This window comes from Mytilus trossulus, chromosome 14 (assembly GCF_036588685.1).
Source record: "Mytilus trossulus isolate FHL-02 chromosome 14, PNRI_Mtr1.1.1.hap1, whole genome shotgun sequence".
NCBI classification, from domain to species: domain Eukaryota; kingdom Metazoa; phylum Mollusca; class Bivalvia; order Mytilida; family Mytilidae; genus Mytilus; species Mytilus trossulus.
This window is the reverse complement of record NC_086386.1, coordinates 20,488,351-20,632,529: the sequence shown is the minus strand read 5'-3', so window position 1 is coordinate 20,632,529 and position 144,179 is coordinate 20,488,351. Positions and strand designations below refer to the sequence as shown.

The window sequence follows — 144,179 nt, the reverse complement described above, 5'->3', positions numbered from 1 at the left end:
CTAAATTCAAAAATAAATTAAAAGAAAGGAATACATATGTAAAACACACACCATAACAGAAATATTCGTCAGTTTGACCATGTCGGTGATTTTTTTCGTACCAATGGTACATCTATTTCGTATTGCTTTACACTATATGTGAGTTTCAGGTTTTCATAATCATATAGACAATAAATGTTTTATGTCTTTAAATATTAGCTGTATTTGTACAGGACTAAAAAAAACCCAGATGTAATGCGAGCTTTATCTATTACTCCTGTGTCGAGCCGAGTACAAACACAGATGATATTTAAAAACTATTGTCTTTATCCTGAAATGAATTATGTATGATATTTGTGATTTGAAAGACAGAAAAACTCACAATTTTGGGCATTTATTTCCGATTTTTTAAATCTATAGAGTCCCGTGTAGCAATAATAAAATAATTATTAAAATCACGACACGGGTTCGCAAAAATAGAAGCTCGAATGGTCAACAATAATACATCGCTCAAGGTAAATAGTTATTTATTTCAAAGCTCATTCTAAGGTCACACATGTTCATAAAACACTCATCAGTACACAAACGTACTCACTACGATAATAATTACATTAGATGTATGTTTCACTATAATACATTATTCTGATTGGCTAACTGCACACCACATGTTATTCCGTAAGCAATTGCATTAGAAAATAACATTTATCATTCACGGTGACACGAGGTCTCACAATAAACTGCACAGGTGAATTAGATAAAACTTGATAAAAATCGTGTTTTCATGATCCTAGCAAAAAATAGTATAAAAAATGTAATTATAAGTATTGAATGCTTCTTTTTGTAACTTTATAGGGTTGTAAAAGCGTTGACCGTGCGTACATTTTTAGAATGAAGCGCGTCCGCCTTCATACAGAATGTACTTCGGTCAACGCTTTTACACCCCAATAAATTTAAAAAAAGAAGCATTCAATTCTTAATTAATCGCAAACCTGTGTATATAGATACTGCATAGTGATATCTGCAGAATTGTATCTTTATAGTTATAGTTAGAAACCTAATTGCAGGATACAATAAATTATTTATATGTTTTACAAAACTGGACGCTTTTCCAGCATGTATTAAATATAAATTCCTCGATGGAGCATTAATGACAAGACGGAGAGCATAGACGATTCTCAAATTAAGGGGTGTGCTCATCGTCTGCATTCATAGGTTAAAGGGAATTTTTCGAAAATATTTACAGAACTGGAAATTAAAGGAAACCTGTTGCGACTAATATTTAAAACCAATTTATCATTCTTTGAAGCAAATTTGTAATATACATACCTTTGAAAGATTACATATAAATAGCCCGAAGGAGAGCTTAGTCGATTCTACAACTGAGGGGAACAACAGGTAACGGAAAATCACCAAACGTTGACCTACTTAGTTAAATGAAAATTTATTTTCTTAATAGACATTAAAGTGTTGTTAACAATATAGTAGTTTACAGTTTAAACATATTTAATTTTATTTATAGTCGATTGGGAAACACGTTTAAGTCCTTCCACTTTCCAAAAATCTATGCCAGTTTTCAACTGAGAAGTGAACATTCTTAACTTCTGATTTCGAAATTAACATTTTGTTCTAATATATTAACAGTGAATGTTATAGAAATAGACATTCTAAGTAATGAAATATAAGAATCATGTACATTTTGCTTTTCTACAAAGAGTAATAAAAGCAGAAAGTTTCAATAGCGGTTTACAATTATCATCCAGTTTGTGACAAATTTGAAGAAAATATTGTTATAAATTGTGCTTACACGAATATTATTGACTTTGAAGACTATATTTCGAGCGTATACGTATATGGGTTCGTGTCCATGAAATTTCATGATTATAATAGGTTGGAAATGGACTGCGCAGTTACTCATCAGGATAAGTAATAGAATCCAGACAAATAAATACTGTTAAAGGAGCACTAGCTACGATATATATAAAAAAATAAAGTATGATTTTTTTTAGATTAATCATTAATTAAATTGGAATAATGAAATAATAATTTGCTTTTAGCAATCAATTTGCTTTATTTTGTTGAAATAAGCGATTATACATAATTTTTGACTGATTCACTTGCAAGTGAAAACGTCATCAACATTCTAACCGGTATTCATGTGAACTTCAATTTAACCCCTAGCTAGAGACTGACAACGCATGCATTGTACGTGAACTGGTTATTTAAAGAAAAAAAATGTCAACAATGAAAGCGAAACTACGGTAAATCATTTGATTACTAATTCGATCCACATAAATCATTCTTATACGGTTAAAAACAATGAGAAACTTATATTTTTAATCTATAAATTCAAATCAAACAGACCTATAAAAATCCAATTGTACGTGCTGGTTTAACCTATTCATATCTTTATTTGTGTTTACATCGCTTATATGGTCATCTGAGGTCAAATCGATAGTTAATTAGATGGCATCTGGATTTAAATACACACGAAACGAACCTACATATCATCTACCCCATGCTTTGTAAACTGTTTATTTTAAACGATTGATAGATTGGATAAATGTTTTACATTGTAATTAATCAATTATGAGAATTTGAGTCAAATTGGTGACCATGAATTTGACAGCTAGTGCCCCTTTAAGCTATTGTACATGCATTATGTATATCTTTTTTGATTTCTATGTTTGTATGATATGGGATGAGCATCATAAGTGTTCTATGATAGTTTTCAAACTGCGTAAGACAAGGCCTACATGTACCTTAGATTGATTTTGCCATTTGTTGTTGCTCCTCTTTTGTCTCTGATATCTCCTTATTAATCTTCGTATTTCAACATTTCCTGTTTCCAAATGCTATGGTTTGAACATATCCTATGGAGGAGGTCAATAATTAATAAAAGCCCTTCGAACCTAGTCAATTTATTAATTGTAATGTTCATTTTTTTATTGTAGGTATGGCTGCTAACTCAAAAGTCAAATTAAGTCATTTTACCAATCTTCGACGGATTTGTGTCATATTTTGGATGGTAGTTTTATGGCATTTGACGACTTATTTGATTAAAGACACATTGGTTGATAATCTATATGTAGATCCTGATCGAAAGATTTCAATTATTCAGAATGAAAACAACAATTACAAATCAAATCCATACAAACAAGCAATCAGTTCAACCGTATACATGTATTCTGCAATATTGATAGAAGATATAACACAAGAATTTGATGGGAGAGGAAATATTATAATAGTTAACGGATGGGAAACGATAGCGTCGCTTAAAAAGGTGAATTTCACATGTTGTTTCTACGGAGAAGACAACGCACTGTTTTACATTAACTCAACTAGAAAAACAGCAACCTTTTTGAATAAAGGACCATATCATTCTGTTCAGTTTAAGTGTCCGGTGGATTTCACTTCTGTAACGAAAGTGTCTGTATCTGACGGACCACAATATTGTGTCGAAAACGAGGAATATTACATAAAGGTAGACACTCCGATGAAAAGCGAATCAGGAATAGCTGTATGTAGTAAAATAAGTTTTGGGAAATTGGATGCTAAGCGCCTTGTAGAGTGGTTTGAGGTCCAACGGTTACTCGGTGTCGACAAAGTACTTACATACACCTATAAACTAAATACGCAAGCAATGAATGTTGTAGAATATTATGAGTCTATTGGTTATGCAGAAATTATTCGAGACTTCGATTTTCCGTTTAAAGGTATTCTGTCATGTTGTTGATATAGAAAGTATAACAAACAGTCGTTTTAACATTGTCTCATATATCAGAAAGTTTCATATAACAACCATTTTAGAGAATGACAATTTTGTTAATTCCAGCAAATACCTAAATTTTGCATTTTTTAGTTTTTTGTTTTGATGTTTGCGCTAAGTTGTATTTAAAACGTCAATTGAAATTTGAAAAAGGACTCTGAAATACACCAAATCAAAACACTAGTGATTAGAGTACAAATCTTGTTCTTAAAGTACTGATTAAAGTTGTATGACCGAAATCCCTGGTGTTTCAGTTTCAATATTTCTTTCGCTTTCTACGATCACACTTATTTTTGAATTGATATGATGAAATTCTTGCCTACCTCTCACATTCTTTAACACGATTTACGTTGCATATATGAAAACGACTGAACCAGATTATGATCTTAAACGGTAACAAAGTTCAACGGTTTATTTAAATGTTTGTACCTTTGTTTAATACATTTCTTTTTATTGTTTTTTATCTAAATTCGGCTAATTTTTGTCAAATAGATGTAACAATATAAGTGAAACTGAAACATCTCTCCATACAAGTCACAATTTATAAAAGTAAACCTTTATATTAAAGTCAAAGTACTGGGCTCACACCGAACATCAATTTATAAAATGCCCTTAAAATAACTAGTGTAAATCCATTCAAACGGAAACCAACGGTTAAATCTATTTATAAAAAACAAGAAACGACAATCACATCAACACACAACAGCTACTGAACATCAGATTCCTGACAGGTGCAAACAATTGCAGCGGGTTAAAAAGTTTTAATGGTAACAAATCCTCACCCTTATCTGAAACAATTGTGAAACATCACAATATAGAAAGAAACACTATAAAATATCTAAAAGTATGGGTGAACTCCATCAAAAGACATATTTACAAATGTGAACATACATTGAACGAATAAATTTGATATTATGATACAATATAAATACAAAATCAATTAAATAAAGGATGACCTTTTTTTACTTATATAATCATGATGCTCATAGTACGAAGAAGTTAACATTTATAGTAAAACCAAACATTTATCAAAGCTGGTATATAGTCTACATATAACACTGAATTAACATTAAATATCAAAAATGCATTACAAATATTATCAACTGATGAAATAAACAAGAAAGTATTATTTGAGAGAATTTGCAGTTCTGAAAATTATTTTTGATTGTTTTTTAAAAAAAAAGTACTAATAAGTTATTTTGTAGAAGAATATCCGCGAGACGCCGGAGACCGAAATGGCCACGCCTGGACTGATCTACAAGTCATAATGCACGACTGTCAGTCCCGTTTGTGTAGCTACAAATATGTTGCAGTACTCGACAAGGATGAATTTCTTGTACCAAATATCACAGATTATGGGTTCTCATTGAAACGTGTTTTTGTGAGTATATACTGAATGTAACGTTGCTTCTTTGTCCTCCCCGTTTTTATATATTATGGTAGAGATTTTATTCCAAAAGTGCGTATTATCTTTATCATAATGTATTAGTAATTTGTTAATTGATTTGAATCAGCAATAAGTTGTTCCAGAAGTTATTATGAAATCTTATAGGACGTCATAATTGCTTCAATATTAGATCTGAGAGTTGCAACATGTTTTTGGTGCACTTGAATGTTTCGTTTTGTATTGTTGTTCTCAATGACAATGCATAGATGATTTGAATCACTCTGTTTTAGTTTGTACCTCTGATTAGTCTTGAACAGCGGTTTACTGCTCTTCCTCTTGTAACGTTCAATGTCTATATCTGAGACAATGATACGTGTTTCATGTAGATCTCCTTATGAACGGTCGAGGAGATTGTGTTCTACAGATGGGCGTATTCCTAACCTGTACAGCAAGTTAACTTGATAAACAGTCATTTGGACTGTTCAAAGTAAACCTGTGACACAATTTAGGATGCCGGTGACCAGTCCTTTCACAACAATCAACTTAAATTAAAAAGCGGACTCGTCTTCAAAAAAAGTAAACTTAGATACAGATCCAGTACTGATATAAGTAAATTTCGAACCAGTCCTGCCATGAATTAACACAAGTTAACTTCGCAACCAGTCCTGCCATTGATTTTGACAACTCCGATTTAACCAAACCTGTTCTCAAGTTGAATTTTGGCTAATTTGCTCAACACTAAGTTAACTTGGTATCCCCTTAAAATTTAAATCCTCTTTTCAGTATATCAAAATAAAGTGACTGAAAATGAAGGTATTACTTTAACACCAATATTTTAAAAGGTGATATAGAAGATATTGAAATAAGAGAAAACGGTAAAATAACTTGGTATTAAAATCTATTACTGAGATGATTCAAGACCAAAAAATGCAATATATTATTGACATTAATGGACTGTTTCTGTAAAGCCAAACTATGAATAGCTAGTTGCGACTGAGTCTAGACTAGTCGAGTATTGGTCGAGACTGGTCGTGCATTTGTCGAAACTATTTTCGACTATACCAAGATTATAAAGTACTGGTAAGTTCAAGTATGAACTGTCAAGATTTTTACGAATCTCAACAATCAAAGAATGCGCTCGGCTTAAATGGATGAGCGCAACTATTGGTCTTAGCAGTTTGTGGTAAATGCTTTTAATTTATCTTATTTTAAAAGGTTTCTTTTGTCAAAAAGGGGCTGAAATATAGAACATTGTTATGCATTAATTTTATTCACAATCCCTGTACGAGAATCAGTGGGTGAATGTATTATTTTTATGATTTTTGTTCTATAAATACGTTTTGTGCACTGATAATATACCCATATGTTAGCTGGAAAAAATATTAACAAATTACAAAAATACCGGTCGTTTTTAAATCGGGAAAGATCATTGTAAGTAGCTAGTTTTTGCATGCATTGTTAATTGTCTACCCAGCATTACACTCTTGTACCCAACATAGCCATTACATACACAACATTTACTACTCCGTAGCAATGATTAAATCTGTTTTGAACCCTATGGGTACACAGCATTCACAATTTTGTCCATCATAGCTGCCAGTAAGAGTGTGAGTACTCTAAAATCGTACTTTCTTCTTTATTTTACCATTTTGATACTATTTTTAATGATTTTATTGTTATTTCATGTTTCCTTATTCACGGTTATATCTCATCTATATAAAATCTTTGATAAGTGTTTGATACGACTATAAATTTGAACTTCGTTTTACAAAATGTACAATGAATGAACAACAACATTACTTATTTTGTATAATTAGACTTTATATAAGAATGTCGCATTATGATTGGTTGTTAGCCAGTGTTTAGTTCGCAAATTCGACCATTTTTTCCTCAATTAAAACAAATGTGTCATTTTTTCACCACTGCCGCAGAATTCCCCTAAAGTTTCCCGCTCTTTCGTGGTAATTGCCATTTTGGATATTCGTTGTTTTTTCTTTATCCCCGCGAGCTTCTTTCATCCAAAAATATTCGGAACCTTTCTCACTTTACCTGGGTTACTAAGAATACAAGGTCAAATCTCTATCGATTGAGTAATAGCGAAAACTGTACAAGAAATGTCAGAGATATACTTAAAAAGTAGAAAAAAAGACGTTTCTACAAATGAACGATGTAATAATGGAATTACAATGACGTTTACACATAAAAACAATGACGTTACATAAAGACATCACAAACGCGTGGTAGGAGACTAGAGGTAGGTGAAGAGGCAGATGGGCACTTCAAGTAACGAATCCTGATCAAGAAGAGATGTCGGAAAGACCAATCAAACCTTAATTACAACCTATTGCTGATGCATTAAGCTCAACTAACGATATTTTAGTGAACGATAGCAGAGAGGACACATATGTGTCAAGCATGGTTAACCCGTTAGAAAAAAATGAGGGGGAAAATACACACTAACAAAACCTGCAGAGAGATTGAATATATTTTTTTGGACAATGGCAATGATAATGATGGTCGTAGTATGCATGTAGTCTAGGTCGTAAGAAGAGGGTGATTAGGACGGCATGGGCGTGTTATTAATATACTATGGTCTTAAACAGCGTGGTGTTAACGTGGTACAGTCGTATTGGAAGCGTAGTTGGGTCGCGATGAGAAAATGATGGTCATAGTGAGGTCGATATAACGTCGCTGTAAGATCGTGCACCAGTCTCACCGAAAAATCACGCTTTCGATACGCTCTCGTTACGATGGTATAACGACATTTGTTTTATCTTACCACGACCTAAGTGCGCTCTTAATACGCTTTTACTTCGACCTGATTTCATAACGACCGCACCACGATTGTTTTGAACAAATTTGGTCACGCTCATCACGATCTTGAAGTCATATACCAAGACCGTGATACGACCTTAATGCGATCTATACGATCGCACTACGATCGTCAAAATTTGCATTTTTTCACAGATCGTAGTGCAATCGTGGCCTTGTGTGACTATGGTATTATGGAGGAGTATTTTCGAAAAATACCAGTCTTTGGACCACATTTGACTCGCCTAGCGGCTTAGGAAATTTCACAGACCATTGACTGTTTTTTTTCTCGCAATACCCCTTCATACCATGATATATCTTTTCAAAAATATTTTCTTTTTCCATATAAACTGTATTTTCATTTACCAGTGTATATTATTGTAGTTGATTGATTGTTGTGCAAGGTTAATTTTCCTTTCTGAAATCATTTAACATCAGACAACGGTATACTACTGTTGCCTTTGTTTATCCACCGCTTATTACATTTTATTTATATTTGCATAGTTTCACAGATCAAATTCATTCGTTCAGTGTATGTTCACTTGTGTTATTACATGTATGTCCTTTGATTTAGTTTAATTTGATATGTTATAGTATGTCTTTCTATACTGTTATATTACACTAGTGTTTTAGATACGATTGATGGTTGTTACATATTTAAATGTTTTCACCTACTGCACTTGCGTGTGCCTGTCCTAGGTCAGGAATCTGATGATCATTAGTTGTCGTTTGTTTATGTGGTTTATTAGCGTTCTTGTTTCTCGTTTTTTGTATAGATAAGATCCTTTGTTTTACCGTTTAGATGGTTTCGGGGATCTATATAGATTGTTGTTCGACAGGCTCCTTGTTGTAGACCATACTTTGACCTTTAATGGTTTACTTTCATAAATTGTGATTTCAGTGGCGAATTGTCTCATCGGCACTCATACCACATCTTCTTATAGCTATAAACAGATGATTATTTCTTATCGTCTGTTTTGAAATCGTTCAAATTTAATTTTTGGTGATTTTATTAAACAAAAACGTTTAATCAAAAACACGAAAGATCATTGATTTTCATTATTAACTCAATACTAGACTTAAAGCGTTTATATTTCAATGATATTCGTCCACGCAAAATAAAATATAAAAATAAATATACAATATTGGGTCAATGTCCGAAAAATATAAACTTTGTTTTGTATGAGGCTGAGAAACTGCGTAGGCCTTCCACAGTTTAGTGCCGAGTACACAAAAAGTTTGTATTATTATGACATTGACCTGATATCAGTTTTATACTGCAACTAAGATTGTTTTTTTTTTTATAGCTTTTTTAAAAGTAAAACCAATTTAAAATTTATTTTCATTTGTTTCTTAACCCTGATTTTGGAAAAAAGTGCTCCATGATAAAATTGACATTGCCCAAAATTTAGCTGAGTTACTACATTAAGGAAATAAAAATAATTAGTCGCAGTATAAAAGTAATTGTACGTGGGTAAATAAAGGCAATAGTTGTATACCACTGTTTAGTAGTCGTAAATTCAATAAGCGAAAAGAAAATATAGTAGCAAACTGAAACCGAGGCCAACAAATAACCATAAGAAGGAATAAACAAATCAAAAGTAACACTGAACTACAACGTAAACAAACGGTAGACATACATACATGTAGCAACTGATTACTTAATAACAACAGCAATATTCCTGACTTGCTACAAAATAGATATAAAATATGTTTTATTAAAGGACTTAGTTACCCATTGCTATAATTGCTTACATCCTCTTCATTTGATCTTTCGTGGATAGTTTTCTCATTGGGAATCATACCATATCTTCTGCCGTTTTGGCAAATATGAGGTTATTACCAATAATGTACGAAATAGCATACATTTATGTACATGTATAAATATTCAGTGAATTACAAAATGACACGCATATTAATCCTCTTTAAGCTACGAAAATGGTTGAATATATACTAGTCAACAAAAGAAACGATACACGACTTTGAAATAAAATTCATCAAAAAGTATTACATATAAAACCAAAAACGATACACTATTTAAAAAAGCTTTCATTTGCAATGTATGCACATGTGACAATGAAAGTCAAAACTTGTCGGAAAGTATCTAAATTCCGTGTAAACGATCATAGCGTGCAAATTAGTTTTGCGGGATGGTGAATAAAAATCGACACATAATTGTCTAAGTTCTAAATAAAATTTCAAATTTGCTTAACAATATTCAATATGCTAATCAAATGTTCAATGTTCATGTTGTAACTAAGGGTTGAAATATTGTTTTTGTCAAATTTATAACAAAAAATAGTTTTTTCAAATCTCAAAAAATGCAAAAAAATAAATTTATTTTCGTCTCAAATCATTGCTTTAGATATGAAAACAACACACAGTAAAATGTGGAACCTTTCTAATTAGTTTTAAGATTGTTACCGCTTTTTGAATATCACTTTACACATACTGTCTATGGTAAATCAGTTGATGATGTATACGTTTTCAAGATTTCTCGTGGGGCCGATCTTTGCTTAACAAATAAACGAAGAAACTGTATGATCTTTAAAAACAAATTGATGGCAAACATTGTATGTACTTTTAAATTAGAGGTTGGCATCATTAGTTGGAACTTCTGTTTTTAAAATAATCGTTTTATGTAAATTTTGTTGAAAAAAAACGCAAAAAACGTCACGAAAGCAAAACAAGTATTTATGTTTTCATAATGATTAAGTGTTACTACCTTCAATATTGGTCCAATGAACAGTAACTTTATCTTTAATTTGAAAAAAAAACAGTCTTGTATCGTTTCTTTTGTTGACTAGTATTTTTCTTACATTAGGTACAAAAATGCTTACAAGTATACTCCGTGGGGTATGAAAAGACATACACATACAAATTTCTATGAGGTATGAAATGATTCGTATACAGCATTGACTCTGCTAAAGAACGAATTGGTGGTAATAAAATGATTAGAGGGCGAAACGACTATTACTAAGTCCGTAATATGTCAATTGTTAACCTATCCGTCTATTGATTGATAACGTTTTCAGGAATTTCACGTTTTTAACTCATGTGACCAAAGGGTCAAGTCACTCAGCGTCGGTCGTCTATCTTCTTCGTCGTTCGTCTGTATACCTAATCAATAATCTTCTCCTCTGAAACTACTAGGCCGAAATTAACCAACATCTTTATTCATGTTTCTAGTTTAAAAAATTGGTCTGAAAATCCGCCTGCCAAACAAGATGGTCGACATGGCTAAAAATAGACCTAGGGATGAAATGCAAGTTTAAATTATTGTTTCGAAAACCATTATGATTAGACTTAATCTAACAGGGGAAGAAATATTCAAATTAGTCATCTTAACCTAATGTCCATTTCCAACGAAACTGTCAGACAATTTTTCATAGGAGTGATTGCACTTTGAAAAAAAATATCTATATTTTTTATTTTTTGGGGTATTTTGCCTTTTATATTAAAAGTTATAGCAGATAGATTGAAACTTTAATATGCAAACATGATCAGCACGACAATATCTACATTTAATACTGTTGGATTATAGCTCTTCGTCATTTATATAAGCTTTGGATTTCAAATATTTTGGCCACGAGCATCACTGAAGAGACATGTATTGTCGAAATGCGCAGCTGGTGCAAAAAATTGGAACCGAAAATTTTATTAATACAATATAGTGGAAATCATAGGAGGACTCTTCATTATCCCCTTCATGAACGATTTTTACCATTTTGTACGACGCGCCTAATGTTACATGATGCAAACTATACTAGACATATAGACACTTAAATAAGCACAATTGATTAGCAAGACCTACTAACAAGTCAATTATTGTTGAAATAGTTTGTAGACGCTTAATAAAAGTGATTGCCGTTCATTTATGCTAATTTTTTACCCTCTTTTGTGTTTTGAGTTTAAACTAAAAAAAAGGAATAGAAAATAAACGGACTAACTGATCATCAAAACAACATCAACAAAACAAAGAATTATGTAATTAATTCTTATCTTGCATTTAATATTGAAGACCGTCATTTGCTAAATATGCCCATCGAACAAGGTGAGTAGCACATGTTATGTAGAGTCTCTAGTTTCAATGTACGTTACACTTCGTGTTTTTGTTAATTTGGGATGAATTTGATTATCCGTACTTCTTTTTCTGAAACAGAATTTCGTATTGTTTATGTTTAAGGACGACATCTTCAAAGGGGATTTAGCAGGAGCGAGTACTTTAGTTAAATTGCACATGACATCGTGGAAGCCAAGCAATGCATCGAGTGAACTTTTTCTAGGGAAATATTTATTAAGCACAGCACCAATGGTCGACAGAATAAAATATGTACATATGCCAAGCCGAACCAAATACGGATCAGTTGAAGTCCACCATATAAAACCATTCGGGAAATATAAAATGTATGCACAATGTATTGTAAGAATAAGCGAGTACATTTAATCACCAAGAATTTTCAAAATCGAATATTTAAATTCCAAAGGTGTATGATAGAAAACGACTAGGTGACTATAGAACCTCTAGAGTATAACAAGTCACGTGGCCAGTACTTCGGTAAAGACATCTAAAACAGCATATTATGAATTTGTTCAAATTGCAGAATTCTTCATGTGCATGTCTTAAGTTATAAGCCTATAATTTACTATGAGTTTTTGTAGTTCTTATTTGTTTTTCGTTCTATATTTTGTTTCAAAAACGTTTTTATTGTTTGAATATTTTTACATGTTTTATTCATGGGTTTTATCATAGCTGACTATGCGGTATGTGTTTGCTCAATATTAAATTTCGTGTGGTTATCTATACTTTTCATCTTTTTTGTAATTTTGTCCCAAGTTTCCTAAATGCAAATCATACTACACCTTTTTTTTTTTATTAGTGATCAGTTGTAGTCAATTCCTTTGACAGATTCTGTAAAACAAATTATTTTAGCGGATATCTGTTTTCTTGTTTAGACTTTTCTAGCCTATTTCGAGGCGATTTAATTTCACGATTTTCAAATTTACCGTCTCAATTGTTTAATTTTGTTTCTTTTTCAGAACGACCCTTCCCGTGACACAACTTGTTCTTCATCACTATAGAGAGTGTAGAACATCTTATGGAATCTCAAAGGTAATGCACAAGATGAATGCAGAACAACAAAATATTCTTTTAAGAACTAATTTTACAAATGACAAATGTTTTGGGTTCAAACCATATTACCAATCGGACATGGAACTTATTATAGAAAAAATAAGAAAACGTGTATTAGAATTGCATAGAAAACTTTTATTTTAAAAAACAGAATTAATCGTTAAGCAATTGCAGACATTTGTTTGAAGTTTAGTTTTTGAAAAATGCATACAGATTTTGATGATAGATAACTTATACCATCCGTCAAACACCATCGGCCTTTATACCATACACTGTTGCCCATACTTCGAATTTGTACATGATTTTTATTCTATCTAACCTTTCTTGCATGTTAAAAACATATACGATACATAAGCACCTATCTTGACACATTTTTAATGGTTTACAACACAGCGAGGGAAAAAATCGAACCTGGAGGCACGCTTCAACTTGCACTTCAACAAAAAAATGAGTTCTTCAAACCATATTATCAATCGGACATGGAAATTATCATAGGGAAGTAAGACCACTCGTTTTAGAATTGCATAGAAAACCTTCATTTTAAAAACTAAAATCAATTGCTTAGAAATTGCTACACAGGTGGCTCAATAACACCCTTATCATTTCCATTTTCGTTATTATTACATGAATGGCATAATCTTCCATAAACCATACACCTTTACAACATGCGGGTTTGTATAGGTGAGTTTAAACAATGCAATAGCGGTGATTAGTGCGAATTAATCAACAATCAACATTGATGTATTTTTTCCTTTTTTACCTTCTGCCAGTCTTTTGTTGTAAGTGGCCAAAGAACGTAGTCAATCGTCAAACTTAATATTTTACTTTCATCACAATATTCAATACTTATTTATATTGTATTGTTATAAAAAGACACATTTCACTTCACGAATGAAAAAAGCCAACATATAATTATCTTGATTGGAAAAATTGCCATACATATTTCCTTTTGACAATTAAATACATTTTTCCACAAAACAAAACAGATCCAGTCGTTTTACATCAACCCAAAATTAAGTTTAGATATCATGGATATATCGTGGTCCAAGATCTATTATCTTCCGGAGCACCTGAGATCACTCCAAGATTTTGGTTGGGTTCTTGTTGTTTATTCTTTAGTTTTCTATGTTGTGTCATGTATACTATTGTTTGCCTCTTTGTCGTTTTCATTTTTAGTCATGGAATTGTCAGTTTATTTTCGATTTATTAGTTTGACGGTCCCTTTGGTGTCTTTCGTTCCTCTTTTACTAAATGTTATAGGTGAAATAGTAAAAACAACATTATTGATACTATAAGTACTAGGGAGAAGAGAATTATGTTAAGGAACAAAAAAGCTCTTTTTTCGAGACATTGACTTTTTGTAAAGAAAATGTTGGGAAAAAAGCTGGCTCGGACTTTAACATTATAGTTACAATCATTTGTTTTCCTTTTTGTCTCATAAATCTGTTGATATATTGGAACATAACGTTATATGTAGATATAAGAAACTGTGTTATGGGAACCAATAAGACAACTTTCAATCCAAGTCACAATTTGTAAAAGGAAACCATTTAAGGTCAAAGTACGGTCTTTAGCACGGAGCCTTAGCTCACACAGAACAGAAAGCTATAAAGGTCCCAAAAATTAAATAGTGTAAATCCAATTAAACACGAAAAAGGAAAATGTTGTAGAGTTCATGTTAAAGAGAAATTGTATTATGATATAACAACGAAGTTGTTGATACTTTTACCTATCTTGCATGTTAAAAACATATACGATACATAAGCACCTAATAGTATCTTGACACATTTTTAATGGTTTACAACACAGCGAGGGAAAAAATCGAATCTGGAGGCGCGCTTCAACTTGCCCTTCAACAAAAATGAGTTCTTCAAACCATATTATCAATCCGACATGGAAATTATCATAGGGAAATAAGAACACTCGTCTTAGAATTGCATAGAAAACCTTCATTTTAAAAACTAAAATCAATTGCTTAGAAATTGCTACACCGGTGGCTCAATAACACCTTTATCATTTCCATTTTCGTTATTATTACATGAATGGCATAATCTTCCATAAACCATACACCTTTACAACATGCGGTTTTATATAGGTGAGTTTAAACAATGCAATAGCGGTGATTAGTGCGAATTAATCAACAATAAACATTGATGTATGTTTTCCTTTTTTTACCTTCTGTCAGTCTTTTGTTGTAAGTGGCCAAAGAACGTAGTCAATCGTCAAACTTAATATTTTACTTTCATCACAATATTCAATACTTATTTATATTGTATTGTTATAAAAAGACACATTTCACTTCACGACTGAAAAAAGCCAACATATAATTATCTTGATTGGAAAAATTGCCATACATATTTCCTTTTGACAATTAAATACATTTCATTCCATAAAGCAAAACAGATCCAGTCGTTTTACATCAACCCAAAATTAAGTTTTTACAAAAGTGTTCAACACTAGACATGCTAGAGATATCATGGATATATCGTGGTCCAAGATCTATTATCTTCCGGAGCACCTGAGATCACTCCAAGATTTTGGTTGGGTTCGTGTTGTTTATTCTTTAGTTTTCTATGTTGTGTCATGTATACTATTGTTTGCCTCTTTGTCGTTTTCATTTTTAGTCATGGCATTGTCAGTTTATTTTTGATTTATTAGTTTGACGGTTCCTTTGGTATCTTTCGTCCCTCTTTTACTTAATGATATAGATGAAATAGTAAAAACAATATTATTGACACTATAAGTACTAGGGAAAAGAGAATTATGTTAAGGAACAAAAAAGCTCTTTTTTCGAGACATTGACTTTTTGTAAAGAAAATGTTGGGAAAAAAGCTGGCTCGGACTTTAACATTATAGTTACAATCATTTGTTATCATTTTTGTCTCATAAATCTGTTGATATATTGGAACATAACGTTATATGTAGATATAAGAAACTGTGTTATGGGAACCAATAAGACAACTTTCAATCCAAGTCACAATATGTAAAAGGAAACCATTTAAGGTCAAATTACGGTCTTTAGCACGGAGCCTTACCTCACACAGAACAGAAAGCTATAAAGGTCCCAAAAATTAAATAGTGTAAATCCAATTAAACACGAAAAAGGAAATGGTTGTAGAGTTCATGTTAAAGAGAAATTGTATTATGATATAACAACGAAGTTGTTGATACTTTTACCTATCTTGGTGTACTTTTAAATTGTTATGGCAAACCTAATATGCTACAGAAATTGTCAGAACAAAGAAGAAAAATAGTGTTTGCTTTTAGAAGAAATGTCAAAAATAAGTTTTTAAATTATGTCACTAAGTTATTTCTTTGTGATACTTATATCAATTCTTTATTTTGAAAATATACTTGGTGTTAAATTGTCTACTCACAATGTTATGATATATCATGAACTATGTAGATTGCAACTTAATTTCACAGGAAAATGGAAGATAATAAAATATTGATTGAAGTTGTTAAATCATTTAAACTGTATATTGAAAAATGTTATAATTACTGATAATGCAAATTCGAAAGATGACTTAAGGATGTTCGCTTGTCATGTTTTTGAATTTTTGTCAAACTTTTGGAATCCTCTAGGTTTATTCATTTGAATGCCTTAAATCATGTCTCTTTTCGTTCCCTCAAAGATCCCCTATCAACATACTTGATCCTAGTGTTATGAAAAGCTTGTTTTAAAAACAAAAAGAGAGGCGAACTTGTTTCATAATTAGTGAAACTGTTCTTAGTTTTTTATATAAATAATTAACTGTTTGTCACAGGTTTAAGTGATGTATGGTATTGCCGAAACCTTATTTCCGACTTGCCCGATGTAACTTTTGTATGGTTTTCTAAAACAAGGACTTGATGCTCATTTGTATACTTCTCTAAAATGTTCTTATTATAAATATAATAGATATTTTTTGTCTTCAATTTTGTTTATGCAAACCAGTTCCCAATATTTACAAAGCATGCATTACAAACATTCGATTGAGTAGCCACAACTTTATGGTATAATAGAAATTAATAGAACATGTACTTTTTGTACATTTCATCCTCAAATGTCAATGTTTTCAAAGTTTTAGAACAGTTCATATTTACCCATATAATTCATGTAATTGGGAAAAAACATCGATGTACAAATGTATAATACAAATGAGTACAAATAATGTAAAAGAGTATTATTTAGGTTAATTCATTTTAAGATCTTTTGAGCTTAGAACTGAAAGGCTAAAAATAATGACCATGAAAGGCATTAATACATATGTATGTGATTTTTATAGAATTAAGATAATAACATCTGCCTGAACTTTTTTTCAATGTTTCATTTTATTATATAAAAGTGTTTTTCTTTTACAAATCATGATGTTTTATTTTATGTGTACATGTTCCATTCTCAATTTTATGTTATGCTGTCCTTCAAGGGACCTATGTTAGAATAATAAATATTCTTATTCTAATTCTTATTCGTATTCTATGTAGACTAATGAAAAATATATTAATTCATATAGCTTACTGTTTATTCATTCTTAGCCGTTTGCTACCAATTTTGTGTGATTCTATGGTATATAAATATGAATCACAAATTCAAATGATCAACGAATATTCATTTTTTTCTTTTGGCTGCTGATGCAGAGATTTGAAGAAATAAAATATCCTCAAAAATACAAGTTTTCCTCAATCCATGAAAATCGATACCCACGCAAACAAGTGAAGCCACAGTAGAAGGTATTGGACACATGCCATATTAGTACATACCATGTCTCCTCGATGTCTTAGATGCATGGCTTCATATGTAAAAGAGGGACGATAGATACCAAAGGGACAGTCAAACTCATAAATCTAAAACAAACTGACAACGCTATGTCTAAAAATGAAAAAGACGAACAAAAAAACAATAGAACACATGATACAACATAGAAAACTAAAGAATTAACAACACGAACCCCACCAAAAACTAGGGTTGATCTCAGGTGCTCCGGAAGGGTAAGCAGATCCTGCTCCAGATGCGGCACCCGTCGTGTTGCTATGTGATTACAAATCCGGTAAATAGTCTAATTCGGTAGGTCAAATTCATGAAAGGGAAGGGGAGTGTAGTTCATAACGGTCAACCAACTCGTGATGGCGTCCGTAAAATTTACGAAGGGATGATTTCAACTGAACCATTTGGAACTCTTGGTTTAATAGCTTCCTTGTGAGCAGTAACCCTCTATCAAGAAAATCATGATAGGACATGCAAGCACGGGAATATCGTATCAATTGGGAGATATATACCCCGTATGTAGGTGCTGCTGGAATGTTGCTACTTAGAAATGGCAAGTTCACAATTGGAAAGCTGCAATCATCTCTTTTGTCGTAAAGTTTTGTCTTCAACCGACCCTCATTGTAACAGATCTACAATTGTTATGCTAATTTTAAGACAAAGTATAAATCATTCTTATAACTCAACCTATGTGATATTGTGTCCAAGTTTCAAGAAATAAAACCACAAGACATATAGGAATAGTTACACATGTATCAATAAGTCAACCATAGGATTATCAACTAAACCTGTCCATACTGAAAACTTGTACAAACGGATCGAAAACGGGATTGAACTAATTGAAATGATTGAAAATGATGCTCGTGTTATACTTCCCTGTTACATTCGCACAACATTTTGAAAACAATTTGTTGAGTTGTGAATCTATGTCCATTCGTTTGTTATAAACATTATTTAAGGCAACAGCAAAAAAGTTGTTTTATTTATCGGTTGAATAATAATCAATTTGTTATTATTATTATCTTAATTAAAAACCAACCCGGCATATGCTTAAAGTAATAACACAAATAATTTTAACATACAAAAAAATATATTCTAAAAGCTGACGGACCGACGTTTTTTCAGACATATAACGATTTGTTTTTGAATCTTTGCGTAGACACTTTTTGGATCATTTATAGTAATTTGTTTTACAGTTTTAAAGATTGTATCGCAGTGTTTGATGTGTACCACAGCTTTTTGTATATTTCTATAATATCTGTTTGTTTTGTTCACACATTGTTGTAAATATAATGGACTGATGATGCATAAGTGTCCTACACGTAAGTGGCTTAGCAATCTATAAAACAAGGTGTAATCCACTATTTTCTACAAAAGTAAATGACAGTACCAAGTTAGGAATATGAACTTTGTTTTTCATTTGTCGTATGTATTAAATATGTTAAGTTTTCTATTAGATACCGGTCTATTTTCGTTAAATTTTCTTTTGAGTTGGTATTTTTGTTATTTTACATTTAAAAATGTGTAAACTCTTTTCCTCCTTTGTCTGACTTGGTTTTTTAGACAATGAACTCGATTAACTTTAGCCTCAACCGTCTATGATTCTCACCGTCTCCAAAGGAAAATTAATTGATCTGAGTGATCATGATATAATGGTTGGATTACTAGGGTTGTAAAGACAGTCTAAACTGCCTGCATTAACCGTTCGAATGTTCTTTAGACCGAGTTGTCTTGAATCCTTTAGAATACTGGCTAACAAACAAGTACAATGGTCACCTGGTGCATGTAAATCCCCTGATGAAGAGAAAGTTATAAATCTTAGCTGCTTTTCCATTTACATTGAGCCTATCAATATTTCATAAATTTTAATTTGTAAGGCAACTTTCCTTTACATTTGGTGATTTTCTGGCAAATTTCCTTTACATTTTGGTGTTTTCTACTGTAATGCAAAAACTCGTGATGTGTGCTAAAATGTTTTTATTTCGTTTTTGATTTTTATTGACTTAATTTTTCTTAAAGCGTTTTTCTATCAACTGTCTTGAAATTGAAAGAATGAATGAATTTTATTTCTCATAAACTACAAATTACATAGTTACAGAGAATATACACACAATTACATTAAATATTGAGTTTAATTCAAATTCAGTTTATTACATGTTTTGTAACTTTACATTGTTGTACCTTCTGTCAGTCGTCTGGAAAAGCCATAGGTCATCCATGTAAAAGTTCCAACGAATAGTGATTGACATAATCCTGATACGATCAATAATGGCGATTGCTAATATCATACAACCCGTGACATATATATCTATACGACTAACGAAGTCCAATATATAGAACTTATGACGCATGTCGAATCCGATATCGATGTCATAATACACATGCGCCTTCCGTTAAATACATATTACCTTCTATAAACCCCTCCTTTATCACGAGAATCTTCCGGTAGTGGTTTATATCATTTTTTAGTACGTCTGGTGTAACAAGTCTGTTTTCTTTTATCCTGAATCAAACTTGGTTTACTAGTATAACGAATGATTTTAGTAAGATTGATGTAGTAAAACAACAAGAACAGGTTAAACAGAACATTTTGAATACAGAGCAAACTGTAAATCTTACAATTTGCATGATTTTATCAGAAAACACACTAAATTATGGCATCTGTACTTTAATTAAGTCAAGTAAAGAATCACACTTCAACATGTTCAAATACAAAATAAACAAGAAATTAATCTGAAATGGAATATACTTAATACACGAAAAAACTGTGCCACTCCCTTTAAGAAATACACAATAAAGAACAGACAATTTATTTCAGAGAAATTGGCTAATTCGATGTGACGGACTTGTTTACCCCTTTCAAAGAAGTGTTTATTAAATACATTGTACACTGTTTGGGGTTGATAACTTTTAAAACTATCATAAAACCCCAAACTAATTTAGATAATAAATATATGTACAATTCACAAGTCTGGCAGATTATCTCGACCGGAAGGACAAAACTTATTAAATAAGATAAGAGCCAATACAAGAAAATATTGAGAAGAAAAGTGTCAACATATGAATTTGTATTGGTGCTTTGGTGTACGTATATTATAACCTACATTTTGAACCATGCTGTGGTCGTGACACGTTAACCTGTGGGAATCCCCTGATGTTGACAATTACAAAATACTATTTTGGTTAATCTACTTATTGCAATGTGTTTATCATTGGTTGATTGAATACCAACATATTCATGTAATGTTCATGTACGGTAAAGGCAAAAGATACCAAAAGGACATTATAATATGTCATGGAATATGTGTCTTTCATGTATTTATAACTTACCAAAAGACTAATAACTGACGTGTATATTAACGTCTCAATCGCTTTTAACATGTTCCTTGTGTCTGCGAGTATATGTTTAAACTTCCGTTTATTACTTCCTCAACTCTTGTACTGAGGAGATGTTCTTGTAGCTTATATGTTTTCAGTAATTAATGAATAATTCTATATATATTATATGTATATTTATTTATATTTCAGAATTTAAAATTTGTAGGGCACTTTTTATCTAGCATTGATGGTTTAATTTTCTACTGTGATTTGTTGAATCATATTTTTTAACTTCCAGGGAGGCATTTAAAGGACTCTGAATTCTTGAAGGCGTATACACATGTCACCTCACCTCACCTATCCTCTTCATGCCGGTCGGCATTTAAGGCCCTGATACATTCTTTCCATTTTACACGGTCTTTAGCTACTGTTCTTGCTGTAGCCCAGCTGTTCCATCCAAGTGATGTTCTTTCGGTCTCTACATTCCGTCTCCAGGTGGTTTTGGGACGTCCAACTTTCCTCTTCCCCTAAGGTTTCCATGTGAGTGCAACTGAGCATATTCTGTCGGTATCCATCCTTAGTACATGACCAATCCATCTCCATCTTCGTTCTATTATATCATCACTTAGCTTCTTTGTTCCAGCTTTTATGTGAAGGTTTTCGTTGGATATTGTATCAGGCCATCTTATTTTTAGTATCTGTCTTAGACATCTGTTCTGGAAGGTGTTTAATTTCTTCTTGTCTTGTTCGGTGGTTTTCCAGGTTTCACATCCATATAGTAGAACAGATGTTACTAAGCTGTTAAATAACCTGACCTTCGTTTTAAATAACAGTACCGGCGATCTCCATATTTTTCTTAGCCTGCTAAATTTGCCTTTAGCTTTCTTCAACCTGTTGTCCATGTCATTGTCGCAGCCACCTTTTGTTGTTATTATTCCTCCTAGGTAAGTGAAGGTATCGACATCTTCTAGGTCTTTCTCTTTTAACTTCAATGGGTTGTTATTTGTGGTGTTCATCCGCATTACTTTTGTTTTAGAGGAGTTAATCGTAAGTCCTATTTTGCTGGCATTCTCGTGAAGTTTATCTGTTTTCAGTTGTATGTGTTGGAAATTTGAAGACAGTTGTGCTAGGTCGTCAGCAAAATCAAGGGTCTCTAGTTTGTTGGTAAATGTTTATCTGGTTCCTGTTTCTTGATCTTTAATCGTTTGTTTCATGACATAGTCAATGGTTAATAGAAATAAGAAACCAGACATCATACATCCTTGTTTTACTCCTGTTTTTACTTTAAACCATTCCGATTGTATTCCTTCGTCTATGACTGCACACTCAAATGAGTCGTAAAAGAGTTTTATAACTGTGATGAGTTTGTCTGGAATGTGGTAAGCTTTTAAGATGGACCATAAGCTTTCCCTGTGGATGGAATCAAACGCCTTTTCAAAGTCTACAAAGTTGATGTATAAAGGAGCATTCCATTCTGAACATTGTTCAATGATGTTTCTTAATGTGAAAAGTTGTTCTGTAGTGCTTTTACCCCTTCTGAAGCCAGCTTGTTCTTTCCAGCTCTTCATCTATTCCTTCTTGTATTCTTTGCATAATGATTTTTGTGAAAACCTTACTTGGCACAGAAAGAAGTGTTATGCCTCTGTAGTTATCGCAGCATGTTCTATCTACCTTCTTTACTATTTTAACTATCAGACTTTTATTCCAATCTTTTGGTATTTCATCTCCAATCCATATCATATTGTAAAGTGTATGTAAATACTTGGTGGTTGTTATTGAATCTGCGTTTAGTATCTCAGCTGTTATGCCATATATACCTCCTGACTTCCCGTTTTTTAATCTTTTCAATGCTTTTGAAATTTCCTCTTTCGTGATTGGACCTATATTTAAATTTCTTTCCTCGATTTCTTAGTTTAAATTGATGTTTAATGGTATTTCAGGCTCAGGTCTGTTCAAGACTTCTTGAAAGTGTTCTTTCCATCTTTTTAGTTTTTCATCATGGCTAGATAATGGATTTCCAGACTTATCTTTGATGACTTGTGGCGGTTTCTGTTTTTCATGGCAAATTGTTCCTGTTACTTCGTATACAGTTTGCATCATGCCATTACTTTGCTGCGTTTTCTGCTTCTTCTATTAAGTTGTCTGTCCATTGCCTTTTGTCATTTCTCATACTTTTCTTCACCTCCTTGTCTTTGTCATTGTACTTGGCATGTAAGTTGTTTTTGACTTGTTCTGATCTACTGCTGTTAGTTCTTTCCTTTTGTTGTCTTCTCTCATCTACAAGTTTCCATGACTCATTGGAGATCCATGGCTTTTGCCCACGCTCTTTGAAACCTAGGGTGTTAGTTGCTGTTTCTTTATAGCATTTTGTTATACCTTCCCAGCATGTTTCTATGTCCTCTAGCTCGTCTAAGAGTTGGATGTAATTGCTTTTCTTATTTCTGGACGTTGTAGTTTGGCGGTATCGAATCTCTTTCTTGAAGTATCTGTTACTATTTTGTTTTTCTTAAGTTTGATTTTTAATTTGCATTTGAGGAGTTCGTGATCGCTGCAAATGTCTGCTCCTCTCATAGCTCTTGTGTCCAGTATTGATGTTCTGTGTTGTCTTGTAATCAGGATATGGTCTATTTGATTTTCTGTTGTCTTGTTTGGTGATATCCATGTTACTTTGTGTTTGTCTTTGTGTGGAAAGATAGTGCCAGTAATGACTAAGTTGTTCCTTTGACAAATATCAAGGAGGTTTTCTGCATTTTCGTTTCTTCTCCCTATTCCATGCCTTCCCATGATGTTTTCATGACCTCCATTGTTCATTCCAACCTTTGCATTAAAATCTCCCATTACTAATAGGGTGTCATGTTTATGTGTTCCTGCTATGACTCTATCTAGCTGTTCTATGATGCTTTCTTTTGTTTCATCTTTAGCATCGTTGGTCGGTGCATATACAGTGATGATACTTATTTTAATGGTTGATATGTGGAATCTGGCATACATTAGTCTCTCAGTGATTGGTTTCCGTTCAATCAGTGCCTTTTTTGCTTGACTTGACAGCATCATTCCAACTCCTGCCTGATATATTCCATCATTCCTGCCTGAATATAATAATACTTTGCCATTTTGAAGTGTAAGCTTTCCACTGTCTAGCCATCTAACTTCTTTAAGGCCAATATTTCTATATTGTATCTGTCCATTTCCCTCTCCACTTCTGCAGTTTTACCTGTGGCATACATAGTTCTTACATTCCAACTGCTTAGAAGTATATTAACTTTTGGTGTTCACAAGGGTGTCAGCTTGTGGACTTCCCGTGGGCATTCATCCACCAGCGTCATGTCCCTTAAACCATGTTGTACAGCAGAGGTGTTATCCTCATGCTGATTTCTAAATGTATCTTGGGTTTCCGTTATCATCATTTTTTTATTCTGTCTGGGGATTAGCCATACGAGAAACCTACTACCTGTAGGATGGAGTTTTGTTGTCTACGTTTTCCTTCCCATAGACGGTTGCCTGCCATGACTGACGAGTTTAATCTTCCCGGCTTTTCTTTCTGAGTCTGCTCCCATAGCTTTTTGATCTTCCCAGATCTAACTACAAGGCAGCGGTACTATTTACCCATAGTTTGGACAATGTTGATGAGTGCAAGGGCGTGTCCACACGTCGGTGGGCCTACACACTGCATCTCTAGGGCCCTTGCTGCTCCGAGATCCTCTACAATAATGCTAGATCCTAGTTACCATGTGCTGTCGCGGGGAGCCATTGTAGAAGTCTTGAATAGTGTAGAGGCTATGTACTGGCAGAAAGACTTACGCACTCGGCTTTCTTTTCACCCACAAAGCAGGCTAGCCAGCGGTGATATAGAGCCTATGGCCCTTATCACACTAGACGCATACACAATCCTGTGGTACATACCACCAGCACACCGTATACACGTGTATTCTAGATAAATGTTTGCGTTCTGATCTCTGTAACATTGTATCATATTTAATCTTAAATACATGGTTATCAGATCAAATTGAAAAAAAAATCTATAACACATAAAAGTCAGGAATATGACAGTTGTTGCTCATTCGTTTCATTTTGAAATTTCCTCGGGGTTTAGTATTTCTGTGATTTTACTTTTATCTGTATGCAATCATCATGATAAATTATAGCAATATTGGTGCATGCTTACTTACATATATTACGTTTAGGGTCGGCTATGATATAGAGTGTCCAAATACCGACTGTTTCTTTTCTGCATCCATTAATAGTACAAGCATGTCCCCTTTTCATTCAAACAATTGAATCATCACCAAATCAGTAGTTTTAATTTCTAAATGTAGTTCGTTTAACTTTATATTTTAACTGCATAAAACAAAACTGAACACATATTTAAGTGGTTGCACTTTGTTATGTAAATGTGTATACGTGACAAATCAGTAATTTTAATTGTTTTATGTCAGGATGATTGTATGATACAAATAACAGAAATATAAGAAATATAATATATTACAAAGAGACTGTAAGTTTCCTATATATAAGCAAATGTTCCAATGCGTTGGATAGCCTTTCTATCGCCTTATAATTGGAAAAAAGACTATCATATTCTTTATAATGGCTGCATGTCGTATATATGTTTATGTTATGGCCATTTTTTTAATATAAATTAAAACTACAAAGTGCGTTCATTTTTCGCATGGTTCAATTTAAATGTATACACCACTCATGTCGTATAATAATATTTCATTCCTTATGTTTGATTTATTCGGTATCATTGACATAACTTATTATAGATAACAATACGTGTTTGGAACCTAATAAGTGGATAATATCATTTGAAATATCAAAACTGTAGGTAACGATACAATAAGATGGAAATGGTAATAATAAAAACGCACTGAACTACGTCAGAAAGTTCAAACATAACCAGAAAATCGACAATTTGAAGCACAATATGTATTAACAAACAGGGAAACCGTAAATAACTGTTGTTATACTGAATTAAAATGAGATATGAATTAATTTGAAGTTTTAAAAGTGTCAACATGAATCTTTGATTTTTTAGTTTTCCCACAACAAACAAAATTGTTGATAACAATGATATGAAATTAAAACCCAAATTAGTTGAATCTCGTGTTCTATTATTTTTAGGTAATGAAGGATCCTTGTGTTTTTGATCTTGTATATCTAATAGACAATGGTGACGAAATAACACAACTGAGAGAAAAGACGTTACACTATCAACAGGACCAGCAACACCAGAAATTATACGGTCGTATCAAAAAAAGTTTGTAAAAATATTTCGACGTGATGAAATGAACACCAATTTAATCATAAAGGACTTAAAAGACATGGAATTGTCTACAACTGAGCTTAGTCATGACTAACGATCTTTCACTACTATTTTTAAGTTTCAAAGACGTGTTATTTTGTGCAAGTTATGCAAATTTCTGGAAGCAAAAGGGGTATCGACGTTTTTTCCTGTCATGACAACGGATTTTAAACCCTTAGACACAACTGCAAAGAAAGAAATAATGAATGGGCCAAAATCGGTTTGAGGACGCTAAACATTGCACCATCTTCTTTGATGATTACATACGGCAGATGCAATATACCACCAAACATGTAGTGTTGATCTATAACTGATAAGGAAATCAACGTTTCAACAAGTCCGAGTCCGATGTCAAAAGATGTAACAAAAGAAAATAAATAAAATGACATTAATAAATAAATAACAACAGACTACTAGCAGTTAACTGACATGACAGCTCCAGACCTCAATTGAACTGATTGAAAGATTATGTCTTCATCATATGAATATCAGGCACAATACCTCCCATTAGGGGTTTAGTATCATACTTTCATAAAATATATGAGAAGTACATAACCCGTGTCATGCCAACAACTGTTTTTTAGAAATAAATGTGTTTAGTTCCGATGCAAAGACTCTATCAGTGAATCAATATTAAAGCCAAAATATGCAATATTTAATGACCTGACAACAGTATCGTAACTATGTCCCCTTCTTATAAGTCTATTTAAAAAAAAAAGATTTAAAGGTTTTGTTAGTTTCTGAGGAGAATACTGACATTAAGTTTATTATAATAAAAACTCTTTCTCTTTGTTGGACCATTTTACACGTGGACCAGCTATGTAAAACATTCAGATGTACATATATTTATAGGTGTAATGGTACTCTTTATATATGGTGTAATTGTTAACTGGTCCTCTTTTGCTGCGAGATCCCATTTTAATTAAGAGTGAGCTTTCATTTTTTTCGCTTTTGTCTTTGTCAGAAAACTTTATTTCTATCATAGCTTTATTGGAACCTTTTAGTTTTGATATCAATAATTACAGTGGCATCATTTTTCAGAGACTATAGAAAAATATTTATTTGTTTTGCGACATCCAGTTCTTTTAATTGATCAAAAAAGGAACATTTAATTAATACATAAATCTATACAATTTTGTTCCTACGATATCCCCTTTCCTTTTTATAGTAATACATGTATTTATGTTGTTCATGTTAAAAATGCATACTCGCAAACAATTTGTACTACAGATGGGTGCACTCCTAACCTGTACAGCAAGTTAACTTGATAACCAGTCATTTGGACTGGTCAAAGTTAACCTGTGACCGAATATAGGACTGCTCTGACCAGTCCTAGGACCAAAATCTAGTTAACTTGAAAAGCGGACTTGGTCCTAGGACTGTTTTTATGTCTGCCAAAAAGTTAACTTGGAAACAGGTCCGCTATTGATATAAGTTAACTTCGAACCAGTCCTGTCATAAGTTAACATAAGTTAACTTCGGAAGCGGTCCTGTCATAAAGTTAACATAAGTTAACTTGGAAACCGGTCCTGCCACAAAGTTAACTTCTGCTTGGACAAATCCGATCAAAACCAGACCTGTTCCCAAGTTAACTTTTGACTGGTCTGCTCAACACTAAGTTAACTTGTAACCAGGACCGCTCTTCGTTGATTTAAAAAAAAATAATATCTTTGTTTCGTAGTATAAACATCGAAAATAAAGTAATTTGAAAATTAATACTTCCGTTTTATGAACAGGATTAAATACAAACGTTTGAAAATAAGTACGCACAGAACGTAACACAAATTTATCTGTGATCTGACAATCTATCTATTATATAAACGATCTCGATAACAGGCACTGAATATATATATATTCCGAGATCAAATTCAATCATATTATGTATATTTTTGAAAAGAAGTATATTTGATGTTAGGTGTATACGTCCTTGTTAGTTATACATCCTTGAACTATGCATCCACAATCAGCAATAGTTTAATTCATTTAAATAATGACTACAAATTTTTGTTCGCCTAAATTAAGGGTGCCAGCATGTCCTCTTTTTACTCAAAATACTGATACGTAACAAAATTTCAGTAGTTTTGATGCCTCCAGTTGACTTGTACAACAAAATTATTTTACCACATCCACCAAAACTGACCATATATGCACTTTAATTTGTAAATCTATATACCAGCATAGTAAATCAGCCTTATTTTTAATGTCAGGATTCAATGAATAATACAATCATGACAATGGACAGCAATATTGCAATATAATAACAATAAATTTTTGTTCGCCTAAATTAAGGGTGCCAGCATGTCCTCTTTTTACTTAAAATACTGATACGTAACAAAATTTCAGTAGTGTTGATGCCTCCAGTTGACTTGTACAACAAAATTGTTTGACCGCATCCACCAAAACTGACCATATGTGCACTTTAATTTGTAAATCTATATACCTGCATTGTAAATCAGCCATATTTTTTAATGTCAGGATTCAATGTATAATACAATCATGACAATGGACAGCAAAATTGCAATATAATAACAACAAATTTTTGTTCGCATAAATTAAGGATACCAGCATGTCCTCATTTTATAAAAAAATATTGATACGTAACAAAATTTCAGTAGTTTTGATACCTCCAGCTGACCTGTACAACAAAATTGTTTGACCGCATTCACCAAAACTGACCATATGTGCACTTTAATTTGTAAATCTATATACCTGCATAGTAAATCAGCCATATTTTTTAATGTCAGGATTCAATGTATAATACAATCATGACAATGGACAGCAAAATTGCAATATAATAACAAAAAATTTTGGTTCGCATAAATTTAGGATACCAGCATGTCCTCATTTTATTCAAAATATTGATACGTAACAAAATTTCAGTAGTTTTGATGCCTCCAGTTGACTTGTACAACAAAATTATTTTACCACATCCACCAAATCTGACCATATATGCACTTTAATTTGTAAATCTATATACCAGCATAGTAAATCAGCCTTATTTTTAATGTCAGGATTCAATGTATAATACAATCATGACAATGGACAGCAATATTGCAATATAATAACAACAAATGTTTGTTCGCATAAATTTAGGATACCAGCATGTCCTCATTTTATTAAAAATATTGATACATAACAAAATTTCAGTAGTTTTGATACCTCCTGCTGACTTGTTCAACAAAATTATTTGACTGCATCCACCAAAACTCAGACTATATGTGCACTTTAATTTGAAAATCTATATACCCAGACAGTAAATCAGTCTTTTTTTTATGTCAGAATTTAATGTATAATACAATCATGACAATGGTCAGCAATATTGCAATATAATAACAACAAATTTTTGTTTGCATTAATTTAGGATACCAGCATGTCCTCATTTTATTCAAAATATTGATACGTAACAAAATTTCAGTAGTTTTGATACCTCCAGCTGACTTGTACAACAAAATTATTTGACCGCATTACCAAAACTGACCATATGGGCACTTTAATTTGTTAATCTATATACACCATGACGTACCGGCATAGTATTAATCAGCCATATTTTTTATGTCAGGAATCAATGTATAATATAATCATGACAATGGACAGCAATATTGCAATTTAATAACAACAAATTTTTGTTCGCATAAATTTAGGATACCAGTGTGTCCTCCTTTTATTCAAAATATTGATACGTATCAAAATTTCAGTAGTTTTAATACCTCATGCTGACTTGGAAAACAAAACTATTTGACCAAAACTGATCATATGTGCACTTTTATTTGCAAATCTATATACCTGCATACCATTGTACCAAGCGCCTTAATGTCTTTTCCTGACGCTCGGCTCCTGTTCACATTTTAATAGGACTGTAAATGTACACGTAATCAATAATATTGGAAAACTATTAATGCAAAAAATATTCTGAATAAATTGAGAATGTCAGAATTTCATCTCTTTATTCATAATAACAGTCACATCATAGATATAGGAATTCATGATGGTGTACGTGTAAAACAAAACTAGTATGCCACATCATCAAAGTACCAACACTGACATGTCTGAATTCATTTGTACAATTTACAATGATTTAATAAAAAAAAGTATATGAGGTTCTCTTCTTGGAATCTATTATGTCGGTTGATTGATTTTGTTTATCGTTAAACGTCACGTGGCAACTATTTCATTAAAGTTCGCATTGAGTATAATTTTAGGACGTCCCATATAAATATCGGCAATGACAAATCTCTCGATAAATCTGACGAATTTGACGAGATTGTTGATAGTTTTACCACACCGTATGCTTACGGACACTGTACAATTTCTGTTAGAATATTCTGCGGGAAATAGAATAGTAAATCCAATGCAAACAAGTTGAATATCAATGAAATATCCATGCAAGTATAAATTTATGCATAAAGTAAAATTTAGGAAGGGACAGGTAAACAACGGGGAACGAAGTAACGTAGACAATGTTGGCGATTTCCCGTGATATAAGAATATTGTTCCGATGCGTTGGATAACCTTTCTATCCGCCTTCTAATAAAAAAAAACTCTGTGTGATCGTATAGCCATTTTTTATTTATATAAGAATACATGTATATCAAATAAAAGAGAGCATTTGTATAATATCTATTAGAGTCTAGCGAGTAAATAATAAATAATATCTGTGGAAAAACAATGCGAATGTTGAATTGTTTACATATTTTAATGAAAGCTCAAGTCTGATATGAAAACTCTTATAACGATAATCTGTCATAAGCAGGCCTGTCCTCCGGTCTGGACAATAGCAGACTTGTCCACAGGTCTGGTCAAAAGCAGACCTGTCCTCAGGTCTGGTCAGGAGCAGACCTGTCCACAGGTCTGGTCTGAGGTATACCTGTCCTCAGGACTGGTCAAAAGCAGACTTGTCCACAGGTCTGGTCTGGGGCAGACCTGTCCTCAGGACTGGTCAAAAGCAGACTTGTCCACAGGTCTGGTCTGGAGCAGACTTGTCGATAGGTCTGCAGCAGTCCTAAAAAAGCAGACCGTAGGTCTGGTCCACCAACGACGAAGTTAACTTGCTTGACTGCTTAAAAATTCTCAAGTTAACTTAGAAAGCAGTCAACAAGTTAACTCTAAGTTAAATTTTGTCAAGGTTAGGACCGCACCCATCTGTATATATACTGTATTATTATAAGTACGTCTCAGTCAGTGACAACCCTACAACAGATGTATCCATCGGATCGCCATCAATGATGGTGATACATGGCTGTGTACATAATGTATATACAACTCGTCTAAACATCAACCTAACAATGTTAGATCTGTAAATTTGGTTCGCAAATTTTTGGTTCTTCCCTTGTCGGGATTCGAACCCATGCTACTGTGATATCGTGACACGAAATCGCCTGCACTGCAGCCGTCCCACGAAGGCATGAAGATGTTATTGTTATCTGTAACAATAACATCTTCATGCCGTATATATCATGTACTGTAGTACGCCGCTAGATTAAAACTGACATGGAAAGGTAACACATGGCCAGCGAAAGCTCTTTTTTTTAGAGCCCAGGTGGTCGTGTGGTCTAGTGGGACGGCTGCAGTGCAGTAGATTTGGTGTCACGATATCACAGTAGCATGGGTTCGAATCCCGGTGAGGGAAGAACCAAAAATTTACAGATCTAACATTGTTGGGTGGATGTTTAGACTAGTTGTATATACTGTACTATTATATATACTGTATTGTTGATAAGTTAAGTACGGTTTCCATGTATATGGTCCGTTTTGCCTTAAGAAAATAAAATAGGCTTACACTTAACGGATTAAATGAGGTTGAATAGTTTACTTGTGTGTCAATAATTCATTGGCAATGTTTGTTTGTTGGTTTGACAAATGGAACAAACTTAGCTGATAAAAGCTAATTATTATTTCACTCTTTCATTTTTATCGATGGTTGAACAAAAACATTCTATAATCTTATTTTTATCTTGGAGTTAACATTTTTATAAATTTTTAGATTAAAAAAAATAAACTGTTCGTTCTTTAAACATGTTAAATTGAGTTAAACTAAATAAAAAATTTAGAGCATTATATTTCTTAATCAATTTTTTTTCCAATATTATAAGGTCAATGTTTTATACATAAACATAACGGAAATACATTATTTGCCACGTCACTTATCCAATTACCAATTACACATTTTACTTCCTGTGACAATATTGTATGACAATCTTAATTTACATGTAAATAAAACTGGCTTTACATCATTTTGTATGTGCACGATTTGTCCTAATACCTGTAGATATGCCATTCGAATTCTATTTGGACATTTCATCTTCGTTGTTACTGATGTTTTGTCTGTTTAAGGAAAGGAATTCCTTCAACGAAATGACATCTTATTTCAGGGGTGTACTGTTCTATGTTCGCCTCATATTTGGAGTTATCGTCAACGTATCTGTATTAATAGTTATTTGTATAATAAACAAAGACGTCATTACTGAGGAACAAGATTCTATGGCATTATTGTGTGTAACTATAATATACCTAACTCAAATGATCATCTCAGTTCTTTGTTTTTGTATGTGTGTTTATCATAAAGAAGACGTTATACTATTTCTGAAATTAGGAGCAAATTATAAACAACAAGACATATTACTGGATATTTTGTTACTACTGTATTGTTTGTCTCTTGAAAAATGGAGTATGACAATCTTTTCTATCGTAACTACAGCTTCCTTTTCAGTGGATATCGTACTAAATTTAATTTCAAATTTTATAACGACAAGACGAATACGAATACGACATGACACAGATTGTGATTTTCTCAAACCATTTTGTCCAATGTGTACAATTTTAAATATATGTTGGGATAGTACGTTATGGTGAAACTATAGCTAAGGTATTCAGACAATTCTAGCAGGATAATTCAAATATTTAACGAAATGACATTTGTATTTTTATTTGTCAGTATTACAAGTTAAAACTTCAAAACGACCCGTTGCTTCTTCTACTAAATTCAGCAAGCTAACGATGTTCATGTTACCTACAACCCACAATATTGATAGATCAGGATATAGTCACAGCATAATTCTCTAGACCTCGTCATTCCATCAATAACACACTGTTTAATGTTAAGAGTGCATTGTTCTGTACATTTGTATATGGATGAATACATACGAAACAACTTATAACTATCCTATGCTGTGTAATTTGTAGAAACAGTAACCAAAATGGTACCCCACTGCCCCAGGTTATCATGATGGTTTGGAACATTCTGTGTTTGACTGTCCCAATTTAGGAGCCTGTAATACATTGGTTGTAGTTTGTTGATGTATACAATATTTGTGTTTACTTTCATCGCTTTGTCCATAAACCCGGTCGATAGAAATGGTTGTCTCGTTTGAATTCTTTTTTCCATTTTTAGTGTCAGGGCTTTTTATAGATGAGTATGCGGTATGATATTTGCTCATTGTTAAAAGTAGTATGTTGACTTATAGTCATTGCATCTTCTATTTCATTTTGTCTCATTTGCAGTGCTTGGGATGTTGTCTCATTTGCAATCATACCAAACCCTCTTATTATTCAAGATATATAGATATAACAGTCTTTGAACTCAACAGAGCTCAGACAGATTCTATTTAATATACTGAACAAATTTTAATGAAACTGAAACTGAATTACAAAACACTCTATACAAACAGATTAATACAATATTTAATTGGTTGTATCGGATGACAAGCATTTAGATAAAATACCATCTGATGGTAATATTAGAAATGTTTTATTTATAACAAATCAAAATTAAGCCAATTGAAACAATACATTTCCTTAGGGTAGGTCTTACAATCATAAATTAATTCTGCTTTCAAGGTATACATTACAATATCAATTTAGAAAAATATGGTAGTTCCTGTGGTAAATCAAAACTTGTTAAGTTCAGTCCAAGTTAAGGTCTTAAAACATTACTATTGAAGGGAAAATTAGATATATAATGGCACGGTACTTGTCTATCCCAAATTCATGTATTTGGTTTTCATGTTACATTTGTTATTCTCATGGTGTTTTGTCTGATGTTTGGTCTGTTTCTGTGTGTGTTGCGTTTCGGTGTTGTGTCGTTGTTCTCCTCTTATATTTAATGCGTTTCGGTCGGTTTTGGTTTGTTACCCCGATTTTGTTTTTTTCTGTCCATGGATTTATGAGTTTTGAACAGCGGTATACTACTGTTTTTATTTATATCTTGATTTTTTTTTATTAGAGTGGATTCCATTTTACTCTTTAAATTACAACTTAAATCTATGATAGTCTACACTATCGGAAACCCCAACACATACAATTCTTCGAGCACAGCTCTTTGGGATTATAATTGAGACTCGGATTAAAACAGATGTGATATTGAAAAAAGCCATATGATATTTTATTTATTTATTAGCAGCAAATATCTCAAGTGCAATTTGTAATAATTTGTATCAACAATCTACCCTGACCTTGCAATATAATGTATGTCTGAGATGGGACAACACAAATGATTGTACACGTGACACAAGTAAACACACACATATACATTCGAGTACTTTTAATGAAAAAACAATGGAAAATGGAAAATGACAACAAGATGTTCTCGTGTTGGCAATATTATTATATTAGTATCAAATTATTTGATATGTGATAAAACACAAGTTGTAAATATCAATCTTACCTGACAAATACCCTTCAAAAATCTAATTTAGGGACTACTTTATTTGCAATCATACCGTACCTTTCTATATTTTTTTTTATATTATATGTAAATAGAGATAACAGTTTTTGAACTCAACAGAGCACAGATAGAAGACATATTTCAATATCTATTCGATATTTTGAACAAATGGTAATGAAACTGAAACTGAATTACAAAACACTCTATACAAACAGATAAATACAAACTATATTTGGTTGTATCAGATGACAAGCATTCAGATTAAATACCATCTGATGGTAATACTATAAATAATTTATTGATTACCAATCAAAATGAAATCAATTAAACAAACAATTTCCTATCGGTATATTTTACGATCATAAATTGCTTAATATGCTTTCATGGTATACATTACAATATCAATGAGAAGAAACGTTAGTTCCTGTGGTAAACCGACACTTGTTAATTTCAGTCCGAGTTAATGTTGTTAAACGATATTATTGAGAGGAAAATAGGATACTCCGTGGCTACTATAACAATTTTACTTCATGTTTATCTTGATTTGTATTTATTTGATCAGAATGGATTCCAGTTTCCTTTTTAAATTACAACTTACATCTATAATAGTCTAAAATATTGGAAACCACCAAACAAATATAATCCTTTTAGCACAGCTCTTTGGGAACAAATTTGAGACTCGGGTTGATAAAGATGAGATGTTGAAAAAGCCATATAATATTATACATTTATAATTATTATAGCAAATATGTGAAGTGCAATGTGTAATAATGTTTATCAACAATCTACCCTGACTTTGCAATATATGTCTGAAATGGGACAACACAAATGGTTGTATACGTGACACAAGTAAACATACACCAATGTTATTTCACTTGATTGGGCAGGGTTCAACCGGTTCGCCTTTTAAAGACCAGTCCATCTATAGATAGAAGTTCTGGGATAGACTCATCAATGAAGTGCTCAGTTATTTGTCCAATATTACACACTCAGTTCTTTTGTATATCCGTTCGTTGACATTGACAGGTAAATAGAAATCAATAATAATTTTAAAAACGGCAATCAACCTAATCGCATACATTTTCAAATAGACTGTCCTAATACAAGTTAAAACATAAACTCCGCTCTACCAGTTAAAATAGCATTGGTAATATCACTGTAATCGTTTAACTCTTGACTTATTTGATTTCAATTATTGCAACTAATTAATATAGTTAGACGGTCACAAGGTCAAGTTTTTCTTTCTGACTGTATTTACGCTAATACCGTTAACTGTGTATTGATTTAGTATGCATGGTATGTTTCGTAGTTGTTTTTGGCTTTGAAATAGCGTAAACAAACTGCCGTTCTCCCAACCTTCAAGACTTGTAACATGTTTAACCCCGCCACATTATGTGTGTATGTGTCTGTCCCAAGTCGGGAGCCAGTAATTAAGTGGTTGTCGTCTGTTTATGTGCTACATATTTGTTTTTTGTTAATCTTTTATATAAATAAGGCCGTTAGTTTTGAATTGTTTTACGGGGCCTTTTATAGCTGACTATGCGGAATGGGCTTTGTGCATTGTTGAAGGCCGTGCGGTGACATACAGTTGTCAATGTCTGTGTCATTTTGGTCTCGTGTGGACAGTTGGTGCATTGGCAATCATACCACATCTTTTTTTCATATTGTTATATGTTCCTTGTATTTTTTATTGTTTACTTTATTGTTGGCTACAGTTAACCAATCTAACTTGTTACCGAAAGGACAATATACCAAAGGGATATTTGATTTATTACAATGTAGCTAGGCGAACACAAACTCAAAAACAAAATTATAAAAACGACGAAAAGAAAAATAGCAGTACACATAAAACAACATACAAACAACTAAAATTAAGTAACATACACCCGGATAAAAACAGGGGGGATCACATAGTTTCATTCATGTGTCAACTGATTGATGTATAGTCGGTTCTTATGTGATGTTGTTATACAGATGGTGGTGCAATTTAGAGACTTCAAAAACATGTGAAATACCCCTAAATTGTGTGTGCATGTATAGTGTCAACAACTTACATATTAGTGGTTGTCAATAGGTGCAGTATATCAATTGTGTTTTTCGAATAGTATTTTATTAATAAAGACGTTTAGGTTTTTTCGCATTTAGAAGAACTCTCTAATATTTATATGGTCAATCATAACTGTGTTTGTACAACTACTAGAGTGCATTACAATGTTGTGCTATATATTCCAATATAATATAACAGAATTTGATGATGCTGTCAATTAAGTGAGAGGGTTAGCGCTACAAAATCAGGTTTAATCTACCATTTTATACATTTGAAAATGCCTGTTCCAAGTCAGGAATATGACATTTCTTGTCCATTCGTTTTTGATGCGTTTTGTTATTTGATTTTGCCATCTGATTATGGACTTTCAGAATTGATTGTCTCTCAGTTCATTATTTTTGTGATTTTAATTTTTTACACAAAATTAAAGAAGGAAATGTGTATCAACTTTAAAATCAGTTTATTGTTTTGTTTACTTTGCACAGAAATTTAGTCAAAAATAAATACTTACTTATCTGTAAAAAACTGTTTAGGTAATATGCTTGTACACATCACAACGTTATAAAAAGAATAAGATTATGGAATTAAATCAATCGAACATTGTCGTCAAATATAAAATAATAAATGAGACCACGCCGTTATCATGCATTTTGCACTTTGTATCAACATAAATCACTATGTTAATGTTGTTATTTATAAAAACAAACAAATACATACATACATGTTTTGCATGCACGTATTGACATGTCTATTTTTTAATGTTTTTGATTGTTGGTATGTGTTAAATTATACATATAAGCCACTTGAATAATCCAACAATAACACAGAACCATTACATCTGCACATGTACTGTAAGTCTGTAATGAGCACATTCGTTAATATTGACACAATAGAAGGATAATTCTTCACCTTTGCATAAATAAACTCATTGCTTGACCGTTGATTAACATTCAATGTAAACCATTGCATACAAGAATCATCCTTAGGTAAATTGTACAAATAAACAGTGTTGTTAAAGGGTCAGAGGTAGATTATTTTGTCCGACGTCTAGTCATACAATGACCTTACGTTTAGTGGGATTAAGTATACAGTACATGGAGGAAACAAGCCCTGATTTATACATATCTTACGGAAGCAGGTATGCAACTTATGAAGATGCAAAAACTAAAATGTGAAACAATCATAGGTTTGAAGATTTTTTGGCAAAACAATGACAGAGAGCAAATGTGTTCAAAGAAGTCAGATCGGCAAATAATTGAACTGAAGCGTAAAATTCAATTGAGAGAGTATTTGAGTATATTTTAATTTATTTCTAAAACAGAACTCCCTCTTCCAATGGCAAAATAAATGAAAATTTGAATATTGAAAATGCTGGTAATCTTGTCTATAATATTCTATTGTGTGTTTTGCTACGTTGTGAAGTTTTACTTTTTTGTCAGAAAAGAGAGAAGGTGTGTACCATGAAAACGTTTAATCCCGCGGCAAATGTTTGCACCTGTCCTAAGTCAGGAATCTGATGTACAGTAGTTGTCGTTTCTTTATGCAGTTCATACGTGTTTCTCGTTTCTAGTTTTTAAATAGATTAGACCGTTTGTTGTCCCGTTTGAATGGTTTTATGCTAGTAATATGTGAGGCCCTTTATAACTTGCCGTTCGGTGTGACCCAAGGCTCCGTGTTGAAGGCCGTAGTTTGACCTATAATGGTTTTCTTTTAGAAATTATTACAGAGATGGAGAGTTGTCTCATTACAAATGTAGCACTTATACCACATCTACCTCTATATATTTAATGTCTGCAAATGTGGTTTTTCATATTCCCTTTTGATATTCTAAATTTGCCTTTATAGTGAGTAAAGTGTTGGTTGCTGTGCCCCTGTGTTTAACTTTTCCACCTATATTGGGTTTTTTTTGTTAACACATCGTTGTCAATTAAATGGAGTTTTATGCGATTGTCATTCCAGTGACAGGTTTAGCTAGCTTATAGAATTCGGTTTTATCACCATTATTTACATTGAAAATACCTGCACCAAGTCAGGAATATGACATCTGTTACCATTTCGTTTGGTATTTTTGAGCTTTTGATTTTACAATTTGATTAAGGACTTTCCGTTTTGAATTTTCTCAGAGTTCCTTATTTTTGTAATTTTACTTTTTATATTTTGTTACATGCATTTTCGTATAAAGGCAATGGCAAATTAATGATAATTGTATGATAGAAAGAAGTTAAAGGTAACACAGAATGAGTGACAGATACTAACAATAATAGTAAGTATAAATAGTCAACTTGGCAACAATTGTCGATTGACTCCTTTTATCAATTATTGTCCTTCAAAAGATCATTTGTTATCTATTTTGGTGCATTATGTGCACAAACAATTATACATATATTGACTAAAAAAGAAAACATCAATATAAGATCTGCTAATAATCTAACATGGCTAGATTATCATGCAAATTGAGGAGATAGTTACCTTGGAAGTGCGGTATTTTTCCTCTCAAAAACTTTTAAAGTAGATATAAACTGTAAAACGTACAAATGATAATCAAAACAAGACATAAACAAATAAATCCTGCTGCAAATGTTTGCACCTGTCCTAAGTCAGGCATCTGATGTAAAGTAGTTGTCGTTTGTGTATGCAGTTCGTACTCGACTCCTTTTGAATTTGATGTGAGTCTCAAAATAAGTCAAATGCAACTAATCATAACCAATTACAACATATGGACTAGATGTGCGATTTGGGCTCTTGGGTGTCTCTTGTTTAAAATAGCGGAGATTCACTACATAAATTATGTATTTTTTTTCTTTCGAATAAAATTTCATATTCTATTTAAGAAAGATAACATTTCCGCTTGTAGTTTACAGGAATCACAGTACAGTAGGAAATAATGGAATAATGTTGTTAATGTGATTTAATTTAAATGGCTATAATAGTTATCAAAGGTACCAGGATTATAATTGAGTACGCCAGACGCGCGTTTCGTCTACATAAGACTCATCACTGACGCTCACATCAACATATTTACAAAGCCAAACAAGTACAAAGTTGAAGACCATTGAGGATTCAAAATTCCCAAAAGTTGTGCAAAATACAGCTAAGGTAATCTATGCCTGGGATAAGAATATCCTTAGTTTTTCAAAAACTTCTTAGTTTTGTAAACAGGAAATTTATGAAAAAGACCATATTATTGATATGCATGTCAACACCGAAGTGTTGAATACTGGGCTGGTGATACCCTCGAGGACGAAACGTCCACCAGCAGTGGCATCAAACCAGTGGTGTAAATAGTTATCAAAGGTACTAGGATTATAATTTAGTACGCCAGACGCGTGTTTCGTCTGTAATAGTGTTTAAAAGACTAATGTTTCCTACTTTTTGAAATAATAATCACAAGTCACTAGACCCTTATAAAACAAGGCAATAAACATCATCTTGTGATTACAATTGGTCTTGAATAATTTATTTGCTGACAATGGCTACCGTGTAATTTGTTTTTATTTCAAATCAGGACTACTTATGTTTGTTGTGTGAATGAAAAAAAGTTGTTATTACAAATGTTCAATTCAAGGTATAATACATTTGAATACTACATTTGAATAATACATTTGAATATAATTTTGTGATTTCATCTTTTTAGTAATGTCGTTATCAGTTTGTTTTTGGACTTCTGGTATCCTTTGCCTCTCTTTATCCTTAGATGTTGTATTTTTATCTGTCTGTTTACAAATCTCTTTTGTCTATTGAGATTTGACTTCTATTTATATGTATGGTCATTTGTACTGATTGCATTCACTCAAATTATAAACTATTGTCTTCAAGTGTGGCTATTCTTGTACCAGATATCAATTTTCAGGTATATTAAGGTATTGCATTATATGTTTTGTCTATTCGTCCTCTGCTTTTGGCGTTGTACGAATTTCAAAAGATTTATATTTTAAACATTTCATCATCAAACACTTTGTGTATACTTATACCGAGTCAAAGGAAAGATAAAGTCGATGCAATTTGTCACAATATACTTTTTATTAAACATAGTTGACACTTGTTGTTAAGGATGTGACTTCTAATTGAAACACACACATGCAACAAGATGAGCTGACAGTCCTTCTCAATGTGTCACACAAATAGAAAATGTTAGAACTATATACGTATCTTGCTAGTAAATTAAACACAGATCATAATGTTGAACAGTGACTCTGTTGAAATTCCTCTACACAGACCTTTTTTGTACAAAGATATTCAAAACACTACAAAAATTTGAAAAAATATAATCTTTGTTTATATTTAGAACACAAAAGTATACTTTAATGAGATTTAAAATCGACGTTGTCGTGAGTACCTAAGAGAAGAACGAAACGTGATGTTTCGACAAATTATGTCACTAACACCTTTAAAAGGGCAACATCAAAAATACCGAACTCAGAGGAAAGTTTAAAAAGGAAAGTTTCTAATTAATTGACAAAATCAAACGCTTAAATAATCAAGCAAATGTATATGAACTGTTATAATTCTGATCTGGAACAGAGATATTTTCTTATGTGGAACATTGTGAATTAAACTTGGTGTCATTGAAAGCGTTAATCTCAACATTAATTGGTTTAAAATTTTCCGAAAATTCAACATTGCTGACATCAGTAAAAATTACAGCTCACCCATACAACTGTAAATCTAATAAAGCATGTCAGCTTGAATTAAAAACTCATTAACACATATTGATTCGTATTGCATTCATTACATGGAAGACAAAGCTTGTTTTCCATTCAAATATTTCTAGGTTCACTCCATTGAAAAATACTTTTTTCAAATCATGTTTCTTTCATAACACGAATGTTTCTATTTAATAAAAACAGATTCTAAATCTGATTGTAATTACCTGTTCAATACGCATTATGTCCAGGATTAACAGATTGAATGTAAAGATAATTAAATTGAGTTTCAACTCATCAACACCTGATTTAATAATACATCAAATTTAGCTTGCAACATTTTTCATTAGATTATTCAGTTTTAAAGGAAGCCAACAATTTATATGATAATGAATTCGGATACGGTGAAATATATTAGTTGATATTTGGCAATCCACCATAATAATTGAACTAGTTCTAAAAATTGATAGAAAAAGTAGAAAAATTCAAACAAAAGGTACTGATAAATCTGTGAGCTTTTCAGATACTTTTTGTCAAGTTGATAGATAAAGACAGAATTTTTTTGTATAAATAAACTAAATTTTGCTCTTGAAAAATGAATTTCACCATATGGTATATTTCTATGCTACTGTAAAACTTTACACTGCAGTACACCCTTACACAAAAATGAACCTAAGTATGGAAGGGTATACAACTGCTTAACATATGTCAAAACCTAAAACCGTTACATTTTGAACTGAAAACACTTTTAGAATTTTAAAATATATACATTTGTTCAAAAGTAAACATAAAGTGTATTTGTCTATTAATTTATAAGTAAATAAAAACAAGACAATTTTGGCAAAAAAACTATAGTTTGAAAGATAAACAAATATACTTTACTGCCAGGCAATTGTAAAATGAGAAGTCAATAAAAACTGACCACTTCGGAAGGGGACGATAAATCGCTGACCCGTGTTAAGAGAGAGCCATATATGTTGCACGTTAAAGACATCCTTGTAGATTTCAAAAAAGAGCAGGATAATGCCGCTTCAAGGCAGCTCTCGCACTCACAAAGTGGAAAGGGATTTATATATTAAGTTGCAAAACTCGTTTACCAATCCAGTATAGTTAAATAGTTTAACACTGACAAAATCAAAAGCTATCAATCAACGAATCAATTGAAAACCAACTGCCATAATCCGGACTAAGTTCAAGCATTTTTCGACTAAATAGAGGTTTGAAACTGGTTTTAAAGCTGAAAATGAATCCCATTTGTCTAACATTATGTTCATTCATATTTACGTCTTGGAGCTTCTTGCAAACATACGTTTATAGAATGATGAGGTTTGGTATAAAATAAGACGTTTTGAGACCTTATATGTGCATGTTCGTTCGGCAACAAATTTATAATAAAGCCATTATGTCCGAATTCGATTTGTTTGCTAAAAAACAGTACATTTGCTAATCTACGTTTAACATTTACCAAACATGCACAAAACACATATTATTTGCACAACTCTACATATTGTTAACAGTTTCGAGCTTTCGTTTTCGGAAAAACACATTCCCACTTATCAGAACAACGTTACAATCTCAGAGGAAGACGTTTCTAATTCTGGTTATTTCATGAAAAGCGTGTTGGACGCATATAAGTTCAAACGTGAATATTCTATTCACATTGCTATTCAATTTAAACCACACAATCAATAAAATAAATACATCAACTTTCTGCGAAACAGACTACGAGTTGAACTCTTCTTGACCTCAGTGATAATAGCTTTGAAATTTAAATTAAGGAAAACGTTAACCTAATCATTTATTTCTATATTTAAAGTTGATTACTTTGTCAAAGATCTTATCTTTTGGGGATAGAATATGTTATCTCAATTTGCAATTCAAAGTAGTGTAGAACCGATTTTTTCTCTTTTCATTAACAGTTAATAAAATATTGTAATTAAACAAAACTAGAACCAATGTTACTGCCAATTGTCTAATTTAAAAAAAAAAAACCACACACACACAAAGGCAGTCATTTAGGTTCCGAATAAATACTGTTGAAACAGAGAACAAAACTGTGTTTTGGGGTTATACTGAACGAAACGTTATCAATTGTATGAAACTGACGAAAAGGGGAATTTGGGACTCTATCTGATATCGAAACAATCATTTAAAAGTGTTGACATTGACGTACAAACATTGGCATCACAACAGAACTGAAGGTTAACTCTAATGTGGTATACTTTTCAAAGAGTAATTAATAAAATGTTTGTAACAAAGAAAACAATTAACCCTGGTACAGTTTAAATTCATTAGGTACCAGTCCAAATTGTTAAATAAAAAACCACAAGAACAATTAATAGCCTTGTTGTAAAGTCTCAACTCACTTAATATATAAGCAATTAGAAAAATAAATAAACTTGATTTGAGATAGAAACAATAAACGCAAGCAGTTTGACATTACCAACCATTAACATACAAGCTCCTTTTTCTTGAACGACAAATGTATTTTTCTAACTACCACAAGATTAAGGGTATATATTTTTGAGATTATTACATGTTTTCAGTTTTAATAGGACAGAAATAAAACAAAAATAAAGAAGTACTCCTTTATAAATCCCTACGGAATAAGATCAAGCTTATCGATGGAAAGTTAACAAGAGAATAAATTCAACATTCTAACAACTCGTTCGACAAACATTTTCAAAGATAAATAGAATGATACATGTCTATTATTAATGATACATTTCAAGAAACCTTATTTTTCGATTGAATCGAACGTCAACCAAATTTGTGATTTTTTCAAAGAAAGGAAAACATTGAATATATCCAAGCAAGTGTGCTGATAAATGTTAAGTGTTGATTTATAGTTTTTTGTCTAACAAACCACAGTAAATAGTTTCAGTGTTATCCTTTGGTCGTTTACACACATGATGATTTACTGTTTGTTCATGTATCAAAAGATATTGAGTACAATTAAGAATACACACGGAAAAGTTAAGAAAAAAAATTAAATATACCTCGAGAACAAATTAAAAAACTGTGAAACATATTGATAACAGTTATAATAATTATTCATCAATCGATTCAGGTATGCAATATAGAGTTTATTGAACTTAATAAGTATACATCCTTGAACGCATTAACCAAATGAATCCTCGTACAATGTGTGTGGTTGGAAATTCCAACAAACACTCAGTCTGCTGATGTATAATTTTTTTTTAGCAAATTACATCATAAATCCAACAATAAAAAAATAATACAAGGGATACATAAATGTGGATATTATGGAAAACAAATGTCCTTCAGGGTGTATTCTTTTACAGCAAAGGTCAAAGAAGGGGTTCAATCGTAATTTACATAAAATAACTTAATTCTACACTTATTTTACAAATAGCATAAACCCATCTGATCTCAAACTACGTATTTAAAGAAAAAAATCCATGAATTTAATGTGGTATCTAACACTTCTCGTGGATAACTCTATGAAATTAGATAAACGTTTTAATTACGTTGTGTTGTTAAGGGAATATTTAGCTTCTCAATGATCAAAATAAGTCTTTGTCAAACCGCTATATAACCATGTATTATTTCTGATAACTTGGTTGGTTCAAATATTTTGAAATGGTTATATTTCTTTTAAAGAGTCAAAGTAAATACTTTTCCATTTTTTTATAAAAATTAAACAAGTCAAATTAATTTTAGTGAAGGTGTTGGATACCACCTAAAGTGACATAACATAATTCATACGTTCAGTAAAAGTGTCCAGCTACTTTAGTTGAAATGCAACATACATATTTACTATGACTGCATCTCTATTTTGTTTACCTTTAACTTATAATATATTCAAATATGAAATTTCATATAGTTTTGTATTATTGTCATGTGTCACAAAATTGTTTCAAGTTGTTGTATTTTCCCGATTAATATCAAACATACAGGTTGCTGCAGTTACCTCATTTTTGGAGTGTAAGACGTAAATGTCATTGCTATGGTGACAGTTCACGTTTATACTCCTACAAGGTTTTTTTGTCAAACTATCTTTTGATTTATTGTACCATGACAGCGCTTCTTGAAAACGTTAAATAATAAATGAATTTCTCCTATCGGTGGCATGCTCGATAGTCATTTACATTTTTGTGTATCTGTTCGAACTTTATACTTCGGTTTAGACATATCAATGACGCCATACAAAGTCATGTGTTTCTTAACCAATATTCATGAAATAGGTAACGTATATTTCACAAAAGCACATCTAAAGCAAGATTAAAAAAACAGGACAAGACTTGGAAGCTGTTAACCATCAGGGAATAAACTAGACCAGATCAACAGATAGTAACACACAAGAGTAAAATGAATGCAATCAACAGACTATCTGTCATAAAATATGAAATGATATAAGGCGCGATAGCAAAATGATATCCTACCATGCGGTGTACGCTGGGATAGTAATAATAAAACACTAAGGCTTACTTGGTAGAATAAAACTAAAAATGTAATAAATTATCTGTGAATAATCAAATCGCCACGCATACACTTCCCACCTCCAAAGAGTAAAGGATGGGCTCGTCAAACTCTCAAAAGCTTTAAATTCCAATTAAAAGCAATAAATGGGAATTTTACGAAATGAACAGTCTATATATAGATGAATCGTCACTATAAACAAGTGTTGTCTTTCGTAATAATATGACTGCAACAAACGCACTTATTCAGAATACTCATTCAATTTTTACACTACATGAAGGTAGTTCTAATGGTGACATTTAAGGAAAATCATTTGAGGAAACCATTATCGTTTCTTGGTTTATATAGAAAAAGCATTGTGTTTGAGAAAATATCAGAACTCAGTTTATCATATACCAAAAAAAAGTATACCTATAGATAAATTTTGTATCACAAAAGACGAATCATCAAGGTTAAAGTATGCAATTTGTTGACACCGGTAGTCAAATTTTAAAAAAATATAAAAAAAATAGTATTTAATTGCAATCAGAACAAGAAATTTAATAACAAGTCGTCTTCTGAAATCAGTTAAAGTTTCCAGACTGCTACGAGTGATCTTCCTTTTCAGAAGTTCTATCAACAGATGGCAATCAAATAATAGACTTGTGTTGATAATATATAAACGTATTGACCTAGTGTTAATTTACAACACAACAATGTTTTATTTCTTATTTTCAATCACCGCTTGCATATTTGAGGATATAACAAAGACAATATTTCAAACAATACCTGATTTAATTGACAATACATACACATAATTTGGTAATCTTTGTTGTATTACCATTTAGTAACAATTTGACACTAAATAAAATTGAGAATGGAAATGGGGAATGTGTCAAAGAGACAACAACCCGACCAAATAAAAAAACAACAGCAGAAGGTCACCAACAGGTCTTCAATGTAGCGAGAAATTCCCGCACCCGGCGGCGTCCTTCAGCTGGCCCCTAAACAAATATATACTAGTTCAGTGATAATGAACGCCATACTAATTTCCAAATTGTACACAAGAAACTAAATTTAAAATAATACAAGACTAACAAAGGCCAGAGGCTCCTGACTTTGGACAGGCGCAAAAATGCGGCGGGGTTAAACATGTTTGTGAGATCTCAACCCTCCCCCTATACCTCTTACCAATGTAGAAAAGTAAATGCATAACAATACGCACATTAAAATTCAGTTCAAGAGAAGTCCGAGTCTGATGTCAGAAGATGTAACCAAAGAAAATAAACAAAATGACAATAATACATAAATAACAACAGACTACTAGCAGTTAACTGACATGCCAGCTCCAGACTTCAATTTAACTGACTGAAAGATTATGATTTCATCATATGAACATCAGGCACAATCCTTCCCGTTAGAGGTTTAGTATCATACCATCATAACATATATGAGAAGAACATTACCCGTGTCATGCCAACAACTGTTTTTTTTTAGAATAAATGTGTTTAATTCCGATGCAAAGACCTTATCAATGACTCAATATTAACGCCAAAATATGCAATCTTTAATGACTTGACAACAGTATCGTAATTATATCCCTTCTTAATAAGTCTATTCAAAGGTTTTGTAAGTTTCTGAGGTGAATACTGACACCTTTGTGCTTTATATGGAATATTTCCATAAAAAATTGGATGTGAAATACCTGAACGTATAAGAAGTCTGCATGTTGAGCTATATTTACGAATGATGTCTTTATACCGATGATAAAATTTAGTAAATGTTTTGACTAGTTTGTGATATCGGAAACCCTGGTGTCATAATTTTTCAGTAATACATAAATTTCTCTCTTTAAAATCTAAAACATTGTAACATACACGAGCGAATCGCACAAGTTGAGATATATAAACACCGTAAGATGGTGACAAGGGAACGTCACCATCTAAAAACGGATAATTAATGATAGGAAATGACAAATCATCCCTTTTATCATAAATTTTAGTATTCAGCTTTCCGTTAGTGGTATAGATATCCAGATCGAGGAAAGGGCAGTGATCATTGTAAGTATTAACTTTGTTTAAAGCAAGTTCAGCAAGATAAATTTCATTAATATACATACTGAAGTCGTCATTATTGAGAGCCAAAATATCATCCAAATATCTAAAAGTATTATTAAATTTGTTTATCAGATGTTGTTTTGATGGGTCTTTGCTTTTTTTTGTCATAAATTGTAACTCATAACAATACAAGAAGAGGTCCGCAATAAGTGGTGCACAGTTAGTCCCCATTGGAAATCCGATAATCTGACGATATACGGAATCCCCAAAGCAAACAAAAATGTTATCTAGTAAAAATTCAAGGGCATATATAGTATCAAAGCATGTCCAATTATCATAGTTTTTTTGTTTATTGCTACTAAAAAATGACCTAAAAGAGTTTGAACATATATATTCACATTCTGATTTTTTGAATGCCCATTCAATAAGGTGTGTGATTTTTCTTAATGAGAATGTGTAGAAAACTTTGAACAGATTCAAAACCACCAATATAAGCATGCAATTTATCAAGTTCTTCCAACGAGTTATTGACACTCCGAAAGTAATTTATTCCACTATTTTCGAAGGCCTTATTTGAACAATTTATTATAAGGTTTTTAATTGTACCAAGTGTGCTGGTAAGAAGAATAGACAATTAAGTAGTTGAAAAATGACTTGAAGACGAAATAAATCTATATTTGTAAGGGGTTTTGTGTAGCTTCCGAAGCCAATACATAGTTGGGACTTTCATTGTATTTAGCTCTGCTTGTAAAGCGGTGGCTAAAAGTTTGTTTGTTACAGATTTCGTTTTTTGAAAATGGAGTCAGTTGGAATGTTGGTGAATTGATGATTTCCTTTTGTAGAACCTCAATGTAAAATTTACGTCAAACAATAATAATATTATTAGCAGCTTTATCGGCCGGGACAAAAACAAATTCCTTGGCTAGTTCTTTTAGTTTATGTTTGATACGAGAAATAGGTTTATTTTGGTTATTGTTAATAGTACAATGTTCTTTAAAATGTTGAATACGTATATCAACTATCTTCATTACTGAATAAAAAAAAAAGATTCCAAAGATTTTTTGTCAGCTTTTTCCCGTTTTATCCATTTCATGCAGTAAATATGGAGTGAGTCGTGGATGATATAACGACACTCATTCCAATTAATAATTGACGGGGGACGATATTTGGGTCCTTTACTGAGGAATGATTTAAACTCTCGGTCTTGAACGATGTTAAGATCTCCTGTTATAACATGGGAAATGGGTCCATAAATATATTCGGAATTACTGCAATTACATGAAGTAGGTGTATTTTCACTGATATTAACATCTTTACACAATTGACTATAATTAAACACAAATTTCCGGGTAGATTTCTTGGCATTGGGAAGCCGAGTGATTATAGTGATTAAACTACAGTACCAAATAGTGAGTCATTATTGAGGATGTTAGTTTATGCTGATGTGCTCGACTCTAGGTCGTATTTACTAGGATTTCTTGTTTTGCTCAAGAAGGTTTTTCGATATTTGATGGTTCTATCAATTTATCCCATATGCAAATATTCTAGAGTAATCAAAGGTACCATGATTATAATTTGTATACACCAGACGCGCGTTTCGTCTACATACGACTCATCACTGACGCCCAGATCAAAATAATTAGAAAGTTGAAGAACAAATCGGTCCTTAACCAATCAGTGAAAAAAAGCAAAACAAACTGAACGCAACGGACAAATTTATCGTACAAAAAACAAAATTATCAGACAAAAAACAAAAATGTCGAACCACGTATGATATATTCCACAGAATGAAAGACTTTTCATGTTTTTAATGAATTTCGCCAGATTTTTAAATGTATACTGGACTGAATGTCATGCACCTAAATTTGTTTCTTACTAGTTTGCTAGTTAAGGATGTCTGCTTGTCATGTTTTGGAATTTTTGTCAGATTTTCGGAATCCTCTGGGTTTAACCATTTGAATGCCTTAAACAATTTTGCCCATGAACCCCCCTCTTTCTTTTTATAAATCTTTTACTTGTATAATTATAAGTCATTTGTAAAAGTCTTATAAAAATTTATTTATTTTTTAATAGTATTTGAGAACTTTAACTGGTCAATGATAAAGCTAGGAAAAATCAAGAGAGAACATTTTCCCGCCAAAATTACAAAGGTTAATATCTCGAAAACAAGCACATTGACCCCTAATTTTGTTTTGCTTTTTGGATTCCTCAATTTATTCTCTATCAATACATACTAGTTTTATGAAAAGTTATTTATTTTGAAACTGAGCAGCGAACATCCTTTATGAACATGTACTAAATGCAACAGCAGTACCTCAATTCTTTCATAATTTGCATATGGTTTTCACATAGCTGGTCAGACATTGGTAAGGTTTTATAAAGTCTGAGTAGCAGTTGAAAGCTCTAGATACCGATTTCCAGTTCTGAAAGTAATATAAATTGAACTCAAACAGAAAGGTTGAATTGTTAATCGAAAAAATATCATCAAGATATTCAAATTTAAACATTATGAGCAGCTGTATTGTTTTATCTTCCTTTTTGTTGACAAGTGTCTAAAGTAAATCCGAATCATATCAAAATAATAAGAACTTTGTTAGTAGAGACACACAGTTCGTTCACATTAGAAAAAAGAAAATTTGTTGAAAAATCTAACGCCAATATGTTGTCAATAAGAAACTTCGGCATGGTGACCACTTATTTGTTCGAGTAGTATATTATAACTTTGTATTCACTTTTTAAAATAAATATGTGCCGTTTTGTTTTCCAAAGTAATAAATTTATAGCATATGTGACCATTTTTATTTTGAAAGCTTTGTAGATTATTTCTTTTAGACATTTTTTTTTCAATTTCAGGTTTTTTTTTTCTTACTGATGATTCATCTGCGCTTGTGTAAAGTTTGAGTGTTATTCTTTGGCAATGTATCCCACATATTTCAAAATGATTATTTGATCAACTGAACTCTGTTATTTCTAAATTAAAAAAAAAAACCAAATCATTAGAACCTCAAACATCTGTATTTTACACATGCTATATTCATATAATGATACTTTAAACGATTAAAAATACATATTGAACAGTAAAGAACATTAAAAACAAATCGAAAACAAATAAAAAAACTACGATACATATTGATGATAGATGTCGTAATTAATCATCAACTGATTCAGGTACACGATAAACAGTTTATTGAACCTCATAAATGTAAATGCTGTTAAGCAGTAACCTAATAAATCCTCGTACAGATTTTGTGGTTGGGGATTCCAACAATTAGTCTGCTGCTGTAATTTTTATGAGTAATTTCTATCATAATGCTGACAGTAAATTGTACACCAACGAATACCTTCATTTTGATGTGATATAAGACATGTTTTCATATATAGCTGCAATCTGTAGTCATTTATGTTATGAGTAGAAGAAGAGGCTTGCTTATGAATTACCCTGAACAATTCAGATTTAACTATGCTTGCCTCCGGGTGCGGGAATTTTTCGCTACATTGAAGACCTGTTGGTGACCTTTTGCTGTTGTTTTTTTATTTGGTCGGGTTGTTGTCTCTTTGACACATTCCTCATTTCCATTCTCATTTTTTTCATTTTTTTTTAAATATAATAAAAAAGTATGGGTCAAGTTACTATTTTCCAATCTATGTGCCGTTGAAAATTGCATTAATTTGGTTAGATTGTTTCTGAAAAACACATGTGAGTGCATAAAAAGAAATTTATGAGAAGTAATTATAAAATTATAATCCTGGTACTTTTGATAACTATTTTAATATCAATTGTGAATGATAGGTTTTGAAATATGCTTCAAGAAAATAAAAACTAAAAAATAGTGTCACCGAACCTTTTTTTTTTGTGACAAGTAAAAATATAAAATCAGACCAGTATATTTTTTTACTAAAAGAGTTATCTCCCCTTAATGGCTTATTTGGGGAAAAAAATATTCCGAAAACAAAAAATAAGACATTTGTTTAAATATTAGCTGCTCACAAGGAAGCTATTAAGCCGAGAGTTTCAAATGGTGAAGTTGTAATCATCCCTTCGTAAATTTGACGGAAGCCGTCACGAGTTGGTTGACCGTTATGGAATTACCGTTTTACAAATGATATCGAATATGTTCCTTACGCCGTAACTACAATCCCCTCCCCTTTCATGAATGTGACCTACCGAATTAGACTATTTACCGGATTTGTAATCACATAAGCAACACGACGTGTGTCACATGTGGGGCAGGATCTGCTTATCCTTCTGGCTGGAGCACCTGAGATCAACCATAGTTTTTGATGGGGTTCGTGTTGTTTATTCTTTGGTTTTCTATGTTGTGTCATGTGTACTATTGTTTGTTTGTCCTTTTCATTTTTAGCCATGGCGTTGTCAGTTTGTTTTAGATTTATGAGTTTGACTGTCCCTTTTGCCCAATCCAATTCAATTTATTTGAATAAAATATTGTTTAAACTAACTGTCCCTTTGGTATCTTTCGTCCCTCTTTTATGATAGACAATAAATTACCAATAAATCGCAAATATGTCTTTAATTTGCAGATTTCAGCAAACTACCAGACCTATTTTGTAATGCGATTGTACAATACAAGCTGGTAGTATACCATGAATCTACCTTAACTTACACAGATATTTTACGAAAGGCATGAAAAACACATCCACTATTTGATAGACATGAAACTATTTATTTCCTGTAAAGATGTCTGGTATATGAAACTTGAAAGTTAAATGATTATGTAAAATTTGCGCTATTGTTACCTTCTAACATTGGTGATACATGTAATGAATCAACATTATTTGAGAATTTGAATATAACAATTTCAAATAGAAAGTCTAACAAAGAGATTTTGTCCATTCACCACTGGACAAATGCTTTTGATATATATTTATGTCTATATATCTTGAAAAGAATTTGAGCTCTGCTAAAGCATTGATAAAATATGATTTTAATGTACGGTCAATATGCAATTCGGGTTTCCAAGCCGCTAAATTATATGTCGAGAAATTTAGAAAGATAAGGAAAATTTTATGAATGGGATCATTCAATGATGAACTTTGGCGATCTGCAGCTTTAAGTGACAGACAATCTGAATGTTTAGGTCAAAATAAGAAGTCGTATGCAAAAATCTCAAACTCAGGCCCAAATTCTTTTCAAAGGAGGGCCCAGCATCAGTATCAATTCCAAAATGGCTATTGCTGGGCCTTCTGTAAATCAGGGAAATGCACAGCAAAGTTTTGTAAACTCAGACACCAATGTGTCACTCCAGCAAGAAACACTGTACCCATAAATGTCCAGAGCAAAAAGGAAAACAAGCGAATTTTTCCAAACTTCCAACACCAATAAAGGTTGAAAATTTTGAAAATTTCTTAGCAGGTTATGAAACCCAGTTGAAAAATAAATTGATTTATGGTTTTCTTTTTGATTTTCAATTAATTCTTGTTTTTCTACATCCCTAAATACAAAGAGTGTTCCTCCAAAATATAAAAGTGCTAGGGACAATTACCATGTTGTGCTATCAAAAGTGAATAAAGAGATTGAAGCAGGCAGAGTTAAAGGTCAATTTACAAAACCCCCTTTACCTCAGTTTGAATGCTCCCCTTTGGGTTAAGTTCCAAAAAAGGAACCTTATTCTTATCGATTAATACTTTTCGTATCCTAAGGGTGACTCTGTAAACTCTAGTAATTCCCCAGAATTTTCGGCTGTACAATACTAAATCATTGAAACAGTCATTGATTTAGTCCAATCTTATCGATCAAATTGTCTAATGCCCACAACCGATATTGAGCATGCGTTTCGCTTAATTCCAATAGCTAACAAAGATCATCATCTATTATGTTTTCATTGGAACAAACAATTTTATTATGATATATCCCTCCAAATGGGGACTTCGTCATCGTGCAAGCTGCCTGAGGCTTTTTCTACAGCCCTCCACTGGATTTTAAATGCTAAATTTCAAATATATGGGGTTTCTCACCTGCTAGATGATTTTTTCTTTGTCGGAAAAGCTGGCTCAAATGAATGCTATAGTGCATTAGACACTTTTCTTTGTCTTGCCAATAAATTGGGGATACCCATCAAATCAGAAAAAAAACACAACTCCCTACTACTTGCTTTATTATATACGGTTTTGAAATTGATTCTACTCAGATGGTAGCTCGATTACCTATGGAAAAAATAGAAAAATAATTGCAATTATTGAGTAAATACAAATGTAAACGCAGTATCTCACTCAGAGAATTGCAATCCTTATTGGGTCTTTTAATTTTGCATGCGGAGTTATCATACCTGGAAGAACCTATTTACGTAGGTTTTTTTACCTGACTATAGGCCATACATGTACATCTCCTCGTTATACAATCTATCTGAATTATGATGCAAGATTAGATCTTAAATTATGGTACAATTTTATTGAAAATTACAATGGTAAATCTTGTTTTTTATTCAAAAAATTGGTTTCATCAGATTTAAAAAAAAAAAAAAATTGAAACTGCAGGTTGACATGCTGGTTTTGCTGCAGTTTTTTTTGCATCAAATGGTTTTCAGGTGAATGGCCACCGGAGTTGATTTGCACATTACAGTGAAAAAACTTTTCCCGATTGGGTTAGCTATTGATATATATATGGAGTCCTCTATTAGCAAATAATAAAATACTGTTTTAACAGATAATTCAGGTATTGCTGAAATCATAAATAAGACATCATCACGGTCAAAAGGAAATTATGAAACTGATTCGAAGATTAGTGTTAGCTGCATAAAGTATAATATCTATTTTAGAGCCAACATGTTCCTTGGAAAAAACACGTTATTTGTGGCAGCTCATCATATTGCTCCTTGCTTAAGTCCAACTCCTGTGGCCATTCAACGTAAATTTTTGCATCTATGACCGATAAGCTTATCAGTGCATCATTATCTGATGCTACTCAGTCATCATATAATAGAATGCTAAGTGTGTATTCAAATTCTTATCAGAAATATTTTCCAGGAATTATTGTACTTCCATCTACTCATGTCATGGTTGCTCATTTTATTTCACATTTATTTATTCAAAATTATCAATCATCTACAATTGCGTCATACATATCAGTCATCAGTTTATATATAAAATTAAGCTCTTACAGGATCCAACAGACACATTTTTTTATTTAAAAAATGTTAAAAGGTACAAAACAGTTGAGACATTATGTTGATACACGGTTTCCAATAACTTATGATATTCTTATAAAATTAGTTAAGGCTTTACCAAAAGTAATAGTAGGCATTTATAATCATGTTTTGTTAAAGGCTATGATGTATGCGGCTTATTTTTGTTTCTTACGGATCGGAGAAATTGCAGTTAAAACTGAGTATGATATCTATAGAGTAATTCACAGGGAAGTTATAAAGTTTGAAAGAGTAAATGGTCATGTGAGCAATATGACAATTACTATGAAGTTCTACAAACATAGTAATCTGCAAAGTAAGACATTATCAATAGCTAGACGTCCTTAAAATTATCTATGTCCTGTTAAAGCTGTTGAGGAATATCTAAGGTTACATAATTGTCCACATGGTCCTTTATTTCAATTTAAATGTGGAAAACCTGTTTCGGGTTTTTATTTCAATTGTTCATTAAAAAGTTTGCCTGCCCGCGGTGTGCCTTTAGTCTTAATCCAAAGCATGGGTAGATGGAAGTCGAACGCTTTTCAACATTATATTCGAGTTCATAATTTTTACACTTAGATTTAGTATAATCACAGTCGCTTATTAAGTACTTTGGTAGAGATCAACATAGCTTGCTTTACTTTATTGTGATTCATTTTTTATATGGATTTACAATACTGTTTTTACACATGTTAGAAGCATTTACTATTATAGAGGTCAACAGGGTTTGCTCTGCAAATTTAAGTTTTTTAGTCAGTCACTTACTATATGTAATGTTATTAATTGGGATGGTAGAGGTCAACATGGCTTGGTCTACTTTTCCTTTACAAGTTTCATTATCAATGATTATTTGTTTATATCATTTTCTGTTTTGTTTATAATCTGTGTTATTATTTTTGTAGAGGTCAACATGGTTTGCTGTACACTTTTACCTGAAATGAAAAGGTTAAAAGGTGTATATTTAATTCAATAGTTGGTGTATTTTGTTGAGGTCAACATGGCTTGCTCATTTTTCGAATTCTGAAGTTCCTTAAGTTAAATATAGAGTCACGAATTGGGGGTACCTCTTGGGATTTGTGGCCCTTTTTCAACCCCACCTTTTCTTATTAAAGTCATTGTCATTTATGCAGTACTATTATAATTGTTCAGATGTAAGTTGCATTTTAACAGTTTAAATGAATTTCTGAATAAATGAAATTTTACTCAACTTGTCTTTTATTAACAGAAAACATAGCTCAGACTCTTTGATCTAGGTCATTTATACAAGGTTTTATCGTCGTTATCTGTGATTAGGAACATTAGCTGACAAAATAACATGTATAGTAAATAAAATACTTTTTGGCTGGAATTTCCGATAAAATTGATTTTATTAATGCCATGTGCAAAAAAAATATTTTTTGTTAAAGTTTATTAACATGAGTTCAAGGACTGCAGCATGTGCAATACATGATCCTCCAATTGCATTATCTGATTGGTCAGTTCTTGAGATCGGTAAATAATATCAATTTTCTACATGTGCTTGGACATGTTGTCATTCGCCTTTGTTTTGGGAGAGAGAAAAGATCGTTTAATAATTTTTTCTGGAAACCCTCCCATTTCCCTCCCTTTTAAGTGTTATCATATAGGACATTTATTTTTCTTTAAACATGAATTAATTACAACATCGATGTAGTGTTTATAAAATTTGTATATACATATGTTGGTGAGTTAATTTTTATCACGTTTATTTTGTTACGGTGTGGCACTTTTTCAACCCCACCTTTGCTTATTAAAGTCATTGTCATTTATGCAGTACTATAAAATAATTGTTAAGATGTTAGCTGCATTTTAAATTAATTTCTGAATAAATGACATTTTACTCAACTTGTGTTTTAATAACAGCAAACATAGCTCAGACTCTTTGATCTAGGTCAGTTATACAAGGTTTTATCGATGTTATCTAACATGACAGTGTTGTCTTGAGAATTACGTTTAATAATAGATGATGTTCAGCTATCGCTGGCATGCTTGGGAGTCATATTCAAACTTTACAATGATTTCTGTCTGCACTTAGCATCTTTCACGTTTAATTTTCTTGTCTTGTATTTCAATCATTTTTAATTTCTCGCAGCAATTGATAGTTGTTTATACTTTCTAACATGGCATATATCAAAACCATTTAGGTAATTGTAAATGTAATCAGAGGAATTCGAATTTTTTTCACTAAGCTTCCACGCAAGCAGGTTTCATGATTTGAGAATGTCATGAACAAAACACTATAGTACACAAAATATAAGGTTCTAATTATTACATCTGTGTCAATACCGGTCCTCCAAGTCTGTAATTTTATGAACTAACTGCCAACAACAAATGTGATTGTTTATATTTCAAACTTTTTTATATAGATAGTTCTAATAGCAAACGTACAGTATGTTCTCAAAAAAGTGAACTTGGTTGTTGTTTGGTCAGTTTGTGATTCTGAGTTTTAAGCTCTAACTAACTTTCTTTCAGAGGTTAATCAATATACGACTGTTGAGTGCACAAAATTAACACTTATTTCTGATAAAAACTGTTCTATTTCTTTTTCACGGGTTCTGTCTGACTCAATTTTTATTTAACACATTTGTATGCTATAACCTGCAAACACATAGTTTATTGTTGAAGAAGGAGAAAAGTCACACGAAATGAGGTCTTCTCGTTTAATAGTATAGATACTAGGGTAAGTTCTAATGGTAACATTTTAACAAAAGCATTCGAGAAAATCATTATTTATAAAAAGAAAAATCTTATTTTATGTAGCAACATATTTTGTGAAAATATCACAACCCAGTCTATTAGATACCATAAAATATATATCACAAAATGCAAGTGATTAAAGTAATGTCAACGCTAACACATGTAGTCAATCATTAAATAAAATAATAAATACTGATTTTTAATTTTAGTCTTAAAAAGTAACTACTAAGTAGAATAATCAGTCGTCTTCTGGAATAATTATTAGTCTCTAGACTGCTACGCGTATTCTTTCCATTCAGAAATTCTATCAACAGATGCTATCAAGTACTATAAATGTGTTGATAATATATAAACCATTCGCACTAGTGTTTATTTACAACACCTTCAATCACTACTTAGAGATGTAAGATAATAACTACGACCCCTTTGCAAACAATATTTGTTATCACCTCAACTATTAATCGGACAGAGAAGATGTATTGCAAATACATCAACATACTGGCAATCTCTGCATGCTGGTATTATCCTTTAGTAACAATTTGACACTAAACATTTGACCTTGAGGAGATAAGTAATTGAATTTATTAACTTATAGTAATCACTATGTTATTTCATATTGATTTGCTTATTTGTAGTTCTGATTTATTAAGGTTCCTAGTTTTGCTCCAGAAGGTCAATGGATCTATGAATATACCCTATATACACATATTCAAATCGGTCATTTTACAATAATCGGAAGGTGGCAAAATGGACTGAATTCGATAGGACAAAAGGCAAATGTAACGTACGAAAAGGAAAATTATCAGACAAAAAGCAAAGGTGTTGATCAAAAAGCTTAGCGGACTGAAACCAAAGGTGGCTGACAAAACGATAATGTGTCGAATAAAAAGCAACAACGAACAAAAAAGCACAGTATCAGACGCTGGTACCTGACACTACAGGGAGATAACTCTGAAAAATCAGCAGAACGTTTTAATGACGTTATATTGTTAAGGGGATATTATGCTTCTCAATGATCAAAATAAGTTTTTGTCAAACTGCTATATAACCAGTGTAATTTTTCTGATTAAACGGTTGGTTCAAAAAAAATTTAAATATTTATATTTTTGTCAATAAATATTTAAGTCAAAGGGTCAAAATAAATACTTTGTCAAAATTGTAAGAAAATTAAACGAGCCAAATTAATTTTAGTTCAAGTGTTGGGTACCACCTTAAAAGCTTTCAAAAATCATTTGTACAAAAGTTTGTCGATAACATTATAAACACAACATTCAATTTAGTCGTTAAATATTGATAGATCATTAATGACATATAGTAGTGTTCCTTTTTTATTTAAAATTAATTTAAAAGTAAATAGGAAAATGACTTTTTACTGTTTCTAGTGATTAGTATTGATCCTGCCTTTAAAATCAAAACAACCTTCTCTTGATGCAAAATGTTTAAACAACAACTGTATTTAAGGAATAACAGTACTGTAGTTGAAGAGTTGCCACCGTCAATTGTAGATTTGACGGTCGCAAATGCAGTTTTACTGGCGACGCGGAGCGGAGACAGTAAAACGGAGATTTGCGACCGTCAAATCAAAATTGACGGTGGCAACTCTTAAACTACAGTACGGTTATTCCGATTCTAATACATTACAAAAAGAAAAAAATACGATAAAACTTGAAAAAATGTCTAAATTTGTCAAATAAAAAAAAAATCCGCGAAACTTCATGAATAATTTTGGCACAAAGACGTCATGGCTAAACGTGACGTCATACAAACGAAAACTTACAAACTGGAGGTTATTTCGTTACCTGTACGCTTCAAATTTGGATAAAATTACATTAAAACGGCAAATTCGAGGTAGGTGTTGTTTTATTTTTGATTATATAGTAGTAATCGCACATTTGTTGATTCATCAATTCAAAATGGCGGGTCTCTCCTTAGTTACGTCTGGTCAACTGTGGATTTGACGGCAACTGTTGGCCAATGAAAAAAATTGTTATATCCAAATTGCATTAGAATAGCTGGTATATGTATTCGATAGCTTTTTGCAAGGTCGTTCTAATGAAACAACATTGATTAGCAAAACAATCACGGGTGCACAATGTCATGATGTATTGTAAAGAATGAAAAACATTTTCATTTGTTTTTAATGAATTTTTCCAATTGTTTTAATACGTATGCTGTAATGAATGTCCTTCCCCGGAGTATATTATTTACTACTTTACTAGATATGTTTAACTTGTATTAGATGTGACAGTAGTACCTCAGGAATTCGTTGTATGATTTTCCAGCAAAGTTTACTTTAAAAACAAATATCCTTGTCAATAGTGAAATATTTCAACTGACAAAAAAATAGTTTACATTTTTGAACGAGTCGGATATTTGATATGTAACATTGTAAAGCACAACATAAATTCCACAATATTGCAAAGTTATTCTTATGATTTGTCAAAAAACATCATTCATAAGTTTTATTTATTTATGTACCCATAGCTTTTGATATAGCTATTTTGTTGCAGGGGGTAAATGGTTTTCAATTGGCGAAGTATTGTAAAGTGTATCCATTTTATAATACTCGTGCATTTGGTTCTCAAAGTAATCGCTAACTGATGTTAAAAAATAAACATTAAAATGTATTGAACAAAAGAATGTCAAAGCCATTACATATGTTTTTGTCTTTCGAGAGAGTTATAATCAGGAAGAATCATACTGTCTATGATGTATAAACCACCTGTTTCCAGAAATGTGTATTAGTAGATAAAAACTTGAAAAGTCAAGCAAATACGCAAAGAATAAAGAGAAGATATTTTAGTGTTCATTTAACCTGATATAGATGAAAGGTGGGGATATATCTAATGAACATATCAAAATGACTTAGATATTACTTTCCTACGGCCTCCGACATTAGGCAAAATCCAGTACCTATAGTAATCTTTGAACCGCAAAATACGTGAAACTGTTTCCATTTCACCGCCTAATTCGTAAAGGAAGTTGTTCCGTCTTTATACATGTTGTATTATACCCTATACCTCTAGCCAATGTAGAAAAGTAAACGCATAACAATACGCACATTAAAATTCAGTTCAAGATAAGTCCGAGCTCGAGTCTGATGGCAGAAGATGTAACCAAAGAAAATAAACAAAATGACAATCATACATAAACAACAACAGACTACTTGCAGTTAACTGACATGCCAGCTCCAGACTTCAATTACACTGATTGATAGGTTATAGCATGCTGTTTAGTGTGCGGCTTCATATTGAAAACCATACTTTCACCTATAATTGTTAACTTGTTATACAGTTTGACTTGGATGGAGAGTTATATCATTGGCACTTATACCAGATTTTCTTATTTAAACCAATATGTAAACCAATAATATTGAACATTTTGTTTCATTATCAAATATGCCTGTATTTTTCAGTTTCATTTCATTATCCTCCCTTTTTAAATAAGTCAAAGGTTAAACACAATAATACTTTAACGAACCCTAGCAAAACAATTATGTAGGACATTTGTTCCGTCATTTTACTGCAGGTTGTTACAAGTAAGACTGGAATATATCAATATTTTTTTTATTTGCTCTCAACATGAAAATACAATATTGATATCCATACAAAAGCTTAGTTACAATTTATTCAAATGTAATTACACTTGTTAATTTGTTTGAAAACCTGTCAATTTATTATATTATTGGATGCGTCGTATTAATAAAAACTAAGTTTAATTAAACATCATCCAATCCAATTATATATGTTCACATATACAAAAAAAACAAATAATGAATATGGTGGTCATTAACCGCGTGTTAATAAGTTTCACTTCTGTGCGAAACATGTGGGAAATAAATAAAATATGTTTAATTGAACAAGATAATTAGACCCTCATGTATTTAGTAATAAGTTACTTTTTTTTATCGCGGTATGATAAATCTTCAGCATTTTTTCAGCATTTTTTTTCAATCATTTTCTTAATATCGTAAATGATGGTAACATTTTCTTCAATTTAAAAGTACGCTACCTAATAAAATACGTACTAGCACAACATCATGTTTACCTGAAGAACATTATTAGACTCAAAATCGGCAAAATGATTAGGAAAATACCAAAAGAGATTCAATGCTTTAGATCGCAGAGAGACTTACATACTTAATGGCACAAAGACTAACAGAATAACAAGTCTTCAAAAAACTTTATGACAAAAGGAAGACTGAACAACATACACAATACATATCAGAGTGTTTAAAATTTACATGTTTGAAAAGGACAGTTGAACCACTTAAGTCATTATAAATTACTGAAATCTTCAAAACTTAAGCATTTTGGTTAAATTTTAGACGGTTTCCGTCTCAAATGAAAGTGGCCGAATTCGTGTTCATTCATACTATTGAAATGTAAGTTGTATTTGATGCTAATACATAACATATATAAAGGTTGAGGATGAACACGGATGTGGTGTCTTCATTTTGGACAAAAACCATCTGAAAAGTGACGTTGTCTTTGCATATTTGATCGATTTTTTATATTTAAGCTTGAATCAGAGCGTTTTTAATGACTAAATCAGTTAAAATCTTTCACATAAACTAATCGAAGTTTTAAAATCGACAATTGTCATCGTCATTGAAATGCAAGTGGAATACACATTCTGAGGTCACACAGGTTCAAACAATACTCAGTCCGGCAGTGGGCGGAGCTTAGAAGCGATATCTGTATAGTATACAGATACAGCATAGCGATATCTGTAGGGCTGTATCTGTATAGTAGGACACCCAATTGCAGGATAAATATCATTAATCAGGGACCATGCTTTCCCTCTGACACTCAAATTGAATAATTTAAGCATACGTGCTTTGCTCCATACTGTATCAAAGGCCTTTCTACTGTCTTATAAAGTTTCAAAAACTTTGCTGTTTTTGTTCTATGTTATGGTAAATTGTTTGAAGTAGACAAAAGGACGCAGTCAGACAACCAAGTACTATCTTTTCAAAAAGCTTTAATACACTAGATAATAAACACATATGTCGATAGCTGTCTGGGCTCAATTTAGACTTATCGCCTCCTTTAAACAAGGGATCAACCAGTCCTTTCTTTCAGTCACTAGGAATTTGATGTTTCTCTACAACAGTATTAAGAAAAATGGAAAGACATTCCGAAACTTTTAGTCCACCATATATCAAGTTTCGTTTTGGATCATTTCTTTGCTACACGCTTTTCTGTGTTTTAGTTGTGTAATAACAGAGCTCACATCGTCACAAGAAATAATTCCAACCGGTTAGTATAGGTCTTCATCAGCTTTGCATACACGTTCAATTTCGCTGTAAGATTTATTCATGTCCTTAAGGTAGATCACAAGTATATATTTTTTGAGACAGAATTTTTTTATAATTTGCCAAAATGAAGATTTTACTATGCTCTTTTCATAAATTTAATAAAAAGTATGGGTCACCGTGCTATTTTTCAAGCAATGAGTCGTTGAAAATTGCAAAAATTTGGTTAGTTTGTTCATGAAAAAACACATTAGTGTGCATAAAAAAAATTCTATGAGATAGAATTTTGAAATAAATTGTGAGAAGAAAGGTTTCATAATATGTTTTAAGAAAATAAAATGAAAACATGGCGTCACCGAACTTGTTTTCTTGCTACAAGTAAAAATCAAAAATTTCCCTATTAGCCCAGTATAAATTTTGTACTAAAAGAGTTATCTCCCCTTAAATTGCTTATTTGAAGAAAAAATAGTTTAAAACCAAAAAAAAAAGATATTTGTTAAAATATTTTATATAATACTAATAATAAACAGGTGTTCTTCAAATAGAACTATTGAATTGGAAATCTGTCTCTAAATTTGCAGATTTAGGCAAATAACTAGACCGATTTTGTACTGTGATTGTACAATCCAAGATGGCGGTATACCATCAATCTACCTTAAGGGTCGGATCATTGAACGTTGGCGTATCAGCTGGTGTATACAGATCTTCGAAATAATTCGCAAATGCGTTACAAATCGACTTAGGTGATGGATGAATAATGTTATTATGTTTAATTTGCAGGAAATTTTTGAATGTTTTGGTTTTTGGCGCTTAATACGTTTCCAGAATAGTCGTATATCACATAAGACAGCAGTGTTAATGCATATGTCATCACACGTTATTTCGATGTATTATTCATTAGCAAGTTTCTGAATGTTTCTAAGATCTCGTTTGGATCGTCTGGAATTTAAATACGGCTTGTGTTGCATGCCTCTGTGTCTTCCATCTTGCATCTAAACTCTTAGCATTTTTAGTTCTTTAGTGTGTGCTTGCTTCAAATCGGTTTGCCAGTAAGGTTGTGTGTGCGGATTTAACATATTGCACAGAATTGTTTCTTTCTTAGTATTTATAAGCATATTAACAAGATTATAATATAAAAAAAATTTTTTATTCCAATGTCATTATTCGGCGCCTCTTGTGTTTGTATATCTAAAGGAGCACACTATTTTTCTTGATATTCTTTAATACGATATTCATTTATCTTATGCCAAGCTAGAAGTTTGAAAAAATTGTTAAAGTCAATTTGCGGATTTTCGTATAGTTCCACACAGATGTTAACTGGTAGGTGATCTGATGTCGAACTGAACGTCTGACTAACGCCTCGTCTAACAATTTATAATCTAACATTGTATTTTTTAATGTAAATGTGAACTCTGGACCTTTTATTACTGTATTGCATATATCAATAAATGGATGACAAATATTGTATCTTTGTACAAAATTCTGCAGTTCATTTGATTTTGTCGTGTTTGTAAGCTGTAGAATTTTGTTTATACATGTAGCATTGAAGTCTTTACAACAACGACACCAACAATTTTATCGGAATTTGTTTCTGTAATGTCTTCTATTGAAAATTGTAAAGATGCTTTGTATAAAATAGAAATCCAACCTTTATCATGTGTACAATCATATAAATCATTTAACTTGTCAGTATGCTTAAGTTTCTTATTGACACTATATTTGTTGAATTTTGAGGTAAATATGGGAACGAACTTTTCGCCTCTTCTTGCCAGCCTCTTCTTATTCTCATATGAATCGGGTGTTCCTTCAAACACTTGTCAAAAAAATGAGATCAAAGAAGGCAGGTTATTCAATTTAACATTTAGATATATTGATGATGTTTTTTTTTCAATAGATAATCCGAACTTTTCTGTTTAAGTTCCAAATATTTATCTCCAGAACTATAAATTAAAGAAACAACAGACACGGCTTCCCCCGCCTCATTTTTCGACTTATATCACGAATTTAAAAAAAACAATCATCTCAGTACCAGAATCCATTACAAACGAGACGATTTCAATTTTGAAATTTTCCCAACCTTAGTAGCAATACACTAACTTCATCAGGCTATGGGATTTACATTTCCCAAAATATTCAGTACTCAAGAGCTTGTAGCTCCTACTCAGACTTTGTAAACATCACTAGTGTCTGAGTAGAAAGTTGATGAATCAGAGGTGTGTGAAAGAAAACGTTATATCGAAGGGTACCAAGATTTTGTTGATAAATAATTCGTATCATATTTACAAATAATATACGATGGTTTTGAAGTGTATAGTCTTAGTACTAATGCTGTGTATAGTCTCAATAACGTGTTAAATTATTCTTTTAATTGTCTTAATGAAAATTACTTTTATTACTAGTAATTTAGTTTGGTTTGTTATCTTCATTAGACGTGACTCTGTACTTATTTATCCCGTCAATTAGGTCCTCTTATATGCAAGTTTTTGTGTGCTTGTCCTACAATTTTCCTAATGTGCATTGTCTTTATGCATATTGTGTTTCCTTGATAAATATGATGTGGCTCTGTGCGCATGAATCCCTTCATTGTTGTTGATCTATTTTTTTTTATTCTTGACTTTCATGTTTGCTAATGTTGGCTTTGTTTTCTTGCCTTTTTGTGTTTCTATGGTACATATGACGTGTCTCAGTACTTATATTTCCCATTATTGTGTTATTGTAAATTTGTGTATTCTTGTCTTTCATATTTACTTAATATGTGCTTTGTCTAGCTTTATGCCTTGTTGTGCTTCTTTGCTACATTTTATTTTATAGTACTACAGATTATAACACAATGTTAGAGGTTAACCTAGCTGTCAACCTGATTAAATCCATCGTTTTCTACTAAAGAAAATTCCTAAAAGTAATATAATATCGTCATGCGTTTTCTTAATTAAGATTTGTCTCTTATTAATCTATTAGTGATATCTTATCAACGGTAAACCCTTGCCCACTTTTTTCATATTAAAATAACGATCGATAAATTTACAGAAAATTATATAATAAATTGCTTGGCGTTATGCACATGATGCATAACATCAAAATAAAAATATGGATCTAATATTCTAAAATTGTCTCTTAAACTACTTTTAACTGACAATATATATTCAATGTAATGAACGCTTTTTTATATGTAAGAATAGAGGGAGAATCAAAAGCATTTGATATAGTGCATGCACTTAGTTCAGTTTTGTTTTTATGTTAGTAGTTCAACATCGTACCAGGCATGCAAGTCATCTTGTCCTTCGGTAATTTTGATGTAATTCCCAGAAATATATTTCAGAAAGTATAATGGGGTATTTTCATGCACAAACCAATGTCAAATAATTCTGCCAATTACAAACACCTGCTAACTGAACGAATGTTCTTCCTTTGATAAATTGTTAATATAATGACATTACTCATGTCTTGAAATAAAGCATTCATAAAAAAAGGATGGTTGGTTTATTGTGATAATCCTGAAATAAAAACCATGGTGTTCCTTTTTGCACAAGTATTTATTTGCATATAATTACTTTTGCCATTTTTCCTTCAAAAGAACAATATCATATATAATCAGACTAGCATACTGTTTAAGACTGTGTAAGAATCTCTACTGTTTTCCAAAATTTGATATAAAACACATTTTTTATAGAAATGATTTGAAAAGCCGTTTAGCTGTTAAGGATGTTTGAATATATGGTAACGCAAGGTTGGACTTATTGCGTTATCATTGATACATTGGGAAGCGTCATCACGCATACACTTGAGTGTAAATCCTCTTTAAGGGTCATTGGGTCTTCTCGATGTATTCTGCAAATATAAAAAAACAAACGTCATTCTGGAATAGCAAACAATATATATATTTCTATAAAAATGTTTTGCAGAGCCTTAATACATGATTTTAATGTATTTTGAATTTCATTTTAAACTTTATGAAAAGCCACCATTTGCCGTAAAGTAAATCGGAGCAACATTTGTCTTTTTGGGCCCTTTTCTATGCGAATATGCGGTATGAGCTTTATTTGGCAAAACTTTTAGGAATTGGGTTCTCAATGCTATTCTACTTCGTACTTTTTTTGGGCACTTTAAATTTTTAGGATTCGAGCGTCACAGATGAGTCTTTAGAAGACGACACGCGCGTCTGGCGTGTATACTAAATTTAGTCCTGGTATCTATGATGAGTTTATTTAATCATTGTTGAAGGTCGTACGGTGACGTATAGATGTTAATGTATGTGTCATATAGTCTCTTGTGGAGAGTTGTCTCATTGACAATCATAGTTTACAATATCTTCTTTTTTATATCAGTCAAAACATACATGATGTAAGCTATAGAAAGGATATTAGAACGCTATCTTTATTGCATCTATTGAGTATTTTCCGGATTGTTCTTGCATTTGAAATATATACTTTAAATTCATATCAGTTCATGCAAAACGGAATATTATATAGTTCACTGTTAAATGCGTATGTGAAATATCAATACTATAGAGAATATTTTTGGGATTGTTATATCCCCATAGTTAAATTTTGAGTGTGGATTTGCTTGGCGGATAGTTTGTGCATATCATGAGAGGCTTACCCAGTCAATGCACCTGTCATAAATCCTTCGTTAAGTTCTGCCTTATCCCCCAGGTTTTGTGTTTATTTCCATTTGTATCTTATCTTGTTATATAATCCATTTAAAAAATCCTGGTTGATATGTCCCCGCGTACATTAGGTATTATATCACAGTCAATTATTTATCAATGTTGCAATATTTAAGGTTTATATCTCCTGCTTTGTGTCAATTATGTTTCCCTATGTTCCCCTTATGTATAACCACAACTCAGTTATCATATCATGTTGTTTCTTGTTTTAAAAACCCAATAGATGAAATCCTGACAATACATTATCAATCATTCCAAATAATTTCAAAGAAAGTTTTCAATCAACCATAATGACTTGCACACATTACATAAAAGAAAAAACTCAATTCGGGTTGTTGTTTCCTTGACATATTCCCCATTTCCATTCTAAATTTTATCAATTCTTATTCCAAGTATTATGATAACAGAAATGTTTAAAATGAATATGGTGTACATGTATATGAGTTTTAGTTTTTAATCAATCGATAAGATGTTTTTCTCAATCGAATTGATTCATATTTTGGTCGGATTGTTGTCACTTTGACACATTCTTCATTTCCATTCTCAATGTTATCAATTGTAATTCCAAGTATTATGATAACAGATATGTTTTAAATGAATAGGGTGATATGAGTTTTAGTCTTTAATTAATAAATACATTATTTTTCTCAATTTAATTGATTCTTATTTTACAAATCAAGTTTTTTTTATTTATTTAAATTTGTATTTTTTGTTATAATTTAATTTTCAGTGTGACGCCTCTTCTGGTTGAACACAGTTTCGGCAAATAACCGTGAGGTCATCAAAGTTTTATCATGAATTACGCCGGTATAAAAATTGAATTTAGAATTAAATTATAAGAAATACCTGTAATATGTGGCAGTCTACTCGAAATAGCATACAAAACGTGGTGCACACTGTTAAATATTCCGCTTCGCGAGTAATGCAGTGTGCAACCCTTTTTTATGTTATTTCCTCATAGACATCAAAATATTACAGTCATTCCTTAATTAAATAGCTCTCACCAGTACGTCAAAAGGACATTATCGTTGAGATATACAATACAAGAATTAAAATATAAACCTTATCTGTACCGACGAAATAATTATAATACTAACAAACAGTCTGTTACAAAGGTTACATATGACTTCCATTATTGTTTTTGACCATAAAGACAATACCACGAAAATAAAACGTTTTGCAAGCGAATACATAGTTGTCGACCGATCTACTCCACGTTCATAAAGAGAAGTGTGAATTTTAGAAACCGTTTAATATTTCATATAACTAATATTCTTTTACCATTAAGGTTTAAAATGGTACGTATATTGACGCGTGAAGGTCAAACTGAAATCAGCACCGGCTTAACGTACAATTACTTTGATGAAGATAGTAAATGATAGGGCATAGGGTATGTTGCTGCTGAAAAATAAAAAGTTGGCAATTGTGAATTCAACTGCATATGAGTATAAAAACAAATCGATTGTTACATTATCCTTAGCATGCGGCCATGGACTGATTTTAGTTATAATGTACGTTTTTAAATAAAGTTATTTCACCTTTGTATCTGTATAATAAACTTATTGTTTTTACTTCGGTCTGGGGCTTTCGAAAATACAAAATGAACAAAAACTTATATCGTTTGCAAAATGATTCGTAGATAAAATAGTCGTCTTATTGAATGATTAATTTCGCAGAACGTGAGAACAAATTAAACCATTATTCTAGTTGTCACATAGTTGTTACAAAGACGTCATATAATATCTCTAGTTATTGGCAAAGACAGAATCACACCTCTGAAATAAACAGGGGAAATCCCTTGCTATTGATGTTGGCATAAAGTATGCCTAATAGTAGAATTAATGTGCCAAACATTGCAAGAATATATTGCAACAATCCGGTTTTCTGAGATGTCTATAATTACAACTGTTTCATCTTCGGGATATTGTTTCAGTACATAGTGATCATCTACCTCAGACTTAAAAATAATATATACTTATTGAATCAGTCGCTTCTAATTATTTCAGCTTTATAACTAATGTTTCAGAATTTTCAGTATTAAGGCCTCTCATATCAGAGAAAAGTCGCTTTTTGTAAAAATGCCAATCTAGTTTTACAAATATATTGCAGATAAATATTATTACAAACGGGTTTTAATAGATTCAGTCAGACAAATACACGAAGAGAGCAAGTTATCAAGCTCTCATTAAAATTCTTGGCAGATGGTTTAAAAATTAACTCTTCTATTAAGATTTTGTTTATAGCATTTTTGTGATTTAGGCAAATTGTAGAATGGAATATCCAAATAAATACACAACATTAACAAAATGCTTCAATCCATGGTAGTGTTTACTAGATGTCAGTAAGATGATAATATTTTACATGTGCAAGCATTACTTAAAAAATTGCCAATTATTTTAATTCAAATTAACAGAATGAAAGGTACAACTGTACAAACAAGACATTTTACTTGATTCATGATTTCAGATGGAGAAGCGGAAGATAGAAAGAGTATATATTTACTAAATCAGTAAGATAGATCCTCTGTTAAAGGTGTTCCGAATCACAGTCATATTTTACTAAATGACTTAATCATTAGATATTAGAAGATATGGTATAAGAGCAAATGAGTCCACTCTCCATCAATGTCACAACTTGTTAATTAATAAAAGTAAAACATTAATGGCCAATACACGGCATTCAAGACAGAGTATTGGCTCACACCAAACACCAAGCTACATTGTACATGTATACAGGGAGCCAAAATTGTCAAATTTAAAACCATTCAAACGAGAAGAACAATTATTTAATCTATATAAAAAAACAAGGAAGCGAGAAACACTTAGAAACCGCACAAAACCAAATAGAACCACTGATCAAAAGGTTCAATATAAGTTTGTATTTGCCACTTATCCGCTAAACATGCAGAATCTAGAAGTCAAACCGAAGATTCGGAAATGTGACAAGGAGGTATGACGAAATTTTCTGGTGGCGTTTACCTTACACATAAACCGACGAAGAGGACAAATCAAAATGCAAAATTGATAAATATAATTCGTTTTTATGTCCAGGGTTACAAGTGTACTCTTGGCAGTATTCTTTTTTTTTTTCTTTTTTTTTGTAAGCGATTGGTAGATTTTGATAGTGGCATACAGCTCAAACTCTAGTTTTTCTCTCCTTTACAATGTTTACAAACGTCAACTCGTGGTCTTTTATGACTGACTATCAGATTTGGACTTTGGTATATTTATGAAGGTCTGTCTGTGACCTATAATATAGTTAAAAACAAATAATACCTGTTGACCAGTTTTCTAATTGTAAATTCTACCACATCTTTGTAATCCTAAAAACAAAAAGAATTCCTACGATACATTTATCATTTGGAAGAAACAAACCAGGGTAAATGTGTTTATATACAAGACTTCAAGTTAAAGTACAATATCATTTCACCAAGTGATTCGCTCTAATGTAAGAAGATCTGATTAGTAAATATCTTAATACGTTATTTTCTTATTCACTCTTCTGTGATGACGGTAAATGATCATTTACGTAATATTAATCACTTTAATATCTCCAATAAACAATGCTGTATAACACGTTGTTATATTATCGAAAGAGCTTCTATTTATCATCTTAATTGCTTTGCCGGCAAAGAAGTGTTTCAGCAAAATTAATTGAGAGTTTCCTTCAGTAGAAATAATGCACCCAACATTTTTTATGACTTACTTGTCCTTTACGAAGTGTGAAACTAATAGCAATTTTGCTTTTCAAATACATACTAACAAAAAAAGCACTCTTTATGATACCACTAGAGATTTTGGACGCAATCTTTACGTGTATCTTTGAGAATTTGAATTACTTCAGTATTGTGGATCATGAATTATAAATGAGTCTAAGTACAATGAACTTGTGAAAACTCATGAAAGATGTAAATCATTTTCAGACATTATAATCCTATTAAGTGCTGTAGAAATGAGACGGCTTAAGTCTCAATCCTTTTATCAATTCGTCATTTCTTTATTTTTCTCAATTAACGGGGTTCGACAGTTTCTGATGAAGGTAATTCCAGTTAAACAATTTTAAAAGATATACATTTCGACTTAAACATTATACTGTAGCATATCGAAATTTCGGCACTTGTTTACCAAAGAACAGATACTCGTGTTGGTTTTTCGCGTTGACTTTAACTTTCTGTATTTGTTCTTAGTTAAGGCTTTAAGTATAAAGAGAAAATAATGTAGGATCGTGATTCATAACAGTAGCAAAAATAATTTTTAATAGGTCCCTTTTGAAATACTGATTATCGGATCGTATTTGTACGTACAAATTAAACATTGATATTCTAAAAAAAAAATACTAACTATAAGGTCCTTAACATGAACCAGAAGGTGCTTTCCAGCTATAGTTTTACAACGCGTAATTGACCAATGTCCGAAAATTAAAGACATTCGAACTGCCTTTAAATTGTAGAAAAACATTTATTTTAATTTTATTTTATTTTTTTATTTTATTTTTTTATTTTTTTTTATTTTTTTTTTTTTTTTGGGGGGGGGGGGGTATTTCATTGAACGTCTAAGCATTTTCAACATCAATATGAACTTTGCGAGGAACGTCAATCAGTATATAAAAAACCAACAAAGTTTTATAGATATAACCATTTTTGTAAAACCAAATAAAATGCTGCACATATTCGGTCTGTACGGTTTGATACTGGCAGTATTATAACTAGAACAAGGATGACGTTTCCAATCGCGTCGATATAACATAAATACAATAAGCTTAAACCGATGCACAATAATGTCGTTGAAAGTAAAACTTAACTAAAAGTGAGTGGCAAATGTTTGGTCTTTGCTAAATGTAAAAATAAATAAACTTTTACTTTTAAAACAGATGAGATGCTTGTATCAGCTTTTCCTAATAAGCAAGAAAGGACACTTTTGAGCATGTTTCGCTTTGTCAAATACGACTATCACAGAGCTGAAATAAAGTTGGCGCTCTTGACTCGAAAACACATTTATAAGTATGTCTATAGAGGTATTGTTTTCAACGAATGACAAAACGTATTACTCACGTTCAATTTTGAACTGCGGGAATTGATAATGCAATTTTCATGTTTGAACCTACCTGAAAAACATATCGCTGTAATTGTTGCAGTAAGATAGACATTTGAAGACGATATCAAAACCAAGGAATATCCCGATGTGCAAAAATATGTTTGTTGTTTTAATGCGAAACAAGGGAGCAAAGGAGATTAATGTCTTCTGCATTAATTATAAAAATATTTACTCAAACAATTATTTTATTAACACGAATACATTTTTCCTTTCATCTTTTTTTTATATATATCTTCAGTCAGGATTTGTTATGCTAGTGTTATTTTACTTCTAAATCAATTTGAGACATACACTTTATATCAGAAAATAAATGATGGTCTGGTGTCTTCGTGTCTCACGTCGTATACATGGTTAAGTTATTATACGGTATTTCAGAGCATTCATGTAAGTTCGGATAAAACTGTTTACTTTACCAATATTGCGATTTTATATCTTGTTGTATCGTGTCATGCTTTATAAATACTGCCTGTATTATTTGACATTCCAAACACTTAGTCTGGTTTTGTGTTTTAATAGTATGTGTCAATATGCCAAATAAATAAGATGTAGATTTATTACTTCACGATGTGAATGGTTAATATATCAAGGGGTACAATCAAAATCACGTGATGGATATACACACACCGGAACTCGCCGCTTGAAAGGTTAGTAGTTGCATTTTCTTGTTTATATCAATTAAATTTTGATTAATAAGTTGGCACACCGAATGTCGGATAGTATGTAGTTTTAGAATACACAATTGTTTTTGCTAGAAAGGGCGCAGTTATTGCAAACACTTCGACACAGTTATCTGGTGAAATTTTGGAACTGTGTCGAAGTGTTAGCATTAACTGCACGCTTTCCAGCAAGGATAATTGTGTATTTCAAAACTGCATAGTATCCGACATTCGGTGCACTACCTTATTTATTAAATTTTATTCATATAAACAAGTAAATACGACTACTTACCTTTCAAGCGGTCTACTCAATAAACAGAAATTAAAGTTATATTCTACATATGCTATAAATACCCTAAAACTGTTTCACTCTTCAATTAGTAGTATTTTTTCCATTTGTAAGAACAATGAAGAATGAATGTTCGAGTAATAGCTCTTTATGTGAGGTCAGATTGTGTAAATAGATCGCATTATTATAAAAATCCTAATCTACAAAAACAATATACAGCAAATTATAACTAAGTGATTTTGTGATAGATAAAAGTAAAAGCCGCACACATAAGGCGTGTATAGTATAAACGAAAAATGCATAGAAACAAAAACTTGTACAACTGGTTATTTCTTCAAAGCTTTGGGTTTGTTTAGGTTGATTTTGTTTTCATTTTGATGAATCACTTTGAAATAATTGTTATTTTGACCATTCCATATGTCCGTTTTCAGTCATTAAATCATTACTTCACAAAAGTTGTTGAAACAATTAGGAACAATAATGATGAATATTTCTAGTGATGGTAGGTTTTTTTATTACATATGTTGCTGTCATCTACGTGAGAACGATGAACCGATTAAAATGAACTTTTTTGTTGCTAGGTATAAAACAAATACTATGTGAAATGTCTGCATTAAAAAAAAAACGTTTTACTACTTCTTGGTCAACCCTACGGCAAGTGGATTGAGGTCTGCTAAGGTATTGCTATCCATGATAGCTAGTTCATGTGTAATGAAATGAAACAGCTTTGAAAACTTTATTGCTTGCTGTTGAGTGTAAGTCAATGTTCTGTGTTGAAGACCGTACTTTAACCTATAATGGTTTATTTTTACAAATTGTCACTTGGATGGAGAGTTGTCTCATTGTCACTCATACCATATCTTCTTATATTTATTGTCAATAAGTAAATACTGTTTTAGTTGCTAAAAGGCTTTAAAGTGTTACATTCCAAGGATTATTGCGGATGCGTTGTTTGACAACTTTTATTGAATTTCTTAATTCAAAATCAATATCCACCGATTTTAAACAAATTTTCAAGCGATAAGATGGTACATCAAATTTTATTTTAGTACTTAACATGAGTTTGTTATTCTGCAAAAATTAAAAAGGTATCGATCTGAACGTACCAAAGGGATACAAAATTTAAATGATTCACAAAAAATATATTCCACGGGTGCCACTAATGTAGTCAGTAGGAAAATAGGTTTATTTTTGGTTTATTGAGGCGATTATACTTAATGATAATTTATGCTGAATCTGCCCGCAATACCTTTTGATCCTCTCAAGGCACCTCAAAGTGTTATTCTTCCTATAACTAAGTAATCTTTCTTCTGGTTATCAGCTAATCTTTTTCATTTTAATAATACATTGATAACGGATTTTCCCAAGTGATTTATTTTCAAATGTAGATATGGTCTCAGTTGCTACTGCATGTATCTCATCTGGTTAGCTCCAAGACTCGTTTACTCTGATGTTCGTCAGCTTATATGTGTTCTTTATTTCAGAAGTTGCAACTCAATTATATATTGCGGCTAGTGACCTTTTATCATAAAGACCTGTAGTAGATATTCTTGAACGTTTCAATCAATTTGCATGAGTTTATTACAATGCTGGTAGGTTTTGTATAAACTTACTGTCGTAATATTTCATACGAATATCGACATTTTCCTTTCATATTTATCACAGTTAAATCATGCAAACAAGTAACACACAAGTATTTTAATTTTAGTAAACACTTTTGATTGTCATTTATTTGCCTTATAATGCTTAATTTATATATTTAACATAGATATAGGAAGATGTGGTGTGAGTGCCAATGAGACAACTCTCCATCCAAATAACAATTTAAAAAGTAAACCATTATAGGTAAAATACGGCCTTTAACACGGAGCCTTGGCTCACACCGAACAACAAGCTATAAAGGGCCCCAAAATTACTAGTGTAAAACCATTCAAACGGGAAAACCAACGGTCTAATCTATATAAACAAAACGAGAAACGAGAAACACGTATATATTACATAAACAAACGACAACTAGTGTACATCATGATCAGATTCCTGACTTAGGACAGGTGCAAACATTTGCAGCGGGATTAAACGTTTTAATGGATCCAACCCTTCTCCCTTTTTCTGAAACAATAGCATACCATCACAACATAGAAAAACATACGATAAAATATCAATTGGCAGACTTAACTCAATCAAAAAACGTATGATAACACAATGAACGAATAAATTTGATCTGCGATATCTGAATACAAATGCACAGTTAATTAAATATTAGAGACAAACATTCATGACAAAAAAGCTAACAAACAAATTCAAACACAGGACATCACTGAGAAATATTTAACCAATCAATGTTCACTTTAGAAAAGAAAAACGTTTTTTTATAATCTTGAAGTTTATACAAATGTTGTAAGAATAAGTGAAAAATTGAAGATATTACAAATAATCAAAGCTGGTGTACAGACAAGATCCATATAAATAAAAAATAACAAAAAAGCATTATAAACAGTATCAACAGGTCGAATTAACAAGAAAATACTATTTGAGAGTACTCGCAGTTACTGACAGCTAGTTAAAAGCCAAAACCAATTAATAGTAAAAAATCATGCATTAGAGACTAATAGCTATTCTCAAATTTTACATTTTTTAATACAAATTAATTGTATACTTTAACTTATATACTGGGTATAAAATTAAGTACTTTTTTTTTTTTATTTTCATTATTCGAAGTAATGATTATTATGACTTTTTCTTTCATTCTTGATATTAAATCATTAATCTGCAGAAACTATACTGAACACATGTGCACTTGGTATAAGCCTAAAAACCTGTAAAGTGTAATAGCTCAACGTGTTCTCCAATTTGAGAAGTAAATCAGTGGTTTTCGAAATCCATACATCGATCTTGATCTTACACAAACGTACAACAGCTACAATGTATGAAGATTAAATATTTATTTGAATCGCATTTAAAAAAAACTATAGGAACACAAAAACCAAAAAAAACTTAATTAGTATTGTGTATGTGTTTAAAAGAATTGGAAATGTGCATGCCTGAGGTGCACGTATATCATTTGAATTGTAACTCGTTGGAATCATCCGCCTATTAAAAGTCTTCAACATGTATGAAATATTGGCTACTGGACGCAAAGCAAACAAAAATCTATAATAAAGTGTGATTGAATGATTATACAACCAATTAACGTAAGACACTGTTTCTGATCGATTGTGCTGTGACTAAAAGATTTGATTGGCGAACAACAATAATGAGCATTAAATACACCGGATATTTTACATTTGTAGAACAGTGTTGAATAAAATCAGTAATCGTCAGTCGACACAGATGTGCTATACACGTTTTTTTCTCGCGAGTTAAGGTTACGAATTGATTACATACAACAGTTAATTGATATTTATCCAACAGTCTAGATTACAATAAGTATTGCAATAAGACGCACGTGTTATTTATTTCCTAGTGACCAGTGATTTCTTATATATTGTGTGAAGAATTGCATATATCTATGTAGAGAAGTGCCGGATGATAAAAAATTATGTCATTATTTTCATTCACTGTGGTATTGACGTGAATTTTTGAATCTACTCTTAAAAAAAGTTAAAAGGTAAGATTTTTTTGTTTTTGTTTTATTGACTTATTTATTGTGGTACACAAACAGTTTGTAAAAAGGTTTTTTTTCTTCGAATGTGTTTATTACGTATAGAACTTTGATTTTAATGTAAAAAGGATAGGTAAAGAGGTTAAACGTGTCAAGTCTTGGCAAATGACAAAAAGAAAAGAGATCAATAACAGATGTATGTTTAAAATTCCTAAGAATATATGTGTATATAATATATGGAATCCACTTTAAATTCACTCAAATATGTCTAACTTCATCTAATGATAACCTTAATATTATTGTATTTCGTAGATTTAAAAAAAAACATTAGAATAAATCACAACTGTTCATATTGAAAAATTAAATTGTTATCTTCAACGAGAAATCATTCAGTTATTTGTATGTGTCGATCTTAATATTCATATTTACTACGGTAAATATGTTATATCATTGATAAAAAAATCAATAACAAAATGTTCATGACTTGTGATGACTTAACCACAAAGGACGATTTTACAACGACATTAGTATACAACATCAGGTTGTATCTATTTTATTTATACACGGTTATTTTAAACAGATTTACATGCATGAAATCTTAAGATTATATCATTTGGACAATATTTAGACTGTCCTTCACCTAAAAGGTGTTTGTCAGATCACGGTGTCATTTACTCTATCTCAAATTGGACATACAGCCAGAACAAGTGTTGTCTTTTTTTTATATTTCTCTTCTCTACCTCGTGGCATTGCATAGTTTGTCAACAAAAATAATCAATGTTTTAACATATGGTACAGCGGATTCCCCCAGATGATACAATGTCTGATCTAGCTTTCACATCGCAGTAATGACCTTACAGCTTTATTTCGTGGTTTCCCCCATAGTGTATACTAATGATCATAATTCAGCAGTTCATCAAATTGGTATAGAATTTGTTTTCTTTCCGTATGTTACATTTTTCTATCTTTTGTCGCTAAACAAGTGAAGAATCATTAAGTAACTGCTTTTGACTTCGCTGCATGACAATGTGTCCGTCCAAAGTAAATAAAGTTGTTAATGGAAATAAGTTGTCAATGATATTGACAGCAGATCTTTCGTATAAATCAATTTTAAAATTTTCTATTCTCTAGTCGATTTATAATTGAATCATAAACATAATACTGGTATAAACACTTTTGTCTTGTCAAAGACTAATTTGTCATCTTGATCTTTACTGCTATCATTATGTTTCCTGTTAACAATAAAACCATCGATATACACATCACATTATTTTATTTTTATTCTAAAGTATAATTAACGTAAACATTATTACCGCACAGTAGATTGGAAGAAATGCAAATCAACTCAAAGACCTAAATAAATAGACATTTCATTAACGCCTAATTCTTTAAAGTTTTCTTAAGGTTTCAATATTAATTTGTTTTGCCTCGAGCATCAATGACGAGGAATTAGTTCAAGAAATGCACATCTTGTGCAATAAACGTGTTGTGTTTTCTTCCACGATGCATCTACATGTTATATTGTTATGAATATAACACATTGTTTATCTTGTTACATCTGTATCGTATTAGCTTAATATATATATTATACATAGAATACATCATGTATATGTACAGTATTACTTTATATACATCAAAGCATTGATCCGATTCTCAATTAAATTGTAAAACAACGTTTTTTAAGCATGTTTTTCGTAACGTTAATACTCCAGAACTTCGCAATGTAATAGAAGACTTTTATTGATTGTTCTAAATTTTCTCTTGTTAGCAAGTAGTAAAGATATTGCAACAGCTCAGGGAATTTCCGACAAACAACAGTGATGTTTATAAAGATATATAATAGCAGATGCAGTTTTGTGTCATTTCAAATTGTAGATAGTATAACTGTATTAAATCATTATCGAAATACTGTAATATTCAAGTGTTAATATTTTGACGGTTTCTTTTAAATACGAAAGTTGAGTAATTTTCATGGCCAGGATATTGGAAACTTACCAATTCAATAGTCTTCAAAGCACAGTTTCTCAAACATACTGACAGTAGTACTATTCCGTTTCTAATAAAGATAATACAAAAGATCCTATCAGTTAAAGAATCCATTTCCATTGCTTTTAGCGTAAATGGAATACACTTTCAATATTTATGAATAATCCCTAGATACTTATAATAACATTGCAGCTAATACAGATACTTTTATTACATAATTGTATAAAGAAAATACATACACGTATAGTATCGTGATCTTCTCGAACGTATCCACACAATAAATATATGCATGGTGAATTGAAATAGCTGTGGTTATGCGGTTCTAAATAAATAAAAAAATACAACAAAAACAAACAAATGAAAACTTCAATGATAAACCAGTATATACCTCATTAGTAAAAAGATCAGTTTTGTTTAGCAATGTTTACTCCCTCTTTCAGCGGGCGCAGGATATTTAAGCAAAACATTTTAAAATACTAGTAGCGCAGACACTAGAGCCCATTTTTATTATACAATAAGGGGACCTATTTTATAAAATCACTTCGAAATCACTGATTCAAATAACATTTTGTCAAAATTAGTCTTTAATTAATAATTTCCTATTGAAGTAGTTCAAATAAACCACATCGTCTAGACTAATAGCTTTAAATTTACAATAAGAATGCTCAAGAGACTTCTAATTATTAACATCCGCGTTGAAAAGAAGATCGGTCATGTCAGGTGATGACCTTATACTGAATCTGGGGTAATGACATAAACAATACGTCTTTAAGTATAGTACAAGTACCTCTATATTTTTCGTCAAAAACATCACTGCTATAAGAATTATTGTTTTTATAAAATGCTCACTAGATTCAGCACCCCCGAACATTGAAATTTTATTACAGAATCTGTAAAATGAAATCTTGAATTCCACAATAAAAATACTGCCACTGCTACGAAATCTATTAAGAAGCCTGAATTAAAGCCTTTTTTCAACAAATAAAGATTGTACAGCTGAATTATTGCATCAAAGTGGCATAGACCTTGCTACTTAAAAGAAGCAAAAGGTTTTACTAATTATAAAATCTTATTCAAAACCTAAAATTTCTTAAATTTACAAAATCTCAACTTGTGACAATTTCGTTTTTTTTTTTATTAATTACTTATTTCAGTAAATTGCATGACTGTTAAAGCAGTCATTTATTATTCTGCTCAGAGTTTCTCTGTCTAGCTTCGATGTGAAAAATGGCAATCCTTGAAAATCAGAAACGTTGACATCTCTCAAACGTTGAGAATCATGTGTCACACCCAATACGCTACACATCTTGACAGAGGGATAAATTATTTAACAGAAACGACCATAAACTCATGTTCCTTATGGGAAAATAATCAGTCAATAACATTTGTTAAAGAAATATTTACCTTTAAACAACTGAACTTAAGTAATTGCGTATCTGAATTGTCATTACTACTACAGTATCTTAGTTTTAATGTGAAATGAACATTATTATTTTGTGTGTAATTAGTAGTGACTAAAGATACCTGCAGAAACTAGATATACAAAATAATAATTAAAATGTGTCAATATTCCTTTTTCATATTATATACATAATAAAAAGTATATATATTCTATTGATTTTGAAATTAAAGATACTTATTGACCTTCAAACGCGATGCAAACATTTACGCTTATAATTTCAATTTTTACTTGTTTTGAATTTTTGTATTTTTTCCGTAACAAAATCTTTTCTTCTTCTTAAATGACCTGGGCCCGTATGCATATAACCACTCATTTAATACTTCTGACTATTCGGAAGCAATTGTTTTTCCCTATTAATTTTTTATGTGCGACTAACTAAATTTATGATAAAACTGTTGCACTTCCGAATCTCTTTTGTTTATCTCTTACATCCATGACATCACTGAGTGTACACATGTACTGTTTTATAGAAAGATATCTTAATTGTTTTGTCACCTTATTTTTTACATTTATAGAACATGCATATGCTAATTTTAGCACAATTCATATGCTATTGTAATCATAAACATTCGTTTCTTAGATTAAGGAATTGCATGTTCTGTCATAATTGTGTTGCTTCATTTAACAAATCAAAGAGGAAAACAAATAACTGAAAAAAAATGCAGGATGTTTGATGTGCTGTATGAAAAGAAAATTATCAAAATGACAGAATTATGGTAAACCTTTTATCATTTTTATAATTCCTTAGTATAACTATTATGTTGAAAAAAAATGGAAAATCATAATTTATTTTTTTTTGTTTAAAATTCAACCAGTTCAATATAATACGCGGAGGGCGGGCTTTTCCACTTATAGAGAATTCGCATTTTCTCATTTTGCATATTTGAAAATCACTACTTCGAATACTTTAGACGAATAGTGCAACAGTTCATATCGTTTATTTTTATAGTAATAGACTTGTGATTACAGTTTATCCTTTGATAAGTAAACTTATTTTATATAACGTTTAATTGATTTTCCTAGTCTGAACAACATGAATGTAATCATTGTTTTACGGAACAAGTGCACTTTAATAGTTTGAGAATCACCGCAAATCTGCCAATGACATAATATCAGGAACGAGTAAAGTTGATTGCAGACTTTATTTAATGGATTTAACAAAGCAATCGTATGAGCAATAGGACAGCACGATGTACGTTTTTGGACAAAACATGATTTGGTGGTAGTCCGTAGTTCTAAATGCAAGATTATATTCTTTTTCGTTTACCGATGTCAACACAAAATGCAAAATGTCCTTAGATTTACAAAGTTAGTGGCAGCAACCTAACAATGGTTAATTTTATTCATCTAAAAAAATTAGACTCATCTGAAAAGTCAGGACTGATAAAACTTCATTTAATGAACTCTATGATCCCAAGTTAAATTTGAGCAAAAGATGTTTGAAATAGTTTCACCGGACGGACGAAGATGAAAGGCGACAGATGACAAGTAATGGCAAAAGCTCGCCGTTCTTAAAATCTTTAAACACAGAAAAATATTATTCATTCACTGGTTATTTTGTATGACTTTTCTAAACAACAAATAGAATGGAAAATCGGTATGGCTTCCATACACATTTCCGTGTTTAAAAAATTCCTTCGACCACAGATTGTTTGTCCTCAACATGTATGAAATATTTGCTACTGGGCGTAAATGTAAAACAAAATCTATAATAAAGTATAATGGAATTATCATCAAACCAATTATCGACTGTTACTGGTAGATTCTGCTGTGACTAAAAAATTTGATTGGTGAACATTGGTGAGCAATGAACAAACTGGCCATTTTACACTAGAAAAACATTTGTAAAACAGAGTTGCATAAAAGCAGTAATCCTCAGTCGACACAGATTTTCTCGCGAGTTAAGGTTAAGAATTGATTACAAACGACAACTATAATTGATATTTATCCAACAGTCTAGATTAACATAAGTATTGCGATAAGACGCACGTGCTATTCATTTCCTAGTGATCAGTGTTTTCTTATGTATTGTGTGAAGAATTACATATTATATCTATGTAGAATAAGGTTCAAATATATAAGTTGTGTCGGTAACTATATTTACTGTGAATTTAACGTGAACTTATAAAGTAAAAAGGTAAGAGATTTTTGATATTGAGTGTCATTGACTTTCCCTTTGTTGTACGCAAAATGTTTGAACTCAAAAATTTTCATTTGAATACATGTATATCAATCATCGAAGTTGATTTCGAAAATAGGATAAGGCAAGTAGTATATATACGTGTCAAGTTAGAACAAATAAAGGAAAGATCAATAACAGATCTTCATTTTAAATTTCCGTATAAATATATATTATACATATCAGAGACAATTTAATTTCTAATGATAAAAAATTTGATATAACTGCATTTCGTAGATTTCAAAAAAATATAAAAATCAATCAAACTTTGAAAAAATATTGTGATAGTTAGCGAGATATCATTTAAAAATCATGTGTCGATCTTTATATAAATAATACCAATAAAAGTTATGTGATATCAATGATAAATAAAAAAAAGAATTAAAAAATATGGGATGGTGACCAAATAAAAAGACAGAAGGTTTAATATGAAAGCTGTGTCCAATAAAGTTATTTTCACATCGATTGTTATTGACAACACAATGTTTTATCCGATTTATTTTTAAGGTAAACGTTGACAGATGTGCATGCATGGAATCGCAATACACTATCATATGTACAACACTTAGACTGTCCTTCACCTTAATAATGTATATGTAGGTTACATGTACATGTATGTCATATCTGGTTGTATAGCAAATAGGACATACAATAACAACAAGGTCCATTTTGTATGTTATGTTTCTATTATGTTTCTGTTTTTGCTACGCGGCATTGCATAGTTTGTCAATAAATACATTCAATGTTTGAACATCTGGTTCAACAGATTTCCCCAGGTAATAAGATGTCTTACATGACTTTCAAATTGCAGTAATGGTCTTACAGCTTTTTGTGTTTTCCCCATAGTATATACTAAAGTTATAATTGCATGAATTAGGCAGTTGATATGAAATGTGTCTTCTTTCCGTAGGCTACATTTTCAAACTTTTGTCGCTGATCAAGGGAAACGCTGGTGATGTTCAATCATTAAGTAACTGCTTAGAAATTCGCTTTACGAGAAAACGAATCAGTTCTTATTAAGTCATACATGGTTTCATTAGTATTTTGTCAACGTAAAAATTTGATATTAACTAACATCATCGAGTTCCTAAATGAGGTAAATTCATCCTCAAATTGTCTATAGTCGATTTATAATAAAATTTATTATATATAAAAGAGGTATAGCAACTTGTGTATTTTGTTGAATATAAAAAAGAAGATGTGGTATGATTGCCAATGAGACAACCGTTCACAAGAGACCAAAATGACATAGAAATTCACAGCTATAGGTTACCAAATGGCCTTCAACAATGAGCATATCACAATCCGCATTGTCAGCTATAAAAGACCGCGAAAGGACAGTGTTAAATAATTCAAACGAGGAAACTAACGGCCTTATTTATATGAAAAAAAATGAACGAATGACAAGTATATTACACATTAACAACGACAAGAACTGAATTACAGGCTCCTGACCTGGGGGACAGGCACATATATTTCGTGTACATACATAATGTAGCGGGGTTAGGCATTTTCGTAGGATTCCAACCCTCCACCTAACCTGGGACAGTGGTATAACAGTACAACATAAGAAGACTATTTTGCCATCAAAATCTTTGTTGCTCTCATTGTGTGTCGGGTTAATTACCAGTACAACTACTATATACATCGCATTATTCTATTTTTATATTACTGTAAACAATATTACCGCACGTGAGGACGAAAAAATGCATATCAACGCAATGACTGAAATCAATAGACATTTCAATAACGCCTAGTTTATTTTTCAAAGTTTGTCTTATGGTTTCAATTTTCAACCATATTTGCCACGAGCTTCAATAAAGAGACATTAATTGAGGAAATGCACATCTTGTGCAGTAAACTTACTGCCATATCTTCACAGGATGTTAATATTGTTATAAATAACACGTCATTTATCATGTAACATCTCTACTATATGGGTTAAATATATGTGTGATACATGGAATACATAATGAGCATGTAGTATTGCTCTATATAAATCAAAGAATCTGTTTGAGGTGTTTTGATTCGAAATAAGTATCCTGGGTATTAAATTATTTTTTTTAATTTTCAATCCAGGTTGTAATAAGTACTTCTCAACTAGATTTTAATACAACATTTTTCTAAAGCAGTCGTATCGTAAATCTATTAGAACTTCACAATGAAATACAAATCTTTTATTGATTCTACTACATTTCCCACTTGTTAACAAGCAGTAAAGATATTGAACATCTCAGGGGATTTCTTACGATGATATATAGTGATATATATAAAAATATAAAATGGCACATATGTTTTTGTATTCAAATTTACATATTCTAAAGATATTATAATCGTACTAATTCATTATCGAAATACTCTTTACTCTAAAATGCAAGTGTTAATATTTAAACAGTGTCATGGCCATGCAGGATATTGCAAACTTAACAAATCAATAGTCTTCAAAGCGCAGTTGCTCAGACATACTGTATTGTTATTCCTTTGTTTCTAATAAAGATAACATGAAAGATCTTATCTGTTAAAGCATCCATTTTCATTGCTTTTAGCGTAAACGGAATACTCTTTTTAATATTTATACTTAATCCCTTGATACTTACAATAACATTGCAGCTAATACAGATACTATTATTACGTAATTCTATATAGAGCAATATTATTCAGGCAAGCACTGAAAGGATCGTGATCTTCTCGAACTTAGCAACACGATATATATATTCGTGTCTTGTATTGAAATATTTGTGATTCTTAATATACTACAAAATACAAATGAAAATTTGAATGATAAAAAATTATAAACCTCCATATAAATAAAAGTCCAGTTTTAGTATACAGTCAGGGAACTTCCTTTATGAAATCATTATGAAATCACTGATTGGTGTAATATTTTGTCCACCAATGTTCTAAGTAAGAGCTGTCTTCTTTAACAATTACCTTTTGCAAAAGTTCAAATAAATAACCTACAGATGGGTGCACTCCTAACCTGTACAGCAAGTTAACTTGATAACCAGTCATTTGGACTGGTCAAAGTTAACCTGTGACCGAATATATGACTGCTCTGACCAGTCCTAGGACCAAAATCTAGTTAACTTGAAAAGCGGACTTGGTCCTAGGACTGTTTTTATGTCTGCCAAAAAGTTAACTTGGAAACAGGTCCGCTATTGATATAAGTTAACTTCGAACCAGTCCTGTCATAAAGTTAACATAAGTTAACTTCGGAACCAGTCCTGTCATAAAGTTAACATAAGGGAGCTACCATTTGATTTTTATGGGGGGGGGGGGGGGGGGGGCTAGGATGAAAAATTTTGTCCTGCTTTTTTTTTTAGTTGTAATCTCTGTCCTGCCTTTTTATTTTTTACTCTATTCGGTCCTGCCTTTTTTTTTAATAGTTTATCCTGACTTTTTTTACACAAATTGTCATCCTGCCTTTTTTTTTACCAAGTTGCTCATCCTGCCTTTTTTTTTTACTCAAAACTCCTGTCCTGCCTATTTTTTTCAAATTTCATCCTAGCCCCCCCATAAAAATCAAATGGTAGCTCCCTAAGTTAACTTGGAAACCGGTCCTGCCACAAAGTTAAATTCTGCTTGGACAAATCCGATCAAAACCAGACCTGTTCCCAAGTTAACTTTTGACTGGTCTGCTCAACACTAAGTTAACTTGTAACCAGGACCGCTCTTCGTTGATTTAAAAAAAAAATATCTTTGTTTCGTAGTATAAACATCGAAAATAAAGTAATTTGAAAATGAATACTTCCGTTTTATGAACAGGATTAAATACAAATATTTGAAAATAAGTACGCACAGAACGTAACACAAATTTATCTGTGATCTGGCAATCTATCTATTATAAAAACGATCTCGGTTACAATGATAACAGGCACTGAATATATATATATATTCCGAGATCAAATTCAATCATATTATGTATATTTTTGAAAAGAAGTATATTTGATGTTAGGTGTATACGTCCTTGTTAGTTATACATCCTTGAACTATGCAGCCACAATCAGCAATAGTTTAATTCATTTAAATAATGACTACAAATTTTTGTTCGCCTAAATTAAGGGTGCAAGCATGTCCTCTTTTTACTCAAAATACTGATACATAACAAAATTTCAGTAGTTTTGATGCCTCCAGTTGACTTGTATAACAAAATTATTTGACCGCATCCACCAAAACTGACCATATATGCACTTTAATTTGTAAATCTATATACCCGCATAGTAAATCAGCCATATTTTTGATGTCAGGATTCAATGTATAATACAATCATGACAATGGACAGTAAAATTGCAATATAATAACAAAAAAATTTGGTTCGCATAAATTTAAGATACCAGCATGTCCTCATTTTATTCAAAATATTGATACGTAACAAAATTTCAGTAGTTTTGATACCTCCAGCTGACTTGTACAACAAAATTATTTGACCGCATTACCAAAACTGACCATGTGTGAACTTTAAATTGTAAATCTATATACCAGCATAGTAAATCAGCCTTATTTTTAATGTCAGGATTCAATGTGTAATACAATCATGACAATGGACAGCAATATTGCAATATAATAACAACAAATTTTTGTTCGCCTAAATTAAGGGTGCCAGCATGTCCCCTTTTTACTTATAATACTGATACGTAACAAAATTTCAGTAGTTTTGATGCCTCCTGTTGACTTGTACAACAAAATTATTTGAAAGCATCCACCAAAACTGACCATATATGCACTTTAATTTGTAAATCTATATACCCGCATAGTAATTAATCAGCCATATTTTTTATGTCAGGATTCAATGTATAATACAATCATGACAATGGACAGCAATATTGCAATATAATAACAACAAATTTTTGTTCACATCAATTTAGGATACCAGCATGTCCTCATTTTATTGAAAATATTGATACGTAACAAAATTTCAGTAGTTTTGATACCTCCAGTTGACTTGTACAACAAAATTATTTGACCGCATCCATTAAAACTGACCATATGTGCACTTTAATTTGTAAATCTATATACCCGCATAGTTAATCAGCCATATTTTATATGCCAGAATCAATGTATAATATAATCATGACAATGGACAGCAATATTGCAATATAATAACAAAAAAATTTTGTTCACATCAATTTAGGATACCAGCATGTCCTCATTTTATTCAAAATATTGATACGTAACAAAATTTCAGTAGTTTTGATACCTCCAGCTGACTTGTACAACTAAATTGTTTGACTTCATCCACCAAAACTGACCATATGTGCACTTTAATTTGCAAATCTATATACCCGCATAGTAAATCAGCCATATTTTTTATGTCAGGATTCAATTTATAATACAATCATGACAATGGACAGCAAAATTGCAATATAATAACAAAAAATTTTTGTTCGCATAAATTTAGGATACCAGCATGTCCTCATTTTATTCAAAATATTGATAGGTAACAAAATTTCAGTAGTTTTGATACCTCCAGCTGACTTGTACAACAAAATTATTTGACCGCATAACTAAAACTGACCATATGTGAACTTTAAATTGTAAATCTATATACCAGCATAGTAAATCAGCCTTATTTTTAATGTCAGGATTCAATGTATAATACAATCATGACAATGGACAGCAATATTGCAATATAATAACAACAAATTTTGGTTCGCATAAATTTAGGATACCAGCATGTCCTCATTTTATTCAAAATATTGATACGTAACAAAACTTCAGTAGTGTTGATACCTCCAGCTGATTTGTACAACAAAATTATTTGACCGCATTACCAAAACTGACCATATGTGTATTTAATTTGTAAATCTATATACACCATGACGTACCCGCATAGTAGTAAATCAGCCATATTTTTTATGTCAGGAATCAATGTATAATATAATCATGACAATGGACAGCAATATTGCAATTTAATAACAACAAATTTTTGTTCGCATAAATTTAGGATACCAGCGTGTCCTCCTTTTATTCAAAATATTGATACGTAACAAAATTTCAGTAGTTTTAATACCTCATGCTGACTTGGAAAACAAAACTAGTTGACCAAAACTGATCATATGTGCACTTTTATTTGCAAATCTATATACCCGCATACCATTGTACCGAGCGCCTTAATGTCTTCTCCTGGCGCTCCTGTTCACATTTTAGTAGGACCGTAAATGTACACGTAATCAATAATATTGGAAAACTATTAATGCAAAAAAAATTCTGATTAAATTGAGAATGTCAGAATTTCATCTCTTTATTAATTATATCAGTCAGATCATATATAGGAGTTCATGATGGTGTACGTGTAAAACAAAACTATTATGCCACATCATCAAAGTACCAACACTGACATGTCTGAATTCATTTGTACTATTTACAATGATTTAATAAAAACAAATATACGAGGTTCTCTTCTTGGAATCTATTATGTCGGTTGATTGATTTTGTTTATAAATAAACGTCAAGTGGCAACTATTTCATTAGAGTGCGCATTGAGTATAATTTTAGGATGTCCCATATAAATATCGGCAATGACAAATCTCTCGATAAATCTGACGAATTTGACGAGATTGTTGATAGTTTTGCCACACCGTATGCTTACGGACACTGTACAATTTCTGTTAGAATATTCTGCGGGAAATAGAATAGTAAATCCAATGCAAACAAGTTGAATATCAATGAAATATCCATGCAAGTATAAATTTATGCATAAAGTAAAATTTAGGAAGGGACAGGTAAACAACGGGGAACGAAGTAACGTGAACAATGTTGCCGATATCCAGTGATATAAGAATATTGTTCCGATGCGTTGGATAACCTGTCTATCCGCCTTCTAATAAAAAAAAACTCTGTGTGATCGTATAGCATTTTTTATTTATATAAGAATACAAGTATATCAAATAAAAGAGAGCATTTGTATAATATTTAGTAGAGTCTAGCGAGTAAATAATAAATGATATCTGTGGAAAAACAATGCGAATGTTGTTTACATATTTTAATCATGCGGAAAGCTCAAGGCTGATATGAAAACTCTTATAACGATAATCTGTCATAAGCAGACCTGTCCTCAGGTCTGGTCAATAGCAGACTTGTCCACAGGTCTGGTCAAAAGCAGACCTGTCCTCAGGTCTGGTCAGGAGCAGACCTGTCCACAGGTCTGGTCTGAGGCAGACCTGTCCTCAGGACTGGTGAAAAGCAGACTTGTCCACAGGTCTGGTCTGGGGCAGACCTGTCCTCAGGACTGGTCAAAAGCAGACTTGTCCACAGGTCTGGTCTGGAGCAGACTTGTCGATAGGTCTGCAGCAGTCCTAAAAAAGCAGACCGTAGGTCTGGTCCACCAACGACGAAGATAACTTGCTTGACTACTTAAAAATTCTCACGTTAACTTAGAAAGCAGTCAACAAGTTAACTCTGAGTTAACTTTTGTCAAGGTTAGGACTGCACCCATCTGTAGTATAAACTAAGTGATTTGATTTTTTTTTAGCTTTTTATCAAAATAATGTTCCAGGGACTAATAGTTATTAACATCCGAGTTGAAAGGATGACCGGTCATGTAAGGTGGTAACCTTGTACTGCATCTGGGATAATGACAGGAAAATATTTCTTTAAGTATAATACATACCTTACATTTTTCTTCAAAACAATCACTGCTTTAAGTATTATTGTTGAAATAATCCCCACTAAATCCAACACCCCCGGACAGTAAAATCTTATTACATAATATATAAAATGAAAAATGAAACCTTGAATTTCACAGTAAATACTGCCACTGCTGGGGAAAACTAATTATCAGTTAATTATGTAAAACCTTAACTATAGCATTTTTGCAACAACTATGGAATTTACAGCCAAGTCATTGCATCAAAGGCATTAACATTGCTACTTAAAAGAAGCAAAAGGATCATGACTTGTAAAGCGGCCATTTATTTCTCTGCTAAGAGTTTCTTTGTCTATTTTCGACGTAAAAATGGCAATCATTGACAATCAGAATCGTAGTTGGATACATCTCTCAAACGTTGAGAATCATGTGTCGGACACAATTCGCTACAAAACTTGACAAGGAGATAAACTATTTCACAGAAAAGTCCATTAACTCATCTTCCTTATGGGAAAATAATCAGTCAATTACATTTGTTAAAGAAATATTTACCTTCAAACACCTCAACTTATCTGATTTCGTATCTAAATTGTCATTACTGATACGTATCTTAGTTTCATGGTCAAATGAAACAAATTGTGTCGACAGTATTGAATACAGATACATGCGGTTATTAGACACAAACATAAGAAAATTATAACTAAAACGTGTTAATATTGGTTCGTTTTCATCTCATATACATGTTATATTCAATTGGTTTCGAAATAAAGGATTATACATCAAATTAAGTTACGTATTGATATCAAATTGACCCTCAAACGCGATGCCAACATTTACGCTAATGGTTTCAATTTTTACTTTTTTTGAAGTTTTCATTTTTCCATAAAAAAAAGACTTTCTTCGTCTTAAATGACCAGGACCCGTGTGCATACACCTACTCAATTAATACTGCTCACTTTTCGGTGGCAATTGCCTTTCTCCCCTTCTCATTGTTGATGTGCGACTAACTAAACTTATGATAAAATTGTTGCACTTCCGTATCTCTGTTCTCTCCCTTAAACTCATGGAATCACTGAGTGTACACATGTACTGTAGATCTATGGCATGTATGGGAAGATATCCTAATTGTTTTGTCGCATTTGTTTTGTGACATTTAAAGCATGTTCATATGCTATCTTAATCATGCACATTCGTTTCTTAAATAAAGGAATTGCATGTTCTGACATAATTGTTTCGCTTCATTAAACAAATCAACAAGGAAAACAAATAACTGTAAAAACCATTGAACACAGCAGGGTGTTTGTTGTGTTGTGTGTAAAAAAAATTATCAAAAAAGATAGAATTCTGGTAAACCTTGTATAATTCTTTAGTATAAATATTATGTTGAAAAAATGGGAAATAGATTTATTTTTTCTGGTTTAAAATTCATCCAGTTCAATATATAATACGCATGTACGTATTATAGAACCATGTAAGAGGGCGGGCTTTTCCATTTATAGAGAATGCGCATTTCTCATTTTGCATATTTGAAAATCACTACTCCGAATACTTTAGACGAATAGTGCAACAATTCATATCGTTTATGTTTTATAGTAATGGACTTGTGATTGCAGTTTATCCTTTGATAAGTTATATAAACTTATTTTATATAACGTTTAATTGATTTTCCTAGTCTGAACAACATGAATGTAATCATTGCTGTACGGAACAAGTGCACGTTAATAGGTTGGGAATGACCGCAAATCTGCCAGTGACATAATATTAGGAAGAAGTAAAGTTGTTTGCAGACTATATTTTATTGGATTTATCAAACCAATCATATTTGCAATAGGACAGCACGATGTACGTTTTGGTCACAATATGATTTGTAATCAGTAGTTTTACATGCAAGATTATATATTTTTTTTGGCGTTTACCGATGTCAACTGAAAAAAATGTAAAATGTCCTTAGAAATACAAATTTAATGGAAGCAACCCAACACTGGTTAATTAGATTCATCTGAAAAACAAATAGATTCATCTGAAAAAGTCAGGGCTGAAACAACCTAATTACATGAACTCTTTAACCCCATGTCATATTTGCTTTTTGTAGTTTCAAATCAGAAGATGTTTGAAATAGTTGACACCGAACGGACGAAGATGAATGACGACGGACGAAAACTGATGGCAAAAACTCGCCGTTCTTGAAATCTTTAAACACAAAAACAAAATAATCATTTACTGGTTATTTTGTATAACTTTTCTAAACAACAAACAGGAAGGCAAATCGGTATGGCTTCAATACACATTTCCGTGTTAAAAATAATTCGACCCTCGAATTTTAGGTCCTCAACATGTATAACATATTTGCTACTAGACGTACAATCAATAATAAAGTGTAATTAAATGATGAAATAACCAGTTAATGAAAGACACTGATAGATTATGCTGTGTCTAAAATATTTGATTGGTGAACAACGGTAATAAGCATTAAATGCGCTGAATTTTGTACACTTTTGAAACATTTGCAGAACAGTGTTGAATAAAAATCAGTAATCGTCAGTCGACACAGATGTACTATTCACGTTATTTTCTCGGGAGTTAAGGTAAATAATTGATTACAAACAACAGTTAATTGATATTTATCCAACAGTCTAGATTACAATAAGTATTACTTTAAGACGCACGTGTTATTATTTCCTAGTGACCAGTGATTTCTCATATATTGTGTTAGATGATAAAAAGTTATGTCGATACCTATATTTACTGTGAAGGTATCGTGAATTACGTAAAAGGAAAAAGGTAAGAGTTTTTGTATTCAATGTTATTGAATTTCTTAATGTTGAACAAGATTTTTTTCATACGAGTATATCGAACATCGGAGTTTGATTACAACGCAAATAGAATAAGAAAACAAGTTAAACGTGTCAAGTCATAGCAAATGACAAAAAGTCAATAACAGACGTAAGTTTTAAATTCTTTAGAATATACGTATAAACAATATATGGAACCAACTTTAAATTCAATAAAACATGTCTAACTTAAAGTAATAACAAAACTTTGATATAATTGTATTTGGTAGATTTCAAAAACTTTTTATATTTAAAAATGATAGTGTTATCTTTAAGGAGAAATAATTTAGTTATTTCCGTGTGTCGATCAAAGGTACCAGGATTATAATTTAGTACGCCAGTAACATCCATATAATAAGTACAGAAAATATGTTTAGTCAATATTAAAAAAAAATGAAAAAAATATTTTGCATTGCAGTTATATTATTGATCTTACAGCTACTTGTCATGGTTTCCCTCATAGTTTATACTAATGGTTAAATTGGTAATAGATCTGGAATTTGTCTTCTTTTCGTATGCTAACTGTTTCTACCGTTTTTCGCTGATATGGGAAAAGGTGGTATGTAGAATCATTATGTAACTTCGCTTTTCGAAAACCAGGTCGGTCCTAAGTCATATAAAGTTTCCTTGATATTTTTGTCAAGGATAAACGTTGATATTGACATCAGATTTTTCATTTCCTAATTCATTCTCAAATTGTCTGCACTCAAATCAATATAGAATTAAATTCAATATATATATAGTTTACTGGTGTTAACACTTGTGTATCGTCGACGACAACTATATTGGCATCGAGATCTTTACTGCTATCATTGTGCTTCGAGTTAACAGTACAATCTTTATACACATACCATTGTTCTATTTTTATTTTATCGTAAACAATATTATCGCACATGAAGATTGAAAAATGCAAATCAACTCAATGACTTAGATAAATAAGACATTTCAACAACGACTAATTCTTCGAAGTTTTTAAGAAGGTTTTGATTTTCAAATATTTTGTTTGGAGCATCAACGAAGATACATCAATTAAAGAAATGCACATCTTGTGCAGTATTGTTACTGTCATATCTTCACAGGAAGCTTATATTGTTATAAATAACAAATCATTTATCATGTAATATATCTACCAACTGCGCTAAATATATGTGTATTACATGACATACATGCAGTATTACTTTATGTACGTCAAATCATTCGACACAGGACGTTAAGCAACCAACACTCAATCAATCAAATCATTCGTTCGTGGTATGTTGGAATAAGAAAATTAATCCTACATGTACACTTTGTATTTTAAACGAAATGACAAATCCGGAGTGCATTACTAAATTTTAAAACATCAGTTTTTTAAAAGCATTCGTACCATTAATATTTGATAACTTTACAATGAAATAGAAATCTTTTATTGATTTTTCTACACTTTCCTCTTCTTTTCAAGCATTTAAGATATTGCAATCTCTAACGGGAGTTCTTTACATGATATACAGTGATAGTTACAAAAATAGATAATGGCAGATGATTTTTCGTTTGTCTATTTCAAATTTACATATTTTGGAGATATTATAATCGTGTTAAATCATTATCGAAATACTCTTTACTGTTAAATGCAAATGTCTATTTTTAAACTATTGTTATTTTCTAAATATGATAAATGAGTCTTTCCCATGACCGGTGTATAGCAAACTGCAGAAATCAATAGTCTTCAAAGCGCAGTTGTTCAAACATACTGACAGTAAAGTTATTTCTTTGTTTCTAATAAAGATAACACAAAAGATCCTATCAGTTAAAGCATACATTTTCACTGCTTTTAGCGTAAACGGAATACACTTTAAATATTTATAAATAATCCCTAGATACTTATAATAACATTGCAGCTATACAGATACTATTATTACGTAATTATATACAGAGCAATTATCCAGGCGAGTACTGAAAGGGTCGTGATCTTCTCGAACTTAGCAACACGATATACTTATTCGTGTCTTGTATTGAAATGTGTGTGATGTTGTGGTACTAAATATAACAAAACTACAAAAAAAATAAAAATTTGAATGACCTCCTTGTTAAAAATGTATGTTTTGTTTGTCGATGTTTACCTCCGTTTTCAGCGGGAGCAAGACATTTTAGTGAAACATTTTAAACTACTAGTGAACATTTTAGCGCAGACAATTAAGTCCATTTTTAGTATACAGTCAAGAGACTCCCTTTATAAAATCATTATGAACGGTTGATGTAATATTTTGTCCACAAATGTTCGAAGTAAAAGTTGTCTTTCTTTACCTATTGAAATAGTTCAAATAAACCAGCTAGTCTAGACTAAGTGATTTGATTTTATTTTAGATTTTTTACACTCATAATGCTCCAGGGACAAATTAACAATTGTGTTGAAATGATGACCGGTAATGGAAGGTGGTGACCTTTTACTGAATCTGGGATAAGGGCATGAACAAAACTTGTTTAAGTTTTATATATGTAACTCTATGTTTTTCTTCAAAATATCACTGCCTTAAGTATTATTGTTGTTTTAATTCTTACTAAATCCAACACCCCCGAACAGTATTTTTTTTATATATATAACTGTAAAATGAAACCTTGAATTTCACAGTAACAGTACTGTCACTGCTGGGAGAACTGTTAAGAAATTATTTGCTCATTATGTTAAATCTTAAACATTGTTACTTAAAAGAAGCAAAAGGTTCATTTTCTTTTAAATTAATTTTTACTAATTATAAAATCGAATTAAAATTAAAAAATCGGGTAAATTTTACAAAATCTTAGTTAGTGACAAGTTTGAATTTTTATAAATCACTTATTTCAGTAACTCTCATGACTGTTATAGCGGCCATTTATTTCTCTGTTCAGAGTTTGCCTACCTTCAACGTGAAAAATGGCATTTCTATGAGACATCTCTCAAACGTTGAGAATTATGTGATGGACCCAATTCGCCACAAATCTTGACAAAGTGATAAATTATTTAACAGAAACGACCATTAACTCATGTTCCTCATGGGAAAAAAAATCAGTCAATTACATCTGTTAAAGACATATTAACCTTCAAACAACTGAACTTAACTAATTGCGTATCTAAATGGTCATTACTAATACAAATAATTAGTTTTAATGTGAAATTACCATTATTTTTGTGTTTGTTTTGTGTGTGTATAGACAATACTGAATAAAGGTAAAAGCAGTAATTAGACACAAACATAAGAAAAAGTAAACTTAAACATTTTTATATTTGATTTTCATCTCATATACATGATATATTCTATTGATTTCGAAATAAAGGATTGCACATCAAATAAAACTACGTATTGATATTAAATTGAGCATTCAAAACCGATGTCACCACTTACGCAAAGAATTTCAATTTTAACTTTTTTGAAGTTTTCCGTAACAAAATATTTTCTTCTTCTCAAATGACCTAGGCCCGTATGCATCAATCTTAATTCTTGAAATAAGATTTGTCCTACGGTGAATAAGTTATACGATTGGATATCGTAACTTAAGTGATTTTTATACATATCAGCTCTCGAATTACTGGATACGCCTCGTCACGGGATTTGTACATTTTTGTGATTTTACTTTTTATTTTGTACATGCCACGAGCAACATGCCAAGAACTAATCATTGAAATAGGAACAAAACTTTACTGCTCAGAATTCGGTAGCAATTGTCGTTGCTTCTTTTTCATTTTTTGATGTGCGACTAACTAAACTTGTAATAAAAATATTGCACTTCCGTATCTCTTGTTTTCTCTCCCTTAAATCTATGACATCATTGAGTGTACACATGTACTGTTTTATAGGAAGATATCTTAATTGCTTTGTCACCTTATTTTTTACATTCAAAGCATATGCATATGCTAATTTAAGCATATTCATATGCTATTGTAATCACAAACATTCGTTTCTTAGATCAAGAAATTGCATGTTCTGACATAATTGTTTTGCTTCATTTAACAAATCAACAAGGAAAACAAATAATTGCAAAAACCATTAAACACAGCAGAATGTTTATTTTTTTGTATGAAAAGAAATAATCAAAAGGATAGATTTATGGGAAACTTTTTATAATTCTTTAGTACAACTATTACGTTGAAAAATATGGGAAATGGATGAGTTTTACTATTGTTTAAAATTCAATCCGTTCAATATAATACACATGTACGTATTATAGAACCATTCTTCTTTTCATTCTTTACTTTTTTGACAAATTTTCTCTATAATTCTTAAATTTTACCCTTATTATTCTCTATTCTCTTTTATTTACCAACCCATTATTCAAATTTTTTTTTATATTGTTTCCTATTTGTCTCCCCGTTTCATTATTTGTACCCTTTATTATGCACATTTTTTCCATTTATTCTCATTTATCAAAATAAGAATCACTGTAAACTTATGCATTTTACTACAGTAACTATTTTTACTGTTTGCTCATACTCATTTACAACTAATTTAATTTTTCACGCTGTTCCGTTTACGTTTACTCTGATATATGAGAGTATAATGAATTGTTTATAAAACAAATATCGAATTCTTCTACTAAATTATGACATAAAGCAAAACAAAACTATGATACTTTGTCCATTTCTGATACATAAAGAGAATGCTAACTATTAAAACCTATTTACTTCCTATATTTTTTCACAGTAGAAGTCCATTTCTATGAAATGTGCATTTCTCATTTTGCAGATTTAATTAGCACTACTCCGCATACTTCAGACGAATATATTGTATTAATAAGTCTGTATCCATTAGATAGTGCAACAATTCAAATCGTTTATTTTTATAGAAATGGACTTGTAATTACAGTTTATCCGTTTAATAAACTTATCTGATAAAACGTTTAATTGATTTTCCTAGTCTGAAAAACATAAATGTAATCATTACAGTACGGAACAAGTGCACTTCAATAGTTATAGCATTATCACAATCCTTTCAATGACATAATGATAGGAAAGAGTAATGTCGCAGAATATATTTTATCAAAGCAATCGTATTAGCAGCAGAACAAACCGTTAAATACTTTGGTACTGACGATTTAGACAGATTTTCCACCTGTCATATGTTCGTGGTCCTTGACCTCATTTAATGATGCCGCCAATGCTTTTGGAATAAAAGAAATTCAAAAGATGTTTGTTTTTTTTTGTTATGCGAATTTCTTACTTATTATGAAGAAAAAGGAATACTATATTTTGTATATGGGTCCCTTGTATCCATGGTGAACAAATGGACATGTCTGTCTGATAGTATTTATAAGACATGGACCTCGTCGTCGTGGATCTTTAAAAAATGTTTAATTTATAAGTTACTTGTAGTAAAACACTTTCAGCATTGAATCAATGGTCAGTAAGCAGGCGTGACGTTTCAGCCTTTGCACTCTTGTTATATTACAGCACTAACTATCATTTTATAATGTCAAAAAGATTACCATAATTAGATATCTTTGAGTTTGAATTTCATAAACTTGGAGACTGAACATCTAAAATTTGCGATAGAGGAAACTTTTAATGTATATAAATGCTGTTTACATTCGAGACCTAAAATTATATATATATTGAACATGAAGCCATATAACCGACTAGAAGTATATTTTTAATGTGGTTGACATGCATATATATAAGTAAGATAGTTTCAACATTTAAAAAGCCACGCAATTTTCATGTTAAGGATTACTGTCTCATTGACCTATAACATATATGACATGCTACATAAAATGATCATCATTCACAGCAGATCTCTTGAAAAATTACTTGTCTTATAATTAGTTATGCATGTATGTAGAAGGAGGAATTTGTCAAAGAGGCAACAACCCGGTCAAAGGACAGACTACAGCCCAAGTCTAACCGATTGGTCTTCAAGGCAGCAAGACAATTAGACACATGGAGATGGGCTTTAGTTATCCATTAGAATAATAGTCTATACGAAATAGACTGTGAAACATGTAAATGAACCAACATTTCAAAGAAAAACAATACTAACAAAATCTACAGGTTCCTGACTTCTGACAGCCGTCGGTACAAATGTAACATGTTTTGTGGGATCTCAAACACACCTCCCCGAATATATCTAGCCATTTAAAATATGGTAATATTACCATGGAACTGAAAATCAATTATTTAGGAAAAAGAAAAAAAAAACTTTAAAAAAAAAAAAAAATAGTATATAAGTCAATTAAAATTTACTAAATGTATTGATAAAAATTAAAAGTCTTTGTTGAAATAACGGAAATCTAAAATAAATTATGTTATATGTTATATTATTATCATAATATTTGTTTTTTCATGTCTGTTACTTTGATATCTGTCATCGCTTTGAAATGTTATGGTATCTTGGGATTCGTAAGTGATGTCTCGTTGATGCAAGACTAAAGATTGAAAATTACAGTACATTGGAAATACCTAAAAACAGACACTTACTGCATTTAATATTAGAAATCTTGTCACTTATATTAGACTGTTAGTGCTAAGTACTATTATCTGGCAATAAAACTAAAGTATTGTGTACTCTTGCTACAATCCTTCATCTGCGATATTATCATTCTTCTTTTCATGTCCCAATCATGTTTTATAGTGCATTTATCATGATAAGTACTTCAACTGATGACTGCAACACAGTAAATAACCAAAAATGTGACAACCAACGATGAAGCAAAACGAATCACAACAGCAAGCTGAGATAAATTCTTTTAAAGTTGACTTTGCGGTTTGGGCTTTGTTCATTGTTGAAGGCTGTACGGTGACCTATAGTTGTTAATGTCTGTGTCATGTTGGTCTATTATGAAGAGTTGTCTCATTGGCAAGCATACAACATCTTCCATTTTATATCTTAACAGTAAGATGTAAACCAAGTATGTAAAATTAATTATCAGTAAAATTAGGTTTTCATGTCATATTAAATATGCTGCATCAGATTTTTAAAGATATTTTAGAATTAAAATATATGTGTGTGTATCTGTATAGAAAGATTAAACAATGAATACTGAAGAAATGGTTGATCCTGCATTAATTTTACTACATCACTGTTAGTTAATAATAACAATAATAACTTAGTATCAGTGTAAAACAGTAGTTTGGTCACAAAATTGATTCTTATTCTGATACTTCCAACAATGACGGGAAGTGATGCGTTATTAATGGTTTTTATTGTAATTTAGAAGTAATCACGAATGTATTACACTAAATTATTTGGATGAGTGAATTCCATTCATAATCAAGTTTTACGCTGTTGATCTCAATCTCGTTATAAAGAAAATAAATAACTTATTGATCAAGTGTGCCAAGAATTTGTTAATAATTGCGATGCATCTGTCTTTTAAGTTTTAAATAGATTTTAAGCGAATATTTCTTTTATTTTTTTTTCGTTAGATTTCAACATGTCCGAACATTGAAAACAACAAGTGGCATATTTTTTACTTTTTGTTACAGCTGTTAAACCGTAAATCGACAAACAAACAATAAATCACATAGATAGCATTAAAACCATCGAAAATCAAAATGTGTAATTAAAAAAAATAGTTAAGAGCATGTTAATTTAACGTTATACAGATAGGCTAAATCGATTTCGAGCTGAGTGATATCACTATTTGTCCAAACCATTGCATACAATTGTTTAAACTTTGAATCAAGACAAGGCATGCAGGAAGGCGCTCTTCTGATTTGTTATAATATACATTATCAATCAAAAGATTAGAAAAATATGTAACTGTACTGTATTCCTGTAGGGGGTAAAGACTTATACGGGTTATGTTCTTCTCATATATTTTATGATGTTATGATACTAAACCCCTAACGGGAAGGATTGTGCCTGATGTTCATATGATGATATCATAATCTTTCAGTCAGTTTAATTGAAGTCTGGAGCTGGCATGTCAGTTAACTGCTAGAAGTCTGTTGTTATTTATGTATTATTGTCATTTTGTTTATTTTCTTTGGTTACATCTTCTGACATCAGACTCGGACTTCTCTTGAACTGAATTTTAATGTGCGTATTGTTATGCGTTTATTTTTCTACATTGGTTAGAGGTATAGGGGGAGGGTTGAGATCTCACAAACATGTTCAACCCCGCCGCATTTTTGCGCCTGTCCCAAGTCAGAAGCCTCTGACCGTTGTTAGTCTTGTATTATTTTAACTTTAGTTTCTTGTGTACAATTTGGAAATTAGTTTGGCGTTCATTATCACTGAACTAGTATATATTTGTTTAGGGGCCAGCTGAAGGACGCCTCCGGGTGCCGGAATTTCTCGCTACATTGAAGACCTGTTGGTGACCTTCTGCTGTTGTTTTTTTTTTATTTGGTCGGGTTGTTGTCTCTTTGACACATTCCCCATTTCCATTCTCAATTTTATTATTAAATGTTTGAAAGTTAATACAAAACCTTAGAATATAAACTGATAAATCAATTTTCTTTACGTAAAATGTAGCATATGTTACCATAATCCCATCTTCTGCACTAGAGGCTTTTCTTTTGAGCTTGATATTTATGTTGTACGTAAATAGGCTAACATAGGTTATTGCTGTTTATTATCAAATGCCTAACGTAAACGTAATATAGGGAAATAGTATTCTTAGGAATAACTTTATAGCCTATTTCAGATTGCCTCGTGTCAAGTAAATCGTTAAATATGATCATGACATGCAGCACATAACTTAATTATCAATCGATTATTGGTATTCCTGAAAATAACAACAGTGCACATCTTTTTAGTTACTGTTACGTTGTTATCTATTGAGTATTGAAGGTCAATATATATACTATATCTCCTAAATGATTTTATACCCATTGATACTTGAACCGACTTGGTACATGTATGTCGACAGATATATGTATACAGATAACATGAAGCGATCAACGTATACTGGTATTCTGCTTTTGTTGTGAGCGAACGGTTAAGGTTCAATTTTTCAATGAGTTAACATCTCAGCACAATTGGTGGTCCTCATTGCAGTCCGCGTTCAAGTCATGTAGATTTCATTCAAAAGTACGATTTCAAAGATTGTGGATTAGAATATAAACAAAATATAAACGTTTAATCTTAAAGATAAATTGAAAAATGATGTACAATTAAGAACGTTAATTATAGATATGTGTCAAAGAGACCAAGGACACCAATTGGTCATCAATAAAATCAAAACAGCGAGAAAATACTGCACCCTAATGCAGGCCTCAGCTTTCCCTTAACACAAATATTTCTTTAGTGAAAAAGATCGTCACACTTAACTTCAAAACGTGTAAATAGACTAAAAAACATAAAAAGAATCATCACAAACAAAACTTACAAAATTAACAAAGGCCACTAATGAAAAATATACAAATTTTGTATATTTATGAAACAGCATTCATAGAAAGTTTAATGTAAACAAGCGTATGAAAAGATTAAGTCCGTCTCCTCGGGTAGCTAAAATATGCAAAGATCGATCATTTAGAGGCGAATTGGTTGGTCGACATGTATTTAGCTTAACGCTATATTCCGTGCATAGTAGTCATGAAAATAATGCTATTCACAGTTGCGGAGAGAAAATAAAGAAAGAAATGATTGTGCAATTCTTGAGTCAATAATTGGTCTTTTTTTAATGTGATCTCACTTGATTAATTATAAAACAAATAACTGGGAGAAAAAGTAATATTGTGAAACATTATCAATTATTGATAATTAAATTAATTCATATTGATTTGCTAACGACCTCTGATATATGAGCACAGCCTTTTAATTCTTTTTTATCTTTTTGATCAACGAATGAATTAATAACTAATATTTATTTGTTTGTCTAATTTTTAGGAAATGACAGTCATAAAAGATGATAGCTCCGGGAAAAACAGTAAAGCTTCTTCTTTTGACTTTAATAACATTAGTGTCATCAAATAAAGGCAACGAAAACACTAGCAAAGCAGAATATAGCAGAGCAAGGTAAGTTATCATTATTTTAACTAAAACATGAAATTATCTGTTCAGAAAATGTAACTCTATAAAGAAACGGAGATATGTGTCAGATATCAGTAAAAAAGGCAGCGGCTGGACAAAAATAACAAAATGACTTCTATAATAAGTTATCATATTAGAATGACACAGTTTAGGGAGCTACCATTTGATTTTTTTTTTTGGGGGGGGGGGGGGGGGGGCTAGGATGAAATTTTGAAGAAATAGGCAGGACAGGAGTTTTGAGTAAAACAAAGGCAGGATGAGACACTTGACAAAAAAAAGTCAGGACGACAAATTAGGTAAAAAAAAGTCAGGATAAACTAAAAAAAAAAAAAGACAGGACCGAACAGAGTGAAAAAAAAGCAGGTCAGAGATTACAGCTAAAAAAAAATGCAGGACAACATTTTTCATCCTAGCCCCTCATAAAAATCAAATGGTAGCTCCCTTACAACCTCCAAATTCTTTAAATATTAGAATTAAATAACCGTGAGATTCTACATAAGACATCACCGAGGAGACTACTGGTGCCATTTGCATCAGTGACAATTGAAAACTTTTGATTTTGATTTCAACTGCATGTACATTTTACACAAAAACACTGTTACAATTATGTTGTCCGTAATAAGAAACTGGGATTGAGAAAACCCAAACTTTGTCTGCTGGTTTTTATTTTATGATTTTATATGAGTTAACTCAAAATGTCAGTGTGGTTCGTTCCATATACAATTTAGTCTAACTGTACTAAAGGCCAATGCTTCATGTATACATACAAAATTAACTATTTTTAAAATGTACAGACTCAAGTGGAAATACAAAAGCATGACAAATACACATCTTGAAGTATGCCTTGAACCTATTTCACGTATATATGTGTTAATTAAGTGTACTTTCACACACAAAAAGCCCCAAAAAACAGAAACTTATACAAACACATACTAACCTTTTTTTTTCTAGCGGTAAACAGCTTTCAAGTTTCAAGAAACATTATACTAATTTTTTTTTACATTTTTACATACATGAATTTGAGCTGATGATAGTCATTTCATATTTTCTAATTTCAGAGAGAACGTTTTAAAAGAACTGTTTAAAGACGCTGGATACGATCCTACAATATCTCCAAGTTTTAATGAAGGTGAGAATTACTACTGTGCTGGTTTTTTTTTAATTGAATAACACCGAAGAGTCGGGTAAAAAAATTAGAAACTAACAGTTACTTATGTACGTGTCGCTGGACGTTAGTATAGTATATAGATGTTTAATTCGTTCTAACAGATGCACTTCTTATGATTTCACAAACACCGAAAAAGAAATGATTTGAAAAAAAAATACAGAAATATTTCGTGTAACAAACAAGTAGTTTTATGAATGGACATTATTTTTTAATTTGATCGTTAATCATGTAATAAATACTTTTATTGCCTTTTTTATAATGTACAGAAATGAAATGGATATTCCACATCAATTTTTAATATCGTTTTAGATGGTCCAGTTGTATGCCAGGTTCAGCTGTATATTATGAGCATTAATTCAATAAGTGATTCCTCTATGGTAATATAAATCATGTGTATTAAGTATAAATATTCCTGTTACTTTCTGATGTTACATCGGATCTGTGATTACCCACACATTAATGATTGATGCATCAGGATAGTTTTACCTTATGAACTTTAACTGAACCATAATTTACAATAGTATTGCCTTGCATGACAAAATATATGTTTACATGTAAGCTTCATCTTTCAATGTATCAAGTCTGTTTTCGATTTGCGAGTTTGCCTGTCCCTCTGGTATCTTTCGTCCCTATTTTCAATGACAGATTGTATAAAAATTATTTCTGTTGAAATATGAATACATGTCAAGTGTCTTGAACTATACAAGCATATTTCAATCCAGCACTTGCAGAATCACGCATAGTCTTAGATATAAGAAGATGTGGTATGATTGTGAATGAGACAACTTCCCATCCAAGTCACACTTGATAAAAGTAAACCATTAGATTAGGTCAAAGTACGGTCTTCAACACGGAACCTTGGCTTACACCGAACAGCAAGCTATAAAGGACCCCAAAAATTAAGAATCGTGATTCTTTAGTTTCCATTGATAATTATATGGTGGTCGTTCAACTTTTGTATTTATGCTTCACTTTGCAGGATTATTCTATGAGTATGTTTATCCGACAACAATGGAACGACAGTCGTTTGATGTATAACGAGAGTCTAGGAATAACCCATTTAGAACTGGATACCAAAGTAATGAAAAACGTATGGGTACCAGATTTATTCATTAACAACGAAAAGAAAGCCAATATCCACCACGTGACTGTGCCTAATATGTTAATGCATATATATCCCGATGGAAAGGTAGTTTATAGTATGAGGTATGATATAGCATTTAATTTGTGCAACAATTGAAATTGCAGAAAGTATTTAATATCATTGTACATTGAATGTATTAATTTCTTGATAATATAAAAATGTGGTCAACTGCCCTCGTAATGTAGATACTTGTACCACTAGCACACGGAAACCAGTTATGTATTCAAGAAATAAAATAATAGTGTTCAAAATAATTGTTTCACCACAAGTAAAGAAACATCATAACCATGTTTTAGTAAAGAGAAACACTATAGATAGTTGAACCCTTTCAAATAATGTGTTCGTGAAGATTTAAACTAGTAAAAGTAAACTCTTGTAAAAACAAGGGAGTTATTTTGAGAGACAAAAAAGGAAGATAAAAAACACATGTCGACAAAAGACAATTAACACCATGGTCAATTATATAGAAACGATTAAAAGATAAACAGTCCACAAAACACTGCACAATACATTGTAACTTGATAAATAACTTTTTTTTCGAATTAAAAAACTCAAACGTGGTGAAATATGACCCTTAACCTTCAAGTTAACCCACACGTAAAATTTTTCATAATTTAAAAGATGTACATAAAATATCATTTTTTTATTAGTACTGTATGTACTTATAAAAAGTGATGCCTATAGTGCCATGCATATATTTTACACATATACATATCAGGAATTCGATACAAACGGTCAAATTAAGTTAAATGCTATTTGATAAAGATATTTCAACATTTTGCAAATATACAGGTGTTTCCCCTTACTTAAAACATATTTTATTTCAAAAAATCATGTACATGGCATACACGTATAAATACAGTGATAACATATTACAAAAGGATTCGGAAACAAGGTTTTCCTTATATTAATCCGTCTCCCTGTATAAAAAAAAATAAAGGGAAATAACTGCAAATAAAAAAGTTGATTTTTTTTCATCAGATCTTTTCTTTATATATATATGTACCGGCGGCGGAGTGTGTTTACAGGACTTTGTCAAGACTGTCTCATCCAATTACGATCTTTATCATGCACGAACGACGCTATTAGCCAAAACGCTTCGAATCTACCAAAAATTGTTGCACTTGTTTAAACACGAGTACAATTTCCTCTTGATTGAGGTTATTGCAGCCAAACAGGAGTGTTTCTATATTGTATGGGAAGGGAATTTTTTCTATGATCGTATGTTTTCGGAAAAGGGAGTAATTATGACACTCGAGGAGAAAATGCTTACTGCTCTCGATTCTACCACAGGTACAGTTTTTACTTTCTACAAGATTTCTCTTAAATAAATGTTCGTTCAGATTGCTACAATCCACCCGAAGTCTGGCATGAAGTATTTGTCCTTTCCTGTCTCCATAAAAATAATAATTTGGCATTTTTCTTACATTTTGATTAAGGTAACTTTTAAGTGTAAACTTAGATGGACTTAGTCTGATATCGCCCGGAAAAGCATTCCAGGATCGAATAACTGAGGGGAGAAAAGATTTCTGGTAAAATTCAGTTCTACACTTTATATGTTGCGTGTCCTTCGTTCGTCGTATGTCATAATTATGAATATTGAACAATTGTTGAGGGATAATGTCGCTTAAATAATCAGGGGTCTTATTGTGAAACATTTCATGAAATTTTATAATTTTGTGTTTTTTACGTCTTTCTGATAGTAACTCCCATCCTGTTTCGTCGTATAATTTATTTATGGACGATAACTTAGTACCACCAGTAACTATCCTAGCCGCTTCGAGTTGCATATTTTCTAGTTTGTCACTTAAATAGTCTGGAATGTTGTCCCAAATGATATCTGTATATTCAAATAAAGGTCGGATAAAACTTAAATATATAGTTTGTAAATACTTTCTTTTCCCTTTGAATTTCAAGGCACGAAATAAATGTAATCTAGGTGTTATCTTTTCAATTATTTTATTGACATGAGAATGCCATGAACCATCCTCATGAAAAATTAAACCAAGGTATTTATGGCTTTCTACTCCTGAAATCATATCATCATTCATATAAAGAGGTGGATGATGGGGTTTAACTGATTTCTTGGAAACTGTCATAGCTTCAGTCTTTTTTGCATTAAAATTAACCAGCCATTGGACTGACCAATTGTTGATAGTCTCTATATCAGATTTAAGTTTGCTCGCTGCTCAATATTCATCTTCAACTACTATGAAAAGGGAAGTATCGTCAGCATATAGTTTTATGTTACAGTCTATGTCGTTTACAATGTCATTATATATACTAAAAAAAGTAAGGGGCCTAATACTGATCCTTGAGGGACGCCAGCATTTACACCAAAAGTATCAGAGGATTGACCTGAAATAACAACTTTTTGTTTTCGATTTGATAAATAGCTCATAAACCACTTTAGTAGGTTTCCTCTTATTCCAATATTTTTAAGTTTATAAATAAGACCTTCATGCCAGACACGATCGAAAGCACGACTTATATCAAAAAAGACGACACGAATCTCTTTTCCTGCGTCAAGAGCTTTGCCAAATAAATCTGTTATGTGTAAAAGTTGGTTAATTGTAGAATCTCCAGGCATGAAACCTGACTGGGCACTTGTTATTATTTTATGTTTTGTTAAAAAGTTAAAGAAGTGCTTAAAAATACAACGTTCCATACTCTTACCAATGATCGACAAAAGTGATATAGTTTGACACCAGTTCTCTATCACCACTTTTGAAAACTGGTATAACGCTTGCTAATTCCCAGGTTTCTGGATACACAGCTTCACGTATAGATTTATTGAAAGGTGTTTGCCCTTCCTAGACATAGTTGTTTTATATCTGTTTATAACTATCCCATTAAAGGAGCCATTATTGAATCTGAGATACAAATTTAATATATGTACAAATGGGGTTTCTATATAAAAATAAGTAGATGTGGTACATGTATGACTGCAAATATGAGACAACTATCCACCAAGTTCAGTTGAAGTGAATATAAACATATTAAGGTTACATGCGGTCTTCAACAATAAGAAAACAACCATACTGTATGGTCGGCTATCTAACAAATTCTTTCAAAATTGCAGTTGTTTATTTGATATAAGACGCCCAGGAACCATGGTTTTCTTAAAATAATCCAGTGTGAAATAAATACAGGCGATACTAGTACATTACTGTATGTGGACGTAATTATTCAGCATATTGAGACACATGCATTTCAATTAATAACTCATATTTCTTTTCTGTACAGAGTAACAGGCACATTTACCTGTGAAATGAATCTGCTGAAATATCCATTGGACACACAAATATGCTCAATGGGAATGGAAAGTTGTAAGTACAAATGTACCCATTATATGATTTAATTATGCAGAGATATATTTTTTTCTCGGGACAGTAGTACACATGAAAGAAATATCGCGGATTAAGATTAAGTAGTGTACTTCTTGCTATGTCTATCTAGTTTTAGTTACCAAATTTCTCGACTGCATAAAAATAAATAAGGCCGTTAGTTCTCTTGTTTGAATTGTTATACATTGTCATCTCGGGGCCTTTTATAGCTGACTATGCGGTATGAGCTTTGAATATTGTTGAATGCTGTACGGTGACCTGTAGTTATTTGTGTGTCATTTTGGTCTCTTGTGGAGAATCGTCTCATTGAGAATAATACCACATTTCAAAATTCAAAATGTCGAAAAATACTCTAGACAGGGCAAGGGCGTACTATAGATTTCACTTGTTACTTTTAAGTGCTTCATATATATATAGGTGATCAAAATAAACTGATGGTTGGCATTCAGATTACAAAAGAGAGGCGATAGTTACATGCACATGTACAAGAGAGACATTCGAACTCGTGAGTAGAAAATAAACTGACAATGCCATGACCACAAAAGAAAAGACAAACAATAGTACACAAAACACAACAGAGACATCAAAATACATAGCAACAAAAAAACCTTGAAAAAACTGAAGGTTATCACAGGTGCTCCGGAAGGGTAAGCAGATCCTGCCCCACATGTTTCAAATGTATAGAATATGCCAACTCGTTTTATGACTTTATTGTTTATCATAGATGTTTATATTTCTTTGCCTTGATTTCTTTTGTTTTCCTTTTTCTCGTTGTGTTTCGTTTAATATTGAAACTTAGTATACACAATATGTTATTGATAAGTAATCATGATCTGGAAAGGTGATTTTTTAAAAAATGTTCTAGATGGATACAGCACAGAAAATTTAGTATTTGAATGGAACGAAAGTCCTATATCGTACCCCCCTAACATGTCTCTACCTCAATTTGAATTAGATGGTATAACAACGTATAATTGTGACAAAGATTATGTTGGTAGTAAGTAGTTTATATTTATTGTCACACTTCATTTAAAAAAAAACAACTGTTTTAATTGGTGAATGCACGAGTAAAATCAATACTCTTAAATGAGTTCGCTAAAATAATTTGTTTTATGTTGCCCTGTCAGCATAAAGCTGACATCTGGTAACTATAACCGCGTATATAAACAAAACATTCAAATTTAATAACAAGACATTTAATCTATTAAACAGTCTGTAAAATTTCTTGTCATATGGATAATCTATAACAATGTATCATAAGTGGGACATTCACATTGTCATCATTACATGTTTTTCTTCCAGGAAAATATAATTGTTTTATTTTGTAATTAAACCTTCAACAGCTATTTTTTTTTCATCAACAGTAAGTGTTGTCCAATTTTTATAGAATAACATTGAGAACGAAAACGGTGAAAATGTCAAAGTGGCAACAACCCGACCAAAGAGCAAATGACAGCTGAAGGCTAACAAGGGATTTTTAACGCAGCAAAAATTCTACACCCGAATGTGGGCTTCAGCTGTTCCCTAAATGAAATTGTGTACTAGTTCAGTGAAACATATTTGGTCAAAACGCGTATCGTAAAATAAATCATGGAATATGAAAAACTCAAAAAATTTAAAAAACAAGGCCACGAAATAAGATTCTAAATGGAGATGGGGGACATGCCAAGAAGACAACAACCTGAACAAAGAACAGTTGATGTATAAATGAAACATTGAAAATAAAGAACGTAAAACGGATAACCATGATGTATAATACATGTACAGCCGCATGATTTTAGTTGTTAATAAAAAAAAATTGCTGTTCGGCTATTATCAAATTGTAAAATATAGAAATGCGTTCATGACAAGCAATTGAAGAGTTAAACGGATTAAAACAAGAATTAACTCGAAAATTGGGAAGGAACTTCCCCGTTACGGTCATCACAAACCCGACAATCGGTAAGACACTTTCCCGTTACGATCGTCACACATCCGACAATCGGCAAGACACTTTCCCGTTACGATCGTCACACATCCGACAATCGGTAAGACACTTTCCCGTTACGATCGTCACACATCCGACAATCGGTAAGACACTTTCCCGTTACGATCGTCACACATCCGACAATCGGTAAGACACTTTCCCGTTACGATCGTCACACATCCGACAATCGGTAAGACACTTTCCCGTTACGATCGTCACACATCCGACAATCGGCAAGACACTTTCCCGTTACGATCGTCACACATCCGACAATCGGTAAGACACTTTCCCGTAACGGTCGTCAAACATCCGACAATCGGTAAGACACTTTCCCGTTACGGTCGTCAAACATCCGACAATCGGTAAGACACTTTCCCGTTACGGTCGTCAAACATCCCGGAATCGGGAAGTCAATTTACCGTTTCGGTCACCAAAAAATGTCGTTGAAAACACATATTTTTGTTATAATAATATTTACATAATTTGATTTGAAAGTATTTCTGCTTTGGATTTATTCATTCCGATTTCAAAATTTCAAAACTGTGAAGTAATATCAATACAAAATATGATGAAATAAAACCTGTGTTATAGATAAACCTTCTTTATAACTGCACATTTTTGTACTTTAAAATTACACTTTTGTTCTTATTTACATTTCTGTACTAAACAATGAAGAAACTACTTATTTTTATAACTTGTTCCCTGAATGATTACAAATATTGTGCTTATCTTGATATTTTGTTTCTTTCAGTAAGTTACACATGTCTCAAAGTGGACATAACTCTTTCGAGGAACTATGGCTACCATATTATCCAGATTTATGTTCCAAGTTTCCTTATTGTATTTCTCTCTTGGGTTTCCTTTTGGTTAAATATTGACGCCATACCGGCTCGCATATCATTAGGGCTGCTGACAGTATTGACAATGACAACACAAAGCTCTGGTGCGCGTGCGTCATTACCTAAAGTATCGTATGTGAAGGCTATAGACGTTTGGATGGCAATGTGTTTACTTTTTGTGTTTGGAGCTCTAGTAGAATTTGCTTATGTGAATGTTCTTGCCAGAGTTGAACGGAGAAGACAAGCAACGATATCGGAAAGACGAAAAGTTCATACAGACCCCGATGCAAATGGTGAACCGGTAAGATCGAGTTATTGTTTTGATGGTTGTTTTATTATATTAAAGTCGAACGTAGTACTTACTAAGACATAGTGTATGATTGCTCGGGATTTTTTCATCAGTGTTAAATTTAAACCAACATGTTGAGATTCATGATTCATCCTAGTAATTTAATGTCGGTTTAGAAACAGCAATTTAGAAAAAACACACACACAAAAATAATGTTTTTATATTTCACAAAAACCGACACGCTGAGCTACATTTTGTATTTCAGTCAAGGTAAGACATGTCACCATCATTGGACATATAATTTGGACTCTGAGCCAACCAGTCTTTATTTTACGTTTTAATTTCGTGTGCTAAGCGGAGAAGTATCAATTTGCTAATATTAGGTTCACAAATGTACCCTCTTTCGAATCGAACCTAGAACCCTAGGAGGAGTGCACGCTACCATGAGACTATAGAGACAGTCGAATATATTTGATATAAAAGACGTGTATGTAAAAATTAGTGAGATACATGTAAACATATAACAAGTGCAGTATAGTTATTGTATCCTTTACAGATGGATGGACGATTATGACAGGTTTTTTTTTACATTGTATTTACTTTATATTCCAGGTGGAATGGGATAAGGCTCCTCGATATCGGTTATTTCTAAAGAGTGTTACAGACCGAGAGAAAGCCAGAGTCGTTGATAAAGTTGCCAGAGTGGCTTTTCCTCTCGTCTTTGTCACATTTAATATTATTTATTGGACTGTTTATACATTTTGGGAACCAGTTCTTCGTGAAGGGAGCTAGTTCTTGGTTATCTTTTATTGACAAACCTGTGATACCTTTTTATACATTATAACACCTTGTTATTTTTATACACCAATCATTGTTACAAAATGTATGTATACATATTTTTCATCGAATCCAAAACCACAACTTGTAGACGGACACTGACTTAAGATTGATATAAATTGTCTATCTGGTCAACACGGTATATAATGTACTCATCTAAATAAAATAAAAATATTTAAAATGTCAAAATGTCGATCACACACTCTTGCAATTGTTTATATGCGAATCTTACTGAATAATTTACTAGGGAATTAATCATTCTTTTTAAATAGTTTATCACACTTTATTATAGTGCCAGATGAAAAGTGAAATCAAGCGAAAGCATAGGATTCAAATATTCTAAGAATAACCAATGTATTCTTTAGCAAATAGATGAAATATCTAGAGTACATGGTCACTGTGTCTAAACCACACCGGCAGAATTTGATCGGACTCGATGGTATCTAACATCCGGCACAATGACGGAACATCAATAGACAGAAGAAAGATAGGTTTCTCCTTATTTTCTTATTTTTTTAATGATATCGAAGAATATATATACATATACAACTATTTTCTATTGTGAGATGCAATATTTTCTACAACCGTTCTATATTAACGGAGAAATAAGTCAAAATGCATGTCAAAATGACGAATTGAGTGAACCTTGCCTCGAAATTGTTTAATTTCTCTTTAAATTGTTCACATTGTACGGAAAGAGAGGTACGGGAAGATAGATACTGACACAGAGATTGCAAAACTAGTCATTATGAGCATCTCACTACTTGTATTTATGTGTATGGAACGAAAGAAATGGGTCATGTCAAATAAAAATACACCGGTTTCGTCATTGTTGTTTACCACACAACACCCGGTTTCGTCTATATATATCACCCGTTTTTTTATATTTTTTTAAAGCCAACAATTTATGAAAAGCAACGTTAACACGGATCTGAACATTGTCTTTCGAAAGAATTAAAATATATATGTGTTATAAAGTAAACTTGGCGTGTTTACATTTATTTACATACGTAATTATAGTACTACACATTTTCCTAATGAAAGTCGTATCCGTTATTTCACTGATCTTCAAACTAATTTTAAATGGAATATAAATACTCAAAGCAAACACTGATATCTAATTATTTTGTTAACATTAACTTTATGATATTTTTTTATATAGGTTTTGAGATACATCGCAGTATGTGACCCCCTTTTTTTTACAAAGAAACCCTAATTAACGCTAAAAAAACAAAATTTAAAACATCACCTTAAAGTATGCAGAAGTTAAGATTAATATTACTAAGAAGTGTGTAAAGTTTGATGCAATAATGATAAATCATTTTGAGATATGGCGCGACATGTTAAAAAAAAACACACTCCTGATTTACTTACAAAGTTCTGTAACTCAAAAAGATTTAATTTGATTTTCACTCAAAGGTTTACAAATCGTTTGACCATTTCAAGAAATAACTTTGTTAAGTTTCATGAAAACTAGATAAGCTGTTCTCAAGTTACGGTGCGACATGTTTACGCTGGACCGAAAGATAGACGGATAGCTAGACGGACGGACGGACGGACCGAATGACTGATAGATGGAGGAACGGACGGATGGAAGGACGGACGGACAGACGGGTGTATACAATAATACGTCCTGTCAAAATTGGGACGGGCGTGTAAAAACGCAAAGAAATGAAAAAAAAATCGTAATTAAAGGTCAATAAGTTTTATTAGGATATCGGCCAAGTCGATTTATTTGTATATTTGTCTGCCTTATCATTTTCCTATTTAAATTTTATATATATTTGAGAAAAATGTATAGAAATCGATAAAAAGAACTTGATATTCGGCATTTATTATAATAAACATAATCCAACTCACATAATCCGATTTCCCGGGTGTCCCTGTTTTCTCATTTCTTACAATATTTTAATTCGGTATACACTTTATAAGATAAGTGGCGAATCTAGATGACGTATAGGTTGCACGCCCCGACCCCACCTTCGGTTGCCAAAACTATATTGATTCCTGTATTTAACGATTTTGTAAAGCAAAAAATAATCAAAATATTGTTCGACTCGTCAGCTCGGAGGTATGTAAAAGTTGTTCGAAATACGCCCACTTTGAAATAAACTGAATCCGTCTGTCCGTATATATTGTCAAAATATATTGACCAACGTCAGTGTACGATCATCATAACACAATGGCGACAGTAGACATGGTAGAGACTCGTTTTTTTAATAATGTTAACAAAATAATTATTATTGAATTTTATCGATGACCTGAGACTATTATACTAATTTGTACATAGCAGTATAGTTACAATTAGTGATAACTAAATTTTATTTTAATGCATGGTAGTTGTAATCCTACATTCATTTTCTATGTCGATTATGCATGCATATACATTTGTCTTATTATCAACGTTTATCCTTAAGAAGATTTATTTTTAACGATGGTAGAAAAGATTACATACATGGAATGATTAGATTACTTATAAAGGTGTCCATTCTTTTGTGCGAGAAAATCACATATCAATTGTGTGTTTCGATTTTTAAGACCGTAAACTTTAATTTCAAGTTTAAACATGTTCAACATATTTTCCCATAACTCATATAGAAAACGCATATTTAGAGAGCTTTAATCTTAATATGCTGTTAAAAAAGTTCCGAATGCAAAGTAAGATTAAAATATTTAAAAACCGTTTGGTCAAATAAAAAAAATTACAATCGCATTACATTATAATTGATTATTTAACTTCAGCGTTCAAAAGGAGTTTTGTGGGTCGTTCGAAAACAAGTTCGTTCACCGGACAGCGGCTTATTATTTATATGAGTCTCAGATTCAAATGAATAATAAGCAAATTCCTACTCTTATAGAACACAAATATTTTAATTTTACTTTGCATTCCGAACTTTTTTAACAGCATATTGAGATTAAAGCTCTCTAAATATGCGTTTTCTATATGAGTTATGGGAAAATATGTTGAACATGTTTAAACTTGAAATTAAAGTTTACGGTCTTAAAAATCGAAACACACAATTGATATGTGATTTTCTCGCCACAAAAGAATGGACACCTTTATAAGTAATCTAATCATTCCATGTATGTAATCTTTTCTACCATCGTTAAAAATAAATCTTCTTAAGGATAAATGTTGATAATAAGACAAATGTATATGCATGCATAATCGACATAGAAAATGAATGTAGGATTACAACTACCATGCATTAAAATAAAATTTAGTTATCACTAATTGTAACTATACTGCTATGTACAAATTAGTATAATAGTCTCAGGTCATCGATAAAATTCAATAATAATTATTTTGTTAACATTATTAAAAAAAACGAGTCTCTACTATGTCTACTGTCGCCATTGTGTTATGATGATCGTACACTGACGTTGGTCAATATATTTTGACAATATATACGGACAGACGGATTCAGTTTATTTCAAAGTGGGCGTATTTCGAACAACTTTTACATACCGCCGAGCGTAGCGAGTCGAACAATATTTTGATTATTTTTTGCTTTACAAGATCGTTAAATACAGGAATCAATATAGTTTTGGCAACCGAAGGTGGGGTCGGGGCGTGTAACCTTTACGTCATCTAGATTCGCCACTTATCTTATAAAGTGTATACCGAATTAAAATATTGTAAGAAATGAGAAAACAGGGACACATGGGAAATCGGATTATGTGAGTTGGATTATGTTTATTATAATAAATGCCGAATATCAAGTTCTTTTTATCGATTTCTATACATTTTTCTCAAATATATATGAAATTTAAATAGGAAAATGATAAGGCAGACAAATATACAAATAAATCGACTTGGCCGATATCCTAATAAAACTTATTGACCTTTAATTACGATTTTTTTTTTCATTTCTTTGCATTTTTACACGCCCGTCCCAATTTTGACAGGACGTATTATTGTATATACCCGTCTGTCCGTCCGTCCTTCCATCCGTCCGTTCCTCCATCTATTAGTCATTCGGTCCGTCCGTTCGTCCGTCCGTCCGTCTAGCTATCCGTCTATCTTTCAGTCCAGCGGAAACATGTCGCACCGTAACTTGAGAACAGCTTATCTAGTTTTCATGAAACTTAACAAAGTTATTTCTTGAAATGGTCAAACGATTTGTAAACCTTTTAGTGAAAATCAAATTAAATCTTTTTGAGTTACAGAACTTTGTAAGTAAAACAGGAGTGTGTTTTTTTTAACATGTCGCGCCATATCTCAAAATGATTTATCATTATTGCATCAAACTTTACACACTTCTTAGTAATATAAATCTTAACTTCTGCATACTTTAAGGTGATGTTTTAAATTTTGTTTTTTAAGCGTTAATTAGGTTTTCTTTGTAAAAAAAAAAGGGGGTCACATACTGCGATGTATCTCAAAACCTATATAAAAAAAATATCATAAAGTTAATGTTAAAAAAATAATTAGATATCAGTGTTTGCTATTGAGTATTTATATTCCATTTAAAATTAGTTTGAAGATCAGTGAAATAACGGATACGACTTTCATTAGGAAAATGTGTAATACTATAATTACCTATGTAAATAAATGTAAACACGCCAAGTTTACTTTATAACACATATATATTTAAGATCTTTCGAAAGACAATGTTCAGATCCGTGTTAACGTTGCTTTTCATAAATTGTTGGTTTTAAAAAAATACAAAAAACCGGGTGATATATATAGACGAAACCGGGTGTTGTGTAGTAAACAACAATGACGAAACCGGTGTATTTTTATTTGACATGACCCATTTCTTTCGTTCCATACACATAAATACAAGTATTGAGATGCTCATAATGACTAGTTTTGCAATCTCTGTGTCAGTATCTATCTTCCCGTACCTTTCTTTCCGTACAATGTGAACAATTTAAAGAGAAATTAAACAATTTCGAGGCAAGGTTCACTCAATTCGTCATTTTGACATGCATTTTGACTTATTTCTCCGTTAATATAGTACGGTTGTAGAAAATATTGCATCTCACAATAGAAAATAGTTGTATATGTATATATATTCTTCGATATCATTAAAAAAATAAGAAAATAAGGAGAAACCTATCTTTCTTCTGTCTATTGATGTTCCGTCATTGTGCCGGATGTTAGATACCATCGAGTCCGATCAAATTCTGCCGGTGTGGCTTAGACACAGTGAATTAATGATCAGCAAGATACACGTGATATAACAAACAATATTAATAAGAGTTTTTCTCTGACAGACTAATGATTACATATCATAATCATTTAGGACAACTTTATTATCTTTTTTCATATGTATTTGTGTAGAGTACATTTTCCATTATGAAATACAATCAATTTGCGGTTTTTATACGCCCGTCGTCTTTTAGACGGGACGTATTATGGTATACCGTTGTCCGTCCGTCCGTCCGTCGTCCACACTTCGGACAATAACTCAAAAACACTTTCACCAATTTCCATGAAACTTAAGTGAATTGTTTATATCTATTGACGTAAGCTGTCTTTCGTTGTTTTTTTAATTTCAGATTTTAAGTTTTGGATTTATGGGGCTTTATTCATAAAAAAAGGGGAATTTTCAACACTTCGGACAATAACTCAAAAAGGCTTTAACCAATGTCCATGAAACTTTGGTGAATTGTTTATATCTATTGATGTAAGCTCCCTTTTAATTTTTGTAAATTTCAGATTTAAAGTTTTGGATTTATTAGGCTTTATTCATAAAAAAGAGGGATTTTTAACACTTCGGACAATAACTCAAAAAGGCTTTCACCAATGTCCATGAAACTTTGGTGAATTGTTTATATCTATTGATGTAAGCTCCCTTTCAATTTTTATAAATTTCAGATTTTACATTTCCGTGGTATGAATTTTTATGCTTAGAAAAGGGGGATTTTCCAATTTTGGGACAATAACTAACACTTTCACAAAATTTATGCAACTTTGATAAATTATTTATATCTATTGACATAAGCTCAATTTTATGCAATTTTGATAAATTGTTTATATCTATTGACATAAAATAAGACAACAAACTTAGTTAAATTTGATGTAGCCTTTAAATACATGTAATAGTGCCAATTTTTTTGTGCATTTTTATTTATTATTTGTGGGGGGTGGGGGGGTGGGGGGTATTTGACAGAGCTCACACTATTTAGAGTTGATCATATAAATTCATTTAAAACATAAAAGACAAGTTAAAAGAGCAATGGGCGTATCATGCGCTAAAGCGCAGCCCTTTATTATCTAACGCAATCATAGGTTTAAACATTGTTTACAATATAGACTTGTATATAATAAATTGTATATATTTTAAATAAACAAGTCTAAATTGAAAACAACGTTCAAACCAATGATTGCAATGGATAAAAACTGCAATTTTTATACGTGTTCATGTAAAACAAATTTCGTTATAGAAGGGTCTAAATACAACACAAATAACATTTTCAAAAAGGCCAAAAAAGTTAAAAAGTATACTTTAACAAAATGCATTTGACTATAACAGTTCGAAAAACTTAATAATATGTTCTTAAACCATGACGATTGAAAAATTATTTGAAAACAGGATGTAACAAAAATGGATCTTTATGTTAATGAATACCATTGCAAATTTCATATAGGTAAAGCTACAGTTATCTGTAAGGACATAAATGCCTCGACATGGGAAACGATTCAAACGCGATACAATTTCGACCTGATTTATGTTCAAATAATAAACCAATAAAATATTGCAATGCAGCAATCAAGCAGAACCATTGAATTAATGGACTGGCATACAAAGAAGATGGTGGGTTAAACATGACAGCATGTGAGCGATCATTCCATTGCTGTTTATATGCAACACCGTTAGTGAAAACTGCAAAGAAACAGTCCACAGGGTTTGACTTATCAGATAGGAGTGTAGCAAAAAATAAGACATAAGACACAGGGTTCATATCTGAATGCACTCACTCGACTTGCATGTGGGTGAGAGGTTTATCTAGCTGTCGGATCAGGTTAAATCCACCATTTTCTACAAAGGGAAACGCCTGTTCAAGTCTGGAATATGACGGTTGTTATCCATTCGTATGATGTGTTTGCGCTTTTACATTTGTTATTTGATTAGAGCTGTTCCGTTTTTAATTTTCCTCGAAGTTCTGTATTTTTTATGATTTTTCTTTTCACCACAGTTACTGGAAATCAAAACAAAATCAAGAGATGAATAAAGTTTTCCTATGACAAAGTTACTAATCAGAATAAACTGACAACGCCATGGCTAAAAATGAAAAGGACAGACAAACAATAGTACACTCGACACAACATAGAAGACTAAAGAATAAACATAAACCCCACCAAAAACTAGGGGTGATCTGAGGTACTCCGGAAGAGTAAGTAGATCATGGTCAAAACGTGGCATTCGTCGTGTTGCTTATGCTTAATTATAGAGGTTTCCGTTTTCGTCATAATCTTCATTTTGACCCTTTCGCGATACTTCTTAAAGGTTCAGTGAGTTTTCAAAGTAATTCGTTGATGAGTTGAAAAACCAAATATATAAATGTATTCACTCCCTCAGGCAAAACTGACATCAGACGGTTTTTTTTTCTGTTTTACATACTAGTATAGAAAGCATTTTAAAATACTCTAGGTAAACCATATCAAAATACGTGATAGAAAAAAATAAGCGACAATCAATAATGTATTATTTTTTTATAAAGATAATAAAACTCCAGAAAAAGTAGTATGATGGGGGTGAATTTCACCGGATGTCCGTTGGTTGGCAATCCACACGTTATCCCCTTCGTTCAAACGAACTATATCGTGATTAGCTGCATTTGTATAGCTATTTGTGGCAGTAGCATGCGACCACCGACGGATTGCACCATTAACAATCAGATTTATTTGTGTGCTGTAACCGTGGTCTACCATGATATTCCACACGAATAAATACAGTCCAGATTGTGGACAGGTAAATACACCAGTTCCGCCGTTAAATGCACTTCCTTCGTTCGTAGTGACTTTTTCGAAAGGAATTACTGCACCAATGGCAAGGTTGCTAACAAAGAGATTGATGTATGCATACACTTACAGTCTAAGAATAAAAATATCAAAAATCTGAGAGTTGCTGCACTTACTCAATAAAAATGAGAATGGAAATGAGGAATATTTTAGAGATAACAACCCGACTAAAATGCCGAAAACAGCCGAAGGACATCAGTGCGTCTTCAACGCAGCGATAAACTCCCCCGCACAATTGGGCCTCTGCTAGCCTCTAAACAAAAATGTGAACTAGTTCATTGAAAATGGACGTCATATCAAATTCCAAAACATATAAATGAACTAAAATTAAAAAACATACAAGACTAACAAAGGCCAGAGGCTTCTCACTGTGAACAGGTGCAAAAATGCAGCGGGGTTCAACGTGTTTTGTGAGATTTTCAGCTCAAGACCTTAATTCAATAGATTTTGTCTTCATCAAATGAAAATCAAGCACAATCCCTCCCGTTATAGGGTTTTAGTATCACAGACAGAAAGCCACTTCGAATCCCTTATAAGTTTCTTATACAAAAAAAAATATATCTCAGTTTTAAACATACTTCAGTACACATCGCACATCTACTGAAATTGGTGAAAAGGGTAAAATAACGGAATTACCAATCTCCGAAAAAAATTCACAACGGAAAGTCCGTAGTCAAATGGCAAAATCAAAAGTTCAAACATATTAAAAAATAGAAACTGTCTTATTCCTGACTTGGTACAGGTATTTTCTTATGTAGCAAATAGTTAAGAAAACCTGGTTTTATAGCTTAACCTCTCACTTGTATATGACAGTCACATATTTTCCGTGTAAAACTGAAATATCGAAAAATGGGAAACAACTGTGTTTCGATATATTTGATAATTTTAAAACTAAGTTTTATTGAGTAAATAACTGCAGTAAATTAAGATAATTCTTGAAATTTAAGATTGAACGGCCTGAAAAGTGGTGATAGAGAACTGGTGTCAAACTATATCACTTTTGTCGACGGGAAAGTATCCTCAGTCAAGATCGGTAAGTGTTATAATTAAATGTATCCATTAAATGGAATTTAGACAAGTCTTAACTAATTGCGTGTTGCCATAAGTAGTTATCTACGAAAGTACAAATTAAAACAAGTGTGTTACATAGTATAGAAGCGGAATGTGCGCCTACAGGAAAATCTATATTATGTGTATAAACTTTAAAGCCGAAACGTACATCAACATTGCCAAGGAAAAAAATACTGTTTTAATCTTTTAGGGACGACATCAAAAGTTCAATGTAGGATACAAAAAACTTAATTCAGATAGTTTTTTTAATACCCCCCCCCCCTACCCCCTCTTAACTTAACTTGGGAAAAACTGATTGACCCATATGGATAAATGTAAAATCGATGTAGGATAAACAAAACTTGCAGCAACTTTAACCCCCCATCCCCAAACTATTTGCGTTAAGTTTTTTATCCTTCATTGATCTTTTGATGTCGTCGGGGACTCCCTTACTGATATTTTTAAAAATGTTTACCTTCTAGTCGTTTATTGAGGCGGTCTGAATCCTTTCCTTTACAATTTGTAGACAGAGCTTTGGCACAGCTGTCTGATATTGACAGCTTTTCAACTGTCCTTTCTAGTGCTTCAATACGTGCTAGTAGTTGTTTGTTCTGGATCACTTCTTCTGATGCTAAACATATTCCAATGAGACAAAGTAACAACAACCCTCGAAAAATCATTTTAGACGAATGCTTCGTATTAATGTTATATGTAGGTTAACAATAATCTTCTTGCGATTAGAAACTAGACTTTATTTATAAACGTGTCGTACAAAAGGCACTATGACGCAGATTTTCAAGGTTTATCGTGACATAAGTTTGTAAAATTTCATATGAAAATGCTTTGCATATTTGCTTTCCATTTCATATGCATGTATGTTCTAAGTGAGTTCTAAATACCACATTTGGGATACTCACAATACCATTGATGCAGGATTTGTACAAAATGCTGTATTGAGGAATGTGACGTTGACGTTCTTTGCGTTTTTCATAGGATGATAATAGCTTGACGTGTAGAAGTCATCCCAGTTCAGTGATGTAATATAATTTTAAATTTCATTTTTTTATTCAAACCATAATTATGAATAGATGTGTTACGAATTTGCAGTTTAAGAAGGTTTTTCAAAAACTAAGGGTTTTCCTACGCCCAGGAGTAGATTACCTTAGCCGTATTTGGCACAACTTTTTGGAATTTTGGGTCTTCAATGCTCTGCAACTTTGTATTTGTTTGGCTTTTTAACTGTTTTGATCTGAGCGTCACTGATGAGTCTTATGTAGACGAAACGCGCGTCTGGCGTATTAAATTATAATCCTGGTACCTTTGATAACTGTTATGACAGTTCTACAGTTATATATTTTCCGATATCTCTATTAGTTTCCAATATCATCTTTTTATTATTGAAAACTGTATCTAAAATCATCCCTTTATCCTTGGTTGCTATCAGACGCTTTACTGTACAGCTGTTGCTAGGGTGCTCTCTTCGAGGTCCGCGTTAGAAGTATAAATATCCAGTGTAAATTGTCATTCATATCCAACCGTGCGAGGGCTGAAAAGCCAGTCAAGGTCGTTAAACACTTTCATATTATATATTCTTATCGGAGACGTCGTAAGAAGAAGATTAAAAAGGTTGGACCGTTAATGTTTAAAAACGAGTAGCAGGATTGGTCAAACAAAGTGGAGTGTTTGAAACCTGTTGAGAAGATATAGATAGTTTCGGTTACGTAGAAAATGTATAAACAGGGTTAGTGTTAAGGTTTTGCATTCCACATCTCTCACTATTGCAGTGAGTGTTTGCTGTTCAACCATACCTTAGTGTTACCCTGTTCCAACAGTTTTATAAATATAATTTGATAAAGTGTTATGCGTCGAAAGTTTACAACCGTTTGAATAGTTTCCATGCATTCGTTTTATTCAGGTTTCAGCCCGTTTGAAACATTTGGGTTCAGCCGGTTTGATACATTAAGGTTTAGTCCCGTTTTAAACATTTAGGTTTCAGACAATAGTTCCAAACCGTTTGATCCGTTTCAAACATTTAGGTTCCAGACAGGTTCCAAACATTTAGGTTTCAGATCGCCAGGTTCCAAACATTTAGGTTTCAGACAATAGTTCCAAACCGTACTGACCAGTTTCATACATTAAGGTTTCAGACTTAGGTTTCAAACCAGTTCTATACATTTAGGTTCCAGACTATAGTTTCAACAGTTGGTTTAAACAGTATCGGACAGAAAGGGGTTTTAAACAGTTTTAATTCAACAAGTTCGGGTTAGTTTGATAGGTGTTGAAATTCGTTTTATGTAGTATAGTATTTGTTTCATATTTGATAGTGATAGTGTAAACTTTTTATTGACTTTAGAACTTTTGAATTGCTTTTCAAATCCCAGGAAACTGGTACGAACCCGTCCGGTTACACGTTACAGATGTATTTTCGCCTTCCTAAAAGAAACACAACTTACGAGATTATACTGCACAATGATAATTTGACTGATGCACAAAGTCTTCCGTATTATAAAATATAAAGTATGCTGTGTTTTATTTGTTTTGTAGCGTTAAATCAGTTGTTTTGAGAGTTGATGTTTCAGATTTTCAAACTTATCGATGTTGTAAATTTATACACTTCACTTTTTAAATAGGTATATGTTTTGTGTTTGGTTAAACACGTCTGAAACTATGGAAATCATCAAGAATTTAATGACGGGATGTTATTTTTATTGTGGTGTACGAATATGCCAGTATTCATAGTCCCCTCTTAAATGTGTCATTAGTAAATTATAACAACCGTTGTTGATTACCGCGTGACTTCTAACAAATTCCTCAAATAAATTAGTTCTAATACGATGAAACTGAAAATATCACACAAGCCATTAAGCAAGAGAGTCCATGAACAGTGCAATTAAACAGAATACATCGTTTCAAAAAGTAAAAACTGTGAACGAAAATACGAATAACATTTGTTTTTAAATTATACAGACTTCTAACAAAGGAGCCTCACGAACTCCTACTAACCAGCGGGTGAGCTCATGTGCTCTAAAATGGTGCGTACTTTTATTCTACTGCAGTGGTGATCGTCGTGTTGCAAGTAACAGTAGTCGATCAAGATTTTAAGTGCAAAATTAATCAAACCTCATCAAGTGTTAAGTAATAATAATAATTGACACACCGAAATAGACTATTTTGTTGAGACAGTAAAACACCTGAAAATGTAGTATGGTGTGGATGAATCTCGCCAGATGCGTAATCGTCGACAATCCATACTTTATCGTGATTAGCTGCATTTTGGTAGCCAGAATTGATGGCGGTGGCCAGAGCATAGGACCATCGACGGGTTGCACCATTTACAACGAAAGTGATTAGTGTTTGATGACCTTGGTCTACCATGACATTTCACATGAATAAATACAGTCCAGATTTTGGACAGGTAAATATACCTGTAACACCGTTAAAAGCATTTCCTTCGTTCGTTGTGACCTCCTCGAAAGGAATTACTGCTCCATGAACAAGATTATCAACGGGGTGGTTGATGTATGCTGAAAGTTGGATTTACTGGAAAAATAAAAACAAACGTTTATTATTAAGTTAAAAAGATGTCGACTTCGGTATATGAATCAGTTTAACTTTTGTTAATAATTTGTCTTGCTAAATAGATTTGTGTTTAAGGTGATCTATTGCGGTATATTTGTGTTAATATCCAATCAACTGAACAGAGAATAAACTTAGGCTGAGTGTATCCAATGAATACTAGGGAACAATGAATACTAGGGAACAATGAATACTAGGGAACAATGAATACTAGGGAACAATGAATACTAGGGAACAATGTGATACAGATTACGTACTAAAAATAAAATTTAAAGCTGATATTTTTTGTTGTTGTAATTGTAAAATTCTAAACAATGTCAATGGTTATGCATTGTCCTCATACTAACATCAACCAAGCATCACTCACTAAGGCGAGCAGTGTGTTGAATTAGCATATCAATACCCGACATTTTATCTCAATACAACAATGTTAGGAATGGTCTTACAGGTAAGGTTATAGATTCTTAAGATGACATCATACTGTTAATTTATAAATCATTCACAGTGCATTTATTTTTGCAATTATTGAAAAATGCACAAAATATACGAGATTGAATGATACATTTTCAGGAACATCTATATACATTTATAAGTATCAAATTCAGGATTCGAGTTTCTATCATTGCAATACTCATTCAGAAGCGTCTTCCCAGTAATAAAACGTCTCAATAATTTTTGATTTTATGATATTCGAGAACGTGACTGTGCATGTAGACAATGGTAGTGTGTTACCTTCGAGACGTTTGTTGAGGTGTGCTAGATCAATTCCATTACATTTAGCTGACCTAGCTTTGGCACAGTTGTCTGATTTTGACATCCTTTCAACAACATGCATCAACTCAGTCTGGGTCCGCTCTAATGCTTCAATACGATCGAGTAGTTGTTGGTTCTTACTCTCCTCTGAGGATGAACATATTCCAAAAAGACAAATTAAAAACAAATTTCTGACAGTCATTTCGGAACAGTATTTTGGTATGTTAATGATAATCGACATGTATGTACTATGAAAATGATAAGGTGTATATTTAGAATTATTAATGTTATTTACATGTACCTTTTCTTTATTTGAATTTTATTTTAAAATTTAAATAAAATAAAATTGAGAATGGAAATGGGGAATGTGTCAAAGAGGCAACAACCCGACCAAATATAAAACAACAGCAGAAGGTCACCAACAGCTCTTCAATGTAGCGAGAAATTCCCGCACCCGGAGGCGTCCTTCAGCTGGCCCCTAAACAAATATATACTAGTTCAGTGATAATGAACGCCATACTAATATCCAAATTGTACACAAGAAACTAAAATTAAAATAATACAAGACTAACAAAGGCCAGAGGCTCCTGACTTGGGACAGGCGCAAAAATGCGGCGGGGTTAAACATGTTTGTGAGATCTCAACCCTCCCCCTATACCTCTAACCAATGTAGAAAAGTAAACGCATAACAATACGCACATTAAAATTCAGTTCAAGAGAAGTCCGAGTCTGATGTCAGAAGATGTAACCAAAGAAAATAAACAAAATGACAATAATACATAAATAACAACAGACTACTAGCAGTTAACTGACATGCCAGCTCCAGACTTCAATTAAACTGACTGAAAGATTATGATTTCATCATATGAACATCAGGCACAATCCTTCCCGTTAGGGGTTTAGTATCATACCATCATAACATATATGAGAAGAACATAACCCGTGTCATGCCAACAACTGTTTTTAGAATAAATGTGTTTAGTTCCGACGCAAAGACCTTATCAGTGACTCAATATTAACGCCAAAATATGCAATCTTTAATGACTTGACAACAGTATCGTAATTATATCCCTTCTTAAAATAAGTCTATTCAAAGGTTTTGTAAGTTTCTGAGGTGAATACTGACAAAAAGTATTCTTTTTTTAAAATGGTTTTTGTTTTTGCCTACAAACTTTTGAATAACAAAAAGAAGATTGAAGATAACATGTACTTTTGCTATTAATATATTTTGTTCTCTCGCAGCGTTGAAGACACATTGGTTGCCTTCAGCTGTTATCTGTCGGGTTTTTGTCTCTTTGACATATTTCCCTTTTCCACATTATTACTTAAGAAGATAACATCTTATTTTTTATTGAGGGAGAGAAAGTTCAACTTGAATCTCAAACATAAATAAGCTTACTCATCTGAGCTTTCAGTATTATGAAAGAAATTGAAATAGGTTAAAAATAAGGTCACATTTTAAACCTATTACGCTTGTTTCTCCACTCCCTCCTAATAAATTTTCTTTGTTTTTTTTTGTTTATGTATTTTTGATAACATGTTAATACGCATACCTTTAGGAATTTATTTATACGTAGTCGTAATTTCTATAATATTTTCCAAAGAAAGCAACATGATTACACTTCTCCAGAGATTACAAGTTATTACACCAACTATCGATTACAGTTTGATTGGACTATTATTTTAACACAAAATTATTGACTATATGTATTGCTTACCAAACTAACAAAAATAAATGCATTATGGAATAAATCGTATTCATGTATACGTTATTAATTAACGATTATGACTTGATATTGCAAAACAAATTTAAATCTTTAAAAGAAATCGTCATATTATACTTACACTAAACTCGTATAACATGACGGCAACTTGTTTTATGTTTGTGGTTTTTATTGTATGTGCAACACCAGTAATTTCACTGATTGGGGGAAAAACTGACATCAGCAAAATAAGGTAGGTCTAGAGCACAAGATCATTGCTCGTTGGTTAATTAACGTACAGTGGAAAATATTTCACGCTATTTCATGACGTGTATAATGAATTCTTATATAAGTACAGCAACCGATATTAGACTTTTGGATGGTGCGATTACTTCTAACAGCTGGTTCGGTTCTTTGAATTGGCTTTCAGAAGAGGGACGAAAGATTCCAAAAAGACGGTTAAGGTAGATCGATGGTATACCGCCATCTTGGATTGTACAATCACAGTACAAAATCGGTCTAGTTATTTGCCTAAATCTGCAAATTTGAAGACAGTTTTGCAATTCAATGGCTAGACTGTTTTTTCTATTTGAAGTAAACTTGTTAATTAATCGTTTTATTCAAAATATTTTAACAATTATCATTTATTTTGGTTGTAAAATATTTTTTTCCAAATGAGCCATTTAAGGGGAGATAACTCTTTTAGTACAAAATTTATACTGGGCTAATAGGGATTTTTTTTATTTTTACTTGTAGCAAGAAAACCAGTTCGGTGACACCATGTTTTCTTTTTATTTTCTAAAAACATATTATGAAACCTTTCTTCTCACAATTTATTTCAAAATTCTATCTCATAGAATTTTTTTTATGCACACTAGTATGTTTTTTCATGAACAAACTAACCAAATTTTGGCAATTTTCAACGACTCATAGCTTGAAAAATAGCACGGTGACCCCTACTTTTTATTAAATTTCTGAAAAGAGCATAATAAAATCTTCATTTTAGCAAATTATAAAAAAATTCTGTCTCAAAAAATATATACTTGTGATCTACCTTAAACTCATAAATCGAAAATAAACTGACAACGCCATGGCTAAAAAGACGAACAGACAAACAATAGAAAAACTGCACGTTTTCTTCGATAAGTAAAGTTGAAGTCGTTTGTTTTTTCACGTAGTTATTTTGTTGCCTGTTTATATGAATACTTTTATATAATTTAACTGAAAGAGACTTACAAAGGGGTTGAACTTTCATATACTAGTTAATGCAGTCCCCCAAAGAGACAAAGGTCAAAGTCGGAAACATCGCCTGTGTTTCATTGTTTAAATTTATTATATTATGTGTCGACCATTCATTATTAAAATTGCTAAGGTCATGTTTTTTAATGCATGCCCGATTTACATTTATTCACGAGGTAAGTGAAAAAATATTTTTTGTTTATCTTTTTTGTTCTGTATAAACCACACATTTTTTTACATTCAAACTATGAAATACACTTTTATGTTTGATAACATTTATACCATAAAAACGTCGTTGTTTTATAGGGCTGTCTGGTATATGAAATACTTAGCTGGGTGTAAGATTAATTTCGATTTCTTTGTTTTCCATTATTTCAGAAAGAATATTATGGAACAGATCTTTGACAATTATGACCCAACAATTCCTCCCCATTTTATTGAAGGTAAGTATCTTTACCGTAGATATTAGTGAATAATAACCTCTAGATGTCTTTGAGCTTTATGTCATTGGGTTATCGTCTTATTTACTTGTATTCCCTACACCTCTTTCTTTTGAGAGATCCATGTAAATGCACATCTATGCAACACGTGGTTTCTCCAGATGGACTAAAGAGTAAGTGTGCATACCCATCACGCTTTTATCATATGCCCTATTGACGTTTTCCGCTTTATTTTATTGTCGTCCGCAAATTGTTTTCGGACAATCTCATTTTTTTTGTATACCTTACTGTTCGAAATGTTTATGTTTTAGCCCAAAAAATCCCCAGTTATTTCGAAGTGCGTTTCCCAAGGACAGCAAATTCAAATAAAAAAATTGCACCTACTCTACATTGTGTCTCAAAAGTTGTTACAGTGCAGTGAACTACTTTTAGTTCAAATAATATCAAATTTGTAGAAACGTTTACAAACTCAAAAAACGAACAATTCTATGTTAAGGGGGTCTAAAGTTCATTTAATATTATATATATTTTTTTTAATTCAACTAGATCAACTCACTACTTTATCTGAAATTTCATCAACCAATTTTGGTAACCGTGTAATTTCATTACTCTACTTATTGTTCGTTCGGTTAAGAAAATGATGTACATTAGGATCGATTTTACTACGATTATCCCGATTTCAGTGTTTTTATTACGCTTCTATATACTACGATTTTACTAAGATTATGCTACGATGAGGATGGCAAAAATACGCTGCCCGCTACCACGCGCTTATTGTCCTTATTACAATCTCACTACGAATCTCATGTCCTAGCCACGATAGTTTCACCACATCTTTGAGCAACAATTTTACACATTTTCCCACTCTTTTATATACTTTAAAATGGAATGTTATTTCTAGGAAACTGGGGCCGGTAACAAGAATTTTGTTTAGAGAGGTCGTAAGTATTGAATTAAGGGGAAGATAAGATAATTCTAAGATCACCCAAAGAGTGTAAATCAAAGCTCCCTCAGGTTGTTCGTAGATCGCTTTTATTGCTCCATTAAGTTGCATCATAACAGTTTTCAAGTTACGAGTTCTTAATAAGTTTCTGGTGTCTCCGTTTTTGGTTCCTCGCAAAGAAATTAGAATCACCTTAAATAAATCATAGAAACGTTTTAATGAACGATTACATGCGCATTACAATCAACTACCCATTTAACCTAAGGAAAACAATTCTGACCGCAGACCACCATTATTCTGCCTGTCCTTTTTTGTTAAAAGTAAAATTGAATTAAAAAATTTGAACCGCTTCAAACATGAAATTATTTTAACTGCTTATAGAACATTATTATTTTAATAAAAATATGCTTGTCTCAGGACAATCCTTTTGAGGAACCTATTATTTACCAGGGCAATGGTAGGATTTAAATCGAGTATAAATGACGAGTCTCAAATGACGTAGACTTATTTTTCTATCCTACCGTTCATTTCGGTCAAATCACTACAAGAATGGTTTACGTTTATAATTTGTAATTTGGATGAAGAGTTGTCTTATTGGCACTCATACCACATCTTCTTATATGTTTTTACTTTAAACAATATTTTTTTACCATTTTAAAAGCCTTTTTACAAAAATTAAAATAAAAAAAATACTTTTAAATTAACAATTCCGAGGAAAATTCAAAACGGAAATTAAGTCCTTAACCAAATAGCAAAATCAAATGATAAAACACATCAAAAGAATGGACGACACTTGTCATATTCCTGACTTGTTAGATCTACAGGCATTTAAAATTTTCAAAGTGTAAAAACATGATGCATTGAACCTGGTTTAAAGAGCCGAACCTCTCACTTGTATGCATGACAGTTTTGTCAAATTCCATGATATTGATAACGATGCGTGAACAAAAAAGACACAATAGGCAAAAATGTAAAAAAATTTAGGTAAAACTATACAACAACAACACCCAACCCACGAAAAACTGAAGATGATTTTAGATGATTCGAAAGGGTAGGCAAATCCTGCTCCACGTGTGGCGCCCATCGTGTTGCTCATTATATTACAAAGCCGGTAAATAATTGGTCAAACAACTCATGATGGCTTTCGTAAAATTTGAGAAATGATGATTTACACTTCACCATTTGGAACGGTTCTTGGTTTAAAATTGAAAAAGATTACAAATTTATCCTTCGTTTATATTTAACACTTCTCTCAACAAGCCAAAATTGTAATTATTTACAAAAAAGAGAAACTACCATCCTCCACATACATGGCCAAGAAAACACTGATATATAATTTCCTATTCAGATGAATTAATAATTAGAATAAAAAAGTTCTAAGGTTGACGTATTAACTTTTTAAGCAACTTGTTCTAATATTAACAAGTGAATGTAAAGCTAAGAGTAGTCGGAACCACTCTTACAGAAAATGTCAAGTGAAGCTATTGCGAATTGTTCTTGGTACACCCCTAAGATGCTAAGTTTGTTTTAAGAACACTTAATAACTGACCAAAATTTAAGAATGATTTTGTGTTACCGGAATATATAAGAATGCTTTAAGGTCGACGTAAGATTCGTTCTTAAATCATGCACCTTTTCAAAACATTAAGGGCTGTCAATCATTCTAAGATAGGTCTGAGGTAGGGCCTTGTTACATTTTTAAATCTTAAGACGCCTATTAGCCGTTCGTAAGACATACGAGTGCTCCTTGTTACCGGCCCCTGGTGTGTACAATGGGAAAGTCAAAATATATAAAGAGAGACATAGAGCATAGTGACAACTTAGTGTAGTCGTGGTTTGATCGTAGTAGACTCGCAATGAGATCGTAATGAGATCGTAATGCTATCGGGAAAGTCTTGGTAGAAGTGACAGAGATCGTGTTATTTCGTAATATGGCCCATTACCACGTAGTATGGGCGTGACAAGTTCGTAGCTAGAACGTGTTACGGTCGCATCAAAGTTGGAACAGGATCGCAGCAATGGTCGTGTGATGAACCAAAACACTTGGAGATATTGAAAATTCAAGCCTACAATACCACGAATTCGCTGAGATCTTATTTTTTATAGATCGTAGTCGGATCTTCATGGTCTTGAACTAGTGTGATAGGTGCTTATAAATTGTTTTTGAAGGGTAACATTTGATGTAATTATTTTAATTGTCCACATACATGTATATATGTTTCCAAATGAATGTAAACGGTGATATCAAATCAAAAAATGTTGAACAGTCGTAATTATGAGGAACATTTGTCAAGGTTTGTTGTCGTGGTATCAGGTTTACCGTGTGTTAATCAGGTAACATTTGTTTTTTTTTTTTACAATTTTATTTTAATTTCAGAAATCCCAGTAGAAAGCTCCGTGCAGTTGTATATCTTGAATATTGATACAATCAACGATTCTTTGATGGTAAGTATATATGGACACTGTATGTAAATAGAACGCATCGTATTATTTTCAATTTCTGTTATTAATGTATTAATTTATTGTTCATGATAAATTAATATAGTTCAAGAAGAAATGTAATCTCTATAAAGAGAAAAAAAAGATATGAATGAATGAACATATTTTCACGACGTAGTCGGTATAGTTTCGGTTTGTGCCCTTTGAATTTAAAGACGCTTAACTTTACCAACAGAATACGCATGCTCAAAAATCCTTTCTGTAATTAGACAAAATGCTGTCATGGTGGGTGATTTGGTTGTGTTTGAAAAAACGTCTCGAAATTTTATATCGTGATGGAAAGCAAGTGAAAAGCTATAAATATTTGAACTAGATCTTACAAAGATTTATATTTTTAATAAAATAATTGTTTCTCCAATAGCTCTTTGCATCCATGACAGCTATTTATTCGGGACACTTATATAATTTTAAATGTAAACTTTGTTGTTCGAACGTACATGACTTTTAGAACGCACCTATGCATGTGAGATTTCGGCGGGGTTTTGATGAATGTAAACAGAGAGATACTACTTATACTACCAATTGTTTTCTAGCTTTGTTAACCATGAATTAAGTTTAATGTAAATAGTGGTAAATGTATATTTGTTTCTTGTTATTTGCATTGGATTTTTTTTACCAAAAAAATGTGTAGGTGTCATCACAATATTCTTAATATATATTATTGCCTAAATATAACCAGACTTAGTAAAGAATTTCTTGTAGTTACATTCAGATGGAGATTTTATTAAAGAGGTCCTGCATCATTAAGTCATTGTGCTTCTGAAGGTTATCGAAATGATAGTTTTAAACATATACTCAAATTTGAATACGTCGGATATCTTTTTTAAAGAAAGTTCTTGTTATCGTATGGATTTGAATTGCATAAGTTATTACCAGCCCGTGTGCGGGAAGTTCTCGCTGTGTTGAAGAACCAATGGTGGCCTAGGATTGTTTTCTACTCTTTTAAATGTATTGTTATATCTCTGACACATTCCTCATTATTATTCACAATTTCATTTGAATTTAAACAATAATTCGACATTATTTACTTTCCCTTTATACTTAAGTGTATTTGTAAGAATTTGGTTAGAGTTATTGTCTATCATTTGATTTTAACCTTTTCAGGAATTCTCAGTTAGTATGTTTATCCGCCAACGATGGACAGATATTCGTTTAAAATATAACAATACTGTTGGGGTTTCACGATTAGAATTGGACACAAAAGTAATGCAGAACGTCTGGGTACCAGATATGTTTATAACCAATGAAAAAAAGGCAGATATTCATCAAGTGACAGCTCCAAATATGTTGATGCATATACATCCGAATGGAGATATACTTTACAGTATGAGGTACAGTACATGTAACAATGATATGATTTAATGCTAAACTTTGTCAATCATTTATATTCAAAGTTTGAACAGACAGGAACTTGCTTAAAGTTGCATTGATAAGGTATAGTGAAGAAGAAGGCCATATTTTATTTCCATGAATTGTAAAATAGAAACAGGTATTATAATTCTAGCAATTAACATCATTTCATATTTAGAAGGCAGCTGTATTTCAGATATTTCAAAGAAAGACCTATATAGACTTTTGTTAAAATGTAGTTACTTTAGAAAAGAGTGCGGCGGCATTACTTTGTCTGTTTTAGTAAATAAAAAAAAATCACCAAATATTTACAAATATAATTTAACATTGATCAACTGTTACAGTTCTTAATGATTATTTATGATTGATTAATGTACAAACACAGGATTAGGATTATTGTCTGACTTAAAGAAAACATTTGAATATCGATGTCTAATCAATTAACCTATTTATTTCATTGTCTGCATTTATGTTCATCAATTATAGACAAGACAAGACAATATTTTATTTAAGTCTCACCTCTTCATTATATAAAACATACAAACAGGTCAAACAGGTGATAAAACAAAATCATAAAACATACAAGAGCCACTCTAAAAGGAGTTATGAGAGACTATCTAAAAAGTATATACAGTATTTACATTAAAATTAGCTATATAAAATACATTTTCTCTTCAATAAAATGTCATTGCAGATTTTGGCAATATAAAAGTACATATTTTCATCAGTGAATAAAATTTTTATCGTCATCAGACAATTGCATAAAATTAACATTAAAAGAGATGCTTGATAAAACAAATAATAACGCAAATCTTCATACAAAGGACACTTCATTAAAACATGTTTTTCATCTTCAATTAAAAGATTTTCATTACAAATACTGTTAAAACAAATTCTATTTTCAACTAAAAGACATTATATAGTGGCAAGAAGATTTAGTCAGATCATAAAATAATGTAAATCTACAGTTAAATTTTCGTTGGGGTTTTAATTTCGTGGATAATTCTTATCCACGAAATAAACGAAATTAAATCCCCCTCGAAAATTTCTGCTTTAAGCTGGGGTCACACATTCACGATTTTAACTACCGTCCTTGACAGGACCATTCCCGATTAAAAAAAAATAAAAGTCAGATCAAGATCCTGTGAATCGTGGATGGAAAATTAAACTTAAATTAAAATTTGCCAAAAAAATAATTTGATTACGACGACAATCAGATAGTGTTCAGGAAGCGTCGATATTCAACCGTTTCTAAGCGAATTAGTCCCGATAATCCCGTTCTGAATCAGCATCTAATCCGATTTGTATTTTTCGCCAGGTAAAATTCGACCAAGTCTGTCACGACTGCGTCCCGACTCTACCGAATGTAATCCGACAAAGATCAGACAGTGACCAGACAATGAACCGACGCTGACGGAAGTTATCCGTTCGAAAACTGTCGGCATATTCGGGATGATCAGGTACTGTCGGAACGTAATCCTATCATGATCCGCTATATCGCATTGCAAACGGCTTTGTCTGGTCTCAGTCGTATTGTATTCTGTAATTGTCGGGACTCGGACGTGGGTATCATTGACGAATTTCGTCTTAATAACGGAACGGTTTCGGAACGGTTTCGGCAAAAAACGGTTCGCAATCGACAAGATCTGGATGCAATCTGGACTCAATCGGCAGAAAACAGCTATGAAAAATTACTCCCGATCATTCCCGTTCAACAGGACACCGTCCAGAATACACAAGACATTGTTAGAAATTCGATCCGATACAGCAGAAGCTGTCACGACATAGCCACGATAGTAATCCGACTAGACAAAATCGGCTGAGTCGCCCCGAATGTTACGGGACGCACCTGACTGTCGGGGTGCTTTGCCGAACTATTCGGAACCTTCCCGACCCGTAGGAATCTGTTACGCACTTAAACGACTGCGTTCAGACAATGATAGGACATTCCAGATAATTGAGGATACTAATCCGACTTTTTCACTTTTCGTGTCGTAATATGGTCTGATCTCAAACGGGAGCAATACTCGACAATGTGTGAACCCCGCATTACCAGTATTTTTCATAATCTAATTTTAATTGCAAAGCAAAGGCTTTTAATATAAAATTGTGTAGTGAACACAATATAAAATAAGAGGTGAAATTGTAAGATTTTTTTTCACCAGTGGCAAATATTCAATGCACACGAGGGGCAATAATTCATATACAATGAAGTTATATGTAATGGCTCGGCACGACCGGTCGGCCAGAATTTGATAGAATTATGAAATATAGTTCAATATGTCAAGATTGTGTAATGTAATTATAAATATTATACTTACAGCAGTCACTTACTAGGCTAACTTCTTAATTGCATTTATAGTATTATTTGTCGTGTATTTTATCTATTATATATAGAGTAACAGGAACATTTTCTTGTGAGATGAATTTACAGAAGTATCCATTAGATAAACAGATCTGTTCATTGGGATTAGAAAGTTGTAAGTTTAATCTTCTTTTTTTACAGTTTAACTGTAGGTGGTAAGGTTCATTTATTTATTTAATTAATGCCATTTCTTATAATTAAAAGACAATTTGGAAGATATTAAGTTGTATTTGTCAACGATAACTGTGTATTTACATCAATTTTGTCGTTAACACATGGTGTTAAATACATTTCCTTGTACCTGTTTTTTTTTTAATTTCCGTTTTTCGTATTTTGAGGGGACAGATCTATAAATCAATTACGCAATGTTTTGTAATATGCTTCCCAACTGAGTCATTTGTGAGGAATAATACTTAATTCTTAAGTAAATGTGAATGAATGATTTTTTTAGACGCTTATACAACAGACAACCTTGTATATAGATGGCACGACGACGAACCTATAGTGTACGACAAAGACATGTCACTACCTCAGTTTCAGTTAGATGGAATAACAACATATAGCTGTGACAAAGTGTATCACGGAAGTATGTATATCTACTTAAAAGAAATCTAATAGGCACAATGGTAGCATATACACATTACAGGAAAAGAATTTAATATAAGAAAAAAACGAATATTAGTTCACTGATTTTTGTGTTGTACTGTTATACCACTGTCCCAGGTTAGGGGGAGGGTTGGGATCCCGCTAACATATTTAACCCTGCCACATTATTTATGTATGTGCCTGTCCCAAGTCAGGAGCCTGTATGTCAGTGCAGTGGTTGTCGTTTGTTTATGTGTTACATATTTGTTTCTCGTTCATTTTTTTTTTACATAAATTAGTCCGTTAGTTTTCTCGTTTGAATTGTTTTACATTGTCTTATTGGGGCCTTTTATAGCTGACTATGCGGTATGGGCTTTGCTCATTGTCGAAGGCCGTACGGTTACCTATAATTGTTAACGTTTGTGTCATTTTGGTCCTTTGTGGATAGTTGTCTCCTTGGCAATAATACCACATCTTCTTTTTTATACCTTAGGGTAATTTTTGTTTTTTTATATAGAGCGCTCTATAAATTTTTATTTTATTTTTCAATAAAAATAATAATCATAATGTATACTTAGACGATTCTGGTTGTGTCTGTTCTGTTCGCCTTAATAAAATTTAACATCCTTAGAATGTTATTATTGTACTTTATCTTTAAAGGTACGTATACTTAGTGAACTTGATAAAGGTAAAGTGTATGTTCTATTAGAGAGTAAATCGAATACATCTTATTAGAACTATAAAACCAAATCAGACGAGGCATTACATTATATATTACAGGAAATAGTGTAAAATTATACTTTGCTAATATTTCATAGCACTTCGAAATTAGCCGAATAATTATGCAAGACATATTGTCAAATGCAAAATCTATCAAAATGAATGCATCTTTATAGAATATTTAATTATCATAACATAAGACAGCGGTTATTGGTTATTGTCTCTTTTTATCAAAAGACAATGAAATTTATAGAATTAGTTACAAGTTTAAAGTCACATAATATGTGTTTTAATTAAAGCAAAATCTGTATTTCAGTCATGGACAAACAGGAATATACGTGTCTGAAAATGGACATAGCACTATCGAGAAATTTTGGGTATCATTTGACCCAAATATATATACCGAGTTGTCTTATAGTCATTCTATCATGGGTGTCCTTTTGGATTAGTGTTGATGCCACACCTGCTCGTATATCTATTGGAATATTAACCGTCCTCACCATGACAACACAGAGTTCCGGTGCACGTGAATCATTACCAAAAGTGTCTTATGTGAAAGCAATCGACGTTTGGATGGCTGTCTGTCTGCTCTTTGTATTTGGAGCACTTGTAGAGTTTGCCTTTGTAAATGTTCTATCAAGAGTCGAACGACGTAGAAAGTCGCCAATGTCAAAACAGACTATTGAATCCAATGAACATACATGTACAAATACTAAAACAGTAAGTTCTAAAAACAAAGTTTTGATTTTTCATAAAAGTATTAATTTTGGTTCTCTGAATGTTTGTATATTCCAAATGCTGTCTACAAAAATAATAGTACCTTTCATAATGAGAATAATCGTTTTTATTTGAAAAAAAGACACGATATTTTAGCATAGCAATCGCATATACCAGATGAAGCAGAAATACAATTAATACATTGATTTGTCATGTCACCTTCTTTTGATTCTCTTTTAGAGTGGATTACTGGATTGCAAATACTGATTTTACATCATATCTTGTAAAATCTTTACACATGATAAATATTGCAAACAGGAAAACATAACCTTAATTTGTTTATTGTAGATAAAACGAGACAAGATGGCAGAATTTTTCCTATTTGTAAAAAGGAGTCTAACAAACAGAGAAAAAGCTAGAATTGTTGATAAACTGTCTAGAGTTATTTTTCCTTTGGTTTTTTTCACATTTAATATCATTTATTGGGCCGTATACGCATTTTGGGAGCCAGATTTGTATCAGGGGAAATAAACGACATGAATTTCGTTTATAACAACTGTGTATTAAAAGGTATCAATCAAAGATCCAATTTAGCTGTGTTCAATAACTCAGTCTGTATGATATAAACACGAAATATATACCGTTTATTTTACGACTTATTTCCTTTTCTATTATGACAATCTCTAATACTACAAACTGCATATAACTCATATCTAGAATTTTGCATTTCATTTGTGTGATTTAAAAATGTATTACATGTCCCGTTGCGACGCCTATATTTCACTACTTATCAATTATAGAAGAGGGACGAAAGATACCAAAGGGACAGTCAAACTCATAAATCTAAAACAAACTTACAACGCCATGGCAAAAAATGAAAACGACAAAAAGACGAACAATATTACACATGACACAACATAGTAAACTAAAGAATAAACAACACGAACCCCACCAAAAACTAGAGTTAATCTCAGGTGCTCCGGAAGGGTAAGCAGATCCTGTTCCAGATGTGGCATCCGTGGTGTTGCTTATGTGATAACAAATCCGGTAAATAGTCTAATATGGTAGGTCACATTCATGAAAGGGAAGGGAACAGTAGGAACATATCCGATATCATTTTAGAAACGGTTATTCCATAACGGTCAACCAACTCGTGATGGCGTCCGTAAAATTTACGAATGGATGATTTCAACTTCACCATTTCGAACTCTTTGTTTAATAGCTTCCTTGTGAGCAACAACCCTCTATAAAGAAAATCATGATAGGAAATGCAAGCATGGGAATATCGTATCAACTGGAAGATATATACCCCGTATGCAGGTGCTGCTGGAATGTTGCTACTTAGAAATGGAAAGTTCACAATTGAAAAGCTGAAATAATCTCTTTTGTCGTAAAGGTTTGTTTTCAATCGACCCTCATTGTCAATTTCTAGATGTAAGTCAAGATATGAAGCCGACTTGACTGTATCTGTAGTATCCTTTATTTCTAGCTCAATGGGATAGATGCGTTTCATATAGTCACCAAATTTTGAATTATTTAGTGACAAAAAAAGAACATAATCTATATAGCGGAAAGTAGAGTTAAAAGATATTGCAAACGTCTTATCTTTCTTCCTAAGATGTGCCTGCATGAATTCAGCCTCATAATAAAAAAGAAATAAGTCGGCTAGTAGAGGGGCACAGTTTGTTCCCATTGGAAAACCGACAGTCGGTTTATAGTTTATCTACATGTGTATATGTGTTGCATGTCAAGACTCGATTTCTTGCAAGTTGCAAATGCAATTGTTCAAGGAGACACATTGGGGAGCATTCTCCTTTTTGCATGTACTCAATTTCAAATAAAAAAATACTTGCAGTTCAAAGATTTGAACATTTATAAGTCAATGGAATCATCCAAGGAGAATGTCCTGAACTGTTTTATTTCTGAGGTTTTTTTATCTTTATTTAATTCTTAATTATCCCATCAAGATTTAAAGTAAAGACATGTTTAGTACTAGTATTGATAAAAGTTTCAGTCGAAAAAGTTTTGACATGCTGTATAACCGAATCGGATGCTATACGATTTTATGTTCAGCTCACTTGAACCCAAAGTTTATGTGATCTATTGTTGTCATATGGCATTGGTCGTCGTCTCTCGTCGTCGTCGTTATTCTTCCTCCGTCATAAACATACATTTAAAGTTGTACTCCGAAACTACTCACATGCTACCAATCTAACCTGATTGTTCTAGTTTAAAAACTGTATTCAAATTGATTCATCAATGAACATGTGAACATATGGTTTATATTGCAACATCGAAAGCAGTTACACGACTTTTATGTGCTCAATTCATAGTTATATGTTTTATGTTTTTTTAACGTAAAAACATTCAGACATAATTCTATTTTTATTCATCCTACATTGCAAAACAGACAAATCTTTAAACACTGTTCTCGTTCAATTGTCCTTTCGAGGCCTCTTATAGCTGACTCCATGTATGTGGTATGGCTTTGCTCATTGTTGACGACCGAGAACAAGAGAATGTGATATTTGTTATTCTAAGACTGTTAACTACATTACCTTTACAGCTTAAAACAAAATTTTCCAGATTGAGTTTACTATAAAAAAATAGAATAGTAAAAACTATAAAACAAGAATAAAGGTGAGTCATATTTTTCAGGATTCAATGCATCATGAATGCTCAAACCAAACAAACTAAAACATTGGGATGTTTCAATGTGTGCAAACTATTTTACGATTATGCTCAAAATGGATCTGAAAGGAATGCTATAAACCAAATTCGTCTACAGTAAAGGTTGTTTGGGGTTGTTGAAAAGAAATTTCGAAAAAAATATTAGCACAGCCTTTCCCTTATTACAATCTGATTATTACTTGTTTCAAAAGGAATTGTTTTATGTGTTCGAATTTGTTGATGCTATAATACGTGGGATGTGATAGTTATCTTATAACTTATAATTTAAAACACCAGCCGGGCGTTTCGTCTACATAAGACTCATCAGTGACACTCAGAACATAATCATTTGAAAGCCAAAACGAGTACAAAGTTGAAAAGCAATGACCGAAAATTCCAAAACGTTGTGCCAAATAAATGTAAGATAATCCATGGCTATGATAAGAAAATCCTTAGTATTTCGGTTAATTGCTATTTTTCAAACAGAAAATTATAAATATGACCATATAGTTGATATTCATGTCAACACTGAAGTGCTGACTACTAGGCAGATGATAACCTCGGAGACGAAGCGTCCATCAGCAGTGGCATCGAACCGGTGGTGTAAATAGTTATAAAGGAATCAGGCTTAAAAAATAGCCAATACGACAAATTAAATATAGCACATATTCAATAACAGTCAAACAACTAATGCATGCTGTTATATAAAAATCTTTAATAGACCATTGTTGAACTAAGAACCCTTATTCATTAAAATTGAGAAAGGAAATGGTGAATATGTCAAAGCGACAACCACCCGACCATAGAACAAACAACAGCCGAAGGCAACCAATGGGTCTTCAATGTAGCGAGAATTCCCGCACCCGTAGGAGTCCTTCAGCTGGCCCCTAAAATATGCATAATAGTACAGTGATAATGGACGTCATACTAGACTCCGAATTATACACAAGAAACTAAAATTTAAAATCATACAAGACTAACAAAGGCCAGAGGCTCCTGACTTGGAACAGGCGCAAAATTACGGCGGGGTTAAACATTTTTATGAGATCTCAACCCTCCCCCTATACCTCTAGCCAATGTAGATAATTAAAAGAATAACAATACGCACATTAAAATTCAGTTCAAGAGAAGTCCGAGTCCGATGTCAAAAGATGTAACAAATGAAAATAAATAAAATGACAATAATACATAAATAACAACAGATTAGCCTACTGTATGTACAATTCCGGTACTAGTATCAAGAAAGCCTTGATAAGTATCACCTTAAACATGTTAAAAATATTGACGGATGAAAATAAAGCTACATTCTACCAAAATAATGTAAAATAGCAAATGAACAGTTAACATTGAAATTGTTTTACAGATATGACACACAAAAAGAGCATTTTTAAAAAGCATTTATATGATCCTCTATATAACGACGACTCTTGAAACACATTAACTTTTTTAACGTTCTTATGTTGTACTGTTATACCACTGTCCCAGGTTAAGGGAGGGTTGGGATACCGCTAACATGTTTTACCCTGCCACATTATTTATGTATGTGCCTGTCCAAAGTCATGAGCCTGTAAATTCAGTGGTTGTCGTATTTTTATGTGTTACATATTTGTTTTTCGTTTATTGTTTTTACATAAATAAGGCCGTTAGTTTAATCTTTTGAATTGTTTTACTTTGTCTTATCGGGCCTTTTATAGCTGACTATGCGGTATGGGCTTTGATTACTGTTGAAGGCCGTACGGTGACCTATAGTTCTTAATGTCTGTGTCATTTTCGTCTTTTGTGGATAGTTGTCTCATTGGCAATCATACCACATCTTCTTTGTTATATTTCAAATGTGTTTGGATTTCGTTATGATACTTCATTTCGAATCATTTTAATCATGATTATAAAAGAATTGAAAAAAACACACATTCCGAAAGTTGAGTTAAATACAACCAAGCCGATTTCTGCCTGTGCATAAAACATATTAAGTATTTGTATTGGTGCAATCAACATTTTTTTTCTATGACGTCATATTTTGCAGACCATGCATATGTGACCCTTACTGGTGGACTGATTAATAAAGATTCTTGTATAAAACTGGATATCACTGGAATCAGAATGTTCTCTAGTTTATAATGAATTAAAAATAATGTGTACTTTTAATATATCATAAAAATTTTATCCAATGAACATGGGGGGAAAAGGGTATAATTTTAACATAAAAAACTTGAAATCAGGTCATGTGCACACCCATGAAGACATGATCCATGCACATTTTTCATAATCAAAACTTTGAATTTTGTAGGTTTTTACCTGGCCTTTCAAACAAATCTTGTTTCAGGGTACGGTCTCCTGCTCCGAA

At 31.9% G+C, this 144,179-nt stretch overlaps 3 protein-coding genes across 5 annotated transcripts; 2 read left to right on the top strand and 1 right to left on the bottom strand.

Annotated features, from left to right (window-relative positions):
- Positions 1-22,314: 22,314 nt before the first annotated feature.
- On the bottom strand, positions 22,315-22,710 carry LOC134697563 (uncharacterized). The gene has a single exon (XM_063559845.1). The coding sequence runs from the start codon at positions 22,708-22,710 to the stop codon at positions 22,315-22,317; it is 396 nt and encodes a 131-aa protein (XP_063415915.1).
- Positions 22,711-77,428: 54,718 nt separating this feature from the next.
- LOC134696255 (glycine receptor subunit alpha-2-like) lies at positions 77,429-113,518 on the top strand. 3 transcript variants are annotated; one of them, XM_063557946.1, is made up of 9 exons: positions 77,429-77,697; positions 103,517-103,645; positions 104,719-104,789; positions 105,138-105,205; positions 105,808-106,034; positions 109,219-109,301; positions 110,185-110,316; positions 112,037-112,425; positions 113,026-113,518. In XM_063557946.1, exons 2-9 carry the CDS (start codon positions 103,536-103,538, stop codon positions 113,203-113,205), a joined length of 1,260 nt encoding a protein of 419 aa, XP_063414016.1. In that variant the 5' UTR covers positions 77,429-77,697; positions 103,517-103,535; the 3' UTR covers positions 113,206-113,518. The 3 variants fall into 3 exon arrangements, with proteins under 3 accessions (XP_063414016.1, XP_063414017.1, XP_063414015.1); XM_063557947.1 differs by lacking the exon at positions 77,429-77,697 and adding an exon at positions 83,252-83,276; XM_063557945.1 differs by lacking the exon at positions 77,429-77,697 and adding an exon at positions 93,559-93,684.
- A 14,786-nt stretch (positions 113,519-128,304) lies between these two features.
- On the top strand, positions 128,305-139,432 carry LOC134697562 (glycine receptor subunit alpha-3-like). The gene is made up of 8 exons (XM_063559844.1): positions 128,305-128,560; positions 129,925-129,989; positions 133,307-133,374; positions 134,533-134,759; positions 137,176-137,258; positions 137,595-137,729; positions 138,765-139,168; positions 139,406-139,432. The coding sequence occupies exons 1-8, from the start codon at positions 128,466-128,468 to the stop codon at positions 139,430-139,432; spliced, it is 1,104 nt and encodes a 367-aa protein (XP_063415914.1). The 5' UTR covers positions 128,305-128,465.
- Positions 139,433-144,179: the final 4,747 nt, after the last annotated feature.

Bases quoted from the DNA above. Each gene is read 5' to 3' on its own strand.
- LOC134697563 (XM_063559845.1), bottom strand. From the start codon at position 22,710: ATGAAGAGCTGGAAAGAACAAGCTGGCTTCAGAAGGGGTAAAAGCACT.
- LOC134696255 (XM_063557946.1), top strand. From the start codon at position 103,536: ATGATAGCTCCGGGAAAAACAGTAAAGCTTCTTCTTTTGACTTTAATA. The intron at 103,646-104,718 runs GTAAGTTATCAT...TTCTAATTTCAG, and splicing joins GCAGAATATAGCAGAGCAAG to AGAGAACGTTTTAAAAGAAC. The intron at 104,790-105,137 runs GTGAGAATTACT...ATATCGTTTTAG, and splicing joins ATCTCCAAGTTTTAATGAAG to ATGGTCCAGTTGTATGCCAG.
- LOC134697562 (XM_063559844.1), top strand. From the start codon at position 128,466: ATGACGGCAACTTGTTTTATGTTTGTGGTTTTTATTGTATGTGCAACA. The intron at 134,760-137,175 runs GTACAGTACATG...TATTATATATAG, and splicing joins GATATACTTTACAGTATGAG to AGTAACAGGAACATTTTCTT. The intron at 139,169-139,405 runs GTAAGTTCTAAA...ATTCTCTTTTAG, and splicing joins CATGTACAAATACTAAAACA to AGTGGATTACTGGATTGCAA.